This window comes from Callorhinchus milii, unplaced genomic scaffold, assembly GCF_018977255.1.
Source record: "Callorhinchus milii isolate IMCB2004 unplaced genomic scaffold, IMCB_Cmil_1.0 Scaffold26, whole genome shotgun sequence".
NCBI classification, from domain to species: Eukaryota; Metazoa; Chordata; class Chondrichthyes; order Chimaeriformes; family Callorhinchidae; genus Callorhinchus; species Callorhinchus milii.
In genome coordinates this window covers 4,196,177-4,336,431 of record NW_024704767.1, presented here as the reverse complement: position 1 = coordinate 4,336,431, position 140,255 = coordinate 4,196,177, and the positions used below count along the sequence as shown (strand labels likewise).

Genomic DNA, 140,255 nt, shown 5'->3' with positions numbered 1-140,255 from the left:
CAACCGATTGACACGAGTCCCGGCCAATCGGAAGCGCGGTTGCCCGCCCGCCCGCCTCCCTCCCGGCCAATCGCCGCGTCCGAAGGTGGGCGGGGACCACCACCCCCCCCTCTCGCGCGTGCGTGTGCGGTTGCTGAGCAACGGGCGGGCGCCGCCGCCGCCGCTGCCGCTGCTGCTGCTGCCGCCGCCGCCGCCTCTGTGCCGCTGCTGCTGCTGTGTGTGTGTTGCTGTCTGAAGCGAGGAGTTGGGTAGCAAAAGTTAACCCATTCGCTGCCTCCACCGCCCCCCCCCCCCAAAAAAAAAACTTAAAACAATTCTGCTGAACTTATTTATTTTTTTATTTATTCATTCATTCCTTCCTTCCTTAAATTCCTTCACTCGTATCTACTTTCTGTTCTTTCGCCCACAAAAAATGTGACCGCGGTCAATCGACTTTACGGCATTGTTTCACTGACGCGCTTTCGAGACGCCGCAGCGAATCGCGAGGAGTCCTGTGGCTCAGTGGTTAGAGCACTCGCTTTGCGAGCGAGAGACCTGAGTTCAATTCCAGGCAGAGGGCGAAACCTTGGGCAAGTTTCCTTACTCCACACAGAGCCTAATAATAATCCCTCCAAAACCAAAAACAATAATAAATTGGTCATTTTCAATCAACGACTGTCTGTGGGACATTGCTGTGCGCAATTGGCTGCCGCGTTCGCCCACAAATATACAGTCAATTCACTTTACAGTGTGTTCTGTGAAGCGCTTTGGGACGTCCTCCCGACGTGAAAAGCGCTATATCAAATGCAAGGATTATTATTATTATTATTATTATTACCGCGATTCTGTTAACGGAGAATGCGAACGCACGGTGCGTTGTTTACCCGGACGACGCTTGGCCTTTGTGCGTGCGTGCGTGGTGGGGGGGGGGAAAGAAAAGAAAAATAAAGTTTCCGCTCGCTGCAAACGTGTCATCATCAATCGCTCCCCTCCCTCGCGTCAAAAAAAAAAGCTTTTCCGGTGGTCGGAATTTAAGCTCTGAAGTTTCCGAGCTGTCTCAAGTAACGGGCGACGTGACGTGACGCAGTTTTCCTGGTTTGTCGTTATTTGTCGTTCGTTCGGGGTTCCCCCCCCCCCCCCCCCACCCACAAAAAAAAAAAAAATCCGTGAAATCAAGTTTGTGAGTGTTTTTTTTTTTCACTTTCATTTTCTTCCAGGGAATTTTGCTGAACAGAAAACGACAGATTACATTCGTAGAGATTCCCTTCGCATCGGGAGAAGGTCCCGAGGCGCTGGACAGTTCGGTAAAAGTCAGGGTTCAATCAACAATTTTGAAAGAAATGTTGGGATGACCAATGCTCCCCAGCAACTAAACAAATTGGGTCTCTTTGAAAAGCAGAAGTCGCTGTGGACCCGAAACGTCAACTCACTTTTCCTTTCTCCATAGATGCTGCCTGACCTGCTGAGCCTTCCCAGCGACTTCTGTTTTTTGTTTCAGATTTCCAGCATCTGCAGCATTTTGCGTTTTGGGTCTCTAAATGTCAACATTTATTTGTTCGGGTTGTCGAGTTTTTACTATTTTGGGTGTGAGGCAAGAGCCAGGTGGTGGTGACAGTGACAAAAATCCTTTTGTACCTCCAAGTATAGTAACATTGATGATGTGATGATAACACAGACTAAATATCCCTGTTTCTCATTGTTGGATGTAACAAAAATATCAACATTTTTAGTGCTATTTTATAATAGACTCCAAATTATTAATTAAATGCATGTCATGCCTTAGTGTCCAATTTTATTTATAAAATTGCATTGCTATTGTTGGCCAAACAGAGCAATTGTTCTCCGTCTATCTAGTTTCATTTGCTTCTGGATCGTGGTACTAAATTCTGTAAAAGATGAGCCTTTGAAAGAAATGATTAAGGCTAGAGAGGTGCCAATACTGTCTGTCTCCAGAGTCCATGCTTTTCTTTACTCAGTCTTTCCCTTTTGTCATTTCCGTATTCACATGTCTTCATTTCTCAGCTGCTATCTCTCCTTACTCATGCCCCATCTCCTTTTTCTATCCTCTCTCTGATCCTGCCTTTGTATTTATGTTGGGACGTCTTGGGACGTCCTCCTGATGTGAAAGGCGCTTTATAAATGGAATCTTGTTGTTGTTGTTGTTGTATGTTGAACTCCCACAATACCTTTTATAATATAATAATCCTTGCATTTGATGTAGCGCTTTTTTACGTCTTCTGGACGTCTCAAAGCGCTTCACAAAATATACTGTAAAGTGAATTGACTGTATATTTGTGGGCAAAACGCAGCAGCCAATTGGGCACAACAGTGTCCCACAAACAGTCGTGGATTGAGTGACCAAATTATTATTTATTTTTTTCTTGAGGGATTATTATCAGGCATGTGGAGTATGGGAACTTGCCCAAGGTTTTGCCCTGCCGGGAATCAAACCCAGGTCTCTCGCTTGCGAGATTTATGTTTTATTTTGGCTTGTGACTTGGGGTTTCAGAAAACCCCAAATGAAAATGGTCAACATATTCCCAAGGAACTAGTCAGAAATCACATTACATATGCCTGGCTGATTATTTAAATAGAATGTTAAAAAAACTGAACTATTTCATTATGTTTAATGATTTGGCCTGAAGGTTGCATAGTAATACAGTATCATGATGCAATTGATTGAAAATCCAGGAATTGTAAGATTTTTTCCTACAAACATCAAGTAGAAAAGGAAGTATTTATGGGGGGAAATGCATTACATGTTAATTATCACATCACATTGTTGGCAGAACCTGAATATATCTCTGTCTATCTGGTTCCCTATCTCTACAAATGAGTATTCTTAATGATAATGTACATTATAATCTAATTTCAAACCAGAATGAAGTTAATTTGCCACACTGTGTGACAGATCAGGGACGAGGAAAGTAGCAGGTCTTTTGTTTGGAAAACAATTTGTGAGCTTTCACCCACAAAATATACAGTCAATTCACTTCACAGTATATTCTGTGAAGCGCTTCGTTTAGAAGATATGATAAGCTGCTATATCAAATCAAGGATTATTAGTATTATTCTAACTCCCCTTTTCAATCATAAGTGGCACCTTGAACTATTTGGAATCAAGATTATAGCATGAACATCTCTGCTTCTCTGTTCCATAGTTTCTTCAACTCCAGACTAATGATCCTCATGAAATGACACATCGAGTAAGTTGATTTTAGATTAGCTCAATGTTTAACCCTAAACTTTCCAGGTATGCCAATAACGCTTCCAGCTTGGACAGTCTGGATCACATGGCAGATTGCTGACAAAGCTACCCCTTGTTCACTCAGCAGGTTAGAAACAGAATTAAGTCAAAAGGCCTAATAAATCATGAAAAATGAAGCTAAAGCATTCACTATCATCTTATTAAAAATTTGATAGGCTCCTCTACACACTGCAATGATATTCAAGCTTCCTGTTTATATATTGCACAGATTACCTGCGAAACAAGAGCAATGCTTCATAGCGGCGCACAGCATTTAATCAGCATTGATTTTTATTTATTTCAGACACACTTCAGTTGCCTTGCCATTTGCAGCTAATTAAGAAAAGATAAAAGAGTGATATCAAATGGCATATTGAAAATATTTTGAATTTATGGCAGTGGATGAATTCATTAATATAATTAAATATACTCCATTATAAACATATACAAGACCGTATTTATCTTTGAATAGAGAATACTACAATACTACCGTCATGCACTAAATATCAAACGATCGGTTTGTATGGAGAAAGCCATTTGGGCCATCTGATCTCATCCTTCCAGAATACCCACTATATCAACTTCCTATTTTTACTCTGTTTCAATGCAGGTTAACATTCTTTTCATTTCACATGTAAATGTCACGCCTGTTGCATCCATTGTTTATTTGAAAATCAATTCTACTTAAAAATCAGAATAATGTTTCATAGAAAGTTAGCAAAGCGCGCCAGTTCACAGTTTCATATGTGGAGTAGATATAAACTTGTTAGAAAACTGAAGCTACTCTTCATCTGAACAAAAATAAAAATGCTGGAAATTCACAGAAGATCAATCAATATCTCTGCAGTTATGAAATGTGTGTTGTTTAAGATACATTGTTTTAACTTTATCTACATGTGCATTTTACCAAGTCCACTAAAAAGAAAGAGAACTCAAACTGCAACACCAGTTCTTTCTAATAAGAGTCCTTTGATGTAAAATATTTGACTCATTCTAGGCAACGAGGAGAGACAGGGCAGGATTTTCCAGACAGAACTGAAAAAAGAAAAAAGAACCATAGTTTAAAGTCCATAGTTTTCAGAGAGCCTCTGCTCAAAGGTTTTCTGCCCAAAAGTCTGTACCTAAAATATGCTTATAACTTATCAAATACACCTTTTGAATTTTATCACAAGTTTTTCTAAAGGCAACATTTTACTTAGAAGCAGACCGGCCAGATGTTTTCTACCAGAGACAATTAACTTTGGGAAGCTGTAATTTGTTAGACCTTGTATTCTTATGCTGTGACAACTTTAACCATATGCATTATGAGTTTGAAGGTCTTAATTGAATCTCTCTTGTATTTCCTTTAAGGAAAAAAAACTTTTACAAATTGCATAGAACTATGAAAAAATGCTTAAATTCAGCTTCAATTTCGATACCACAGTTCTCAAAAAGAAATGAATTAAGAGTTTAAGCGTTTTCAAAAATTCTGCACACTCTTACAATTTTAGACAAAATAGTCTTATTTAACTAAGATTAGGTGGAATTTCAGGCCCAGTGAAATTTAGAAATTTAGTATTTAGAAACTGTACAAGTGAAAACAAGTGGCAACAAAGGGGTCTCATGTTCAGAAAATTGAAGATGAACAGGCAGTCCAGGGCTTTCTCACTACAGAGATGCAACTCAAGGATCACTATATTTCACGAACAGTGAAAAATAGATCTCACTGACTACCTTTTTGCATTCAAGAATGAAAGGAACATTTTATATTTCTGTGCGCTCATTTGCTGTACACTAGGGTTTGAATTTAAATTGAATCAGGACACTTACCACCTCAAAAAAGTTCACAAGAATACAGCTGTGATACGCATAAAAACAGAAAATAACTTGTGTTCAAAGCACACCAGTTTGCATTGTCCCATTGATCCTACATGCAGCCAAGCATAAACCCATAGTCAATCCAGATTGACCTTTCCACTCTGTATAACCCAAGTGAAATTTATTATTGTTATAAAAAGTATAAATTAACTATCTATGTTGTTTTCAGCCAACAATGTCTAACAGTTTAATTACAGTATTTATCACAGCAGCCCTGCTCTTAAAGTTGACTCAAAATATAAAATATCCCATCTGTTGTCTTATGATTAACTGTATAACCTCTATATTTATCACTGTAATCCTGTTGTGCACAATTAGCTAAAAGTGCTATTTTCAATTTGCCATTTTTATGTTACATTAGGGGTTTCAGACTAATCACCTGATCTATTTAGCAAACAAAAATAGAAACAGATTTAAATATATAGAAACCAATAAAAAAAGAGCAATGAAAGAGATTTATGACAACTATTACCATTTTAAACAAGTTGCTCTGCATTGGTTAGTCTGCGTCAGTTGGTAACCCTCTCCTCTGAGTCACGGCCAATGTTGGGACTTTGTGCTCAAAGTCTAGGGGTTGGCATGACAGTGCTGTGCTTGGGGAGTGCTGCATTGTCAGAAGGGCCTTCCTTCAGCTGTGATGTTAAGCCAAGGTTGCCTGTTAAGATCCCATTACATTATTTGAAAAGAGAAGGTTGTTAGCCAGTGTATTGGGCGACAATAGTCCTGACATTCACTTCAATGGCTGTTTGTGGGATATTGCCAAGTGCAAATTGGCTGCCACATTAACCTACAGAAGCACTTTAGAACAGGGGTGTCAAACATGTGGCTCGCGGGGTGATTTTGGCAATGGTTCCATAAGTTTAGAAAATTGCATCGATATAAAATTGCAACTTGTTGGTGGAGCCCACCCACTTCTGGTCCCCACTACAATATGCAACCACTAGAAGAAATAAAGACTTTGGAAGCTCATCCCAAATAGAGGTTAAGGGAAAGGTCACGCTCCACCTCAAACAGTTTCACCTGTCAGTCAGCTTTTATCCGTATGAAGAGAACGAGGAAGGAGTTTAATTCAGAGGATGGATCAGCAATAAAATCAGCAATCTGTATTCATTGTGCTTCCTGTCAATTCTAACAGGCAAATTAAGTATTATTAGCAGCAATTAAATAGAATTTGGGAGACAAAGATTGAGAAGAACGATTCAATCATATCTCTCTTCCATGGGTACTTAAAATATAAAATAAAAGTAGCAATCTGCATTGACTTTTTTCCTACCAATTTTAACAATGACATTAGTTCATTTTGGACAGGAGAAAAAGAAACAACTAATAAATAAGAAAGGGAGGAGTTCTCTTTAATGTTTAGGCTGCTCTTATAAGAAAGTTGGATGATGAGATACTAACCTGTCATGTTTCACAGTATATTATGTAATTACATTGTGTATTTAGAGGAGGAAGCTAGTTATAGATGTAATACACTGATTCACTGGAAAACTTCAGAGCAGAGCGGTAATAATAATAATTCTTGCATTTAATATAGCACTTTTCACGTCTTCTCGACGTCTCAAAGCGCTTCACAGAATAGATTGTAAAGTGAATTAACTGTATATTTGTAGGTGAAATTGGCTGCTGAGTTTTTTTTGGAGGGATTATTATTGGAGTGTGGCGTAAGGAAACTTGCCCAAGGTTCCGCCCTGCCTGGAATTGAACCCAGGTGTCTCGCTTGCAAGGCAAGTGCTCTAACCACTGATCTACAGGACTCCACGATACTCTGGATAATTTCTGAGCAGAGCAGTATTGCACATGGTTAGATATAGAGGAATAATAAAGGGGCAGTGATCTTGTAAAAATTAGTGTTTTTTCTTCAATTTCATTCAGAAGTGCCCAGGTCCGTACATCTCTTGAATTTTAGTCAACGGATAATGAATAGAAAATTTTAAATAATGAGCATATTTACCTGCAGCAATATCTCAAACATACCATTAAATGATCAAAAGAGAAAAGGTAGAGGTAAATACAAATATACAGTCACCCACAAAAAATATACAGTCAATTCACTTTACAGTATATTCTGTGAAGTCTTTGAGACGTCTCGAAGAGGTGATAAGGTGCTATATCAAATGCAATAATTATTTAACTCTTTACAAAATATTTTATATGCAATACATAACAGTCTGCTGGACACACAACCTCTTAAAAGCACATGTGATATATAATATATGTACTTAGCATTTAAACTTGTGAATTTATTTTGGATTTGATCAATGCTTTGGGTCAGAAAACTATGACAATGTAATTGTTTATATGTTGCCAATAAAAGACTTAAGTTTAGATTTCTACTATTTGTATTATTTTCAAAACAGTAGCACAGATCTATCTGCCTGATAGTGAAACAATGTAGTGTTTGTTCAAATAGGAACCCCCAACATTACAAAACCAGGCAATTTGCTTTATTATTGTTTGGTTCCGGCTACTATATTGCAAATTTTTAGTGCTGGTCTATTCCTGTTTTACATGTTTAAATACACACCAAATGTTATGAAATTGGATACAAGTATAATTTTATTTTGGATTATGATTTATTTTCAATTGCTTTTGTAATTGTGCCTTTCATCTTTATTGTTGTCCCACGGAGCAGAGTTTTGTACCATAGACAACTTGACATAATCTCACCCATCACTATCAAGCATCCCTTTGGTTTCTAGAGAAAGTGCATTGTTTGCAATAGTTGGCATACTATTTGACATCCATTTCTATCTATATTTCTAATGATACTGTTCCAGTGCACTTCAATGAGCCTTTGATATCTTTGGCCTGTGGAGTTTGGATTTTAGTACTATGTCAATGTGTTATAGGGTCAAAATTGTAGGTGATTTAAGGAAGAGAATGTATTTGTAAATACTGTACCACAGTATTGATCCCATAGTTTCTTACCATTCCGTCTAAGAAAACTGACTTTTTTCTTGTTCATGTGTTTCATTTGGGCCCTTTGATTGAAGTCTTTCCCTTCATTCATGCATACTTATACTCTGTACAACTTAATTCCGTAGAATTGAAGACGTTAAGGAGGGGGGTGGAAAGTGAGATATGGGATGTGATAAGCATTCTATCACATGCCTTACCTTCCCTTATCTAATGTCAGGAAAATGTATGTAATAGAGTAGGCGAGTGGAGTAGGCTAGATTGACAAAATTCTTTTCCTGTCCTAAATTCCTATTATATCATGATTTATACCTTTGTTCCATTTCCTGAAAACAAAATTGAATATTTGGAAATAGACAATTGGAAATATCAAGTTTACATCTGTTGTTTCGCACAGAAAAGTCTTTCCACAACCAATGCTACGTCACCATTTACTGTTTCTTTTTCTAGGCCTTGCTCTAATATCTTTTCAAATATTTTCCCCCCTCATTGTCTATCTCATTTTAACTGTGTCTACCTCAATGTGTATGCCTATTGTCTATCGTGTCACCTTTATCGTATCCTCTCTATCTTTGCTACAGCTGCAGTCTGGTCTTCATGATTTAGTACTGATGTTTACCATATCTGTGTTAAGCCTGCACCATGTGGTAGTCATCTTGGACTCTATTTGATTGCACTGTGGTTATTAGGCTGTCTGTAAAAGACAGTTATCCAATCTGTCAGATAAGGAAACAATCTAAGTCTGTGATTTAAAATTTGAATCTTTAACTCGCGCAAATTCAGTTTTAGGTTAGGGACCATTGTGAAATTGAACCATTTGTAATGACTAATAATTACTAATAACCCTACCATTCAAAATTAGTGAGGGCCAACATTCCTCTGTTTCAATGGGCACAAACTCAGTTAACAAACTTTCTGAATTAACTCTAAAAAAATTGTGTGAGCATCCAATATCTTCAGTGCAGTGTTATTACTCATTACTGTTCTATATATATGCTACTCGTTTTACTAAAAAAACAAATCTCCTGCACTTTGTACACATATTAATTATTTTTATTTTTAATTCTAAAGATAGCAGAGAAACTTAGCCACATCCAAACTTCCCTGATTTAAAAAATCCTCCTCATTCTTCTTTGTTCAAATAACTCACCTCATGGCCTGAAAACCTTTGAGAGACAAAACTGAGAAGAGAAAGGGATTTGGGGTGGATGCACCATTATGTGAATTGAACAATCTCCTTTTTTCATTGTAACAATCAACCTCATTCAATCTATGAGTGACAGTGAATTGCCGGTTTTGCTATAACTACGGGCTATGAGAACCATTTTAACTTTGAATCTCCAGTGGGAGGACAATGCAGCCACATTTGTTGCTATGGTTTGTTCTGAAGAGGTTGAAGGGGCAAAGGAAAGCAGAGTGAAGGGTCTATTCTGTTTCCTTATAAAGAAAAAAAATCATAATTTCAGCTGTCTCTGATATTTCTATTGGGCAAGAGAGTGATAACTATATTCTTCTTGTTTGTGAAGTTTCCTCTTTATTGATCTCAACCTGTAACAATTTCCAATTTTCTTCTTTTCCATCCCATTTAAATTAAAAACTAAATTTTCTGCACATATTAATCCGAGCAAAAATACTGGTTTGGGAATGAAAAATGACTCTGTGTATGCTGAGTAAAGCAGTAGTACTGCCTGCGGTACAATGCACAGACAGTGAACATATTGGGAAGTTGAAATCAGTAAAGTAATAGGGTTTATCATCTAGGGAATGTGTAATAAACACATCATTTCTGGCAATGCTTTTGCTTACACAGGAATATCAGAGGGGAAATGTCACCCATGCAGATAAATAACAAGCAGAACTTGGCAGCATTCCATCATATGGCCTGTGTCTCTCTGTGCTTTCCAATTGTCTGGCTATTTCAATTGGACTCTGGTATTCTCTGCAATCGTTCAAGAAGATAAATGTGGCGGAATCCATGATAATAATAACAATAATAATCCTTGCATTTGATATAGTATGGACTTGTTCTATTAACTTCCATAGCATCTCACTCATTGAAGCATTGAGTAGACTGGATTAATTCTATTTTATAATGCAATTTGCTGAATTTCTCTTATTTCAGGAAGGTCAACGCAAAGAAACATAGTTTTACAAAAGTAAGTGGAGTGGCCTGCTTTTGCCTACAATCATCAATAAGTGTATAAATCTGTTTAAGAATGTCTTCCGCAAGAATATGGTTTGTATAGCAATTACAATTGTAAACTGGGAATAAGTTTCATTTCATTCAGGGTACATAGTAAGAGGTCGTGTGTCTCGTTACTGTTATATGTGGTGCTTCCCTTTTTTTGTTTCCATTCTTTAAATTTCTGCTATTCTGTTGGTTCCTTCAATACTTTCTGTTTTCTGTTTGTGGTTCCTTATTTCGAGGTGATGCTTCATTCTGTTTTGGTATCAGTTTGATCTCAAGCCCTTTCCCCATCTGTTCCATTACACTAAACCCTCATTCTCTTTTTTATCGGTGGAACATTATCTGTATATCTACACCTCAGCGTTCCTTTTGCTTCATGTTTTTCTTTTCAAGTAATTATTTTTTCTCTTTTTTAATCTCTTTCCAGATTTTTGCCTGTACTGTTTGCTCTGCAAAATAAAATCATTTGATGTGTTTTTGTACTTCTATTTCCTTGACCCAGGATTGGTTTTGTTCTGTGGCTCAGTAATCTCAGTGCTATGATCTTATAATGGAATTTCCCAGACTGGGAAAATCTTCTGTGAGATGAGGTAATAAGAGGTGTACTGTATTCCACAGTTTTCTAGGCTACATATCACGTGCAGTAGTCCCAAGTCATGGTGAATCTATAAAGATGCTGTTTCGGCACCATCCACATTGACACCTGGGACTACTGAGCTCCTACTGATTTAGTGTTGTAACGGAACATTTCAACAACAACAACAACAACGTGGATTTATATACCGCCCTCCAAGCCGGACGGCGACTCAGAGCGCTTTACAGTTTCGGTTACTGGGACTGAGCCGGGGGGAGGGGGAGGAAGGTGACCAAAGGCGCGGTTGAAAAGAAAGGTCTTCAGCAGAGACCTGAAAATGGGAAGGGAGGGAGCGAGATGAAGGGAGTGAGGAAGGCAGTTCCAGAGCTTCGGGGCATAGTGGCTGAAGGTACGGCCGCCGAGGGTGGAACGGAGGACTCGGGGGACGAGGAGGAGGCCAGACCCGGAGGAACGAAGGTAACTGGTACTGTTTTGAGGAAAGAGGAGGTCAGAGAATTAGGGGGGTGCAGAGGAGTGCAGGGACTTGAATACAAGGGTGAGGATCTTGAAATCGATCTTCTCTGGGATTGGCAGCCAGTGCAGTCTGGCAAGGACTGGGCGGATCGGGGAGTGGAGTTTCGTGCAGGTGAGATTGCGGGCGGCAGAGTTTTGAATGATTTGAATTATATGGATGGTAGTGGAGGGGAGGCTGGTGAGGAGGGCTTTAGAGAGGTGACAAAGGCATGGACCAGGGTTTCAGCGGCTTTTGGGAGAGGTAATGGCGGAGGCAGGCGATGCGTCGGAGGTGGAAGAAAGCAGTGCTGGTGAGAGACCGGATGTGGGGGAGGAAGGATAATTGGGGGTCGAAACTGACGCCAAGGTTGCCTTTCAAGACAGTCAAGACCTGACGCCTTTCAAGACAGATGCCAAGAAGCTTTTCTTTCTGCAGAGGGTGATCAATGAGTGGAACGGGTTGCCAAGAAAGGTAGAGGCCAGGTCACTTGATTCATTTAAAAAACAGCTTAACGCAGTAATGAGAGGATGGTAGGGTGGAAGTTCTGGAGGGATGAGATTTGATGGCCAAAGAACTTTCTTCTTCCAGACCAATTCTGTGATCTTGTGATATCAGGTGGCACAGCCAGTGTGAGTGGTGGACTCCTTGTATGTTTGCACATACTGTGCTCAGGGAAATTGCTGAGGGTCTGTGTTCATTGACCTTCTGCATCAGTCATCAGGAAGTCAGCACAGTGATGAGGTTTCCAATCCAGAAACTCCTTCAGGAAGCAGATGTTGAACCCCTGCAAATCAGGAATCTCAAACAACTGAGGGTCCCAAGTATCAAGATGTCCCACATAGTGCAGGTGTTTAAGATTCTATTACTAGGCCAGCATCTACTGCTGTGGAGTCAGCATCCATTGCAATGTCCCTACCCTCTGAAGCTTCAACCAATGTTTCAACCAGTGGTGAAAACACGCAGTGAGATAACATTATTGTCGTAACTACAATAAGAAATAACTCTCGCAGTGCCAAGGGACAAGCAAAGATGACATGCAGCTACCAATACATGCAAATGAAATTATTTATTGTACATATTTATGTGCTCCATGTGTTTTCAGTATAAATTTGTACGGCAGGAAATAAATGGAGAGGCAGACATAGCAGAGCTAGAAATTATTTTATTTTTCACACACAGAGCACAGAAAAACAAAACCATTAACTTTGAAGATCTGCTTGGACTTTTCAAACAATTGCCATCTGCTGCTTTCAGGGAGTAAATGGAGCATAAAGAAACATGTGTGGCACTGGGTACAGGTAGTATAAATCATAGTGGCTGTCTATTATCTTTTGCGCACTAGAGCTTGAATTAATAGAGAAACGTACATTATGCTTTACAGATTATATTGTTGTAGGAAATAAAGAGTAGTGAAAACCATAATATCCATAAAACAATAACGGTATTTCCATTCGTAGAACATACCTTCAAAAGGAGGTTTTATGAGCTGTGAATTCCACAGGCAATGCTGCTAGTTTGCTTCAGCAAAATGAGTGTCATTGGAAACAAATGTGGATAATATGGGGTACCTCCAATCAACCAGCAGGAACTGCAGTCTTACCATTCTCTGGCTTCACTGGGCTACTCTGTCAATCATAATTATTGTTATATAATGATTATTATTATTATTTATTATAATACATAATATGTAGATAAATGGCTACCTAATAATGAAATATCAAGACCAAAGTTGCCTGGAAGACTTTCCAACTGCTATATATTTTTTGCAGACAGTGCAGTCTCTTTTACGCTTATAGTGTTGATGGCAGAAGGATTGACAAAATGTAGCTCAATCTGCATTTGAAGTGAAATCTCATCCCTATTCATCAGTGATCTGATTCTTTCTATAGACCATTGCTGCAGTTTCTGGCTCTTACTGCAGTGCTTATGTGCAGTGTTTGGACCAGATATAATACAATAAAAGCATTGATGCTATTCAGAGATATAATGACAATAGGTGGAGCTGTGTCTTTGTTTTTTATGTAAAAGTTTTGTGTGATACGATGATTAAATGTTATTTCCAGAACAGAAAGGCCACAAGAAATTTCTTCTGTGATGTTTCCATTCAGTTTACCTAACAAGCAACAAATACAGATTATTCTAGTTGAAAAATAAATAAGCACATTGGAAATATCCTGAATATCCATACTCCTTTCTCCTATTGCAGCACTAGGGCCAAAGCCACTGCTACAGTTTGTGTGTCTGCCCAATGCAACATAAATTTGCAACATTTATTTTACTCCCACTGGAAGTGGTTCCAGCATTGCTAAATGGAAAAGTCACTGTATAGTGGTTTAAATACTTGTAGTTAATTCAACTATTACTCAATTATAATTTCAGAAAAAACATTTGTTAAAGCCATCCTTCATTTCTTGTTATAAAACAGGGAAGACTTATCTCTTTGAACATGTGTATGATCACCTCCCCTTCTCTCTTGCTCGGTGTCTGATTTTACCTCTGTACAGTGCTCTGAGACGCTATCCTGTTTGGGGGACACTGTATAAACGCAAGCTGTTGTTGTTGCACCTAGAAGGAGCAGACAACAGCCTCAACAAGTGTTACATATCTTTTTATCAGTTGAAACTTTGATTAAAATATAGTCAATATCAACACTGGATTATCTCTACAAAAAGGCAACACACAGATCCTGTGCTAAATGACAGAATATATAGTCAGTTACATTAAGGCTTTGTTTGTTTTTGCAATTGCGCGTTGGTCAAATGTCTGTGAGTTACCTTAATGAAGAGATATACTATGAATTAATAGGTAGTTTAGATGTTCATCTGGCCACCTTCTTTCTGCCATTTTTCGTCATATATTTCAAAATTTATCACTGAATAATGCTCTGTGATTTGATATTATCACGCCTATCTTGGTCAAACAGCCAGTTTATATATAAGAAAAAACTCATTGTCTGGAGTCTGTCCAAATGTGTATGCCAGTCAGGACTGAAATCTGATATCAGCCCTCTTCCCACTGAAACTTCTTGGCAGCAATAAAAACCCATTGAAAATCTGTTCTGTATTATAGACTCATTCAGTCTTCATAAAACGACATAGTCAGCAAAGAAGTCTTTTGTCTTGCTGCCTTATTCGGTGCAATGTTAATAGAGTACTGTGTATTGAATCTTGTGCAACATTGAACCTATGTTACTTGTCTTGTCTTGCTATTATTTTAAAATTAACTAGTAACTTAAGCAACTTAAGCATAAAATGGACATAGGTTAATGTTTAGAGTTAAAAAATCAATTTGTAAACCCACTCATTTTCTGATTTTATCTGAATGAGTGGGTATGCTTCTCCATTGTAATGTTTCTTTGAATAATATTGTTTCCCTTCCCCTGGGTTTTTGGCTTCGGGTTGTGTGGAGATATATAACATGTGATATTTATTTCTTAACAAAAAAAAGTCTTCAAAATGAACTGTGGATCGTATAAGAATGAAAATAATTATAGCCTTCTTTAATAGATCATTGCTTGGTCCTTTGCTCATTATTCTCATTAATCTCTATTCTTCTTGAAATCAAGATTTGCTCTGTTACTGATGGTATCCAGTTACATGTTATTGTTTCTTCCAAACAGTGTGATCTCAGATACCCAGAGACTTTTTAAAAAAGCCTGTAAAGAGATCAAATGAAATGTTCCCAATGTTATGCCAAGATAGTGATGACATTTTGATGTTTAATGTAGAAATTCTCTGAACTCTTGTTCCTTAACATTCCATGTAAACATGTCCTTTACTAGTGGGAACCAACTTGAGTTCTCAGATATTGACGAAGATGGTCGACTGATGATTAATCAGCTCTTTCATTTGACAACTCAATTTCACTGATTTATAAAGAGTGAATTATTTTTGGAAACCTCATTTAAAACCGAAGCTGAAGGTTTGGTTTTGGAAGTATTTACTTACATAATGCAATTAGTTACTGACTAAATTCCTACATAATAAACTACAGTAAAAAGAAAGCATATTACTACTTAGGCTTGGAATACAAGGCACTGAATTTGTTTGAATGTTTGATTATAAATGGGTTTGCAGTAAACAGAAGACTCTATTTACATTTCATGCATTGCACCAAAATGTACTACTCTGTACTTCTAACTGAACAAGGGTATCTCAAACCCAGCCTAACCATTTTGGATTCAACATTTTGATTCCTGTTGCCAGAAACATTTGCTTACTATTCCAGAAAGCAACTGAAAATACTGTATTACCAGGAAACATCTGCAATATAAAACCCACAGCATTTTCAAAGCATCAGCCAAAAACTGTTCAGACTACCTGAGCATCTTTCTTCTACATGCTAACCATCAAATAGGAACTATATTCTACCAGCGAAGCATAGGCTGGATTGAGAATAGCTGAGACTTGAATTGCACTACATAATGCTTCAAATTGTAGTAGTGAACCCATCATATTTGACACTATATCTAGTGTTGCTATGGAAACGGGATCAGGCTACAGAAAAGATATACAGACATAGGATTCTCTTTTCCTCCCACCAATATGGGTTTCCAGATCAAAACAAGAAGATTTCTTCCCGAGCACCATTCTCACTTACATTAAAAAAGGAAAGTAATAAAAAAAAGTACACTGCTTTTTGGTCTTAGCAGTCAGATCTCTATATCACTGAGTTTTAACATTAAATGAAAAAGGATTTTACTGCATTACCACAATTTAAAAAAATATCAAATGGTATCAAATGTGACAACAGCGCTGCAATATAATAATCGAGAAAATACTGGTATTTTAATGCAGTGCTGTAAATAAAAAAAAATGAAGTCTGTTTAATTGACAAGAGGAGAGATTTTATTATATATTTATTATATTCATCAAAAGCTATAGCCTGTTGGAGTCCATTCGATTATCCTCACGAATTTCACTGAATTAAAGTATTTTTTTCAGGATTGTTTAGCACTATTTTATTTTATGTTAATTCAAACTTTACATGTGAGCAAATGTATTTTTATGCTTCATGGAACGATCAGAATAGCAACAAAAATCTAAACATATTATGCTGCCTATTTCTGATTGTAGTTCTGTGCATTCCCTCTTGATAAGCAAATAACAAAATAGAATATAGGGCATATTTAAGAGTGGTCTAGCCAGCCTTAAGATATGTTTGCTTATAGAAAACAATTTGTAATCTATAATTATTTTCTAACAAAAGCTTTGATCACAGATAATAATTGATTCTTTTTGCTAATATTTAATTGATTGACTCTGGAAACATAATAAAATGTTTCACATTTCTGATATTTCCTTTGTCTCTAATTATTATATTAGTAATTTTGAAAGTGAAATTTATTGCTTCATTAATTATTCATCATTACAAATATCACACCTTGGGAATATTCTTTCTGTTAATTCACTCAGGCTTTGGTACGTGAACAGTATGATGCATTATTGTGTGTGGATCCATAAATCATTTAATGTTAAGGTTTGCCACTGCCTCTTCATTCCTAATATTCATAAATGTTGATGCTTTCTAATCCGATTTTAGACACAGACTTCAATTCTACAATCATTAAAATATTCATGCAATCATGCAAATGATAATTTAATTTGATATTGATATGTTTTATAAATTTTTTTTGCTGACCTAACATAGAATCTTGATTTCTATTCTGTTTAATTTGCTTTTGTAATGCTGTGTTATGCAGAATTTATTGCGTCTCACTGCAGTAATCTTTTTATGATGATTGATCCTTAATTTACTAATCCACTCTGGAATCTCAATTCTTGCACTTAAACAACAATTTCTAGTAGAAATGTATTGTTTTAGATGATTTTGTTTGCTGGAAAAAAAAGTCTTAGGCTGAGAAATATGGAGTGAAGGTGAACAAAAATTACAGTTGTATAGCGCCTTTCACGTCGGGAGGATGTCACAAGGTGCTGGACCATCAGTGTTTCGGACTCGAGCTGGGGCTCAGGATCAGGGAGGATGGAGGGTGGGCGAAGGCAAGGTCAAAGAGGAGGGTCTTGAGATGGATCTTGAAGGAGGCAAGTGGGGGCAAGGTGGAGGGACTGCGGGATGGAGTTCCAGAGGGTGGGGGTAGAATGGCTGAAGGCCTGCCCGCCAATGGTGGGGCAGGTGAGGCGTGGGACGTGAAGCAAGCTGAAGCATGCTGAGCGGAGGGTGCGGGCAGGTTGGTAGGGGGTTAGCAGATCGCAGAGGAAGGGGAAGCAAGACCATGGAGGGCTTTGAAGGTGAGGACCAGGATCTTGAACTGTATCCTCCTTATGATGGGAAGCCAGTGGAGTTGGGCGAGGATGGGGGTGATAGGGTCGCAAAGCCTAGTGGGGGAGAGGACACGGGCTGCAGAGTTCCGGATGAACTGCAGCCTATGGAGGGAGAAGTTGCGGAGGCCTTCAAGCAGGCAGTTTGCATAGTCAAGCCTAGATGTTATGAATGCGTGTATGAGGGTCTCGGTGTGAGAAAGTAGTGGAGCTGGGCGATGTTGCAGAGGTGGTGGAAGGCAGAGCGGGTCATGGCATGGATGTGAGGTAGAAAGGATAGTTGAGGGTCAAACAAGCTTCCAATGTTGTGGACTGGCTCAGTGAGGTGGATTGTGCATCCTTGGATGGGCATTGATGAAATGAACAACCAAATGTTTAATACAAATAACGTAACATGTTGTATGAATAACATAGCATTGCTATTTTAATACGAATAACATAACAAAAAGAGATATAGTAAATAGATAGTGGAACTGAAATGGTTCTTTATTTCTTTTTACTATTCATTCAGCAAAAATATTTGTTGATCATTTAAAGTTTGTTGATTTCATACAATATAAAAGTATCATAATACAGACCTCTTTCAGGGAAGGAAATGACTAGTAGTATTATTTATTTGTGTGTGTGTTTGTGAGTGTGTGGCGGTGATTCTGGGTTTGTAGGTTCACTTTTATTCATAAATACCAACGGAGAAAATTCATCTTACCATTCAAGGGTGCAAGTTTTTTGATAATGAGCATTTGTTGTTGTAAATTATTGGGATTATAGTATAAGAATCATTAGTATTGATCATGTAGTGAATAGATGAATTAAGTAGAATGAATTAAAGAAATAAAAAGTGCCGTGTGTGACACACACACACAGTCCTTGTGGGACACTGCTGTGCGCAATTGGCTGCCGCGTTTGCCCACAAACATACAGTCAATTCACTTTACAGTATATTCTGTGAAGCGCTTTGGGACGTCTAGAAGACGTGAAAAGCGCTATATCAAATGCAAGGATTATCATTATTATTATTATAGTAAAGAGGCACAGAGCTAGGAGGAGTACATGGAATGCGATCCTTGGCCGGGGAAGGTAAGGATAGCTGAATCTAGAGGATGGATGGTAAGCCATCTGCGCTTACAAGGGTATGGGACCTACGCGCAGGAGAGATAGGAACCTGGGATAATTGGACCAGGAGAATGGATGGGATACAAACTAGTAATTAAAACTGAGAAAAAAATTAAAGTGAGCAGGTCACATGGACAGCGTTAGAAAGAAGGACTGAAACTTTAGGGACATGGAGTCAGGTGGTTTGGTCAGGCTAGATAAGATGGAATAGGAGGAGTATTTTTTTTGCAGAAGGTACCCTAGCTGGTACAAGGAGAAATAACTTGAAGATAGGGAAAGAATGCCTGGGAAAAGTGCAGAGAGCGGGAAAGAAGTCATGAAAAAAAAGTCAGAACACAGATGGTTGGCGAAAAGGGCATAAAAATCAGTAGCCAAAACTAGTTTTTTTGAGAGCCTCTGGGGAGTGTTTGAGGAAAGGAAGGGGACAAACCTCTACGGAGAGGAAGAAGAGTGTCTTTGAGGGAAAGAGGACAAGTCTAGCTCTCGCCAGAGTGGACTGCAAAGTTCAGCCTTGCTGGAGTGTACCACCAAGAGACGTTTGCAGCCAGAAGCACACCAAAGACAGTTTAACTTTTGAGCCAGCCTTAGAACTTTGTCACGATTTCCTGCCTGCTTGATAGTATCTCTCCTACTTACTAAAACACCCACCCAACATACATACAAAACAGTAGCGGTTATTTAGGCCCATTTCATATATCACATTTTTTAAATATATGTTTAGAATTTTAGTATTGTGTGTATCTTGTTCAGATAGTATTTTAGTAGTCATTTAAGCGTGACGAGTAATGATAATGCATCGGGTATTATGTGATGCTTATGCTTGTGTGGTTTTATAATTGCTAATAAAACGTTTTAATAACCTCCTTGGTGTGGTTTCTGACAAACGCTTGAACCCAGTTTCACATTGCAGGAAATTTCTAATCCAATATGTGTTTGAAATTGCTTGTAATATTATATTTGTTGGTGATGCCTTTGGGAAATGAATTATATTTATCACATAATTTTCTTGGGTGATGAAATAGGGGTAGAATAGTTCTAAATTTGGGTTTCGGGTGGGTGCAAGTATACTTATTCAGGAATCCTTGTCATAATTCTGGACAGATATACATGCAAATTATGAAACTGCTTATTCCTCTCCTAGATACCAGGATCAGATGAATGGAACCTTTCATGCAACCAAATAAAGTACTGTAGTTACGTATTTCCCACACCCAAACAGAACACCACCGATGAATCCTCTCTTCCAAGATCACAAGATTGGTCCAGATCCTTTGAAGGTCCTTTGGCCCATTTAATCTCATCCTTCCAAAATGAAATAAAAACACCCTTCACAATGTCTTCCCATTGCAGCATCAAGCTTTTATTTCACAAAAGAAAAACAGGTTAAAGCGAATGCTAAATTGGATGTCACACACAAGACTCATAGAACCTGTGCACAGCAAACCTAACAGAGAAGAATCAGGAAAACAACACTTCATCGTCAGTCCTGTAGCTCAGTGGTTAGAGCACTCGCTTTGCAAGTGAGAGACCTGAGTTCAATTCCAGGCAGGGGGCCAAACCTTGGGCAAGTTTCCTTCCTTACTCCACATGCCTAATAATAATCCCTCCAAAAAAACAAAAAACAATAATAAATTGGTCATTTTCAATCCACGACTGTTTGTGGGACATTGCTGTGCGCAATTGGCTGCCGCGTTTGCCCACAAATATACAGTCAATTCACTTTACAGTATATTCTGTGAAGCGCTTTGGGACGTCTAGAAGACGTGAAAAGCGCTATATCAAATGCAAGAATTATTATTATTATTAATTAGATTCTCCACTGTACACCGATAAGAATCTGACACGTTACACGATAACGTGGCAGGACTGGGACATTCACAGCCCAGTCTGACAGAAAATCAGAGCCCCTCCCTAGACTGGATTGACAGAAATGAGATTCCACCCACACTATATTGACTGGAAACAGACTCCCTACACTGGACTGGACTGGAAATCAGACGCGTCCCGTTAGACCTGGTAGGATTTTTATTTTATTAATGCATAATTGTGTCTACATTCTGCAACACACTCACGGGCTCTTTTGGCCCGAGAACTGCAAAATACTTGGCATCCGAAGCGGAATCAGATAAGTAGCAGTGCTCGTGTAGGGATGGATATGGGCTGTGTGGCTCCTCTGAGTGCACAATGTGAGAGCTGTTATCTCTTTGTTAGGAAACGGCTGCAAACCAGACAGACCCTCACATTGTACCTGGAGTTTGCAAAATATAATGCAACTGGGGGAGGAGGGGGGAAGGGAGGCAAGTGGAAATAAAATACCCAGCCTCAAACTTAACCCAATTGCAAGCATATTAAATATTCAATCCCACTGGTTTGACTGGTTTTTTTTTAATTGAAACACGACGGATTGCCATTGTATTTCAGCTGCCAACTGTTGAATAAATTTGTCTGCAACAACAGCAACACACACACACACACACAAACAAATAAATTTAAAAAAAAGCCCAGCAGAACTGGTCGTGTTTGGGTTTTGGGAAGCAATTGCAATTAAGGCGAAAATCATTGCTGGTTTAGAAGCAATGATTATAGTAAACCACTGGCTGCCTGGCGCTGTTACTCACCCCCAGGGTCTGTCTGTGTTTGAGTGAGTGTTTGCACTGGAGTGGACGTGACTCACATTGAGCGCTGAGGGGAGCTCTAACCATGTCTTTCTTAACAGTGTTTTGATTGAGAGGAGAGAGAGAAAGAAAGAAAGAAAGAGAGAGTGTGTGTGTGTGTGATGCATTCAGGGGTGTGAATCCAGGCTGTGCAGAGGGAGGGAGGGAGGGAGGGAGAGTGCGTTGTTGCTTTACCTGCCTCATCTCATGTCATTTCTTTGTTTTTATTTCTCTCTCTCCCTCTCTCTCTATCTCTCCCTCTCTCCCCTCCCTCTCTCCTGTGTGTTTGGCAAGGGATTGCAATGGCAAACCGTGGGATCAGTGAGTAACAAGTGAGATCCTCAAAGCCTTGAGTGGCATTCCAGCCTTCGCCTCTCTCCCCACCACCTCCTCCCCAAGTCATGTGAAGAGCAAAGGACAGAAGCGGATCTTTAAATCGTGTGGAGGAGGAGGAGGAGGAGGAAGGAGGAGTGGGGTTTGAAGAGAGCCACCAAAACCCTCTCGGATCGTCCTTCAAACCACAGTGATCAGCAGGTAATTCAACAGACAATTCCCAACAACTTTGCTGTATAATTTGCATTGATTCATTTGCTCGCCCATTCCCCCCCCCCCACCACCCCCACCATATAGAAAACGATTGAATGAATGAATGAATTGAATTGAATGAATGAAATCTGTAACAATAAGCAAACGTTTAGCCATTTGAAACCGACGTGTGATCTCTATATTGGGTTGAACTTTTGCAAAAGTCACTTTGCTTAACATTTAGTGCTTGTAGTTTGTGTTTTATTCGCTGGTAACTTTGTGCAGTATTCACGTGGAGTTTTGTGTGTGTGTGTGTTGTGTGTTGGGATGGGGCTGTGGTGTGGGGGTGGGGGGAATGTGGAGATACACTCTCTCTCTCTCTCTAACGATTAATTAATTGCATTTACGGAATCCCAAAATTGTGTGTGTGTGTGTGTGTGTGTGGCTGATATTTTTGTTCTGATCGCCTTCGTGGAAGGAAAATCCCAAATGATGTTGTCCACCTTTAAAACCGACTGATCTGACAATGAATGTTAATTGTTTTCTTAAACTGTCCCTTTAATGTGGTGCTGGGCATGAGACCGATATGAGACATAACCCATACACAAGTCACCCGCAGTATATGGACACCCATCATCGATTAGTGAAATAGATATTGTTCAGTAATGCATGTACTATAGTACACACTGACAGTCGATGTATTCTGTGAAGTGGAACTTGTGTCCCATTTATACTTGCTCCATTAATGTTGATTCAATGTGGTTTCTGCACTCAACCAAGGCTAAAACGCAGTAGAAATTCGATTTTAGGGGCATTGACTCGATCCCAGTCTGGTTGTAGAACAACAACTTGCATCTCTGCGGCGGCTTTTACATAAATAAACCTTTCGAGACGTTTTGCAGATGAAGATTGATCGGAAATAAAGTGGAACAATGGAATGAAATCGATGGTGTTTGCCTGCAGTATAAATCAGGTTTTATTGCGTCCGCACTCGGGGCTCTTTAAGATTAAAATAATAGGTCAGTCGGGTTTTGGGGACGGTTGGGTTGCCTGTATCCAAATCATAAAATGTAAAGCAATGCTCTCCCCGCCTCCCCAGGGACTAAGCATACATCAGCCATTCTGCCCCAAATATTCAAATGACTCCCATCAGCCCATAAGGAAATGATTGTACAATTGTACATGTATATATTTACAGAGAATGCATCCACTGCAGAATGCAAGCTAATTGCAGCATGGTATGGAGAGAGTGTACCTCATATAATGGATATAAGATGTGTCTCAGTTGCTAATGTAATTATTTGTATTTATGCATCTATGTGAGGGTAAATCTGCTCTTTTCCTACTAGCTTAGTTATTTTCTTCTTCCCTTACTCTGGGCTGAGGTGCTATAGGGTCTTTCTAGACATTCAGTAACATTCAGACACACCACCTATTTCTGCTAGAGCCACTCCGAAGCTGACTGCCAGGAGATAAAAGGCAACAGCCTGATACTTTTACCAATATATTCTGCCTTGCATCAATATCTTTGCAATCTCTCAACTATCCATAGCTTGGTCCTGAAGATACCTTGAAGATATTCTACTTGTTATTGCCTAATATTTCTGAGGGTTACCTTTCATTGGCCTGACATTAGATATCCTCATTTTGGGAAAATACAGTAGCTGCTTTACTGCTAATGTCAGCAACAGATTATGCAGGTGTATTGTGGCCAAATAAAATTCCTATCATCAAATCCTGGTACACAGCACTCTGTAGAACATTGCTTTGGATATATTCCATCCTCATTTCCACTGGATTCTGTCATGAAGACTCCGGATTACATTACTAGATTTCATTATTAAGATTTCTTATCCAAATGGATTTTAAAGTTAATGAATTTATCAGTGAAGAAGTATTCCCCATTTGTAACTTGAAGATGTTACAATATTAAGGCATCCCTTTAGAATTTGCTTCTTTGGATCCCATTGATCTGATTAATTCTAGGTACATTGCTGCATACAAATTGTCTACTGTGTTCACTGACAAATGCATAGTTCCATCACTTCATCGCAGGAGCACTTTGAGAGTTCTCAATATTAGATACATAAATGATAAATGCAAGGATTATTATTCTATTTTCATGTCAGTAATTGCAATAGAATATTCTGCAGCAGTACTGTTCAGTGTCAACATGCTATGTGATTAATAAATCCCTATATGTGCTTTCTCGAAACTGATGCTTCCACTTTTGTATTTAAAACATTTGCAGTTCAAATGGTTTACTTTCTGTCACTACAAGTGTTTTTATGTTGAAAGGTGGAAAGGTTTCTAACTGTGGCTAAAAGTGTAAATGTTACTCTTTACCTGTCTGAGACTGAACAATCTTATGAACAATTTTGCAGCTCAGTGATGTAATTAAGGTAACAAAGTAATTGTAATGACACATGTGGTATCTTGGATCGGTTTAATGTCTTGCCTTGGCTGATGGATTTAAGTCTAACAAAAGGGCTCTAGATGGGCATTAGCTAAACTTGCAATCATTATCGCCGTTTAGCTCACAGCCACAGTGTACAGTAGCTTAGTGCACATTCTGTCACCTCCCTCTGTTAAGCAAATACCTTTTGCTGGCATGACTCCAGGAAATTCTGCACTTATGTTAAGTACATCACCATCTTTATATAACATGCTCGCTCTCCGAGTCTATTGAATTACAACCTTGTGCAATGGTAAATAGTGAATCCACAATAAAGAAAAGATAAATAACCATTAGATAGATGTTTGCAGAATTAAGTGACATATATATAATGAATGAGCTATGATTTTTTTCCGTTCAATCTCTTGAAAATTTTCCCAACTAGAGTGTTAAGGCTAAAATAATCCTGGTAACATTGTTCTGACTGAGATTGGCTAATGTCGTTTTTATTACTGTGATATGCAGTCTCAATTATACTTTTATATTAATCAGCAGCACTATAGTAGAGACACTGACAGTTCAGTGATGGTTTTTCTGAGCCCATTGTGTTTACACTCACAGACTCCATTCCCTGCCTATTTATTGTCAAGTCTAGAGCCATATCTTGTGATATAGTTGGTGGGTTGACTCTGACTCTCCTTTTATCCAACGATGGGTTTGTATTCATTGTATTCATTTCCTGTTGGTCTATCCAGTGAATGGCAGTCTGCGATAAATGGGATTGCACTTGAAGATTAACCTAATTTAAAGGAAAATAATAGACTGTTTATCTGTAATATTCATCCCTAACTGATAATGACATCCGCCGAATGTTTAGTCAGAGATTCAAACTGGAGTCTGATGCTCTTATAGGAGATTTACATTCTAATTAATGAATATGTATATAGGTCTATAATATTAGGATGTCTGTATATTTCTTTAAGATTAGAAGGAAAAATGAATGGAAGTAGAAGCTTGCCTAGTTATTTTGTACCAAGTTCAGCATACATTCTGCATTCATGAGTTTCCCGACAAAAAATATACTTTACATTAAATCCTGTGAAGCACTATATCAAATGCAAGGATGATGAATCCAACATTGCCAGTATCAAAGAGATACAGAAGGTAACCTGGAGCATTTTGGCACTGAGTTCTCTTACATCTTATAAAAAATGTTGCCACGCTAATATAAAGAACATGTTTATATTATTATGTGAACTCAAAAGTTGAAGATGTTGGTTGTACTAATTAAATATGAATAGCCAACCTTTAACTCTTGTGTCTGTCACCAAAACTATGGAGACATTTACGACCATGGGTTTTTCTCAGTTCATGCACTGAGACACTGAAAAAAACTATTATTACAGTAATAATATTATCCACCAAGATCAAATTAACTTGTTGTTGCCTTCCACAGAAAGATTATATGTGGTTAACAGAACATATCTAAGCCACTCAAATGCTTGAAGGGTTAAACTGTACTGTACAGAAATATCAAGCTTTGAATACCAGTTTCAAGTGATTCTTGAAAGCAAATATTATTTTGGCTCAATTTAGTATCAAAGTCCCCTTAAGGTAAACGTGAGTGGCATACATATGTGGAACTCTGTCTGGTTCAGATACCCTTAAGCACATGGTAATGGGTTTTCGCGTGTGTCAGGCACTGGCTCACCAAAAAGAAAACAAATGCAACATGAAATGCCTTTACAGTTAAGAATTGTCCATTAGGTGATTTGAAGCAATGTGCAGTGAAGCAGGTTCCATCAACTCCATGCAAGTTTCCAGACTTCTACCTCCTTTACAATTAGCTGCGTGTTAGATATTACGATTGAAAAGATGTTGTGAAAGCAGCCTCCTTACACTGCCACTCCTCGGCTTGGAATCAGAGGGATATGATTACAACCTGAGGAAACGCACCCACTCAGTTCTCTCCCTTCCTGTGGGAAAGTGCCTCACCCCTGAATGTACAATGTAAGACTTGCAGCTTGTTCATGGGGAATTGCTGCTTCAAACCCATGGCTTAGCGTTTGAAAGGTTAGTGTGTTAGGGCCGGGCCATCTCACCCTTCACCGCAGGAAGTGATACTCGATTGCACTGAGGAATGAACTGTTTTATTTGTGCTTTGGTGTCATTCTATACTTTCAGTGCTTTGATTATCACAAAGTGACATTATTATAACCTATTCTGCCTATTCAGAAGACAAGCCGCAGTTTCAGCCTCCCCGCAGGAATACTCTGGACTGCTCAATAAAGCTTTCTCTTGATGCAAGCAGCCCCTCAGATCTCTGAAGTGCAATCTAATTTACTTCCATGGACAGCACGCACTCAGGGTGGGGTTGACAGTATTTGAACTATAAATTCTACAATATGCCAGGTGTGGATTAGTGTATATGGGAGGATTCCTAACTGTATCCACGCCTTCCTACAGCTCCATAGACATGTGCCTGCACAAGCAGAATGAACTTAAGACTATTTATCTGCTGTGGAATTCAATAAAGAGTAAAGAGATTTGACAAAAAGGAACATGATCATTAAAAAATAGATATTTTCCATTTAATTAAATTTGTTGTAGATACCAAAATACTATTTAAAATGGAGCATTACAGCAAACAGCTTGTTATAAAAATTCAGAGGCGTATTCTTTGACAAGAGAACTAAAGAACCAACTATTTTAATGTTTGTATTCTAACCTTTTTTGGGTGGTAGTAACTTATTATATTCATTATTTGTACCACTTTAAAATATTAATTGCCACCTATGCTCTTGTTCATAAATGTTCATGTTAGTCACAAGAGTCTGTAGTCAGATATAAAACTATGAGCAAATCTGAAGTCATGACAGCTTTGTCTAGACGGTGATATTCTGTTAAGCTAATAAGTCAGATAGCTTTTGAATAGTTTTGTGGTTTCATTGAGTTCAATAAATTGGAAAATGGAGCGGTGTAATGGTTAAAAATCAAAGGCAAGATGACATACGACAATTGGAAGACGCATGGTACTGAGGATACCAAAGCGCATTATAGAGAATGCAGGAATGATCTTAAAAGAGTGATAAGACAGACTAAAAGATCGCATCAGAAGAGGTTAGTAGGTAACATAAAGGGGAATCCTAAAATATTTTACAAACAGATAAAGGAAAAAATGTTAGTTAAAGGTAGGGTGGGGCCAATCAAAGACAATCTTGTTATGGAGGCGGAGGGCATGGCTGATGCACTGAACGAGTACTTTACATCTGTCTTCACAACGGAAATGGATGCCCCAAATGCCTCAATATTGGATGAGAGGGTAGAAGAAATAGATCAGATTACTATAGACCGGAAGTTCTGAAAAGATTGACTGGGTTAAAAATTGATAAGTCACCAGGACCAGATGGGTTTCACCCAAGGTTGCTGTGGGAGATATGGGTTCAAATAGCGGAGGCTTTGGCCATTATATTTCAATCTTCATTGGACACAGGAGTGGTGCCAAGAGACTGGAGAGTGGCTAATGTTACCCCACTCTACAAAAAGGGGCAGAAAGACAAACCCGGAAATTACAGGCCAGTCAGCTTAACTTCGGTAATAGGAAAACTACTGGAGACCATAATCCGGGACAGAATAAATCTCTACTTAGAGGAACATGAGGTAATTAGAGACAGCCAACATGGATTTGTTAAAGGCAAATCTTGCCTAACAAATCCAATAGAATTTTTTGAAGAGGTGACTGCGAGGGTTGATGAGGGAAACGCGATGGACGATATTCATATGGATTTCAAAAAGGCTTTTGGCACACTACTGCATAAGAGATTAATACAAAAATTAGAGGCCCACGGTATTAAGGGGACAGTGGCAGTTTGGATTAAGAACTGGCTGAGTGACAGAAAGCAGAGGGTGGTGGTTAATGGGCGTTTCTCGAAATGGAAGGAGGTGTGCAGCGATGTCCCCCAGGGATCGGTATTGGGACCACTGCTCTTTCTATTTCCATATATTAATGATCTGGACTTGGGCATAGAGAGCACCATTTCCAAGTTTGCAGATGATACAAAGTTGGGTAGGGTAGTAAATAGTGAGGAGGACTGTAACAAACTGCAAGCAGATATACACAGAATGGTGGAATGGGCTGACATGTGGCAGATGGATTTCAATGTGGATAAGTGTGAGGTGATACACTTAGGTAGGAAAAATGATACGAGGCAATATAGACTTGGAGCTCAATCTTAAGGGGGGTGAACGTGCAGAGAGATCTGGGTGTTCAAGTAAGCGAATCATTAAAGGTAGTGGGGCAGGTAGATAAGGCAGTAAAAAAGGCATTTGGTGTACTGAGCTTTATTAGTAGAGGCATACAGTATAAGAGTAGGGAGGTTATGGTTAATCTATACAAAACACTGGTTAGGTCTCAGCTGGAGTACTGCGTCCAGTTCTGGGCACCTTACTTCAGGAAGGACATTAAGGCACTGGAAAGGGTGCAGAGGAGATTCACGAGATTGATACTAGGAATGGGGAACCTTAGCTATGAGGACAGGCTGGAGAAGTTAGGACTTTTTCCATTAGAGCAGAGAAGGTTACGCGGGGACCTGATCGAGGTCTTCTAGATCATGAAAGGTTTTGACAGGCTAGGTAAGGAAAAGCTGTTTCCGCTGGTAAGTGTGTCTGTGACCCGTGGTCACAGTCTTAAGATATCTACCAAAAGAAGCAGAGGGGAGGTTAGAAGAATTTTTTTCACTCAGCGAGTTGTTCGAATTTGCAATGATCTGCCTGAAAGGGTAGTGAAGTCCGATTCAATAACAGCTTTTAAGAGAGAACTGAATAGGTATCTGGGGAAGACGAGTTTGCAGGGTTATGGGGAGAAAGCTGGTGATTGGGGTTAGTGAAAGTGACTTGCTCTGTCAAAGAGCCGGCACAAACTCAATGGGCCGAATGGCCTCCTTCTGTGCCGTAACATTCTATGAATTCTATGAATCTATGTGGAAGAGAAGGTAGGAGCCCAGCATGTGAAAAGTTGGAATTAAATTCTAGCAAAGAACGAAATGTGTAACCAGAGATTAATGTTGGTTTGTTCTGTGTGTTGAAAGTCAGTAATAATTGATGTGAAAAGAACAGGACCTGGTAAACTCATGATCGCTCAAGACCCTCTATCTTAGTGAGGTGGAAAGAACATCCTACAATGCCTCAAAAAAGGAGAAAGTTTAAAATCTATTAGGAACCGATGGTTGGACTGAAGAAAGTATATGAGCTAATGAGCACTAGAGAAATGATTGCAGGTTTTGTAGAAATGTGTAGCTAACATTTTGCTCAGCGTTCTGGATTGATTGTTGAAGAGTGGAACTGTTAAACTTCTGAGAGAGTTGAAAGAAAATTGTAAGCAGCCAATATAGGTATTAAAGCGAAGGTGTATGACATGTGAAAATCCATCACCATCCTTAAGTGTCTCCAAACCAATGAACTGAGTTCCATGCATGATTTCTATTTGTCTGGTATTGAATGTGTATTCTCTCCCTGCTTATATTCCCTGCAAAAATAGTTAATTCACTTTACAGTATATTCTGTAAAGCGCTTTGATATGTCTTGAAGACGTGATAAGGTGCTATAATCAAAAGCAAGGATTATTATTAGAGAAAGGAAAGTATTCACCTATAAAGGTCACAATCATTACACTTAAAATGCTGTGAAGTGCTTTGAGACCTCTTCCTTGCATGAAAGGCGCTACATCAAATGCAACAATTGTTATTTTTAAGGAACTAAACTGTTTGCTGTAAGGACAACTTTTTATGTGACAAAAAAGTTTACTTGACATTCCCCGTTCTTATTGGTATCGCATCTGTCAATTTTCAGGAAGCAGCTGTTCTGATGCACAGACTCATTAAATCATCTAACACTGAGATGATCTAATTATCTAACATTGCAATTATAAGAGTTTTATGAGAACACAGAAACTAGTTACAATCAAAGACGATTGTAATTTCAAGTGAGGGCTTATTTCAGACAAGTTGTGTCGCACTACAACAATAACAACTTGCACTTATATAGCGCCCTCCACCAGGGTAGCGTCTCAGTACCGCTTAACAGTGGCGGAGCCTGATTCCGAGCCGGGGGAGTGGGGAGTTAGCCATAAGCACGGTTGAACAGAAAAGTCTTCAGGCGGGACTTGAAAGAGGGGAGAGAGGGGCAAGGCGGACGGATTGAGGGGATACTACATACTTTGTTCAAAAGTCTCCAGAGCCCTATTCTACACAAGGCAAGATTTATAATGCATATACAATGCACAGACAAATCTGTCATAAAGTGCACTGATTGACCATGACTCATAGGTGGAAAAATAATAGCATGCCGGCTGGAGCTTGATGCCAGAAGAACAGAAGTAATGAACTTATGTTCATTACAAGGAAGCAGCAAGAATAGTACCAGGCAGGGCTCGTTGTGGAAGAAAAGCCTTAAATATTCATCAACTCAACTATTTAGAACTGTGAACTGAAAATATAATTGTTCCACGTGAGAGATTTGCTTGGTTACAAAAGTGAAGACAAATGATCATATTGTACACTTAAAATCCTCTAGAGTAGAGTTCAAAATGGGACGCTAAAGTTAATGACCAGGTTAATTGATGCATATTACTTTGCTGACTACTGGAATTTGCTGCAAGACCATGTGAGCAGGGCTGATGGCAAAACAGCTGACGGCCGCAAAGGAATTGCTTGAAGTGATTAGGCAGACACCTGCTCAGTCATATGTTCAAAGTGGAAGGAAATTAGTTTGTACAAGCTGTGATATTATTAAGAAGCGCAGGCATAATGATCCACGGGCCACCTGCAAGAACGACTGGAGCAAAGTGGGATTGAAAACTGGCAGGGAATGAAAACAAGGAAGGGAGACAGATTCATCTGATGTAAGATTGAGCGTCCTTTTAAGAGTGGAATGTGTCATTTTCTCATTGAGATCATAATGTGGTTGTCAGTCATCAGAGATAAGAAGTACTCTATATTGCCGTGTAGTTTTTAAAAAAAAGTTCATGTGATCTTGTTCCGCGTTTTAGATTTGACCTTTAGATTTTAGTTTAAACATGTATTTAGACATATGTTAAACCTTGTTGAAATGGTGTTGCTTGTGGTCTCTGCGTTGAGAAATTAATCTAATTGCATTTATTTTATTCCCATATAATAATTGAATAAAATACTGAAAAGTTAATAAATATTTTGCAAGAGATATTTGGGCTTGGCACAACACATCAGAATCTGGTTTTGGCATAGCTGCTTGTTTATTGTGGACTTTGTGATGGCAGTATCTGTAATTTCACAGTTTATATCGGCGGTGGGTGATGATAGATTAAAATGGAACCATAATTTCATATTATAAAATATACAGTAATTTCACTTTACGGTATATTCTGTGAAGCATTTTGAGATGCCAAAGGCAAGGATTATTATTTTATTAACATTTGTATTTTCATTCAAAAAGAGTAGAATCACACTGGAAATTGATAGTGCTGAATGTGAAGCTAGAACGCTTATCTGTGAGAGAGTTCAGACTACCTTAGTTTAAGCACGTATTTGATGTCTGGAGAGTTGTGTAAAAATGTCATGCTGTGTGCCTAACCAGGTCATTGGTTAAAGTTAAATGAGTTTGACATGAAAACAATTGCGTGTTGAAACCGTTCTAATCTTTTTGTGTGTTGTACAGACAGGTATTTTCGATTGACGATGACCGCAATAGCAGGAAATCAGAAGAGGAAACAGTGGAAAAAACAAGACAGACCTTGGCTTTTAGTCATTACCTTGAGATATGAATAGAAATGTGATCCTTTATAATCTCCTTAAAACTGCTTGCCATCGTGGTAGTACAGTAGTTGATGCAGTAAATTCAGCAATGAGTGATTTTCCCATCTGGAAAAAAAATAGAGACCTTGATGCTGAATACATGTGTCTTTGTACAGTGATTGCATTGACTCAAGTTCCTGCAACTTTTAACAGGTCACTTTTCATCTAGGTGATCTGACTGGAAAACAGCTTGTGGAATCTCAAGGATATAAAGTGGGTTAAACTGGAATTCACTGAGTAATTTATGTAGCCACAACAGTGAAGTGAAATCCATTTCATGCTGCTCATTCTGTTACTTCCAGGCCTGTGCATTGTAACTTAAGTCCTAGTTCTTTGTAGCAGAAGCTTTAATGGCTTTAGAATACACATTATGGAACAGTCTCCATTTCAAAGAACTTTTATGTTTTAGTTCTAAATGTTCCCTTTCAAAATTGTGTTACACAATCTCTGGAGTCAATAGGTTATCATCAGTAACCCAGCCTAATTGCCGTTCGTTGAAAGTTACATGTGTCCATACTCCTTCAGTGAAAGTTGGATAGTTCAACTTTTTCTTTTCTCAGTTTGCTGTTTCTTGATTTAATGAGAAGACTCCAGTTAGAATGGCAGAAAGATGAGATGAAATTTGGCCCAAAAGATTTATTCATCCCAAGCTCTTGTTACCTTGTGACTCACATTTCTTCTCCTTTTAGCAGGTTATAATAATACTAATGATATAATACCCTAAGACGCTACCCCATGTGAAGGGCGTTCTATAAATGCATGTTATCGTTGCATCACTCCTTAATTTGGTTCTGTCATTATAGTATCTATGTCTAGTAAAAGCAGTAAAGGCTGACTATTTAATAAGAATTGAATTGCCATGGGGGAGAGCACATTGGAAGTTAGGTACTTTGTATTTTGCAGTGGTAGTGTGAGTTTGTGCCACAATTCCCAATATATACTGTTAACAACTGAACCATGATTCACAGAGAAGTACTAATGGCTGCTAGTCATTTTCCATAGGGAAGTGAGGACTGAGCAGACTTGGCTTCTTCTGCTCACTTCTACCAGTTGGCTAAAGAGTGCAGTGATATCAGCTTTGGCACGAGTTGGAATTCTATTTAGCTTGAGCACTATTCTAATTGATAAAAGGGTAGAAAATAAAATGCTAGAATTCAAACAAAATTCTTTGTGTATTTCTGGACCTTTCTGTCTATCAGAAAACAAATAGATGGTTACCGCCTGCAATCAAATACAATATTATGCTTACATTTGATACATGTTGAGATGACATCTCAAAGTGCTTCACAGGATTTATTGTGAAGTGTAGTGACTGTATTATAGGTGAATGCAGCAGCCAGTTTGCGCACAGCAATCTCTCCACAAACAGCCAGGCAATCAATATACTTTATAAAAATTAATATTTTCTTTAGTTGTTGTATATCGTTGTACACCGAAGCATATACTCTGTTGCAACTAATTCTATGTATTGCCTTATTTAGTTTTGCCTTGTGTCAACTGACTTATCACCTGGTTAAAAGTCTAATTTGCCTGCGCAATATAATATGTAATTTGGCTTCATTCCAGGTACATTACCTGACCAATTCATCCTTGTCTGACACTTTCAGAGTGCAAAGAGGACCATTTGTCACAGCAGGTAGGCTCAAATATCTCAATGATGCTTTATATTTTTCTAACCTGGCTTTCTTTATTCAGTAACTGGATACAAAGCAGTGAGCACAGTGTGAGGAAATGGGCTTTCAATAGTCACAGACTTGCACATAGGCTGTTCTCTCTCTCTCTTTCCCTGTCTAGAAATCAGTCATCCTACAAGATTTCCAAATAAAAAGCCCTTTATTGCCACATAGCAGTACAAATATAAACTAGTAGCAATTATAGACAGTTGCTGTATGAAAAACAGCTATGTGTTTCATTTGTTTCCTGAGAGCAGATAACAGTCAATTGATTGAGTACAAATCTATGTACTGTTCTGGCCAAGTTGATACTTAATGCTGTACAAATCCTGTTGGAACATTTATATGGAATGGCTCAAATAGGGCATAAATGAGGAAACTCAGGCTCTCATGAGTTGGATGCAACTGTTACAGAATATGCTATAGTCATGATGTGGTGCATTGCAGAGAACAAAGTATTAAAAGTTATTGTGCCAGTTAAATTCAGTTAGATTCTTCTCCATAGTGTTAGTATATTAAGAGTCAAGATTGTTAAGGCTGTTTACTGCTTCATATTGTGAATGACCTTCAACAGCTAACCATTTGCACTGTAAGTAACATCTATTGATCATTTGAATGGAAGTATTGTGCATTACACTTATCTCCATTATGGCTCATTATTGTGCCATTCTTTCCTTTTGTGTGTTCAGAACCAATGAAAAGCATGTAAAATTACCAAGAAACATTATGCTTGGATCAATAATACGCTTGTGTCAGAACTTGCATAGAAAGGGAGCGGCTGAGAACAGTAGTTCAGGAGATTTTAATCTTGAAACGTGAAAGATTTACAGGGGGAGATGGAATTGTCAAAGTTTGACATGAAATCTACAGAACTACTACAGAAACCAGAAATGTGATCAATATTTTAATTTATTAATAGCTTAATATTTGTACTTTATGTATGTACAGATAGTAACTATTTTCCATAGGGGGCTTCCATAATTGTCTATTATAAGTTCACAAAGAATATTTCACAGTAATAATCCTTGCATTTGATACAGACCCTTTTTCATGTTAGGAGGATGTATAAAAGTGCTTCATAGGATTTACTGTAAAGTGTAGTGACTGTCTATTTTGTAGGTGAACAACCAATAACATAGTCCACAATGTGTCTTCTTCTCCCCTTGTATCATACAGTTTTATGTCATACTGCATTACTGAACATGGTTGTAGGGGCTGTCCTTTCAACTATGTCGTCTACCAAATTCTTTTTACAACTGTTACAGGTATTTACTTTCCTGATGATTTTTATTCTTTCCCCATTCATCCTGCCCTCTTAATCTGACATAATTAGCTAAATTCTATCATGTCATGCTACCTTCTTTCTCATCTAATGCAGTAAACACAGCATTGTACCAGTGGAATCTGCACAGCAGTTGTCCCCATGAACTACCCGATTTGTTCTCCAATTTGGATGCCTCCATTAATTTCATCTGGTGGGAAATTTACTTCTGAACTTTAGCTGTGAGCATTTTAGAGTGCATTTTTAAGAAAGGGCAAATTAAAGAAGCACGTATTTTATGACCATACAATCTTCCGTTTCCTCTACAACCACTACAACCTACAGCTAAAAGACAGGGAGGGAATGACCTGCACACAGTCTCGCCGTGCTGCTCTAAGCGCGTTGCTAGGAGATGCTTGAGAGAAACACAGCTATCTCTCCATTTGATTTTTTTTTCCCTTCCTCTGAAAGGACGGACACCTGTTCTCTCCTCACCACTTAGTACAGTAGTTTGAGATAGTTGGAGCCCAGCTACCGGTTAAAAATAATGTTCTTTTCTTGAATTTAGGAATATGTGTAATCCCCCATATAAAACTGATCATTCACTTCATGGCTGTTCGTAGGACTGTTAAATTGTTCTGGAGGTCAAATCATCATCGACTCCTAAGAAACATTGATTATTCAGCCAATTCTATATGTTAGCAAATTAGTACAGAGTTTCTTTGTGTCAGATAGAGGGACGTCTATAAGAACTTGCATTATTGGAATGTAAGTAAATTAACTATTTGTGAGACAGAATACGTGCATTTAAAGTGTTCAGTCATGGATTGGGCCCTTAATTAAATACAGTATTGCAAATTGTCACAATAAAATGACAAACCTATTAAATACTCGAGTACTTCCATTAAAGTCTGTTGGAGACCAATTAATTTTCACAAGAGGTGAATATCAGCTCAATGGTGTTACTGTTCTTTTCAGCTGTGGTTGTTGTGTGTACGTGCTCAGCAAGGTGAGGAGCAGAGAGCTGTCAAACAGAAAGGTTTCCACTGTTCTTTGTAACTAGTGCCAGCGGAGCACACTGCGGGGACTGAGTATCATTACAACTAGATTTAAAGTAGCGTATGAGTGGGGGAGGATAGAAGAGAGAAAGAGAGAGAGAGGGGGAAGGGGCAAATAAGGTTGTCATGGGTGTGAGGTTTTTGATGTTGACGCGCAATCCTTTACACTGTTATTTGTCTCAGTGCATTTAACTTCCATCCACTTTGGAATGTATCACTGTAGGAAATTCGCCTCTTGATCCCTAAAAGACATCAAATGGGCAGCAATCCATGAGATTCAAATAAGTAATTGATGAGAACTGTAACACAATGGCATAGAAAATGGTTTTATTGGGAAAGGAGAGGAACACCAATACACACATTCCTCAATCCAGATGCCAGAAAACATATCTGTGATATATGATATTGTTTCAGTGTTTATCACATTGACCAAAATATGGTCAAAAGTAATCATTAGTTATCACTGGCATCAGGGCTGAACTGTTCTCTTTCCCCTCCCCTTGAACACTTGTTTTACGTCCCATGTGATATTTATCACTTGTGGTATCATATGCCATTTTCTCATCCCAGCAAGTGATTGAATCGTATCACCAACCAGAGAGAAACTTGGCAGGAAGAAAGTGAAATAGTTAATGGCGTTAACAAGATTATAGTGTATTCAGGTAATAGGAAATTATACAGATGGTAAAATGGATAATCTATTATTTGACATGAGATGTGTATCATTCTAGAATATTTAGATAATCTGTAATCTTGTATGTGGATGAATGGTGTTATGTTGAGAGGGTCAATATGTGTGTCCTGGTTTCAGACAGGGTTATGAAGCTCATCATTTGTCAGGAGATTCTGTTTGCTGAACTGGATGATTACCAGGATTGTCTTCAGTCTTCGATTTATCCAGTTCTTCCTTCAAACTAGCAATGATAGCCACAATAGGATCAAATGTCATATCATCCTCTTGATGGATTTGCTGTTTTATATATCTATTTAGTCGTGCTCTAAGGGTGACTTTAACCTTTCTTTGTGCACAATGTAGGATTGACCAGAAACGCAATGTGACAAAAGTAATTGAATTTGCTAACTCAATAATGGCCTTAATTGTCTTTTTTGAACCAGCAGCAGGCATTTGTCATTATCATTTCAAACCAGTGTTGGAAAATGTGAGCTAGCATCAATATTGGCTAGCTGAGACATTGCCTTGCGAGGCATCTTATACATTTGCAGTATGTCAGTGTCTGGATAGCAGACGGGCAGAAAATCACTCCTCATTTTTGTCTGGATTAGATTTGAATAAGGGTCCCAAAGGACAGAAAGCCATAACATCATGCAATATTCAGGAAGTCAAAATGAATTTCTGCAGAGAGAGGAAATTGGAACAGTCGACCATGTCAGTTCTGTCCACAAATCTGATCTCTCTGTGACTTGCTTTTCTGCCCCTACCGCCTGCTCTCATTCTGCTGAATTTTCTACCTTCAGCATTCAACAACATTCAAGCGGGATCACATCTCAGAGCCCTTTATTTGTGATCTTATGCATCCCAATTATTGCAGTTCTCAAGAAGTGACAAACCAAATGGTTAACATTTCTCCTGCAAGTACCGACTGATAGACCTATGTGTGTTTCCAGTATCTCCTAGCTTTGTTTAGCTGTGTGGAGTCCTGTAGCTCAGTGGTTAGAGCACTCGCTTTGCAAGTGAGAGACCTGAGTTCAATTCCAGGCAGGGCGAAACCTTGGGCAAGTTTCCTTACTCCACACGCCTAATAATAATCCCTCCAAAAAAACAAAACAATAATAAATTGGTCATTTTCAATCCATGAGTTTGTGGGACATTGCTGTGTGCAATTGGCTGCCTCGTTCGCCCACAAATATACAGTCAATTCACTTTACAGTATATTCTGTGAAGCGCTTTGGAACGTCCAGAAGACGTGAAAAGATTATATCAAATGCAAGGATTATTATTATTATAGTTTGATTTTGGCAACAATGACCGGATGAAGGCATTGACTCCCATCTATAACCTATGCAGTAGTAGGATGTTGGCAGAATTTATTTAATTTCTCTTATTTATCCATCACAGATTGATAACAAAGGTATTTATCTAACAGCCCAACCTTGTTCAATGAGCTGCTTTGACCTACTGAATTTATGAGCATGAAGGTATGCACTATTCAATGCCTCATTGCCTTAAATAACGCAACAATAATCTTTGGCTAATGCAAAGGGCAAAGATTCTTACCCAGAGACAAAATCACCTTCTTAGTATGATTTGTGTTGAAGATATGCACCTATAGGAAATATAAGTTTTATATACTGTATTTAACACTGCTGATCTCTCCTCTTTACCCTTCAGCCATGGCTGTTAATCATCAAATCGGGAGAGGGAACGGAGGGCAGTGCTGTATAATTCTGCTTGTCAAACTATGCTACTAAGCAATAAATAATTTTCAAGCCAATTAAGAAAAAGTGTCATGTTTTTGTTGAAGGTTATTGCATTTACTACTGAACCAGGCACAGACTTGTCATTTTAAAGGGAGGTAGGAGATTTAACAAATGAATCAAGAGGAAAAACATTAATTTCATTTCTACTTTTTGTTCTAAATCAATATGAAACCAGTCTGGATTTCCTGTTATTCCTAGAAATATAATGTAACAGAAATATAATGTAATGTATCAGACTTTGGGAATATTATAGCCTGGAAGCAAAGAAACAAGGGAAGAAATGTATCGGGAAAGTCCGGGGAATTGCAAAGGCTACATAGGATTTAAAGCTCAACTTCTCAAATCTGCAAAGTATATGGGATAAAATGCCACAAAACATAATGAAAGCAGATGCTGAGATTAATGGCACTTCACTGCTGCAAATAGGACAAATTTGACACAACTCAAAATTGCATTGGGCCTGAATTGCTACTCAATTAAATTGCATGATACTAGTTACTCATGCATCTTCCTGTCTACACTGTTATCTTTTGCAAAGTACCAATCACAAGTAAGTAGGAATCACTGGGTAGCTAGTTTTTAATGGATCAAATGTATGCAAACTATAGCAATGTGGCAGCTCAATCCAACTCCTGTTCCTGCTGTAAACTGCCCCCACACCCCAACTTCATACTTGCTTGTTATTGATGCAGTTTACTTCTGGAGAGGCATTCCCGTGGGGCAGTGTGTAGCACTTTTGGTTCTTGGAAGGAGCCCCCATTTGTTATTCAAAATCCTTGTTAAGAAATCCTGTTCGAAATTGCCATGTTGCAGACCCAATTAATGAAGTATTCTTTGAATTTGGCTTATATAATAATAAGTGACCCAGTATCAAATCATTTGGAGTTTCCCTTTTGCTGCTTTCTGCAAAAGGAGTGAAGACTGACATGGATAGACAGGCAGACAATCAAGCAGTCAGATAGATGGTGGACGTGCTTGTACAATGAATATAGATTAATTTGTGACTCAGCATGTGCTGCCACACAATTTTTTGTGCTGTATCTCATTTTTGTACTTTGCAGACTATGCCAACATCATGAAAGAGAAAATCAAGCCCATTGTGTTCATAGACAACAGCTTAGAACAAAATGGGTTTTGGCTCAGATAGCAGCAGCTTGATGATAAATCTTTGGGAAGCAAATGTAAAAATGATTTGGAATAGATTAACACGGAGCATGATTTTAGTTTAGTATTCCTGTTGAGTGCAATGTGCTTTTTACTCTTTGTATTGAAAAGTGATTGCTTTCCTTTTTCACAGTTCATAAAGAAGACAGATGGAAAATTGCAGTCTCCCCAGGTGTAGAAATGGCAGATCGGATACTGATGTACCCACGTACACATGGAATAAATTGAATGTGATCCCAATTGATTTTAAATCTATGTAGATGAAATTTAGCATACAACTGGACTGAATTAAAAACATCTAATCTAACTTGCAGCTGGTTGGAATTAGTGAGGCCATAAAAAAATCACAGGTTGATACACATCTTAGTGCAACGTAAATATGTTCAAAGCTCAGCTCTGTGTGAGGTCCATCAGTGAGTTTGGTTGTGTACACACTTGTTTCCCAAGGAAACAAAACATAAATCACAAGCTAAAACCTTTTTTTCCAATTGTTACAGCTGGTTTATTGCACGACGGCACTACGGAAAGCAACTCTTGCATAGAGCGATGGTAATTCACTGAATTGCATTGAAATTAGTAAGTTCTGGGGTGAATTTGCATCCCGTATCTGTCATTTTGTGAAATGTCTTGATAATTTCTATTTCATTGTGAGTTTTTAGTTGGAAAAACGTGTAGCACTGTGCTAGCTAGTGACTGGAAGCAGTTGTTAAAGCAGAGAAACATGGCTACATTAGATGCATCTAATTTAAACCAGGTCATTTTTCTGGAGTTGGTTATAATGGTAGATTTGTCCATGTCTGAGATTGTGTAACAGAAATCTGATCATGAGAGATAAGGGAAGAAAAATAGGGTAAGTTTCTTTTGTTTTAATTAGAATGCATTTTAACATATTTGCTTCAATAAATAAGAGCTTAAGACAAGTTCAAGATGAGAAAAGGCCATTCTTTCCCACTGATGGTTCTCACCCCTGTTGTACATAAACTTATCCATAACATCTAATTGTATTTATTCTCCTGGTTCTCAAAATTGACCTCTCAGAACATGTTTAATAGAAAATGCCCTTTCAATTAATAATTCATGTATCTGGTTGACTTCATAGCTTTGCATTGAATGGGTAATGGGAGGGCAGGGGTGAGGAAAATGCTGATCAACCTCAAAAGAGTCTACAGGAATCTGTTGAGGTCTGAAGAGTGCATTTATCAACTACACAACATTGCTCAACTCTATGGGCCTGTTTGAATAGTTTTGTTTAATTAATGCCTTACATAAAAGGATGTATCTACCATACATGCATTGCTCTTCATAGGAAGACTGATAGGCACACGAGTTGAAGTACTCGAAAAAACCTAAGTCATTATAGAATTATTTATGAACCTCTGCTACATATAAGGTAGATCTGAACATCTGTGCATGTCTGGAATACAGTGCATGTTAAAAAAAGCGCCTGCCAGCTAACTGTGGGATGAATTGATACAGACAGCCACATTTGCCTTCGGGCATCTTGAAATTGTCTGGAGGTAGACAAATTTATATATTTTTTTTAAAAAGTTACGTTACGATCGCAAATCTATTCCCAGTTCATTTTATATATTAAAAAAAACTCTCAGCAGAAAATTGTTACATATCAAATTAGATAGGATCTGTCACATTGATTAGTTTTTTTTCTCTGTCCTGCAGATTAAGAGATTCAGTATTTGAATTAGTTTAGCGCATTTCGTTGGCTAGTTTCATCAAGAAATAAAAAAAAGTTGCTTGTCAAATTTCAGAGGGAATTTGTATCTGGTTAACAGCTGATGTTATGCTCTGATGCACTAATATTGTGTATCTTGAGCTGTATTCTCAAATATTTCCTGTCTTAATTCACCGCTTATGTTACAATTTTGCTTCAAGTTTCAAGGCCACAAATTGCCACAAATCTTAGCATCGTCAATCGGAATAGAGCCAGCCTGAATTGTGCTGAAGCCTGACTCCTTGTAAGATCTGAAACAGATGATTTCAGGAGCAGTTATTGCAAATCAAATAGGCTCTGCTTCTTGCTGGCTCATGGACAGCTCTTGTGTGCTCCAATGGATCTAAGGAGTGTCAAGGGAATATGTATTATTAAAGGGTTGGTAAAAATAAAAATAGCACTTTTTTTGTTTTAACTAGCTCTTGATGCAGGGCGGAAGCATAACGAATATTTCCTACTCCACAATGTTTTACTGTTGGAAGTATGAACATAGTGTAAAATTTATATTTTATGTATGCAGTACTTCATCGGGTATGCATGGTGCTGTTATCAAAGTGTGCGTTAACTGGTTTGACATTCTTCAATTTCAGAATTTCCTTTTTAATTAAAAATTAATGATATATGTTAGTCTTCAAGTTTGCCAAAGGGCATCATAGTGCATCTGCAGACGTTTCTGTTGTGCTTTGTGAAGTGTTTAATCAGCTGGCAAATACCATCTGATTTGAGTTGTACTTTAACTGTAGATCTTTAACAGTAGTCTAACTAATGTTTGTGTTTCTTTCGCTGACTAATTTTGTCTTCCTGACAATCGGTGGATTTTACACTGTGAGCAGCCTATTGGGAAAGATAGAAAATTGAGGGTGTAATTTTTACAAAGTAGTATGAAATGAGTTCTCAGTGTCAAGCCCAATAAGCTGGTGTATATTTGTGGTATTTAAACTTAATTTACTGGTGATTAGAGCGTACAGAGGAAGGAGGGTATTTGCATGCAGTTAGCTTTGCTTGTCAGTACTATCCCTAATAATTATTTATTCGTTGAATTTATGCTGATCCATTGCAGCTGTATTTTGTAAACTGGAGAACACTATAAGCCTGTGAGTAATTACCGTATGCTAAGAGCAGCATTGCCTGTCAAAGGACTGGAAGGGATGTCCAGGTTGCAGCAGCATTGAGCCCTGGTAGCTCCAACCAGCAACATTGCCAGAATGGCTGCGTGGTCCATGATTTCAGGGTCCTTGGTTCAGTGCATTGTGGTAACCCTTCGACCCTTTTTATAATGTAAAATTCCAGTGTTGCCGAAGAGACGTGAGCATTCAGCTTATCCCACAATCCAATTCAAACTGACCCACGTTGAAAGAGAATTTCAATCTGTTCACTGTTAGTTTTCTGTCCAAAAGCGAAAAAAGCCTAAAATCTATGTTTTTTTGTGTGTGTGTGTGAGGGGTGGCGGGGGTGGGGGGCGGGGTGGGGGGCTGGGGTTGTAATAGGTTGAAGGGAGAGGATCAGACGGGGAGAGTTTGACATTGATTAATTATGGAGCTTTTGTCAGCAAATTGAGCGCTCTGCAATATTGAAGTGAAAATTGGACCTCCAGAAGAGGTCAGCTACAATGTGAGAGTTTTTGACACTTTCATTATACAAGAAATTGATGTGTAGCCAAGTTGTTTGCTTGAAACTGGCACTAAGTGATGTCCATCATTACAATCTGAATTCCTGTTTATAAGTGTGGCTGTGTAAAATGTAAATTTGCTAACTTTTTAGGTATTATGATTGAAGTTTCCAACTTTAAATTGTAGCGCTGAGTTAACCAGTGTCCTCAGTGTCTCCAACTAGAATTGTGTATGGAATTTGCTTACGTGGGTTGGTTTCACAAATTTTTCCGCTGGGTCATGAGGTGCAGTACATGCAGACCCAAGGCATTCTGTGTTTGGCTTTTTTTTTGGTGTGTGGTGGGCATGGGGTAGAAGGTAATGCTCTAGGGAGTTACATTCCATATTTTTATGGAGTGTAAAAATATCCAATCCAGATCTTTCTTTCATGCTTGGGTCACTGGGTTGTATGAATATGTACAACCATGGTTTTGCACAAACGTCAGAAATTGTAAAGTTGTCCGGTTGCCTTTACATCATCTGTGTGAACAGACCTTAATCTCCACTTCCACACATTAGGCCGGAAACAGTGTATGCTGGATTAGAGTACAGCAAATTCGCATTATCAAGGAAGAAGGAAGTTGTTTTAGTTGTTGGCTAGCCTCATTTACTGTCTGGCAAATTTTCGTACTTCACAAAGTTGAGAAAGCATAAATTTATCAAACATTAAAGCGCTAGTGTATTAATGTTTTGATTTTTTTAAAAATGCCGCTTTGTGAAATATGAACAAACAAGAAGATGAAAATTAAAATAAATGTAATCTGTTCTTATGCGATCTGCTGATAAGATGATATTGAAGTAGACGATCTAAAGACGCCTAACTGGAGCTTTTGCTTTATTTCATTTAAAGTGTGCACAATCACATAATTAGTAGAATGGTTACAGTGCTATTTTTACTGCAAGATACCAGCTTGTTCACTGGAACCATTGCTTATAATTTACACAACTATATTTAAGCAACTTATTATAATTCTCCAATGTTGTTTTGCAGAATGTGAGTTATTATAATTTTATTTCAGCAAAAATCTGGAATCAATTCAATTCCAGATTGAAATGTTCTCTTCTCTCAATCCAATTCAAGGCTAAATGCAGGCTTGGAATTCACATTGAAGTGCTGTACAATTGTCACAGTGGCAAGACTTTGCTATGAGGTGAAGCTGCAGTAAAGTAAACAAAACAAAAAAGCACCAGTCACGCTGGAGAATTCACTTTACGCATATGTGTAAGTGAATGTGTTGTGTCTTAGTGCGCTCCCAAGAAGTACAGTTGGTTGGAAGACTTCCTTGCATTATGGCAAGCCTTGTTTATTGTCTGAATGGCTCAATTCAATTTTGAGCTTCTGTCTAAGTATAGCACTCTGACACACATCCTATGGGGGGTACAGTATATACTGTTGGGTGATTCAATTAATCTTACGTTAAAGAGAACAATCCCGAATTCATTCCCCCATGTAAACAAGGCAGATGTGTGTAATGCCTCTGGTCGACATGAACATTAGTGAACAGGGAAGACTCTTGAAGTAAAATTATCAATAAAGACTGCTGGAATGTTTCGAGCATCTTGTAGATGAATTGCAATGCCATGATGCAATAAATCGCACATAATAACATACAGTGTAATGAATGGTGGTGCTACTGTGTACGGCACTGTGTTACCCTGACCTTGTAACCTCGAAATGCAGATACTAATTTGAGCAATCAGTATTCCAGCTTCATATTCTCTCTGTTGTGATCGTGTAACAGGGTACAGAGGAAAGACAAACGTGGAACCAAGAGGATGTTCCTTTGAGAAAGGGTGGAACGCATTGATACTGTGTCTACTACAAATGCAGGAGTTACAGAGCTCGCACTGTAAGTTGTAACGTTCATTGATTGAGACTGCAATCTTGCATAGACAGCTAGAACCAAAGCCTTTACCACATCAAGCTAATTCTGATAAAGGATTTTATTGACTATGAAATTTGAACTTGATGCTTTGAAATCTTCATTGGTGAGAGTAGGAATGTACAAAGCAGCCCCTCTGTCTAATCTTTCATTTAAGGATTCTCGTGTTACGTTATTTTTTCTGTAACACTGAAGTCTTTTTACCATGCTGTGAGTGAATTGTATGATTAGTTAAAACAATGGAATCACTAAAATATAATTCCGTCTGTAGGGAGCTGGGTGATGCAACCTCTGGGACCTCATTTTGAACTTGACTTGGACAAAGAGTGGATGTCTTCTTTCATGCTTAATAATGATCCTGTAATGAATCCGGTTAGTGTCAGTTTGGTTCCCATTAGACATGAACTTTCAGCATTGAAAGAAAATTTTAAAAATGGGCTCAATTAGGCATTTTAATTCATAATAAATCTTATCATGGGAACTGTTACTAGTTTACCAGGGTTAAGGTATGTTTATAATTGCTGCCCTGCTGGTGAAGGATAACTTGTTAACGAAAAGGTAGGTTGGAAATTACGGCATTGTATCTGTGACATCAACGACTGCTTGCAGTGTCCTCCACGTTTAGTAACATCACAGTGCTCCACAGTGTGTCTGGGTTGGATGTCGAGGAAGGAGGGAGGGGAGGTGACCATGTGCTCATGTGCAGGAAGCAGTTGCTCATCATAGCTGACAGAAACACGTGGCCCAACCTGACAACCCAGAAGTTGGCTATTTTTTAGTGATGTTGTGGTAGCTGTTTTGGATTCCTTTCCCATTATGTGATGATTCAGTTTACGGACCTGAAACAGCATGTATAACAATGGAGTTTCTTCTGTATTTGGCCCATAAAGCCTTTCACTGGGGTGATCGGGGAGCGGAGTTTCATGCGGGTGAGAATGCGGGTGACAGAGTTCTGAATGAGTTGGATTTTATGGATGGTGATAGATGGGAGACCAGCGAGGAGGATGTTAGAGTAGTCCAGCCGAGAAGTGACAATCTACAAATGTCTAATTCCCTTTTTAGCAGACTCATTCGATCTACTTCAACATCCCTACACCACAATCTATCACTCTTTAAGTGAAAATCCTTTCTGTTTGACTTCCTTTTTTACTCCCTGCTACATGAATGCATTACCTGAAATTGATGTTCCCTTGTGGATACAACGGAGAAGAGAATGATGATGATTTAAAACAATTTGTGTTGTTTGAATGAGTACTAAGTGTGCTCACTGTGTGTTTGGTATTCGCCTACAATACCCAACCTATGTCTGTGTGGCTGTGTACTTGTGGCATTGCCTTCTATGCTTTCCTCTGTCAGTAGGTGGTGGATCTGAGTCACTTTGTGTACCTTGGTGCCCTGCTTGGAGATGGCCAATGGGGAATGAGCAGAAATGAAGCTTGGGCAAGTTCATTCCACACTACTCTGGCTCATTATCACCTTTACTCAGCATCAATCTGGCTTTGAACTTAAGCGAGTCCTTCTTCTTTTCCTTTCGGTGAATTGAATACAGTTTTTAACATAGATTGATCCATTGTCCCTATATTTTTTAAAAACTAAAGCACATGTTCCACAGTTAGAATATAATGAAGCAAATTAATCAAATAACCATACAAAAGGAATTTGAGACATTAACTGCTTCTCAAAGAGTTATCAGAAGAGTAAAACAGTGAGCACAAAGAGACAGATTGTTCAGAGTGCTGTGGGGCATGCACATCATTAGAGGATGGAGTCACTTGGAGTGGGGGGGGGGGGGGGGGTGCTCCTCCCTGTTCTATTCTTACAGCTTTGTCTGATGGGCTGGAGGCAACTGGTAACTAAAGAAGTGTTTGGAGAAAAACTGTGTTTGGACAATTTTATTTAATTTCTATGTTGCGCTGATTGCTGCGATTGGTGATCATCATGCCATATTATAATTTTCTGCATGCAGATATCCTCCTTGGGAAGGGAGAGGTAAGTACAACAACAACAACAACAAGATTCCATTTATTGAGCGCCTTTCACGTCGGGAGGACGTCCCAAGGCGCTGTACAGTTAGGTCAGGAGGGTCTTCTTGGAGCTGAACAGCCTCTAAGGTGTTGTGTTTGGCAATGTCAGAATCAAGTTCATTCCCTGCTGTGGTCTTGATGATCTGGTTCCTGAGCCAGGTGAGTTTGAATTGACACTGCTGATGATAGACCAGTCAATCTAGCTCATCAACAGATTTTTTGGAGGGGTAGATATTGAGCTGGTGGTAGGTTGGGAGTGCCTGAAGGATGAGATCAGATTGGCTGAAGGGCCTTCTTCATCCAGACCAATCTTGTGAATTTGTGACCAGTCAGTGGGAGCAAGGATTATTCCTCATCTCCTGTTAACCCTGCAAGCCAAAGCCCTATCACACACGGTGGTCCTACACAGTGGGAAATTTGCAGTGGTCTCAATGGGGTTTTAGCTGGTTAAATTCTAGCGATAATCCCTAATATATATATTGGCCTCTTGCCAACTTGCATTTACTATTCTATAGAATTAGGTACGCAGCGTGTGTCCCTGAAGGGTAGCGTGCATATTCCATTCCAGACATGGGGAATTTTTCATGTGTAAGTGACATACATGTTAGGAACTCTTGTCTATCAGGATATTCTTGAACATGATGGGTTACTACATGTGTCAGGCACCAAAAATAAAGACGTAGAGAAAAATCAAATGTTCTAATGAGTAAATATTTCTCTAATCCACCCTTTATCTTGCTGTTCCTTCTTTCCAGTTATTTCTCTGATGTCCACAAAAATCTCTTTGTTTGTTTTCCCTACTGTCAGTACATTCTGGGTATACGTTGGGGACTAGTTTTAGTAATAGTGGGTTGGCATAATGGGGAAAATGCTATTTCCTGCAAATGATTATTTTGAAACAATTTGCCTGCTTCATTTACAGAAATCAGTACAAACCCAGACCCACTCCGTACAGCCTACCTGTTTGAAACAAGGGCAGCTGCATTTATGTAATGGTGATTTATATTCAGCATTGGTATCCACAGCATTTGGATCCAGCTGTTCAAATCTATACACTATTTTGTTTGATTCCCCTTTCTGGTTAATTGCAGCGTAAAACTTTTCAGAAAATTAGCTGCTGACCTTCAGAGATTTCATCAGACCTTTGTTACTGTGACATTCTGCATATTTTTTCTTCGAGACGTGAAAGGGCTTGAGATACAACAGCTGGGATTGTTCTGACATAATTTACTTACCAGTGCCCAGAATATCCTGTCAGAGGAAACTGGCCATAAGAGACTGGCAAGTATTTTAAAACAGCAGAACTATTGTAAAAATAATATATAGTCTTATACTACTGTTTTCACTATGCTGATATTAGTCATACTGGCGTGAGGAGGATGAATATATCCAGCAGATCTGTGATTTGAAACGTTTTTTGTGGCTTGGGATGTAGTTCTCTTTGTGAAACTACATGTCTGTGGGGATCACAATCTGGTTGTGTAGCACGTAAAGTATTGACATTTGAACCAGTTTACAGAGAGCATGTTTTGCAGCCAGAAACCACCAACCCTGGCACTCGATGTGATTTCTAGGTCAGATGAGCTGGCAGTTTGCGATGAAAGAAAAGTAAAACAATGCTCTGGCATTCCATTTCACCATTTAACTCATGAACGCTGAACTTAAACCCTTCCTAAAATAACATTCCAGCGTGTTTCACTTTGGTATCGTGGACCAGGAGCTGATTAAAGTACAACTCTGTATCTGTGCTTTATCTCTCTGGTCTTGTTACCGCATAAAACTTGCTGATCCATCCATTCCTGCCATGCTAAGCCTCAGTTGTTTGACTGTGTCATGTCAATTATGTGTTATCCCTCCGACTGGAACAATTGCAGGAGAGCAAGGCAGATGATTGTTCATTCCTACATTACTGATGTTCCACTTTGCATCGTATTTTAGGAATTCTTGCAAAAACTTACTACTTTGCAACAATCATTCCAAACACAGATTTTTTTTCATGATCTAGGTTAAAGTTGCTTATTAACCCATTTACTTTCCAGTGTTGAGGATTATTTCTGCTTCCAATGTGCATGTAAAATTATTGGGTTGCAGTTAATGATCCTTATTATGCGGTAACTTGTACCCCTTGAAACGTATGTTGTTACTGTCCAGATCGTCAGTCAATGGGTTCATCTGTATCAGTTAGATGCACCTCTGATTGCCTCAATTTGAAAATCCATAAATGTTACTGGATGTGAAAATCATTGAAGATTGTGAACAGGACTGAGAAGCTCTTACTCTGATGGAGCAGGAGGGGATCTGTTTATTTCCAACAAAATGTAATCAGAGTATTGTGCTCTTGTATTTAGTGGACACATTAGCTCAGTTTAGCATTTTAAATCATACAATAATTGCAGTACTCCTAAACGCATTCCATTCACAACAATAACAAATTACATTTGTATAGCGCCTTTCATGTCGGGAGGACATCCCAAGGTGCTGGAGAATCATCTGGGGGTTGAGATCAGGAGGGGTGGAAGGCTGGGAAGGGAGTGGTAGGATGAAGGTGAGGTCAAAGAGGAGGGTCTTGAGATGGGCCTTGAAGGTGGTAAGGAAAAGGCGAAGCGAATGGACTGTCCGATGATGGGCTGAGCAGGGGACAAGGAGCAGGCTGGAGCCCGCTGAACAGAGGGAGCAAACAGGCCAAATGGAGTTAGCAGGTCACAGAGGTAGGGAGCAGCAAGCCTGTGGAGGGCTTTGAAGTCTAATTCATTAATTAATTAACTGTAGAACACATCATTAAAATATGTCCTGCTACTAATAGTCCTTGCATTTGATATAGGGCCTTTCAAATCAGAAGGACATCTTAAAGTGATTCACAGGTTTTACTGGAAAGTGTGTTGCGGGATTTACTGAAATCAGCTGGCCCATTAATGGAAATCCCAGATGAGCATTTGCAACATTTTCAATTGGCTTGGGGAAGACCATATTTAAAAACTGGTAAAAATTGGTCATTCAATCCTATAAACCGAGTATCCCATCCTGAAGAAACAAGATATAACCTTGTAACTTGATGTGTAATCTTGTAACAATTTTGCTCAGTTCAGGGTTTTGCCTGTCCTGTTTGAAAAATAGTGATTCACATTCGCAGAGGAAACTGTTCATAAATAGATTATTACTTTTTAAAACTAATGGTAAAACAATATAGACTTCAATCATCATCCATGGATTCTCCTCTATGGCCTGCGCTCTCCGCTATTCAGTCGGAGGTTGTAAGGTAGGACAGAAATACTCAGTCCCGGGTTTATTTGAACTTGCACTTTTTGCTGTGCAATTCCTGTGGGGCTGGTCTGACTGTTAACAACACTCCAGTTAAAATCTCTGGATTAATGATTAGAAAATAGCGGTAATAAGTCAATTCCACATGCTGGTTCAGGCTCAATTTACAGCAAAGCATAAAAAAGGGAGAACAGGAATTGTGAGAATTAATGAGGAGAAAAATAATCACAGTATGTATAATGATGGAAATAGCAAGCAGGAAATGGAATATAAAGTGAGGAAATACAGTAAGTGATTGCCAGAAGGTTTGGGCAAAGCAATGGAAGTATGAGCAAGAAGGGGGAAGGCAGATTATATTTTCTAAAATAAATGGTAACAGGACCCTACTTTCAAACCAATTCATTATCTCCAACCTCAGCAATGCATCTGGCTGAGCCAGTGATCACGGTCTCTGTTGCTGATCGCAAGACCAAAATCACAGTTGGTATCGACTGAACTGGGAGAAAATTACAGCTCAGTGGACAATTAACTAGTATTTTTTTTCTGATTGCTGGGAAGTGGCATAAGAAAAAAGCTGAACAAAACTAGAGGTTCACTTACATCTTCAAGCAGTTTTTCTGATGTACTGAAATTCACACAAAATGAATACTGATGAGATTGATTTTGTAAAGTTTGATAAAAGTAAATGGTCACTTCAGTCAATATCAAAGTGAATGTTTCACTGATTCTCAGGATTGAAGGTAGGGTTTTGGCATTGGAAACTAAAAATAGACCTGTTATTGGCACTTTACGTAGTCTCATTTAACCATATGAAAATTTTGAATATGAAAGATAGAGGCTTAAAGTGGGAAAGAGATAAGATGGGCGAGTTGATTGTATGAACACCTTGCTCTGAGAGCGTCTGTAGATTTAATGGTCTGAATGATCTTCTGTGATGCAGATTTCTAGGAATGTAAATCTCTTGATAGTTTCCTCCTCGGATTTTGTCAACTTCCTTGACTTTATATTTTACCTTTCATTTGACTATGTTTTTTTACTTTCACCAAGTTGCCATATGTGAATCTTATTAACAGACTATTTGATAATCCAAATAATAGTTTTAACATCTCATTCGAAGATGGTACCTCCAATAATGCAGCAAACCTCAGCATTGCATTGAAATCTCATTTTAGATTAGATGAGTTCCAAGCCTCAACATGGGGCTTGAACCCACAACTTTCTGACTCAGAATGCTACCAGCTGAGCCAGGCTGACATAGCTAAGGCTAGTCATTTCGTCATCTGAAGCCCTCCCTTCATATGTATTTCCACCAGGGTCACTGGAGAACGATCAGGAGCGGAATTCCTATCATTTATTAATCTGGGGCCACTGAGGCCAATTATTCTGTCCTTAGTACGGCAACAGCTGAGATCAGCTAACTTGGCAGCGAGGGTAATCAAACCTGGAATCCTCCCAGACTGGGTGGCTGATCTATCTACTTCATAAACTGTCTGAGCCACTAATAAATATTTAATGATTATTGTACAGCTGAGGAGTTGGATTACTTTATGTCGGGCGGGCTATCACGTCCACTCAATTAAACACTTTTGATTTGAAGGAAACTTCTAAAGCCTCCATTCCATTTCTAAACAGCAACCAACATTTTCTGTCGCCAGTCAGTTCTTACAGTGCTCCCCCACCCACACACACACACACACACACAACACACTCCCCCCCCCACCACCCTCCCCATGAGATTGCTTATCCCAGCTAGCCGAGCAATTGTTTGCAAGAGAGGAGGGAAATCAGTCAGGCTTCATGTTCTTTGTGTTGTTCAGTGACTTATTGAAAGGTGTGGCTATCGAATGAAGACAAGACTGGGTTTTGCTGTGATGTCTCCCCATTTCCTCTGTCCACAAAATAGCCTGATAACACTCATCTTCAAGACTCGCATATGTCCAGACACTTGGGTAAGGCACTATGCCTAATTAAAGGGAAAAAATGGGGGAAAATAAAATCCTAATTGAAGTCTCTTTGGATTTACATTTAATTTTAGTTTATCTTCAGATACATGCGAACAGCCACTTCAAGTTCAACTGTTTAAGAGGTTTGTGCAGTGCTGACTGAGAGATTCAGCATTGCATCTTTCAAAGCTGAAATATCTTTATAATTGTGCTTTGAACGTCTATCATTTGGGCTAATTCCAATTTCTACTTCCAACCCAATTGCATTGTTTATTGGATTTTAGAGGCTTAGAATTGCTTTGATGGACAGCTCAAGCTTTTTCTGTTGTTGGACATGGTTACTTTCCCTTCCCCCACACATCAATGCTCTCCTGTGATTATAAACGCATTATTTTTCCTTCAGCATACATAACTACAACAGTGCAGGTCTTTCTGTCAATCTGCATGTGCTTTGCAATGCATTTTAATTTAATAGTTAGGATTACTATTTCCTTCGCATTTTATACAGCTTATTGGCATTAGGTCAAGCATTGTTGCATGAAATATCAGTACAGGAATTGTTCACTCCCCCTTTGGTATTAATATTCAAAATTTGTTATTGATTCCATGTATTAGACATGAAAGGCATTGTCTACTCTCCGAAGTGGCTCTTGGTAAATCCATTTTATCTGCACAGTGGCAGAAGGATCAGTAATTGGATGCTTTGCTGAATCACAAAGCTTTGTGTTTCTCACACATATCCTCTAACCCCCTCACATACACACCATCTCCTCATATACACCATTCCCCCTACACACACACCCCATCTCCACACATACCCTCCCCACACCATTCACTGATGCACCCCCCCCTCCCCCACCACACACATACACACACGTTCGCATGCCCCTCTCTCGATCAACTCCCTGCCTCCACACACCCTTCCCATAACTGTACCGTGTTTAACCTATAATAACTTCTCCAATACACATTCCCTTCTTGAAAGCACCTTCTCGTAAACAGGTGTGTTCACCTGGTAGCTGCAGTATAATGCACAAGCATGAATGGTGGGTAAGGTGCATTTCACAGTGTAGGCTAATCAAATTCTTTTGAATCCCAATTACCGAAAGAATAGTTACTCAACATTACTGAGCCTGTAGAAAAGCCAATGCCTCCCTCCCTCTTCCCCCGCTTGCCTTACATTTTTCGTTCCTAACTGTCAAGTCCTAAATTTGCTGTAATGTGATTCTCATTTGTTTGATGCAGTCCAGCAAGGGCTGATCAATATGTATTAGTAGAACTAAATAAAATTTGTCTCCATGGATTATGGCAACGTATGTACGTTCTAAACGTACAACTAGACTAATGATTTGCAGTTTAGAATAATTTTGTTGTAGCCCTAGGCTGCATGCAGCTCACTTACTCTCAACCCTTTTATCAGTCTTAATAGCAGTTCTTCATACCCATGTTTAGGTAAAATGATTGCAAAATATGCTGTAATGCAGAGGTATTAGCATTTTAATAACATTTTAATTCCCATTGTAAATTGATGCGATGACCGGCTACTTTTGATTTAAATCTGGATTGTTATGAAGCTCTGCAGCTTGTCCAAATCATGAGAATTCTCAGTATAATACTGTATAAATATTAAATCTTTCCATCAAAGTAGCTTAAAAAGTAATGGCAAAAGGTATTGCCTTTATTGTTTCCTTTTGTCCCCAGAGTTTTTGATGTAAAGGAGATTCTCTACTGCAGTTAATAAGACGTATGGATATGGTGTTGGTTTAATAGGACATTCTATGCTGAAACACGAAAAGCCTAGCAGTTCATTAGACACAAAACTGAACTGGGAAATCTATCAACTGAGTTAAGAAAGACAGGTTTCTGATTTATTGCGGGGAGTAGGTAGGAATGCTGTTTTTCTGTCTGCAAAGCTTCTCTTTACTTTGTCCTGCACATTTTGCTTTTAGTTTGTCCAATTCAGGTACACAACTAGAGTTCTCCAAACAGGTTAGCGGAGTGGAGTGGTGGGAAACACTGTGACGGGTCCTTTAGAGGTCAACATTTAGCAATAAAGGTTTTAAAATGTTGCCTGGTGCAGGAGCACAATAGTTTTAAGAGTTTCAGTTCCACAACTCTTCATAAAGTGTAACTTATGTTAGCCGACCAAGGCAACAAAGTTTGAAGATACTTGTCACCTTTCATGCTCTACGAGCTACAGTCGCGAGGATTACACTCCTTCCGAGTTGCAGGAGGCTTTACTGGTGGTGAGAACTATGGAGGTATCCTAACTAATCACTGTACGCTGATGTACAGCAGAAGTATTTTCTGTGGGAGACCGACAGCAGCCTGGTTAGTGCTTGCTATTTCATTTTAGTTTGTTTCCGAAATGAAGAGTGTAGAGATGCAGATTGAAGAGTGATCTAACTTTATCTTTTTTTTTTGTACAGTGCGGTTTTCTCCAGTCAGAAATGACTTGGCTGCAGATCTGCACTGACTGATGGCTGCTGATGAGTTTTAGTTTGACTCTAGATGCGGGAGTATTCCACAATCTCTTTCCATTAGTGGGTTTAGTCACAGGTATGTTTGAATCAGCCATAGCTGCAGATTTTGTCCTGCTTATAGTACATAGAGTCTGAGCTGTTTCCTGTTTGTGGTTTTGTCAAAGATTAATAGTAGCCTCTTCTTTGCCAGATAAAATTTAAGACATACAGGAGTTCACTGTAGACCACTCTAGAGAAATCATTTGTGAAGTTCAGACAGCAGTGTTCAAAACCTAATATTCCTGTGACTTCCTAAAAATACATAAAAAATGCAATTTTTTGAGTAAAATGAAATGCTTCGAATTACATTTTTTAACGAGAAGATTAATACTTCTTGGTTTAACTCCTTTTCATACCAGGAGGGGTGTGGTTAAGGTAGGCGAAAGTGGCCAGCTGATTTTTTTTTGCATGTAAATCATTGTGTGGTGCCAAGCTAATGAAATGCTTCAATGAATTACACTAAATCACCAACGTCTGACCCTTTCCTGAAGCAGCTTCGTGTTTGGAACTATTTCTCTGAAATGATTGGATAAATAATTCTTAGTCCATGATCCTTGTGATTAATTTGAAGGTGAATGGCCATGAAAACCCACAATGATTTGTCGTCTTGTGTTGCTATGGCATTCACAGCAGGCATTTCAGGTGGAGTAATAGCACTGCAGGCTCATACTGGACAAACTAAAATACAAACCTATTTTTCTTTAAGGGAAAATAACATCTAAAGGATTATTTGTTGGGGAAAACTATATATACCGCATCAGCACGTCTTGGTTTGACTCCTCTTGCATCCCGGGTGCCATGCCATTGTTTTTTTTTATGTGGATGGGTCTGGGAGATAATCCAAAGCTCCAGGATGTATCATTGTATAATGTCTGGGGTTCTCTGACATTGCTGCAATGTACAGTTCAGGTCTCCACATGCACAAACCAAATCAGCACACATCATATTGGATCATCTTGGGGTTACAGTGGCACCCACCCTTAAACCTGTCCCACACTAATTTGTTCAAATCAAAGGGCAGGGCTGGTGTATTGCCACATCATAATAAGACTTAACTGGCTAAATGGATTTATCAGAGTGATTCACATTTTCAATTAAATGCTGGACCTGAGGGCCAGAAAGAAGGAGATGGAGTTGCAAGACAATGGAGAGGCCTGAGAGGTATACGAGGAATGTGTGTTAAAATCTGCTTCAAGCAAGCAACGATTGATGTTTCAGTTCCATTAACATTGTGTCAACGCAGGCACTAAATGGGGGGTGGATATTCATGGCACCAGTTAAGCTGTCTCGAAAGAGCAATTTCTTTAAAATCACACAGATCCCAAGTCATGACTGTGCAGTAACCTTTGCCTCTCGAGAGCCCATTCCTGGTGAGACGATCTGTAAGGCATAACTCAAGATGATTGCAGCCCTGACCACACCTCTAGTTAAGGTGATAGCACTGGAGTCAGTTGGCTTCTATCTATAAGAAGTCAATGTGCATCAGACATTTATGAGGTTTTGCATATTGTCGATTTGTGATGTCTAGTATTACAATAAAATGACTCAGAGCAATATATCATAAGGGAGTGCCTAGAGTGCAAAACAAAATCTTTACCTCTCTCTTCAGCCTTTCATCAATTTTAAGAGTGCAAGATTTTTTAGATCTACCACAGTTGTTGCTTAGATTTAAAAATGTAATAGAAAAATCTTTAAAATTTATGTTGGATTACCAGTTGGAGATAAAATACATTGAACTATTTCCACTGGTATTCGAATGGGAGATGAAAAACCAGTGGGTAAGATTCCATCAGAGGCTGTAACAAAGTTGTAAGAAATATTGATCAGGTTTTCTGTAAAGTCTGCTTCTGATGTCAACAGATTTGAGTCAGTTCTGATCTTTGAATTCACTGCACTTACTGCCTGCAAATTCTCACTAAGAGTCCGGGGTTGACTTTTATGATTCCGCACTGGAGTTCCTAACACACCCACATCCTCCATCATTCACCGATCTTTTTAGAAGCATTTTCCATTGCAAATATCTTTGTCACTGTATCCTTACCAACTTGGGACATGGTATCTCAATTTGCCCCCTAGACGATATTATGGCGGGAACATAGCCAATTGAAGTTTTATGCTAAAATCCAATGGTTAGAACAATATAAGTAGTGACTGGCATGTTAAGAGTTAAAGACATTGTTCTGTGTTGAAATGGATCTCGTGTAGATCAGCAGAAAGATACTGCTTAACGCATGCAACATGTTCAGAGACAATCCAACAGATTGGAACGATAGATCAAGCTGTTTCCTTTAGCCAGTTAATTTTAAAATCTGTGGGGGGGGGGAAATGTAAGTTGGAGAGTTTGGGGAAAAGAGTGCTTTTTTTTTGGTACTTAATGATCCTTTTATCAACCACGAAATGACCCAAAGGCAGTGGCATGTCACAAACTGAACATTTCCAGTATCTGGTTTGCAAATACTGATAAATATTGCTGATCAAGGCTGCATTTAACAGCACCTTTCTCGTTGCCAGAGGATGTCAATAATTTGAGTTAGTTCAGACCTTTGAATTTCAGTGAAGTTTGTGAAGCACTCTGTACTTACATTATGAATGTCAATTACATTGGCAGCCGAATACAACTGCTCCTCTTTTCAGAAGAAATTAGGCAAAACGTTAATGGCTGTGGGCAGTATGCAGTTGGGAGAGAAAATGGAGTAATGATTGGGTAGATAATAAAAGAATAGTATAGATCCTTTGCCATCCCTTGGACTCCAGAACAAATTGTTCCTTCATTCATGACATAAAATGGTACCTTTGATGACAGCAATCAAATATAATTCAAACCAATTATGTTGAGCACATATTTTAAGAAGTGTATTTTTGCTGTCTATTAAAAGGCAGTTTAAAATGACAAATTAAACAGTGATTTTGTGTCAGTGTAAATACGACAGTGTTAAACAGGACCCATGGGTTTTGAACAGAATTAAGTCGATGCGTAAGGAGGAGAGATGAATTTGGAAGAACACCTTCGCAGAAAATGATTTTTGCTGTTCATGTTGCTTTGTTCACTGATGAGTGTTTGTGTAAATTAGACCTGAAAATGCATTAGATAAGGATCCACAGAGAGTCTTGAAATTCCAATGCTCTTTGCTATGTATGCTCGGTGTGTCTTTAAATGATATATGTGACTGCAAGGCTGCAGCTATACATTCCACAGTGGTGTTGCATCTTCCTTACGTTAAGATCTGCTTTAGTGTACTATAGATGCTCTTCTAATGATAAAAGCACTGGCGCCTACTGAGCTGGAGTTTGTGCCAGAAAGTGCAGACAATCTGATCTCTTCAAGCTTAATCATATGCTGAACAATGCATGATATCTTGTGTAAGACCAAAAACAAATCTGTTATGTTTAAGAAAATCTTCATGTTATGTAGGATGAACGTTTTTAGGGGCACCGGTTTGAATTGAAAAACATCTTATTGAAGAAATTATGTTGTATCTTTCATTCGTTAAGTTACACGAGTGGATTTGTTAATATCCCTGACACAGGACTGGTCATTGAACTATTCCTGTGCATTGAAGGCAGGCTGTTTCACTGAGGTGAACGGAACAGAAATCTCGCAATTTATGTGGAGGCAAAGCCTTGGATTAACTAGACAGTAAAAGTTTGTGTAACTTCTGCAATCACTTTGATATTAAAAATATAATCAAGTGACACTAAAATATGTCTTCAGCATTATCATTTTGTTTTTCTAAAATCAAATCATCTTTAGAATTAAAAGCAAGATCTGGGATTTCTCCATTCTGAAAAGTTACTAGAAATATTATTTTTTTAAATCCTCACACTCTGATGATTTTTTAAATCGTTTTCACAACCTTGTCTTTCAGTAACTATTTTATTTGCTGGAGGGATTATTACAAATGTCACTCACATTTCCGGTCCTGTCATTTTTAAATATGATGTTACTAGTTGCCTGATAGTCATGAATACCTTTGAAATGATTGCCAGCCTTTGCTTATATAACATCATCAGAGCCTGGATATTTCCTGATAGCAGCTTGATGGCAAATCATAATAGTTCATTTAAAATAAGAATTTGAAAAGCTCGCAAAGCCTCACTTTAACCAGATGATTCTGAGAAGGCTTCCAGTGCACTTACTGATAATCCTTGCATTTAGTATGCAGGGGAAGGACAAGTTTACAGAGCTATGGGGAGAGAGCGGGGGAGTGGGATTGATTTGGATAGTTCTTTTCAAAGAGCGGGCACAGACACGATGTGTGGAATGGCCTCCTCCTATGAATTTATTCCATTCACGTCAGGAGGACGGTTTGCAGGATATACTCTAAAATGTAGTGATTGTATTTTGTGGGTGAACAAGGCAGCCAATTTAAGCACAGCAGGTCCAACAAACAGCCACAAAGTGACTTCGCTGGAAACCACAAAGCCCCCCAGTTTGTGTTGTGCCTCTTTAGTGGTTAGACTCGGAGATTTTATCAGCCAGAAATTATTTGTTTTTCAACAACTTCACTAGACTTATGCGGTCCGTAACAGTTATTGTTGTTTTCACTTATCTTCACATGAAAGTCTCTGATAACAAATAATGACATTCTTGTAAATTGGATATTGAGTGTTGGAAGAAAATGGATGAATAACATTCTCTTAGTGTTATAGATAATTTCAGGATTAAAGGAGGCTTCTTGTAAACAATGCTCTTTCCCATCAGAGAACAGGATATGAATTCAGTGCAATAACCTTTACTTTAGCGGCAGTCTAATCTGATAAACACAATCTACCTGTATAATATGCTGTGCTTCTGTTGTGCGTGATAATTCAGCAAAGATTTTTATCATGATCTCATTGCGTGGCCAGTAGTACTGAAAGAGCTGATAAACTGTGTCTATCTCCCCAGTAATGATATATTAGGACAATTCTTTCTTCCTTTGAAAACCTTATGATTAAGCCACCTTGTGAATGACAAAATGCCTCACACTCATGTTTGCCAATAAGAACTCCCAATATTCTGCGGCTCTAAATTTCTACTGGGGGGAAATTTCACCCGGCTCCAGATTTGCTCTATTTATGTAGCATTTTGCAGCTCCCAAATTTGGCAAATTGCTGAGTTGAGTATTAACTTTGAAACAGTTTTTCTCCAGTTTTAAAAAGAAACTAGCAAGAAACCAATTTCAGAACTATGACTGTATTTAAGAATTTGTCAAATTCTGAGTAGATTTATGTAAACCCTGTTGGAATTTCACCCCTGAACATTTCTCTTGATAGAATTTGAAGCTCCATATTGGTGCTGATAATTCATCCAGTCATTTCAATTTATGTATCTTTGAAATAAAAGCTGCATTTCACACACACATACACACACACATACACACACAAAAAGCAAAAATATTGAAATAGTAATGGAGAAAGTGCTTGGTATTTTGGCTGCATTAGATTAGAATCTCTTATAAGAGCAATACAATACAAAATTACATTTGTATACCACCTTTCATGTTAGGAGGATGTCTCAAGGCACCGGACAGTCAGGGATTTGGACCCGAGCATAACGTGTGGAGGAACAGATACAACGAGTTGAACAGCTTATTCCTGTGCATGTCCAATTATACATTCAGATGTCACCTGTAGATCCCAGGTTAGAAACTCCATTGATCAAAGTCTAAGAGCAGAATATTTCAGCAAGGTAACCTGTAACGCTATTTAACTGGTGAAAACTGAGTGGAGAATAAGCCTGTTTACTGTATTTGGCTCCGTTGAACCATAGATATTTACAGCACAGAAGACTGTTTGACCCATCGTGTCTGTACTGACTCTTTTAAGAGCAATCAATTTGTACAGGGGGCCCAAAACATTGTGACACAATTACATTATCAAATAAGGGTTGAAGAAATGATGATATTTTTGTTTTATTTAGATAATAGGGAATATATCATGACTTTTTGGTCACCCTGTTATTATGCCTGGATTTAATGGGAGAGGAAATCTAATTACATGGGGTATCTGGAATGAAATGGATTTGAATCTATGAAATGAGAAAAGAAAAATAAAGCTTTCTAATTATTAATAATGTTTGTTTCCCCTAACAAAAGATGGGAAACTTATACTATATCTTTAAAAGTTGCTAATTTTTATAATTATATTCCTTAAATGTATTAAGTTTAATTTTATAAAGGAGAGTTGAGAGCAAAAGGCATATTGACTTTTTCCTTCCAGCCCCCCCCCCCCCCCCCCCCATTCTCCATCCCTTTAGTATGTTTGTATTTAGGCTTAAGGTTTTATTTTTCTGTCATTTCACAGTCATCTTGTTTTAGTTCTGGTTGTGTGAACAATTTTTTTCACAGGAGTGACTCGCGGGACAATAGAGTTGTGAAAATATGTAGAACAAATAGTAGTAATATAAAGCAGGAGAGTTAGCGAGTTACAATCGTTCGTGGGAAAGTGGAGGCACAAAATAATATCCAGCTGCTTTCCCTGCAGAGAGAATGAGAGAAATAGAGGACACATTCCTGAATCTATTTACAGAGCAGCACTGATCAAGGCCTGAGAGCCTATGGACCGGTCTGTGTGAGAGAACCTAATCCAAAGAGCGGAATAAAATAGTCACCAATGGCATAGAGCAAACACTGTATGGGAATCTAGGAAGATGTATTCCTGACGACAAGTTTCAAAGATTTGCTTACTCTGGATTTAGATTTTTGAAATTTGCTGCAAAATGACAGGCTTAACTTTTTTTAAAAAACTGTGGGTAGGCAAATGCGAAGCATCTTGGATATTCTTGGTGTGCTCCACCATGGTCTAATAAACTGGCAGAGAAAGCTCGACAGGCTGAATAGTTTACTCCAGTTCCAATGTGCTTTATGATGTGTGGAAATGGCCTGGAGAACTTCTACAGTCTTGGTATCTTTGCTAACCCATGGTGCTGAATTTAACCATGGATAATTATTACGTCACACCATGTCACATTTTTCACTCCAATGTCGTCATGCCAGGAGTGTGCAGACTTCACAGAAGCTAAGGTCAGCCAGCTCAGGAGTCACTGAAAACATCTGATATGAAGCTGAAGTGATCAAGAAGGTTTGGGTTTAAATAGATAGGTTATCTTATTGGAAGTTCAAGCATTAAAACATTGATTTCCTTCTGAAAGGATACCTGAGGATAGTGGACATAAAGAATGTTTCAATATCTGAACTTTGCTGTTAACTGACTCTATTGTACAAGAAATCTATTCACCCAGAGGGAAATTAACGACTGGAACAGATTATCAAGAAGGGTGGTTGAAGCCATGATGTTGGCTCATTTTAAAAACACAGTTTGATGGGAAGAGAGTAGTCTGGGTATTCTGGATGGTGAGATCAAATGGGCCACAGAGCCTTCTTCATTCCAAACAACCTTGTGATAATTGCCGGATTAAAACCTTAGGCTTGAAATTCCTTCTAGCCTTAACCTGTGCGACTAGTTTGTCTTAAGGGTCATACGGCAGGGTGGAAAATGTTTCAATTTAGCCCTAATTTAGAAGTCTTGTTTTAAGAACTGCAGTAAACTGGCTTCCAGATTAAGACTGGATTGGAAAATTTCCGATAGCTCTTCGGGATCTTAAATTGCAAGACAAAATGTTTTTGCAGGCCAAGACTCAGTGGAATTTCAGGCTTCAGATTCTAGTGTCTTATTTAAAATATGTGGCTGATTTGAGCATTCACGAGCACATAATTCAAAGGGAAAATTTTGCTGTGAAGCAATATTCTTCTTTGTCATTCGTAATAATGCTTCCCAGTGAAATCAGCACTTATATTTTGCGAACTTTGCAGCTTCATTCAGCCAATAACACTGTGCAAGATTAGTCATGCAAAGTAGTGTGCAGGTGTCGAAATTAAACGTGGATTTGAAAAAATATGTTTATAGATAGTTCTTTTGTAAATGATACCACTGCGTGCAAGTGGATTGCATTGATAGTATCTCAATAACAACTTGACTGAACTCAATAGTACTTACGCAGTGCCAAACCCGCAATTACTCTCATCCATAACATTTAAAGGGGCATTGTCAGCAGGAACTTTTGGCTTCCAAACCAGAAATTACTGTATCTGAAGTGAGGCCAATCCAGGGTTCTTTAAAATGGAGGTAATCATGGCAGACTGGATGTTTGAAAATATTCAAAAACACAGTTATTATGAAGAGTATGGCCAGCCCATATGTCTGCAAAGCATTGTTGATGCTCTTGAATTGGTTTGTTTATACAGGAGCTTTTGAGTTAAAAGCAGGAATTCCTAATCGCTCTGATTCTTAACCAGTGATTTCTTTCAACGGCTCTCTTTCCACAAGTTAACCTATAACTTTTCTGGGGCATGGTGCCAACACTGTGACTGAACTTTCTTTGAACCTTGAGAATCTGTCTTTGGTTTTCACGTTTCTTGCTCAGTCGCTTATCTAAATGTCACCCGCAGTTTCATGAAGATTGCTTTTCAACTTTAATGTTCTTGCCTTTAAAGGTCCAGCAAAGTTTGGGCTGAAACAAGTGTTTTGGGGGACTCTTGTGATCATCCATATCTGAGATTTGCATTTGATGGAATGAAAGAGAGCACTGTGCCCATGTTCATAGGGATGTTTAGATGATGTCGCGTTAGCTGTTCTTGTACCTATTGGAAGGAGGCAGATGTGATCAAATCAGGAGCTGTGGGGATAGAAATGCCTCCAGCTTTCTACTGGTTCCAAACTCCCTCTGCTCAGAAACTGAACCTTCAGTTCTGTCCTACACCATCATCTTTCCTCTCCCTGCTTCCCAACATGTCTTAAGGGGCTATCACTTTTACGAAGCCTTCACGCAACTTCAAAATTCTTCACACTTCTTACTCAGTGTCTGCCATTCTCATTGAGAAACCACATTGAGATGTCCTTGATGTAGAAGTAGCTCTATAAATGCTCATCTCTGATCTCTGATCAGGTGCAGTTTGAGTTTGGGTCATTTCAGATTTGAAAACTAGTTTCAAGATTATACTTGACTCCTAAGGTCACTGCCGGAATGAAGTGATCTTTGTACTTAATAATTTATTGGACTCTGTACAGATATTTTAATGATCCAAAATGAATAATTGAAGAATGCACCATAGAAGGAAATTGCATCTGATTTGTTTTCCTCCCAAGTCTTGCAATGCCAGCATCCACTGTTATCATTTGGAAGTAAAATCTGCTTTCAGTACGCATCCGAACATATTCTATTTGTAAATCCTGTGGCTTTACTTTTCTTAATTTGGTTTAAAGTTGTGAAGCTACAATCTGAGAAGTACCTTTATACTCTCCAAGTAGCACGGATAATTAAGAGTCCCAAAGCATCATTTGGCATGTAGATTGACATTTGAAAAATTTCACTAGTGTGGATTAAATCGCACCATGGCATTGCAGGGATCTGAATCTACATTGGCAATGCTGCACATGTTGAGAGTGCTAATCTCAATAGACAGATAACAATAATCCTTGCATTTGATAGCATCTTCCAGTTGACTCAAAGCGCTTAACAGAATATACTGTAAAGTGAATTGACTGTATATTTGTGGGTGAAACACAACAGCCAATAGCGCACAACAGTGTCCCACACCCCATCATGGATTGAAGTGACCAATTTATTATTGGGTTTTTTCCTTGAGGGATTATTATCAGGCATGTGGAGTAAGGAAACTTGCCCTAGGTTTCGCCCTGCCGGGAATCAAACCCAGGTCTCTCGCTTACAAGGCGAGTGCTCCAACCAGTGAGCTACAGGACCCCACAAGAGATGGATGACAAGAGAAGCTGAGACAAGAGAGACCAATGACAAGAGAAGCTTGACCGTCAATACACCAGCGACAGAGAGAGAGATAGTCTAAGGGTGCTCTCACACCTCCTCGTATTTGGTTTACGAGGATATTGACTGGGAGCAGGTTGGGTTCCTGCCATCCCAAACCAGGGGTGATGGGTGGCCTGAAGAGATCCTGTAAAGCAAAAGTAAACAACTAAGAAGAGGGACTCTAACGCTAAGAACAATTTATTGTGGTCTAAGAACTGGTCCTGGTGACTTTCCTGAAGTTGACATTTTGAACATTCCATTAGTGTGAATTAAATCACATCTTGTCTTCAAATGATGCCCTGGGGGTTATGAAGCCTCTATTACGTTTTTACCTTTGTGATTTGTTACAAGCACAACAGACCCATGCAGGCTAGCAGGTCACAAGTTGACTCTCTGGTCTGTGCACAACAGTCGGCCTCAGGGGAGAAGAAAATTCAACAGCATTGCCATCTCCTGATTGTTCTGCTGTAGCCCTGTACATGTTGACATTGGGTTAGAACAGGGTCGGACTCCGCTCCAATACCCGCAATGCTTGAGTCATCTGCTGACACTCAGTGTCTAAGCTCAAACGTGAAGAATGCACACTTGGCAGAGGTAGATACTGCAGGGTATCAGTGTAGAACTTGTACTCCACTTTGATTGATTCAAGTTAAACAGAAAAACAAATCTATGGGAAAGGATTACATTGTACACTCAGTGCTCCTAGATGTTTTATAGCACTGATAACGCATGTTCTGCCTTGTTTGTATATTTTCACTTTTATAGTCTTTAATTCTGAACAAAAAAAGGTTTGAAGATTTTGAAGATCAGCTGGATTGTGATACAATGGCCAACACTTTGTTTACACTCTTATTATGTCGTGGTTTGACCTTTTGTTTTTACACTGAAGAAATGGTCATTCATTTCCAAATGACATCTGTAATCACAAAAAGAGATTAAAATAAAAGAAGAAAATGTACAAAGCCCTTTTTGTTTGGTGATTGGCTGTGGCAAATAGTTAAGATTACCCTCATGTTGACACAGTGCACATAAACACTAGGCTGAATGGACCAAACCTATTTTTCTTCCAGCACGTAGCAAGAGTTCTGCTGAATTGCTTCAGTGCATGGCGTTCCACAACCAGGGGAATTTGTCTTTACATAAGAGCTCGTCTTCTATTTAGTTACTTTGAAGTGGACATTAACTGAGCAGTTGTGGAATATTATATCATTGGGAAACAGTCCAGCAAATGATTTGGGGTCTCCAGTCTACAAAGTCTACTGTATTTTCTATGGTCTCATGAGGCTTGTTGAGTCTGTCAGCTATAGTGAAAGTTTGTCTGTGCAGTGTAAAAGATTGGTGCCGAGGAATCCCCCAAGTCCTGTCTATTGATTTTTTTTTTTATATGGTAAGTACTTTAATAGCTTCCATCTGACTTCTCGAACATAAACATAACTTAGCCTGTCTCAACTTGCGAAATCAGAGTATGTTTAAGGAAGTGCTTATGTTTGTCTTTCTTGTAGCATGTTATTTGAGAAGAACCTTTTTCTGCATGGGTGCAAATAGCAAAACATACATTTAAGGGAGATACGTGTTGTATGCGCTACTATTAATTAGGCTATTAGTAACCCTAATGCTTTGCGAGAATTTAGTGTTAAACGTATTTAAAATTAGTTGTAATTTGAACAACAACAGCTTGTATTTATATAGCACCCTTCATGTGGGTTAGTGGCTGGGAGCACTTAACAGTGGCAGAGAAGAGGAGAGGGGGCAGTTGAGCGTAGACACAGTCTAAGAGAAGGTGTGATCTGAAGATGGGCAAGGAGGGGGCTAGGTAGAGGGGTTGAGGCAGGTACCAGTCACTCTCTAGTGCATTGCCCAAGTAATGTTTATGCATGAGCTTTGGCAGTAAATGTTGGTTTCCAAATCAAGCACAGAAGAGCCCAATTTTGTTCTCTTCCAAAGTCCCCACAGAGAGCTTAATGGATAGGAATCATGAGCGAGAACTTTTGCTCAGTTTCTCCTTTTTAACCGAAGGTAGTGGGACCAATTTTTGCATGCCTATCACTGTCCTGGTTGAAATCAGCTAACTCAGTGCAGACCAGACCAATCAGTGACAATCCTTCTTTGGAGGGAGGTAAGTGATGTCGCTTCAAAGATTGAAATTGTAAACTTCGGTCAATAAATGCCGAGTTGGGGAGGCTGTAGAAGACGTTTCTGTATGCAGCACAGATCGTAACAAGTGCTGAGAATGGCTGAGTAAGTGCAGCATTTGGCAACTCTGGATTAACAGCAGTTGATTCAAATGTGTAACTCCTTTGCCAACAATTGTTGTGCTTGGATCAGGATTATATTTTGTTCAGGACCACTGTACATCGCAGTTGTGCTGACTTTATCCAGTCTTGACTGTGATGAAGGATAAACTGCTGCTTTAAGTAGCCCATGTGAAAAGTGCCAGTAGTGGTTAGATTTTGTTGAAAGTTAAAAGTTCAGTCCTGTTGGGAGTTAATACTAAAATCCTCAATACCACCCATTCAATTAAAGGAAAGATGTTACGCAATTTACAAAGTGTACAGACACTGAAAGTGAATGATTAATTAATATTTGAACAATTTTGTTGAACAATTCTGTTTCTGACACAATTTTACACCGCATTGTTTCTTGTACAGATCCTATTGACATTAAATCTGCTGTTCTCATTTGTGTACTTTTGCCATTTAGCTGAGCTGCCTGATGGAGTACTGTGAAATATTGGAGAGCTCTTGCGCAAGAAGGGCAGGCAAAATTGTAAACAAGTGTGTGTCACGGACTGACTGTCCCAATCTCTTGGATGAATAAGGAAAACAAGACATTAGAAGTCGCCAGTGGAGAAACGATGCAGGAAAGAGAAATATAAACACAAATCGGTTAGAGTGGATCAGATAATGAGTTGACAGACTTAACAGGACTAATGATTGACAATAATGTAATTACCTGTCTGTAACATCTCCAGCAAGATGGGAAATGGTATTGTTGATGCATGTTCAGTGGTTGCAGTGCTTCGGGAATAATGTGATCCTGAGAATCCTAGCGTATTTTTAGTAAGTAAGAAAGTATGAATAGTCTTGCTACTCAGCTAGCGCTCGACTGCAATTGAGCACAGGATTGATGCCAGAGAAGAGACAAGTAAGAGTTGCTTGTATTATCTGTGAACCAGCACAGTAAAGCCCTTCACCCTCCCCGATCCCAACACCCAGCTCAAGTCCGACACACTGATTGTCCAGTGCCTTGGGACATCCTCCTGACATGAAAGGCGCTACTCAAATGTAATTTTGTTGTTATAACTGGAGCAAATGGCAACCACTAGTAGTTAGTAAAGGTTTTTCTTACACATAGATATATTTTCTCTGCTATTATTTCTGCCATGTTTATGCCAGGGGGAAAGCAGAAGGGATTTGAAAATATTCATGTCGGGTCATTGGTGATGCCCAGGAACAATAATGGACTAACTATAATTAACAATGGTAACCAGAGGGTTACCATCAGTGGTGTTTCATCATTTTCTCCTCTGATGGTGATGCCTGCAGACAGAGACGCTGCATTAACAAGTAAACACAGCCTGAAACTGTCTCAGATAAGTAGCTGGCTGCTTTTCTTAAAAGGAAAATAGACTGAAAAAGCTTATTTTTTCGTTGACCTGCCCTTTAACATGAAAGTTTTCTTGTCAATAATGTCAGGAATTCACAATCTTGTAAACTGACTGTTCAGTATCAGTCATTTGCTTTGAATGCTCCTTGAGAGCATACAAGGTACACTTGAATACTGTTGTCATCAAGGGATCATGATCTTCATGAATTCGGAACAATATATACAGTCACTGCACTTTACAGTAAAATTCTGTGTAACACTTTGAGACATTCGGATGACATGGTAAGGCGCTACATCAAATGCAAGGATTGGTCGTTATTACTACTAGAATGTAATATTTGAACAAGTCTATTTTTAAAACCCTTTCATTTTAAAAGAAAGTTGCAAGAAGTGAAACGGGAAGAAGTAGACTTGAATTTTGGGAATGATGATTTGCCGAGTTTAGCATATATAAATGTAAATTGTTGCTGTAGAAGTCCAACTACACGGATGAAGCAGGTTGTTTAATTCATGAACTATGATGAGTTTCAAACAAATATATTTCAAGAGGTTGAAAATCTCATCTATGCCAAATACCATTGTACTCTAGAGTGAATACCACAGCGTTCTGTACTATTCAATTTAAAATCCTGATTAACAGCATGGCTTTTAGACCATGTTTATTTAATGCTGGGTTTCCTAACTTGCTTGTTTAGTTAGTGCAAGAGAATAGCTCATTCTTTTCTGCAAATCAGGCGTTTAACTTGCCTAATGTTTAACATTGTTAAAGCAAATAAATTGTTGGTTATTGCTTTGCTTACCTTTAGATAATGCAGCTGTTAAAAGACTCGTTGCCAAATTAAATTTGACCAAATATTGTGTAGTAATACTTTCTCTGCAGCAGCACAAGGGAACAATGTGCTCCATGCAGTTAATGTGGGCCCAGACTCATGATTTGAAAACAAATTTTTGGAAGAGTCTGTTCCTGGGCTTTATCAATACTGCTCTTAAACCAACCACTAAGAGGCATTCAGTACTTACTTGCACTCTTGATCTTTCTTCCTGTTGAATGGCACTTGGCCCATAGTTTGTTGGTACGTTACCCTTTAGATCTGGAATTCAGCAGCATTGATGATGATTCACTATCGTCGTATAGCCTTTTCTGTTATTCTGGATTATGCAGGATTTCAATCCAACACACTTCCCCTTTAAATGTAATATTAACGTCAAACCCATTGTTGGGGTTGTTTGAGCTCAGAGGGCATCCTAGGATGTCTATAATTGATAGATGTATATAATTACTTAGCTGAATCACATTTTTATATTCTAGATTTTTCAGTTTTCCACTGTCGTACCACAGATGTTATTTCATATCCTTAAATATTTGCTGGTTGTGATGTTTGCATAATGAAAAGAGAAACTGTTTTAAAAATATGGTGTTATCAGTTTTACACAGAGAGGTGAAATCCTCTATTTTCACAAATGCCTTTTGGCTGTGGTAATGAGCTGTTAGTTACCCCATGTGTAAAAACAATAGCTTTCAAAGAACACTTGGTACAATATTAGCAGATGCTCACAGAAGCACAAATGTTTTATTTTGTAGTATGTAGAGAAACAGAAGAATGTTCGAAAGTATCTTCAGACATCGCCCAATGAAATACACAAAAGTACATGCCCTACTTAAATAACCAGAAATAGATGCTGTGTTAACTTGATGAATGGAGTCCTACTGCGCCCACAGTCTTGGGTTGGTGTTTCAGGTCGGTTGTCACAGGCCTTTAACAGCAAATTCCACAAAAACTCTATTCAAAGTGTTGAAAAAGTTGTTTTTCCCCAAACTCTCACTTTATTTTCCTTGACGAGCAGGTAACAGTCTGACATGTAAATACAGGTTCAAAATTTGTTTGAGACTCATTAATATCGCCTGTAATCATGACAATCCGTGTGCTTGGCATCCACATTGACACTTCATGTACCTTGAGGCACAGTTACTGACAGCAGCCCCTACAAGTAAGTCCTATACATGTAAATGCAGCATTAAGGCGGTCCCCTCCGACTTTGCACAATCCTCAAGAAATCTTTCTTAGGTGGCTGAGGTGGCATAACCAATGTGTTATTTCTTTCCGTTTATTTGGAAAGCCAGAAGTTACAAAACTGAGTTTTTCTATTGTTCTGCCTGCCATAGGATTCACTCTGCAATACTGTAGTGGGTGGATTTAATAAGCTCATGTAGTAATACATAACCGCGCCTTGAAACGATTCTGCAATATGAATGAAGGATAAACCTCTGCCTTTTCTGCTTACGCCTGACAACGGACAAGTAGTTGTGATTCACAACTTGATGTATACAGAACCACTTCTGCAAAATAGCAGCTACAATTAAATCAAAAAGAGCTTGCATTTTACAGAGCTTTATCATGTTGAAACATCTCGTCACTTTACAGGTACTTTCTGTTAAATGAGAGGGAGCCAGACTGGCATTCTCGCCTCTGAGCCAGAAAGTTGTGGGTTCAAGCCCCACATCGAGCATTTGAACACTCGCGATCTGGGGCTGATACTTCAATGCAGTGCTAGGGGTGTGTTGCATTATTGGAGTCCTGTCTATCAGATACGTTAACCTGAGGCTCCGATTGCCTGTTCGGGTATATGTCAACTGACACAAAACCAGCTGCTTGAATCAAATTGGAGTTTGCTTAACACTGTTAGCTTTGTAACTAATATACATTTTGAAAAACAACAACAAATGTTATTTATTTAGCTCCTTACAACTCGAGAGGACATCCCAAGGGGCTGGCAGTTAAGGGTTTGCATCAGAGCCTGGGGGTTGGAAACAAGAAGGCAAAGGGTGGGTGTGGCACAATCAAAGAGGGGAGTGCTCTAACTAACACACTACAGGACTCTATTAAAGTGCTCTGAGAAGTTCCAATGATGTGATGAGGTACGATATTAAATGAAGGAACTTGAAGTTGGATTTATTACCACGTACTTAGTTTTGGATCATTAGCTAACAATGTGAGGGGAATAGAAAGATCTTATTTTAACTGCAAATATAGGATGATATCCTGCATATTTTCTGCTCTGTTCCTGTCTATGCTGAATTTCTGCTTCAAAAATAATGGATTGAGTGAGAACTTTATGAATTTGACAATCCAAAAAGTCTTGCTATCAATTTCTATCATTGTATTAAACTTCAATCAACATGTAGCATTTCCCAAGGTGGGATTTTGTTCTATCCTGAATGCGAAGGATATCACTTAGAAACAAATAATTTTAAGTGCCTATTTCAGGAGTGAAGGTGTGAAATTGTGGTTGGTCCAGGATAATAAAGGTTACTACTTCACCGAATGTTCTTGCTTTCCTCCTGGAGCCCAGTCAGCAGAAGAGTTTAGTGAGGTAAATGTTCTTTGCAGATAAGGATAGCCGGCATGGAACATTAATCATGTGTGATTTCAATCACCAAGGTATTGACCGGGAAAATAGTGGGGGAAAAAACTAATGAGGCGTGCAGATTTCTAGAAGTATTATAGGATTGCTTCCTTAAACAATATGTCAAACATTAATGCACTATGTGACCATTACAGATGTAATCTTTAGTGACGACCCAGGTTTTATACATATGGTGGAAAAACGGGGAGCTGTAGGAATCAATGATTACAGTATTAACAACAACAAATTACATTTGTACAGCGCCTTTCACGTCAGGAGTACACCCCAAGGTATCAGCGCTAGTATCACAGTTTCACAGTACCAGACCTCCAATCCAACTGCCCTGTTCTTTCCTACGGCCATTCTTCTAATATTTGTTCGATTGCCTTTGAAATGCTGCTGTTGTCTTGGTTTCACCAGGCATTTGTTGCAAAGTCACAGTAAGATGTTCTTCAAATGTATATGTATGTAAACCAAAGCAAAATAAAAGGTTAGCCCTGTGGAAACAATGCAGCAAAACTGCAATGTGGGCATGCGGAATTATTGAATGATTATTTCACATTGGGCTTTGCGAGGAACGGGAGGGACAGAGAGTTGCTGAGACACAAATTGTGGGGTGGTGTCTCACATGCCAGTAAATTGAATGAGAAAGCATTCTATTAGATTGCGAAGGGTTTGGATGTTTTGGGTAGCTGGGCCAATATGTGGCAGTTGTAATTTAATTAATAGGCACTGATCCACATTAAAGTGGGAGGAATATGTTAAATGGAACAATTGTAAAAAAATGCTGATTAGTAAAAGGTTGTCGTCGGGTTATAGAGGAAAAACTGATGAAACTTCATCTCAGACACTTGCATCAGTAAAAGAAGCAATAATACAATTTGTATTTATATAGCACTCTCCACCTGGGTAGGTCTCAAAGCCTTAACAGTGCGGAGCCTGACTCCGAGCTGTGGGGGAGGGACAGGCGACCGTAAGCACTGTCAAAGGAAGATTTTCAAGCGGAACTCGAAAAAGGGGAGGGGGTAAGGTGGAAGTTTGAGGGAGAGTGTTCCAGAGTTATGGCTGAATGTGTGACTGAATACATTACAAATTAATGTATTGGGTAGTATTAGCAGAGATCAACTCATATAGTACTTTATTTGGTCGATTATTCTTCCTTTGAAAGTGGTGGGAGTGGAAGTCTGCCTGTAAATACAATTTTACGCAGGGCAAGTTACATTTTTCCTAACCTTTTACAGAATTAGTATAAGTGCATGTGGGTGTATCTGAAAACTGCAGCTCTAATTGATGTTGCTTCAAAACACTTTTAGCAACACCCATTTGTAAATAAAAGGCATGGATGCCGCCTGTAGGTTATGGAAGATCCAGTAAAGCTTTTAGTATTTGTCAGAAGACTTTCTTGTTCTGTGTACTTTCATCCTGTTTATTCGTTTTTGTACGCCGCACACTTGCTGTGTTCTAGCTCTTTGTTGTCTAATTCATTCGAACATCAATATTAGGAAGTCGCTTTGCAATGTCATATGTAAGTTCTGAGTTGAAGGAGGTTTGCATGATTCAGCCAGGCAGCAATGAATTTGATCGCTGAAGCATTGTTGCAAACTTCAAATTCTTGAGTTACACTGTGTTTGCACCGCAATTTACACACTGTTAACACAATATTGACACAAAATGGGCAAATTTGAACAGGTAGGTTAATTACAACCCCCCCATGAAGGGCGCTATATAAATGCAAGTTGATGTTGTACATGTTGGCTACTGTACAAAATACAGAGTTGCTATACTTTACAGTAATTCCTTTACAGTAAAGCTTTGCTAGTCTTCCTGAGGTGAAAGGCTCTATATTAAATATAGTGATTTTTTTAAATGCAGGTAATCCTAAAAAAGTTGAGTTATTCTAAAATACCATCCTAGCTATCCCCAATGAGCAATGTCATGTAAAAAGTCTAACGAGAGCTGGTTTATGATGTTGAACAAGAGTAACATAACGCAAACATCAGCATAATTTATAACGGGATTGATTGCAGAATTGTAGAGAAATGCATTGAGATTGATTGCCTTAGTAAAGGGAGCGCTGGAAGAAATTGGAGTTTTGTCTCCGTCTAAATAAAAATTCTATTTGAAATATTTGTAAAAATAATGGAAAGGTTGTGCAGAATAATTTCTTTCCCCATGTTATAAATTAATGAATACAAGTTTAATAAAGGACTTTCAGCGATTGAGCCTGTAACATGAAATTAATAGGTTTGTAAATTGCATTTTCATTTTGCAGATCTATCAAATAAGGATCAGAATATTAGAACCAGTTTTCTTTAGACTGAGTGCTATTTCCACCCCTTGGGATTTACCAATGAAAACAGACTGTGTGTAGAGAGCCCCTCATCAGCAAATCTAGTGGAGGTTCTCTTTTTTAATGTAATGTGCCTAAGAGCAGACCTCTTCAGTCTTGCTTCCGTGGCAGCTTGCATTCATCAAGCACCCAGTGGGAATTCCATTACAAGCTCAGGTCCAGCTCACAGCATTGGTAAGAATGCGCTTTCCGAATGATTGCTGCTAAGATTTTGGACCTTATTAATGATTATGTGCTAAATATTAGTCCCAGTGTTGTGCTCGCAAGATAAAGGTTTGCTGTAGCCCTCAGTGCAGTGGTAATAGATTGGATTGCCTGCTACTGCTGCTGCTGCTACTGCAGTAAGGTGCTGTAACCATGGGGAAAGCAGGATTCCAGCTTTTGCTAAAGATTGATGAGGAGTCTCCTCATGCACTGTCAGGATGTGAAATTATCAGCCTGCTTTTCATTATCGCTGCTGCTTTGTGTGTGTATGTGTGCGTGCAGGCAATTTCTTGAGCTGAAGTTGGATTGATTCTGATGCAGAGCCAGTTTGTGTAGCGGTGATGAAAATCAGTCTGCGCTTAGTAAGTATATATAGGTGGTCAAAGGGTGCTCTCTAGATTTGAAAATATTGGTAGGTTTTTTTTGCTGTCAATAAAAGTTAATTTAAATGCAGTTACCCACCTCAATATCAGAATGTTTTAAAGCCTATTTTTATTTCCAGGAAGACAATGACAATAATGTAGCCGTTGATTTCCTTCCCCATAGTTTCTTAGTGTAATTGCACTCATGCTTTGTCCTGTAGTTGCAATTAAAATATTGGCATACTGGCCAAGCGATGCCTTGTTTTTTTTCTCTCAGTTTAATTTGTAACACAAATAAACTGCATGGAAACTATCTAGAGTTCCTCAAAAATGCCAGGCATTGCTGTGGTTGGATTAGCTTGTTCAATGATAAGTTTTCCTCACTTTTTTTCTTCCCTCCGTTCTGTCTTTCTTCCGTTTGTATTTTCCCAATGAAGCTTGAAATGTCAAATCAATGTGGAGACTTTAAGGAACCATAGGAAAGTGAGGGTGTAAAATCCAGGCAGGTGTTGCCCTGTCCTGCATGTGAAATGTGTTTGAAATGTGTGATTTCATTTAAACTGGGAGGCAAAAAGGATTTAGGGGGAGCAAAAGAGGAGTTGAGCCACGCCTCACTAGTGTGGTAGCTGATGTTGAACCTATTATTTGAATAGTGCAATGCTAGCTGTGATGGGAATCTTCACAATCAAGTATGATGATACCAATGGCAATTCCAGGGCGCTTTGTGCCCTGTGCACAGAGCTAAAGTCAGTGTTGTGTTGTATTGTGTAATAAAGTGGATTCAGATTGGGCAAGGTGCATTACCATTGCTGAATGGGCCGTCAGTTCACTTATGAGTTTCCCCGCTCAGCCCTTTTGCGAGGGCAGTAGCAAGTTAAATAACTCCAGGGAAGAACGGTATCTAACTGTAAAAAAATGAGTAGGGGAGAGTCCGAGGTAATGGGCCTCAGAAAGGGACAAAGGGTGTAGGAAGAGTCTGAGTGGGCACAAGGAAAATGATGACTTAGAATCACTTGATGGGGGAGATAGCAGACAATAGGGATGAAGGTTCATGTCAGTGGGAACCTGCTACATCAGAAGAGGAGAGGGGCTAAGAAAGCATGACTGGGGAAAGAGGGTAGAAATGGGAGCAGAGGATGTGGGATTGATCTCAGTGATCTCACCCAGTGAGCAAAGGAACAGATGGGGACAATATGATGCTAAAACAATACAGTTGCAATGCATAATCATTCGGGGGCTCCCAAATCAAAGAGGAGTTTTTCTAGTGGGAAATTAACAAAAAGATTGCCAGTCACGGTGGTTGAAGCCAGGACACTGGACTCATTTACCAAAAAAGCTTGATGCTGTGATGGAAAGACAGAAGGGTGGGTATTCTGGAAGGAGGAGATCAAATGGGCTGAAGGTTTTTTTTATCCAAACTAATCCTGTGATCAAATAAAAGATCAAAGGCCAGATTGGAACCACAATACTATTTATCCAATCTAACGTTGTATCCATATTCCAACAGCAAGTGACATTCCATCCCGACTTGGATTAGAATTGAGAATCCTTGGCATATGGGCTAAATCCTGAATTATCTTTGGGTGGGGAAATTAAATTGTGAACGATCGCCAAGTAAATATTACAGCAACTACAAAAACAAAGAGTCTGGATAACTAATACCATTTTGAAATTGAATTTTGCTCCACCAAAATAGCACTCAACAAAGATAGTCTATTTAAATTACATGGCTATTGAGATGCTGAGCTTTTGCTGTGCCGAGATTTTGTAGAAAAATGTTTAGCTGGAATTCCCTTAAGCTTTGTTTAAAGTAAATTTATTAAGTGCACTTTGCAATGGGCCATTTTCACAAATTCTTCAAAGAGAAAATGATGCTCCAGTGCTCCAAGCAACCCTCCAAATCAAATAAAAGCTGTGTCTGGAACTGTTACCGGCTCAATAACTATCGCATGCTATCTGGAGCCTGAAACAATACTGATTCTTCGAACACTCCTGTGGCCACCTACCCCTCCCCCTTCTCCCTCACTTGACGCCTGACCCCTTCCTTTAAAACGCTCTGAGATGTTACCCTTTGTGAAGAGCGCTGTGTGCAAGCAAGCTGCTCCGTCGTTATGACAAGATGTGGCATTTCTTTTTACGTGGGAGGTGACAGATTTTCAAACTGTTTTAAATCGAAGAAATGTGTACTCCACCTTAACATGCTGTTTCCTCTTTGGCGGCTGAATATATGTGTTTAAGCACTGGATGTACCCGTCTGTTTGCATAGAATTCATCAAGTATGTTACAATGCCACATATTCATATCCTTTAGCCTAGTACAACAGTTAGGTTTTTTATTACTTCACTGCGGCTAGTCCTTAAACTGCATGGCAGTTTATACCACATTAATGTTTCCATCTCTTAAGGTCACACTTGACACTATTCCTGTAATATCATACATCTGAAGAACCAGCTTACTAAGAAGTGGAGTAAAAGGCCTTCCATTGGGCAGATTAAACAGAGTTTGATTAGAGATGATGACAGGAGCTGCACACTTCAGTGCAATTGATGTGAGTCAGCAAGCAGATGGTTTCCATCTACATTACTCCAGCAGAATCCAAATCTCTTTTCATTGTAAACTAAATTGATTAAAAGGCATACTGTCAGCATGTTATATTTTTAACCATTCGATTTTGCTTTCATCTTGGGATTCTATTCCGTTCTATTTTAAAAATAATAATCCTTGCATTTGATATGGCGCTTTATCGTGTCGTTGAAACATCTCAAAGCGCTTCACCGAATATACTGTAAAGTGAATTGACTGTATATTTTGTGGGTAAAACGTGGTAGCCAATTATGCACAGCTGTGTCCCATGAACAGCCATGGATTGACTTCCCCAATAAATGTAGATGAAAGATATTTAACATTTCCATTCAATTTAGGATGGTCTGGCACTGCATTTGGCTGCAGAGGGCAAACATGCCAAAATCAATGAGAGGATGAATAATGGTGGTGTGTGATTCATGCCAAATGTAGTGTTTTAACCTGAATTATTTTCTCCAAACATGTAATGCACAATGTAATCATAATAATAATCCTTACATTTGGAAATAGTGCCTTTCGTGTCGGGAGGACGTCTCAAAGAGCTTCACAGAATGTATAGTAAAGTGTAGTGGCTGTGTAATTTGTAGAGAAACACGGCAGCCAATTTGCACACAGCATTATCCTACGTATAGTTGAGAACAAGCAGTATTGCAGTACATCTGCAAAGAAAACCTGTCACTGGCACAAAGAACCATTCTCCTTGAATTGAAATGAATTGGACATTTTCTTAGATTGGACACCTTTTATTTATCGTACCTTCTCTTTGCTGCTACACTTTGTTTCAGTGAAAGATTATTATTATTATGTCACAAACGGATATTTAACTATATGTTGGAAAATCCAATTATAATGAGAGTTTTTTTTGCTTAAAAATAAATCCAAATCATGTTAAATTGTAGGTTATTATGCTTGAAGGCACTGAATATTATAGTCAAGACTTTATATTTAATCTTTGTTCTTGTTAATTTGCTAGGTGTCTGCTCGCCTGCCTCAGTTGGTCGTATTCTGATCTCTGAATGTTGTGGGTTCAAGCCTCATGTTGGGACTTTGAGCTCATAGTCTAGTCTGACACTCTGGTACAGCACTGCATTGTCAGAGGTGTTGTCCTTTGGAGGAGACTTTAAACCGAGGTCCTGTCTGCCTGTTCAGGTGGATGTTAAAGATCCCTTATCACTGTTCGAAAAGAGAAGGCAGTTTTTCACAATGTACCGGCCAACAAGCTCCCAAATAAAATGAGTCGATCTCTGCACAGTTGATGTGCGGTGGTTGTCTTGTTCGGCTGCAAATACACAATCACAAGGCTGTGAAGCACTCAGAAATGTTTTGAAGGTGTGATAAGCTGCTTTACCAAACGCAAGGGTGATTATTAATTTTTTCTTCACCATTCATTTGAAAGCATTTGACTGCTTTTCCCTCCCACTGGGATAAGGTTCCTTGGGCACTCGATGCCCTCTGGTACTCCATCCAAGAGGCCATTATTTAGTGGGAGCCTTGACAGCAAGTGTCGTCAGACCCCTTGACTGCAGAGGGCGTCTCAGCTCAAATGAAAATCTGCTAACTAGAAATATGTTATTTAAAGTATACGTTCAGCCGCCTTCGGGTCACAGCGTTGAGGTTGATTGATTGGCTCATTAAAAACATAGATTAAGACAAGTAGCTACTGACTCATGCTGCAATATATTCAATGAATTTGTATTCTGTCCAAGGCAAATGTTCTGGCTTTGCAAAATACAAATGTCATCCCTTATGCGTGTGCGTACGTGTATTTGAACCCAAAAGCCTCGGGAACATATGAGTCAACTACCTACACAGTTTTATTGTTCAAATATCTGGGTTTTCGATGAGAGCCCTGCTTCAGCTCCAATTCAAGGAGAGTCAGCAGGTGTGTCACTTCTGAGCGTTTAAACAAATGTATTCCAGAACTTTCAAATGATGGCCGTGAAGCTCCGGAGTAAAACATTGTTTTTCCTCCAACCTTCCTCTTCCCTGTTGGAGATTTTTGTTTCCTTTTATTTCCTTCCACTGCAGTGTGGTTCCACAGATTCCAGTCGCCTTTCAATGACTTGCGCAAGTGCCCACTATTTATGTGTGAGCACTCGATCATGAGTGTTCATGAGCTGTTCACTGTGCTGTCACATCCAAACTGATCTTGCTAGATATCTCCAGCTGGGTCAGTTGATAGCCATAGGAGTAGAAACCTTGCAAAACCTGGGGTACCAAGGTGGCACTATCACAGTCCATATGACTTAGGTTCTCTCTCTCATAAAACTCTTGATAACTCTTGCGTGGAAAAGCCCAGGACATTATTCTGGAGTTATTTGAGCATATATGACAGCTCTGCTTATTTTCTGAATTGATCTCAAGGTGCCAAATTCAAACTACTTTGTGTTCAAGTTGAACACTACATACTCTTGAGTATTGAAGTCATATGATCACCCTGCTTCAATTGAATGTAGTGGCTTAGAAGTAACAAGAATAAACAATAATCAGGACTGAATAATTTCAGAAATTAAAGCAGGAACAAAGCATGTTTCCTCTGTATTCAAAGTAAGCCTTTAAGAGGCTCAGGGAACCTTAAAAAATAGAAGATATTTGTTACAAGGTGTCAATAAGGCTATAGAATTATAGTCCACGTGAAAGGAGTTGGATTTCATCTGTTTTGTTTAAAGAGATCATCAACAGCTGCCCAGAAAAATATGGTTATGACTCAAGAACGTTTTCTCTGAATGACATGATGTTTTTTTCATCTTCCGAAGTATGATTGATAGTGATTGAACCTTACTCCACCTTTTTGTGTTATTCTAGTGAATGTCGTGTTGCAATAAACAAAACAGCTGTTTTTGCTGTGCTAACACAATAGTGTTGCTACATCACGAAAAGCCTTCTACCTCTGATGTGTGCCAATATATTTTCTTAGGGTTTTGGGCGGATTTTGACAGTAAATAACTTTTATTACACTGACACCAAAATACTTTCTGACATGTGCGCTACTTTATTGAGCAGAATTTAAAAATTCTTCACGTCACAATTTGCATGTCTCAAAAAGAACCAGCTTTTAAATTAAGGCTGTGGTTTAGGAATTTTAAGATAGGATAATACTAAGATAGAAAATAAATTAAATAATACACTTTAACCTGCTTACTCTTTACGTCAGCCCAACTAATGATTCCTTAAGACAAGTTTCACTTTAACTCAAAATCTGATTCCAATTCCCAGTCTTCAGCTCTACTTTCTTTATAATCATGTTTCTTTTAAATTGCTTTTTCTGAATTATTATTCATGATGATCTGACGGCTCCTAGAATTATGGGACTGATTTATATAATGGTGGACTTTTTGGAGCAAATGTTCCCAGGCTTTACAGTTTACTGGCAAATATAGAGAGTTTATCATGCGCATTCAAACCTTTTAAGTATATTCCAACCATCAGTGAATTACTGGCTGCATTCGCAGAGATAACAGAACAACACCCAAGCCTCAGGGTTGCAAATGGTCTGGATAGATGTGTTTCTGTGGAAGAATTAACTTAAAATTGTGCTGCTTCTCCAAAAAAGTGAGATATACTGCTTCGGAAAATATTGCAAAGGAGGCGAAACACACTTCAAAATGTGTTTACCCATATCAGTTGATTTAAGAAACAATTTCTATTCTTTGCTATATTTGTTCTTTTAAAAAATCATTCACCTTAAACCCTGCTGATTTGTTTGGCAGCTTTAAAAAGAACTGAATTTTAATACATCACCTGTGTCATTTACATGGTGTTAGTGACAAGACTGGCAATGCAGATGCTGTTCAGATTTATTTTCCTACAATAACAGCAAGACATTTGGCGCTTATGATGTTAAAATGTCTCATCCCGCAGTCCCTCCGCTTCACCCCCTCCTTTGCCTCCTTCAAGATCCTCCTCTTCGACCATGCCTTGGGTCACCCTCTTCCCCCCTTCCGCCCTCCACCCTCCCCGATCCCGACCCCCAGCTTGGATCCGAAGCATTGATTGTCCAGCGTCTTGGGATGTCCTTCTGATGTGAAAGGAGCTATACAAATGGAATGTTTTTGCTGCTGTTGTTGTTATTTAGGAAACTGTTGGCGAGGACACCAGGAGATACTCCCTTCTCTTTTCAAATAGTGCCATGGGATCTTTAACATCTATCTGCACAGGCAGATAGGACCTCGGTTTGACGTCTCATCCAAAGGAAGGCACCTCCAACAAGGCAGCACACCTCTTGTAATTTTACTATGTTTACTAAGCATTCCAACCTCCATAGCAGCAAAAACATAACCTTGAAAGTAATCTGGAAATGGCAATGGCACAATGGGGTGTTATTTAACCATAGTCAAACCCAGTTTTATCAGCTGATGTTCAACGCATGTGGAACTGACACTGAAGGCAAACCATGAGTTTATAACTAGATGTGACGGTGAAGTGGATCAAATATAAAATACCATCTTACTTTGTAAAGAATCTCCATTTCATAAAGGAAGAGCTAACAGTCTCTTTCACATTAAGTTAAAATTAATGAAAACCAGATGTTAGTTTCATAAAGAAGTAATAAAGTAATGAATTCTGAAGTAAACACAATGCACTATTGGAAGAAACGTCAGTATGAAGTTGGCCTGCTTAGACTCAAAAGTTGATAAGATCAGATTCTGAGTTTTTGTTTTGTAGAATTGCACCATACGCTGTTTTGCTCTTTATGGGAATAACAAAGGTACAATGTGCCTCAGGATATGTTATCTCCTGAAGTATTTGTTATTAGTTTAGAGTACTCGAGATGTTCAATTCCTTTGAATTTGACTAGAGGAGAAAGTGTCCTGCTTAACAGCTGTCTTCATCGGTTACTTATAACAAATCAAAAACTCTCAGTGTAGCACGAAGCCGGATCTGATGGCTGTTTGGTGGGTTTTTTTTTTGCGTTCTCTTTTAATTACTATCAATTAATTTATGATTGTGTTATAATTACTACTGAATTACATCTGTTCTTTATGTAGTGCGATCACAGGATGCCACACAGATGAGAAATTGTATTGACTGGACAAAATGCAATACTGGGAAGATGAATGATGGCTTTGTGCTGCTGTGAATTTTGTTTGAGCCTGATTATAGTTTGTGTTGGTGAAGGTATGAACGTGGACATGAAATACATGCAGGGGATATGGGTACTATTGGAATTGATGGATCGGTTACGCAGATTTGTGTTGTGTCTCGAAACTACAGACTTTAATGATTTTGGACTTACAGGCTTCGAATCGTGTTCTTAATTTTGCGAACTACAAGTTGCAATTAACAAATCCAATCTGGTTTATATTGATGGTAAATTAGATCCCTTTCCGTGTTGTTCAACAAATTTATTGACTTGAGGGAAGTCTGGTTTACATAAGATGTAACAAGATGCCTCATCTTGTCTACTTTTGGGTATTGGGTGGTGCTTCAGATCCGTTTCATCAAATGCTGCACTGTGCCAACGTTGCAGTGAGGTTTAAATAGCAGTAACACGTAATTCATGCCCTTCACTCATCCCATTTTAATGATGTACTTTTTCGTTGTCCTTATTTGTCTTTCTTCCAGTCTCGGTGGTCATCTTGAAAAGCTAAAGTTTGGGGAAAAGGAGATTATAGCAATGCTTGCATTTGAAATGGCGCTTATGATGTTGAAATGTCTCAAAGCGTTTCATTGCAAGGAAATACTGTTGTTTAAAGGAATTGCTGTCATATTCACTGAGGGGAAGCTAAAGGAAGTTCTAGGGTACCACCAACATGGGCTTTGCTTTCTTTTATGCTCTAATTTGAAGGTTTCTCAACAAACACCGGAGGTCTAAAATTCTGCCTAGTCTTAGCTTATAAGACCATTTAGTTGTAACTCTTAATTTGGAAGCTGTTTTTCAAAAATCGATTCTACAGTCATAAATGTTGAGACAAAATGGTTTTGATAGGCCAAGCCTCAATTCACTAAGATTAAGGCACCCTGCCCTGCTCAAACTGCTGATATGAAGCATTTATCCACTGCTAAGGGTTCAGATTTCAACGGTAGAAGAAATTTCCCTCTTGGATCACGTGTCACGCAACTCCTTTTTTAGCCTGAGTTGATCCGACTGTAATATAGAGATGCTGGCAGTACAAACGGTTGGCTGGCTGGATGAGCTGGAATGTTGTGTTGAGATAGTACTTGAGAAACCAGCCAACATGTGTTCCAAAATGTTCTTGTTCAATATCTACTCTGCACTAGGGTAAATACAGAACCATTTAAGGATATTTATTACAAGAGAAGGGAAGATAGCTGGTATTTTGGAAAAAGTGTGAATATTCTTATCTTGTTTATAATAGTTTTAGAGTACATATTTACTTGGTACAAAAGGTACTTGCCCTGTAGTTTGATAGCATTTGCAAAAAAGAAAATAAATCTATTTTCAGTCTTCACAGTATTGCCTTTCTCGGGGGTCTACTTTCTATATGGAATTCAACCCAGCTCATTTTGCTGGTTTCAGAAACTTTGGGGGCAAATTCTCTTGTTATTTTCAATTGAATTTTATTGAAGTTGTGTGTTTCTGCATGAGAATGTTTGTTTGTTTTCCTGGGTCCTTAGTCAAGTGACTGCAGTATTGTAGTAATTGATGCTACTATTAAGCGATGTGGCACACATGCAACAGAGGTAAAAGCACTCAGTCTGCTGACTCTCTGATCTGAACCATGTTTTGCAGACAGCTCATCAAGGAGAGAGAATGGAAACTTGAGTTGAGATTGCACTGTGCTCGCCTGTCTCTAACCAAACGAGTGCCATCGGAAGAGATCCCCGAGCATATTTTCCACTGCAGCAGAGTGCTGCATCGTGAGAGCTTTTAGGAAAGGGGAAATTGGACCATAACCTCTGAACTAAATGTTTTTTTTAAAAAATTGCAGCACCCCAGAATCTTTTAATCAATGTTTACGTTTCTCATGGGAACAATTTGTGGTCATGTGTCACTTGTGGAATAGACTGTTAGCCAACTTAAAGTTATCATTCAGTTTTGTTTTTATGGTTTTGGTCTGATTCAGCTTTTTTTCACAAAAACATGAACAATTGATTCACTTCATAAATTGTAAAATACTTCCTTTATGTTGCATAATTTGGCTGTTGTGTTCATCTACAAAGTACATTCATTTATACTTTACAGTAAAAATCCTGTGAAGCGCTTTGAGATGTCCTCCTGAAATGAAAGGCACTGTATCAAATGCAAGGATTATAATTTTTTACAACCATTTCCATTTCATATCTTTATTCAAACATAAAGAGGGTAAAAATTGTCAAATGTATTTTGTTTAAACCATTATTTCTTCCTGCTGAAGCATCCACAAATCCATGGGAATGGATTGATCTTTGAAGTCATCCAATTTCTTTCCTCTTGTAAATTGTTTGTCTGTGCTGGTCCCTGAAATCAGCACGGTTAACATTTTCTCATTTTATTATTTCTGAAAGGCTGTAAAAATTCCATTTTTGTCCATTTGGGCTCATTTTTTCCCTTGTGAAAATTAAAGGTCACTGACATTAAAAATGCCTTAAACTTGGCAAAAACAAGGAAATATCATGATCTCCTCCCTCGTGTCATTAGCAGTTTTTTGGGAAGTGGTTGCATAATATAAAAAACAGTATAAGGTTTATTAGCAAATACCATTATAGGAACCCTCATACAGTATTAGAATTTCCCTGTTCACTATATTGGCAAGACTCCGATGTTAGAATATTGCTGTAGGCATTAGTCTAATGAAGTTCATTAAATAGACATGGCCACCCAAGGAGCCTAGCCTCCCAGGGTTCAAAAGCTGTTATCTTAGCCAATTGAGGTCATTACATTTCCAAGTAATGGTATTGTGTTGGTGTTCATATGAGCTGCCATCTTCCATTTCCTGAGCAGTTTGTGAACAGAATTGCTACTGTATGGGGATCAAATATACAGTGGGTCGAAAAAGCCTAGCCCAGTATATTGCTAGTATTTCAGAAGCTTTATGAGATTTCCACTGTTCCAGTTCCAGGGGTTTAAACCAAAATCAAAACTGTTTTATTGTGTATTTCAATCATATGACTGTTGCCTAGCTATATATAAGCAATGAAATACAGAAGGCGCATTCCAATGAGAGTGTGTTTTATGAGTTGTAATGATCTTGCACTTTGGTAGATATTGTGACCTAACCTTGAGTAGGGACTATAACACGCATGCCGTTTACATATTTTTACTCCAGCGCCAATACTCGGAAACAGAATGCTAGTTTGATATTTGTTTCTGAAGTTTCTGTGATGCTAATATTCGTTTCCCTCAGCACCAAAATCAGGAGTGTTTGGATGTGCAGAAGAACCAGGGCAAGAGGGACAAGTTCAGGCTTGTGAAGAGTAGTTTTAGGCAAAACACAAGAAATAACTAATTTATGCATAGGGTAGAGGGCATGGACGTGGACTTATTGACAAACCCAATTGATGCAGTAATAAGAGATGGGAGGCTGGAAGGATGAGATCAAGTGGGCTGAAGGCTTATCACAACCATTTTTATGAAAATAGTTGCTTGCTTTTCCTTTTATTTCATTATATATATGATAATGTTGTTTGAAAAGCTTCCGAGATTAATTTTATAAACATCTCAACCTATGGCTTTTGCAATTAGCCAATTTGGTGACTTTCACTGCTTGCACAATACTCATAATGGACTTTCAACACTTAACTTAGTTATGGAATATTTGCCTTAATGTAATTAGATTGAAAAAGGGAAGCATTAAAACCTAACAATCAGTGTCGTCTGAAAGCAAGGTAAGCACACACCGATCACTTGCTTCTTGCTCCCTTCGTCGTTAAAAGCATTTAAACACATTTTCTCACTGTAATGACTGTACACGTTAAATTTTCCTTTTTTTTGAAGGGTAAGTGAGTCATGTACCTTATGGTTAAAGAACATAGTTAGAAAAAAACCTGCAGTGCATGGCACATTCATGCCTCCACTTTATCCTGGACTTGCTTTGTGTTTTTTTTGCTCCCTCCCCAGTTTCTCCAGCCCCTCTCTTATGCATGCTGTTTTATTCTGAGGTACATGTCTATAGTAGCAGGTCACCCTGGCTGAGATTGGCTAACTCACCCTTTTCATCATCTGACTTGGTTACACACTGGCCTCCCCAATGTGAGAATTTTACGAACTTAGGGAATCTTTTGCAGGAAGGCATTGAGCGAAAATGTTTTCCCTGTCATAGTTAATAACTAAAATACTAGAATATTAGTCTGAACTTGAAACTTACTTTAGTTTTTGAATGTCTGACTTCCATACAAAAAATATTTTCATACTCTCACAAACTCGCTCTTTCATTCTACCGAATATTTGTCCTTCCCTCTCCATAATAATAATAATCCTTGCATTTGATATAGCGCTTTTCATGTCTTCTAGACGTCTCAAAGCGCTTCACAGAATAGACTGTAAAGTGAATTGACTGTATATTTGTGGGCGAAACGCAGCAGCCAATTGTGGACAGCAGTGTCCCACAAACAGTCGTGGATTGAAAATACTCCATACTTGCAACCTTCAGTCCATCTGTTTTCTGAAGCAAGTAATTACAGAATTTGTTACTTTTCTCAAGGATTTATTCCCTATTGAATATTTTGGGGGGAAGGGGTGGGGGGGAGAGTTTATTTTTATCTTGTTTTGCACATGTGGTAATTTTGTACTGGATCATAGCCCGACTCAGTGTTTTCTTCAGTCAAACCATTTGCAGTATTTTAAGGTGTATTACAACTATATGACAAATGTTGCGTTGTTTTATACTTTTCGCATTGAACCAGTGCAATATGCAACTCAACAACTGCAGTTTACAACAACTGCAACTGATCTCAGCCTGATTGAATTCATTAGAAGTGATTAGAAACTGCCTCAAGGAAGCATTTCCAGCCAATGGGTTGCTGAATAAATGTTGAATTTCCTGGCAAGAAACGGATGTGGAAAACCCCCTTATTAAAATATATCTTGTTGGGATTCCTGATGTTGTGTATTGTTGGGAATCCAGAGGCTTGAAACTATCATAGTCTTAGCCTTAAGACCATAGTCATCAAATTTTAAGATTGTGCAGAATCTTTTGAAATGATTTTGAAGCCTTTTTTTTGTACAAGTTGTTCTTTCACAAGAAAAAGGACCAGCTTCCAAACATTTTTATTCACATTGCTCTTTAGCTTGTTATTTCACTATCGTTCTCCGTTGCTTCCATGTGACCCTGCATAGACAAATGTATGATGTTGACAGTATTTTGGGAGGATTTTTTTAACATTCATTTTTATAGGCCTTATCATAAGGCTCCAGAGAAAGCAAACATTTTTACATTTGAATGTGACCTGAGTAAGGAGCTAAGCAAAATAAATTATTAAAAAGTTCCAGTTTTCAGTTCCTGGCGACTGAACAGATGCTTGGAGCTGTGGTACTGAGTAGTAGCGACAGCCGGTATTGAGTATTGCTGATAGGGTTTATTAAACAGTGCGTAGCTGTGATGCAAATAGCAACCTAGTAGCCAGTTATTATCTTTGTGGGTGCAAACGAAAGGTTAATGACAGCAGCAACTAGCATGTTTTATCCCCTAGGCCAATGTACTAGTGTCTCTCTCTCCCTCTCTCTCTCACTTGCTCACCAAATCATGAAATATTTGCAATGTGCATTTTCTCTCATTGAGGCATGAAATAAATTCTCACCTTACATTGCAGTATCAGCAATGAATTATCTACTATATTGAAAGTGCATGTACTCTTGCTGTTTGTCTCCTGCAAGAATAAATAATAATTGTAATAATAATCCTTGCATTTGATATAGCGCCTTATCAAATCTTTGAGATGAATCAAAGTGCTTGTGGGTGAAACTCAGTAACAAATTGTACACAGCAGTGTCCCACAAACAATCGTGGATTGAGTGACCAAATTTTTTTTTTNGAAAGGATTATTACTCCCGGAAAAGTAATCTGCCAATCGACGAACAACCGGGTTCCTACTTACTGCAAGTTAAACATAAGCGTGTGGAGTAAGAAACTTGCCCAACATTTCACCTTGCCCAGGAATCAAACCCAGGTCCTCTCACTTATGAAGCAAGTGCTTTAACCACTAAGCTGCAGGACTCCACATTAAGACTTGCAGTTAAGTTCATAAGTTTGTCTCGTACACAACATGAACTAAAACCATTAAAAGCATTACTTTTGTCCAAAACATAAACATTGTCATTTATCACCTTTATTTATATTAAATTGCTTTATCGCCTGGTAATCGGATATCTTAGGCTTATAATAAGAAATAAATAACCTGAAATCCATTATGTATTGGTATTTAGTCACTTTTCTCTTCCTCCCCTGAGTCATGCATTTCCATCATATAACCATAGAAATGTACAGCACAGAAGGCCCTTTGGCCCACCTTATGTCTGCTGTCACTTTTAAGAATAATCCTTTCAGTCCCATCTGAGACGTTGAGAGTCAATCTCCGCAAACACCCAATTGCAAACTGCAGCTTCTAAACAGCACTATAGAAATCCTTGCTTTTGATAACATAATAATTCTTGTATTTGACACAGTGCCTTGTCACATCATCAATGCCTCAAAGCGCTTCACAGGAATTAAATATAGGCACCTTTAAGGTCAAACTGTCATAAAGAGCTTCACAAGTAATTGCAGTCAAGTTCAGGGGTTGTATGTGTGGGCAAAATTTTGGCAACCATTTGCCTACATTACTTACTGAGCAACTGAGTTCCAAATGCAGCGATGCTTATAACAGCCAAGCCTAGCACTACTGAATCCGAAATACACTTACACAGTGAGTGATGCTCACAGTCACCATTTAATTTCATTTGACTCATGGTTCATCAGATACAGAGTTCTCTTGTGGCCAGATTAATATTAATGTACTGAATGGTCGATGGAAGGATACTCATGAATAAGCAAATCTTAGATACTAAAGACTTTTGCTCTTGTACTGTGGGTTTTGTTGGCCTAATTACAAACACTATGTAACATTTGACAGATTATGATGCTGCGTGAATTGCGTGAAGATTGTATCTTTGAATGATTTGTCTGTTGTTGAAAGGGTTTTGTTGCATTGATTACTTGGGTTTTAAGCAGGAGGCAAACGTCCAAAAAGTTACCAAGGAGATAATTGGCTTGTGGTGGTCAAGTAGTTGTGACATTGTCACAGTCCGATTCCTCAATGTCAACTCTTCCTATCTTTATGAAGGAGAAGTCACCAATATTTGGATTGTTTGTCCATTAATGGAGAACGTGAGATGGAAATAGACCATCATGGGACTAGTTAGCTCCACTCAACTGATGATGTGTTGTTGCAATTGTAGAGTAGCCTTGACCATAATCTAGCCTTTTCGATTTTTGCTGTGGATAATGCATTTTAATGCAGCGATAGGTACTTTCAAGGATTCAGGAAGAAGCGTATTGATTCAGGTTATTATTCCACAAGGAAAAGATTAACACACATTCTGTAAGAAAGAGACTTCCCGATTTACTCTTGTGTCTGATCTCAAGAAGCAGTCATTCAGAATCATGGATGTATAGAATTTACAGTACAGAAACAATCCATTCGAGACATTGGGTCTGCAGTAGTGACATTCTCCATCTAATTAAATCCTGCTCACTTACTCCCTCCTCAGACTCTTCAGTATTCCTCTATTGTTTGCTCTAGTAATTTAGCTGGAATTTCCCCTTCCTTCAATGATTTAGGAATTAAACAAAATAAATAAAATGTTATAAGGTGGATCTAATTGAGGCCAAAATTGTAGCTGCCAAGTGGAACCTGTTCAGAATATTATTTGCAGCTGTTTATTGACGTAGATTGATCAACTCCATTTTAAAAGGATGCAGTTGCATCATAGAACACTGACAATCATAACAATTCCATTGCGCTTTATACGGGTTGCTTTGCATTTCCCTTTGTGTAATTGAGCTGGTGTGATATAATTAGAACCAAAAGAGATTGATAGATCCGCATAAGGAAACATCAGTGTGCCATTACATTATATTACTCACATAGATTAGTTTCAGGATTACAAGACCAGAAATTAGTTGCCTAGTTCTTATAAATGGAATTGAATCTTACCTTGTACTGGAGAGCAACAGAACCAATGTTGTGGGGCATTGGATTGAGGACCGTCTGGGCTGAACAAGGAGCTAATTGTACAAAAGTAGAAATCTGACAGACTGATTTTCTTTGAAGAAGCAAGGACCACGACAGATGGATTTTGAAGAACTGAAGAAAGCCCTTTTGATCACTACCACAATAACAAAGAACCCCATTCACCTTGAATTATGAAGTGTTAGTTAGGCAGGTTTTTTGAAGGTAATATTTTGTGACAGTCTTGCAGCTCGCTTATTTTAGTTTGCAGCAAATAATACCAATTGCTGCATTGCATTGTGGAATTATCCATTGTTCCCCCACACTATTTTATTTCCCAAGTCAAAGAAATCATACCTGACATCAAACATACACAGTATTAAGTTAAAGGAATCTCTATTCATGTGGCTACATTACAGTGACTAATGCCTTTCAATGGCCATTTAGAAGCTCCAAATTGGTAGTCTTATTAATTTGTTTTATGAGAACGATATATAACCATTCATAAATGAAATGCTTCTCAGGATTTGTGGGATATCACATGTCACAGATTAATTTTCAGTACGAAAATATAAGTGAAGGATTTTACTGAGAAACCTTGCACACACGTGTAAGGTTTGCCGTTTGTTCAGCCAAATGAAAATGTGTCAAATTGGAAGTAAAGGCAGTCTCCTCCAACACACTGCATCTTCAGAAATGTACACATGTACTTGGACTAATTACTGACAGTCAATTTTAATAATATTTACTGGAATTCTGCTAACTAGAGACACATTTCTCAAATACAATTTAGGTTGATACACAAGTGCTGTGTCTTAAATTTCACCATCAATATTTATTTTATGACCAAGTAACATTGAATAAAATGACGAGATTGAACTGCTCCAGGTTTACACCTTGCTTAGAATTATAATATCCTCTAACTTTTCTTCCACAATTTGTCTTCTCTTCTGGTATCCCCTGCCAAGTACAATACCCTGTTGGGTAACTTACTTCAAGGCATTAACCTACGTGGTCTTGACTGGAAGTCAACTGCTGCATATTACAACATTCATATCAGGATTGTAAAGATTAACAGTTAATGATCCGCAATTTACAAATCATAACAGGCTAAAGTTCAAATTGCATCATGCGAAAACGGTTGAAATACCAATTCAGACAAATGTCAGCCTCGGAGTTGGAAAGTTGCTGTTCAAGCCCTGTATTGTCACCCTGTGTCTTTCAGTTAAGGAAAGGTGATTATTGCAGCAGTGTTTTAGAGAGAGGCTTTGTGGTAGCCACATGCTTAGACAATCACTGGACCTTATGAAAAACCATGTGATATGTGAACACAATGTTGGCCTATTATTGCCAAATCAGTTAAGATCCTCAGAAGTCAAACTCTACATTGCTCTGGTTGGACTGCACCTGGAGTATTGGTTACAAATCTGGCCACCACACTTAAGTAGCTGCCCAGGGCCTAAAGCCAGTGCAGAAGAAAACAATGAGGAATGTTAAATGAAAGAGATATGAGCAGCAATTAGACAACCCTGGGCTTTTCAGTTCTGAAAGGAGATGTCTCAGAGGAGACTTTATAGAGGTATATAAGATTTTAAATGGAATAGAGAAAATGAATCCAGTGCAATACTTTTGATGTGGTGAGACAGTAGAACAAGAGAGCACAGGTTTAAGGTAGCAAAGGGCAATTTCAGGATAGACACTAGGAAGTAAAATGTTTTACCCAGGGACAATTAATAGTTGGAATCGGTTACCACAAAGAGTGATAGGTTTAGGACAGGATGCTGGATTCATTTATGAAACAGCTTGTTGCTGTAATGGGAAGACAGTTGGGTAGATATTCTGCACAAATGAAATTAAATGAGCTGAAGGGACTTGTTCATCCAGCCTTGTCTTGTGACTTGGTGACATAATCTTGGTGTTTTCAGTTAATGAGAGATGATTATTGCAGCAATGTTTTAGAGAGAGGCTATGTGGTAGCCATACGCATTGAGAGAACATTTTCAGGAGTCCTGTAAACTGAACACCATTTTCTGAGGCTGAGCAAACATTAAAAGCACTAATTTTCTAGTCTGTGTTCATTGGCCACTATTACAAGGTTAAGCAAATTCTTCACTGTTGAGAAATGGGAAATAACCACAGGCTTTTCCAGTGATTTGAATCAAACGTATGGTTACAAGTTCAGTTTTCAGAGAAACTGTGACAAATCCTCTTTCAGATAATGAACACACTCTTCCCAAACCATTCATTCCACAGTGGCTTCTAAATTTTAATAATAAACATGTGGAAATAATTTTGTTAAAGTTGATCACACAAAAAGTTACTTAAGATCAGATGATTATTTTGCTCGAATGAAACAGAAAATCCCTTAAAATTATGCAAAACTTTGCCTGGGAAGCTTCTCACACTGTGATCATGTCATTTATAAGTTGCCAGTTAGTAGTGAAACTTGAGACAAGACTTTGACTCTGTGCCCATCCAATTCTATTATCAGGTTGAATACACATTTATTTCAGACTTTAGACCTTTCATTTAAATAGTACAGTTGGAACTGTATGCTTCTTGATGGACTGTTCGTCAGGTACACATGCTCTTGTTTGTGCTTTCATTACTGAACTAGTACGTAGAGACTCCAAGTTTCAATTCTTGGCTTTGTGTCTTGTAATCCTAAATGTTTCTTCTGTACATTCAAAACTGCCAATGTCAGAGTTAAAAGAAGACGTTTCAGTTTGGAAATACCATGCTGGGTTCTCAGTGAAGAACACAATTTGACTTCAAATGTGACTTTATTATAACTACTGTGTATGCTTAGCTTACTATGATATTTGATGTGAAATCCTTGCTGTGCCCAGATGAAGCATAACAATTTGATTACCAAAAGAGTGGTGTCCAGTGTTTCACACTGAATTCTGGAACTAGAAAACAAAGCTAAAAGGATTTAAAGTAAGTAAGCTGGCACTGTACAAAGACCAGGAGTGGGGGCAGTTATGCAGTTGGTTGTTACTTGGTTATCGGAAGCAGCTTTGTAAACAGTAAGTGATGAAGTAAAAATGTTTGTTTCCATGTCTTTTCAGTTGTGTAAACAGTCTGGTGTGATTGTAACAGCTATGATGCATTTGCCAGTTCAGTTAGAACATGCCTTTCAGTGAACTCGTTCAAGAACAGGGACATATTCACAACACTTTTATCTGCAAGGTTTATCTTTAACAGTAAGATGTGTTTATTTTTTGGATACTGAAAATTGGGCCACCCATACAGTAACTTTCTGTTTTTAAACCCTACTTAATGTTGAAGAATGGTGTGGGGGGTTATAAAGAAAAAGGTACTTTTGACATTAATTCAGGAACCAATTGAATATGCCAGTATCTGCTGTGTGTAGGAATTTTCTTTCCATATACAAGGGGCAATGTATAATGAACTGAATACAATGCACTGTTTCTCTCTCTCTCTCTCTGCTGATATTATTGCTTGCAGTGTCTGTCAGAAAGGCTTTTGTGACCACTACAAACTATCAGCTCGGGTTACATTCAGAAATGTTCACATGAAGAGGTGATTTAACACTATGATTGAAGAAGCATTCTCTTCCCTTTGTGCTTATGGACATGGATGTGTGTGATGAACACTGGATAGACTAATATATTCAAACTGAATGCAGTGTTATGCTATAAATTTTAGTGGAGAGGATCTGCATCGGAGAGTACAAAGTAACATAAAGCCAAATTAAATGCAGGCTTGGAAGGATATAAAGTAAATGCGTTTATACACGCTGTCACTTTCAATATGTGGAAACATATTTTTAGCAATTATATTTGATTCCAGGGATAAAATGATTGATTAATGTACTTGTAAATTCTTTCTGATTTTGTTGCATTCATCTTTAGGAGGTTATGGGCTGCATTCTTATAGAAATTTCCATTTTGCTTACTCGTTTTGCATCTCAAGTCGATGGCTTAGTAGAAAGGACATTGGAATAATCTTGAATTTCCAGCTTCTCATTTTTTTTGGCAGTCTGACTATCAACTCTGCATTGTATAACAAATACTGTCAGTCTCTGAGATACACAAAATGATCACGATTTTTAGTGGATTAAACTTGCTCTATTGCTAAAGCCATAATTAAAGAAACCCAGGCATTGACTAAGGTTTTCAAAGTTGCGATTAAAAAATGATGATTACTCAATCATTCAGGCCTTTATAGTACTTTGTTCTTGATCCAGTTTAAATCCAGCTGGGGATTGTGTAACTGTGTTCGACTGATAAGAATTCAAAATGTCATGGTTGTTCTCTTTCCACGGAGAAGTGAGACATCGAAGGCATGTAATTTTTGGAAAGTATTTTACTGAACTGTGGCACAGTCTGTCAAGCTTTGCTTATTAAAGTTCAACCAACAGTTTCAAGAGAGAGTGGATGAAGTGGTGCTGACTGACAATTTAATGAAACAGACAAGCAAACTTGTTACCTCCAGAAAATACATCTGATCTGAGTTGTTCTAGGCTTTCCAAAACATATAGCACGTAGCTCGGTTGTAATTGTAGGACGTGATACAATGTTGTTTCTGCCAGTGAATCTGCGTATGGTTCTTTTTCCAGTGGTATTTCTGAAAACAAAGTTTTAGAATGGATGACAGTAATTCCAGAATATTAAAGGCCAGGGTTCCCTGGCCCCTGGCACTTTTCTCTCTGGAACAGAGAAGTCCGAGTAGATTTCAGTTTTGTTTTTAACTGGGTTCCCGTTTGGTTTCTAAGGTTCAAGTTTGTTTGCTTTTTTAAAAAATGGCATGTGGACTTTGAATGGGAATAGCAATCGAAATATCTTTTTTTTTAAAAAGATGATAAAAAATAGCCTATAAATAGCAAGTTAAGCCTTTAGGATTTAGATTCCAAATAGAGGAATGAATACTGAGTTTTTTTTGTTAAATTTCGCAAAATGGTACTTCTTTAGGTTCATTCTATATCCAAGGAAAGACAGACAGATCATTTAGTGGTTATTGAATGAGATTCTGTCTGTTAAAGGGCACATTTGGAAATTTGAGCTTTTAAAAGAATTGAATACTCAAGAGTTGATCTGGAACTAATTTGATTTCCATTAACTTTGAAGTATTGTAGTGTTAATTCAGCCAGCATAATGTGCATGTTACAGTAACTATTTTGGGGTCTCTGTAAAATTTAAGAGGAAACTAACCGAAAATAAAATTGAAACCCAATAGGCTGAGCATTTGTGGGAAGTGGCTGATAAATAATACACTGCATGAATTTTATGTTACTTGGAGGAAGCCAATAAATGGGCCACTAAACCACAACTTTTCTTTGGCGCTGGCACTGAATCAATGGAATGATTAAGACAGATCACTAAAGCACCCAGTTAGATCTTTCAACTAGATTTTAATTGTAATAGAAACCATTTGTCCTTCATATGCAACATCTTTTAATTGATCTTTTTGTCAAATTGAATTGGATTGATAGTGGTTTGAAGGTCTTTTGGTTCCAATCTGATTTGAGGTTAGCACAAGCACTTGGCACCCACAAGTGTTTAGAGCTCCCATCTGCACAATGATATGTAGAATATTGTTTTCTTAAGATTTTGGACTTTTTTTTAAAAAAATCTATTTTTCTCTTAATTTTCTCATGTTTCCCTCCCTGTGGGCTTCTTACCACAGCCCTTGAGGTGTGAGTGTGACACCCTCACCTATAAACTCACTTGCAATACATTTGATTCAAATTTATGTTTGGCCAGGAGAAATGTCCATATAAGCTAAGATAGATTATACCAATCTTCCCTCTTCCTCCTTCTCCATTCCATTAAAATGGTGCATTTCACTTCCTTGGGAGACTCCAATTTTTAACCAAGTAAGTATATGATGAAGACACTCAGTGACAGTCCAGAGACTGTCCATCCGGAACTTCAATTCAACATTTTTTCTCTCAATTTCTCCCTTCCATTTCTGAAGGATCCTTATGATAGTGCACCATTGGTGCTTGGCTATGGTGCCCTTTTTCAACATGTGTCCGGATAGTCAATACCACAAGTTATTTCAATCTAGAAGCTTCATGATCATAACCTGAGCCTGCTTAGTCATGCACTTTCCAATGGAGATTTACCTTATAATCTAGAGCAGTTTCAGAACAGACACCACAAAAGGATATCTTTACACAGTGGATAAATAAACAGATGATACATGCAGAAACCATCATCATGCTTAAGAGTATTCAAACACGTCTGATAGTCCACATACATATATATATATATATATACCACTTACACATGGCAATTTTCCTGTGTCTGGGATGGAATGTGCCTTCCCTGCTTGGAGGGATAAACCCTACTTACCTAATTCCAGATATTGTAAGGTGTTGGTCGGCAAGGGCCAAAGGCACTGGTTGGCAAAAAATATATTTAAATAATTTACAGTGTGCCATCGACAGTTTAGATAATAAATATATAATAATGTCTAATCTTTGCATTTGATATTGCACTATTCATGTCAGGAGGACATCTCACAACACTTCACAGGATATTCTGTAAAGTGTGGAGACTGTTTATTTTGTAGGTGAATAATATGTCTTTGGCCCTAGAACAGCTAACCAGAAAGTATGGTTGAGGCCAGGACACTGAATTCATCTAAGAAATAAATAGCTTGATGCTGTAATTGGAGGACAGTCAAGTGATATTCTTGACGGAAGTGATCTTGTGGTTCTTTGTATAAAATCAGGTGATTTAGCAAGCGTCACAGGACTAAAGTTGTGAATGTCTTACTCTAAACTTTACACTACATTTACCAAGTGACGCAGTTTCACGTGTTCATAGTTGTGAAGTGAAACCAATATTAAACGTATGAAATATTACTCTAGAACCATTGGAAATCTCAGTCTACTGTTCTAAACTTGGCAATATGATCAGCAAATGAAAGAGAGAACTTTCATTGTTAAAACACCTCATCACTTTGGAACATTTGAGTCATCACGGTTAATTACTGTTAAGAATTGTCATTGGTTTTGTGTGGCACATACCAGCAGCACTGTTTGTACGAGCAAAGTCCCATAAACAGTCATGAGGATTGTCTACCAGGGCAAAGGGTCAACACTTGCTGCACACGTCAAAAATGGCCACGTGGCAAAATACTGCAGAATGGAATTATACTCCAGTATTAGATAGTTTCTTCAGGAGAAGGGAAATATGGGAGGGGGGAGAACCCTTTTAATATAAGGATTTGATTCATATAAAGCCACTTATTCACCCACAAAATACACAGTCACTAAACTTTATAATATATTTTGTGAAGTGCTTTGAGATGTCCTCCCGATGTGAAAAGCATTATATCATATGCAATGATTATTAGGATTGTTAGATAATTATCATTTACACTGTCGATGACACACTAAATGATAAGGACTATATTATGGCTCTGTACTTTCCAGCAACGCACAATGCTTGGAGCTTTATATAGCGAATGATCTCAGCCAGGCCAACAGGGAAGTGCAAAGCAAAAGTGAGGCAGTTTTCCACAGGGAAGAACAATCAGAAGCCAAGTCAATCCGATCTACTCATGCGTATCACCAGCATTGACAGAGGTGTGGGAATAGGCTGTCTGAATACAAGCAGTATGTGATGTGGAGGGCGAGGTCTGAACAAAGGGAGGAAAAATAAGGAAGAGACCAGAGGAGGAAATCGTAAATTAAAGACTGTGACTAGAAATAATCCCATTGATGCTGAACAACATCCTAGATTCCTTTAATAGATTTTTTTTATTAAATGGCATGCCGTAGAGATGCTAATCAGAACAAATTATAAAATACATGGAACTTGGTGGCTGTGTAGTTGCCAGCTGCAGATGAATTGAAGCAATGATTCTGTAACACTACAATCCTTATAGAATTAATGTAGCTACGCCAGCAGTCATGGGCTGCACGCACTTTATTCATGGAGAATTCGGACTAAAATGTTAAACTTTTTAATAGATTTGCAGCGACCTCGCCACTGAACAAACGTTAGTATCTATTGTCTGCAGCCAGCACTGTAAACTCACTTCACTTCAACAGTGTCAAGGGAGTGAAGCAGCATAATAACTGGATAGAATAAAGTGAATATTGGTTTATGGTAAACTAATGTATTCAACGCTTTGTTAAACATGTAAGGTTTGTGCCAGTGCTGCCTACTGCATTGGTTGGAACTGATAAGGTCAGCTCATACAAATTTACAGTATTTCCTAGTTTTTTCCATTACATTCTTCCCCTTATCTTATCAACTAATTTTAAATCCTTACATTCGTCAACTAACGAGAACAGATCCGCAATCTATTTCTGAAAAGGGGCATCATTAACTGTTACCATGAGATGAAGCCAGAAATGCATTTGCATTATGGAGGCCAAAAAAAAATACAAGACCACAACAGAGGTTCTGGGGAAGAAGGCTCTTCCAAGTGAAACATTTTTACGTTCAAACCCTGAGGCAGCAAATAACCTTACCAGATGCCTCTGTGGCTACCCAGGCTTTACATGCATCTCCTTTTACAGATCCTTGTTCTTTATAGAATTCCATAGCACCTGTGAAAGGCAGACCAATTACTTCATGGGCGGTTCTTCATGGACCCTTAAGAACTTCAAAGCACACAAGGGGCATAAGAAAGAAGTGTCTCTGAAGTTAAATACGTGGCTATCATGTTCAACCCCCGAATGCACACAGAGCCAGGACTCGATGACGATGAGACCTGTCGCATGGTTTATTATTCAGATTGTATGTATTATTTTCCAGCTTCACAGACTGCCCCCAAAATAATAGTCTGATCCAACCTCTGGTATCAGGTAACAGAATTACAACCATTAGGCAGGATACTGGTGTCTATTTAATGAGTTCCCCTCTCTGTCTGCTTTATGACCAGTGTGTTTATTGGGGGTATTTTCCATTCAGCACTCTCCCGCCCCCCTCCACTCATCATTTGTGAGGTCTGCTCACCTTCCAGGAAGGCAGGTAACAACACAAATAGACTTGGAGCTCCAGCACTCACTCTCTCTCTCTCTCTCTCTCTTTGCGTTTCCTCTGCTTTTTGAATGCAAGCTGTCCAGATCGACCTTTCATTTGTCTGTACGCTAAGTACAGGCAGTAGGTAAATAGTGATTACAGGCTTCTGGGGTGTGTTTTAAGTTGCCCGGAGAGCTTGTGGATTTATTTTTTACCTCTCTTGCCACCGGCAGTGGGTAATATGCCTACTTTGCCCCCCGCCTGGTGTATTGGAACTGAATTCAGATCCAGCAGCAGAAGTGAAATCTTGGCTGAGATCCCTCGTTTGCTGTCAGTTTGGATTGGATTTATTTTGGCCCAAGGCAATCTGTGTATTAGTAAAATCTCAACTCCTTAAATCCCCTCCCCCCCAGCCATGATCATAACAAACCAAGGTTTGGGTAAATTGATTTTGTTTTACTGTGTACCACACCCAGTTCTTCCTAGTGGTTCCTTACAGAACCTATTCCGAAATGCTTTTTATTTTTTTGAAACCACTCCTAATGACTGTTAGGTGTTTTTTCCCCTCATTGTTCCAGGAAACCATCAAGGTTTGCCACTAAGTGTAGCTTGCTGAAGAGGTACAGGCTCATTTAATAGAAATGGACTTATGAATGCTGTTTACGGATTGAGAATGAGTCACAGTATAGATAATGAAGCCTGTGCTTTCAATTTCCTTTCATACATTGTATTCAGAAGACTGCATTCAGGTAATATACTTTTCCCTTGTGTCCGTCTTGAATTTTAATCGGGTGACGTGACTGTGGGTTTTCCTCAGATCCAAATGCATTGCAAACTTAATTAAAACTGTTGCTGGAGACAGTAAGTTGCTGAAAGATTTACGTGAATTCATTATTGTACGTTTTTGGTATTGAGGGAATGTTGGTTTAAGTTAATACAGGGACAATTGTATGTTTATCTATAGTTCTATTTCATGTTGTGGTGTTTGCTTCTTTAAGATGTTGGAAATATTGAAACAGACAATTGTGGGGGGGGTGGAATTATGACTTGAAAGGCGCAATATCAAATGTAAAGATGATTATTATTATTTGTTCATTAATAAATATGCTTTGGTCCTACTGGACACAAAATGAATATAATTCCCAAATACTACTGCTATTAATAAGCAATCCTTGAATTTGATATAGCACTGTTCACGTCATGATGACATCTCAACGTGATTCACACTAGAAAGTAAGTGTGACTGCATAATTTGAAAGCGAATGTGGCAGTGAATTTGTGCACAGTAATGTCCCACAAACAGCCATGAAGTGAACTTACCAAATTTATCTGAGGTCTGGTGGATATATCCAGGTACTGTCCTCCAAGCTGGGATGATGTAAACCAGTTCACAGTAAGCAACCTATGGAATTGTCACAGGACTTTGCTGAAGACGGGTGGATTCTTGTCCCATGGCACGAGGATGTAAATGGATTGTTGTGAGTGGGACGTTCCAAACAATAGAAGCTCACAGGAATTTCTCCTGATGCAGCCAGTGTGGAGCTGTGGTCTCGCTTTGGGGTGCCCCCAAAGCTTATAAAAGGGCACCATTGACAGTGGAATGCAAGCACATAATTTACTTTCCCTGTTCACTAGTGGAGACTATCTAGAATAAGGAAAGAGTAGAAAAATGATATAGTTCAAAGCTATTTAATTGTACATGTTTTATAGTGTCCTTGTACTCTCTATATATGTATATATAGAGTTGAGATCAAGGCACGCATATGCCAGATGAATTGAACATGTAACCTACATTACTGAAACAAGGCTCTGATCTGCTTTCTTACCTATATTAAAACTAGTAAAAGTTATGTGCCATAAGCTGGCTTTGAATTGCACTCAAGTTGCAATGTGAGTCAGTAAATCGCAAATAAGTATTTAAGTGTGCTGACTTCTTCAAAGGATGCTACTATAGAACCGATCAAGCGTCATTGGAAGCAATTGACTTTATCAGAAATTATGTTTTTCCTGCTACAATTGATCATTTTCTAACTTGCTCAACTTTTCTATTTCAGGTTCAACCAAGAAGCCTGCTCTGATCTGGTTGGACGTGTGGAAACTGGTTTGGGGTAACTACTGATGAGTAATAGAAGCAGCGTTCATTCCACCTCAGTGAAAACCTACGAGTGTTGTTCCAGACTGCATTGTTTACCTGTGGATTACAAATTGACTCAAGCTCTTTGAAGACGAGAAGACAGGGGAGACAAGTATAGACTTTACTACCAGTCTGCAGTCACCATGCACTCAAATCTTGCAAAATTTCTATTGCTGACAGTTAGTACTTTATATACAGCTGCATTTACTCAGGCTGCTTCCACAGAGGATGATATCATTCCGAGGATTGTTTTTCATTACAGTAAGTGAGCACATTTGTATTACCTCGTTAAATGGTAAAGAACATTGCTGAAAGTAATGCACAGACATCTGAGCTAAGCTTTCAGAACCTAACTCAATGATTATTTGCAGGTTGTCAGGAGCTTCATTACAATTCTAGTATCTGTTGTCTGTTAAGTTGCTCTATTTGAATCTGGTGCTGCTGTTGACAATGACATGCAATCAAACAATAATGAACAAAAGGCAATGTGTAGGAAATTGTATTTTCCTATGACAGCAAACTTCAATTTAAAAAGTGCAAATTACTGTATGTCCAGAAAATAATTAAATGGTTTGCTCCTTCCCTCTTATTAAATTGCAACGGATTATAAATGCTTCATGTAAATTTCAAATGAACACTGATTAGCATTGCTCATAATTTGTTTGATAGTGTTTTCTACAACCTAAAGCTGAGCAAAACTCATTACAAACCAGCTTGGAATAACAGAGTAGGTCTTATCTCAAGATTAGAGCTCTTCTGCTAGAAGTAGGGTTTTTCTTGTTAGACCAGCCTGTGTTGTAATGTGCTCAGATGCAAATTAGCAATAGAAAACAATGATGAATATCTGTGATTGTGACGAATGCTTTAGGAATCTAGTAAAATTGGTTGATGTGTTTTTGCAACTATTTTGTTGAGGACTTCTGCATTGTAAATATGCAGCTGCTGACAGTCATGTTATAGACAAGCGTAATTACTAGCTAATGTATAATATTTTCAGAATTGAGATGAGTTTTTTTTAGAAATAAAACATCTGATCAAGTAATTTCCTTTGCACCTCCACATTGGAATCAATGAACTGACCAAACAGAATGTTGTTGCTGTTGATTAGTGCTGAGGTGTGATACAATACAATACAAAATTACATTTGTATAGAGTCTTTCATATTGGGAGGACATCCCAAAGCACTGGACATTCAGGGATTTAGAATCATAGAATTATACAGCACAGAAGGAGGCCATTCGGCCCATTGTGTCTGTACCGGCTTTTTGAAAAGAGCGATCCAATTCAATCCCACTGTCCCCATAGCCCTGTAAACTTGTCCTCCCCAAATAATTATCTACATTTCTCATAAAAGTTGTTATCAAATCAGCTTCCACCACCCTTTCAGGTAATGCATTCCAGATCTGAACAACTCGCTGTGTGAAAAAAAATTCTTACCTCCCCTGTTTCTTTTAACAACTATTTTAAATTGGTGTCCTTGGGTTATTGACCCACCTGCCAGTGAAAACAGTTTCTCCTTGTTCACCCTATCAAATCCCCTCATAATTTTGAAAACTTTTATTAAGTCTCCTCGTAACCTTCTCTGCTCCAAGAAGCAGTAACTTCATAAAAAAATGTCTATAGGAAATGTTCAGAAGATCCAGAACATAATAATGTTGTCTGCAAGTGAATGCTGAAGCCATTGACATTGTGGTGCGCACTTCTATAGGAAAAAAAAGTTTGTTGAGGATTTTTTCATGAAAATGGTGCTGCTAATGGTGACAAAAGACAGTAATGAGCAACTATTCTATTTGGGCTGTATTTACGCAACCTTTGATGAAATTTAGGGTTGAAACAGCAATAAGATACTGCTGTAGTTACTGTGACAGTGCTAGGTAATCTCCCCCAGGCTGAGCTGTGTGTAAGATGATGACGAAGGCCTTGGAGTGTTTTTGCCACCACCTGTGCGGGTGATGAATAAGTAATCTGATCAGTTTTGGGGTGTTGAGCAGCATGCAAAGTAGATGGTGTTCAAAGCATTGCCTTGTGTTTTTCCCCTTACATTGGCATAGAAAGCACACAACACAATGTTACGACGAGGACCTGAAATGATGATCTCCTTGATAATGCCTTCTACTATGGCACAGTTCTGCATTGGGTACTTGGAAATCTACAGAAATTCAAGATGTGCAATTCTGTTGATACTTGATACTTTTCCACTAGCACTTTACTCACAATGCACAGTTGGCCCTCGCACGAGATAGAAGCTAAAAGTGCATTGCTTTAAAACTTGAGAATGGAAAATAACATACGGAAACATTTCTAAAGCTGGTATAATTAGGATTTATCGTAAAAGCATCTCATGACTGTACTTGTCTGCATCTAATAGTTTCATTAACTGTTGTTATTTCTTTCTAGAAATTGCGCAGAAGAGCATTTAGATTTGGCAGCTTTGTCATTTTGGTCTACGACAAAATGAAGTAGAAAGTTTATAATTTTCTGCACTGCAATACTGTGGGAATGGCTGGTAGCAATGGTGGTCACGGTGATTGTGGTGGAGATGGTTAGAAGTTGGAAATTTGCCACAGTGCTGGCACATCATGGGATCAAAGCAACAGGCATTGTGGTACACAAGGATATGAGGAGGAAATGTCCATTTAATACAACAGACTTATATTAACAAGTGAGCAATGAACATGCAATAGCTTTGGGGGAGGCCGTAGATCTCGAAGACATCTAGATGTAGAATTTGTCAGGGTTAATCGATATGAACTCCTGTCGTCTGCCAGGGAATCCAGCCTGTCCTCCCAGGAAAAAAACACTCAGACCAGAGCCTCGGGTTCTTAATCGTTCCCCTTTATAAACAACAGATCATCAAACATTTAATTTTAAATCCTTTCTGCTCGCAGAAGCCACCCACTTCCCCACCCCCCTCTCCCCCACCTTCCAAAGGGTCAGGAATAAATACCATTCAGATGCCAGTGAACATGTTCAGGCCACGTTTTCGTGAAGGGAATTGGAATAAGCTTAAAAACAAGTCAGGTTTATGAATTTCCAACTAAGTGGCCCATTGGAGCAACATTTGATTTTAAAGAAGTTACCAGTCATTCTCCTGGGTTGCAGTTAAGGGTCATTGCTCTAAGGTAGAACTTCCTTGTGTAAAACAAGGCATCCAGTTGGCAGTCTGTACAATGGTAAGCAGCTCAGAGTGCGTTCTGATTTTTTCAGCATCACAATAATGGTGGTATTGCAGCGTTTAAAACAGTTGGGTCTTTATAGAAATGCTTCCACATGCAGATTACACTATTTCAACTCTTCAGTGATAATAGATGAAGAAGATCATAATGGATTATGACAGATTGTCATACTGGATAATCCTATGACAGTTGATAACCATTCAGCCTATTCTGAAAATATTATCTTACTCAATTATCTCTCTACCCTCCACTGCAAATAGCAATAACGCTCCAATGCACAAGTCAATCAATGAATTTATTTCTCCCTGCTTGCCTAGTTTGATCTCTGGACTCTTGCTTCACAGGAGTTTCATATTTGCTCTGATTTATGACTGTTCTCTTCCAAGTCGCTGTCGTTGATTAAGAAGATATAAGTGACGGCAATATATGTGATAGGTCCTACTTGAGATGACGCAGAATAGTGGAAAATTCTGAAATGCACTCCCAAAATTTGGAAACTGGTTTTCCACAGTTCTTAATAATGAAACAACTTCGAAATTAAGACTGAATTTTCCATAATTCTGCTCTATCTTACAATTGAAGACTGAGAGCTCTCCATCCAGAGACATATCGATGCCAACTAATGATGGAAATGGCTGATTCTTTCTAAGTTGAGGTGAACTGACATACCTATGTCTCAGGATTGCAAGTTACAGTGTTACTGAGATACAGTTTGATCTTTGCGATAGGAAAGATTTGTTTTGCTTCAAGAATTTTCAAGTGATTGCAGCTGAATGTAATTTTCTGAGTGCACTGATGTGCAAAATGACTTTCATAAAAAAAACTTTCGATGAATCTGTAACTGGATGACACTCTTAACAGGTCACACCTTGTAAGGTTGAAACAGAAATGATGAAGAGCTCTGCGGATGCCACCCGGATTTTAAAAGTTTATCTCACCGTGAAATAGAATTGTTGGTTGAGATATTATTATTTGTGGAGCTATTCTTCTTGTTCTGTTTGGTAGGTTTTTAACTTTAGAATTTAGACTTTATTCAAGTGGACTGCTTTCATTTTACATACCTTTGATTATTCAAGGCAGGCTGTTTCCTAGGCAACACTAAGCACATAGTAACATGTGGTATTTCAAAGAGACCTTTGGTAAAGAAACAGCTTATCTTCCATGAATAATTAATCAGGCTAAAGGTTAGGGAACACCCAATCCCTTCTCACGTGATAATAATAAAAATAATCCTTGCATTTGATTTGAACGTGAAATTCTATAGGACTCAGATACAGGCCATTTGGCCCAACTAGCCAATGATTATACTCCACATAAGCCTCCACTGCGTCCAGCCCCTCTACCATGGTCCTCTCTTTCCTCTTCCCTTCACCTTTATTCCATTCTGAATTTTGCTGTCAGCAAATGTGTCAGTAATAATAATAATAATAATCCTTGCATTTGATATAGCGCTTTTCACGTCGGGAGGATGTCGCAAAGCGCTTCACAGAATATACTGTAAAGTGAATTGACTGTATATTTGTGGGCAAACGCGGCAGCCAATTGCGCACAGCAATTCATCACACCCCAGGTCAATTTTGTTGTTGTTGTTGCTGCTGCTATGCTCCCAGTAAGGAGCATAGCAGCAGCAACAACAACAACAAAATTACATTTGTAAAGCGTCTTTCCCTTTGGGAGAACGTCCCAAGACACTGAACAGTCAGGGATCAGGTTATGAGCAAGGACATGAACTGGGAGCATTGTCCTGGGGTGTGATGAAGAGCGGCCATAATCTAATGCCAGGACGATGTCTCAAAGAGCTTCACAGGGTTTACTGTAAAGTTCTGTGACTGTGTGTTTTGCAGGTGAATGCAGCAACCAATTTGTGCACAGCAATATTCCACAGACAGCGATGAAGTGAATAACCAATTTTTTCTGGGTATTTGTCATTGGGAGAAACTTCTTTCATGCAGAATACATTGTTAACAGCCCCTAATCAGTGCAATTTGGATGAGGGGAATAAATCGGGCTTTCCCTTACACGTCGCTTCTCTGCTTCAAGCAAAGAGTGCAGAGATAGGTATAGACAAGGTATTAGAGAATACTAAACAAACCTTTATTGTGGAATGGGCTTTTATACTATTGTAGCATTACAGTATTTACAGTACATGAACAAGCTATCCAACCCTTTTGTTATATAGAATGCCCACACCAACAACCCCCACAAAATAAAACTGGGACATTGCTGTCCACATTGACTGCCATGTTCACCTACAATGTACACAGTCATTATAATTTACCCCATATGCTGTGAAGAGCTCTGAAATGTAATGACATGAAATGCACTGTATTCAATGTAAGGATTATTATTAGTATTATGTAATACAGAAACTGGACAAAATACTTGTAGTTCAGAATGATGTGAAGTAGAATGTTATCCTATACAGCCTTTCAGCTCAGAACCTTTCCGAGGCTCTGACTGGGTAGTTCATGGGTCGTGAGATTTTGTTTGCTGTGGTTCACTTCATGTGCATATAATGTTGACCAGAATGACAATTTGATTCCAAAGACAAACACAATACACCGCAGACCATAAACTTCTGCCAATTTCTCATCTCAAATATTTATAACCACCGAGACATGCTCATTGGAAATATAATCATCTGTTTTATTCAGATGATCCCCTTTGACTGTTGACCTTTTTATATTTACATGATTAAGGGGTACATGGACAGTTTTATTTTCTCTTCCAGAAATCATTGCACAACAGTTTGCTGAGAACTATCTGTGACTGTGACTACGTGGGTGTGTAGAAACTTACAACTCACACGTATACATTCTTAGCTTTATGGGAACCAGTATTGGGTCACTGAACAGTGTGCTATACTGTTTGAGGGTCAAAATTGTGGGCGTGTGATCATGGGAGTTTCTCCTGGTGTCCAACACGGCTCCAAATTAAACTGGTCATTTCACTTCATGGCTGTTTGTGGGATGTTGCTATGCACAAATTGGCTGCCATGTTTGCCTACAATTATATTGAATCGATTTAAGAACTTGATAAAATGTAGAAAGTGGTGGGAGGGTGGGAGTTTATTGTAGTCTGGTCAGAATTAGCAGCGCCAAATATCTAGGTATTGAATCAAAATTGCAACGATTCATTTACACTTTCCTTTTGTAGTACATTATAATATATTACACTTTACATTTTATGTAGCACATTGCACGTGGGGAGGATGACTCAAAGCCCATAACAACGTTGTTTGGAATGTTGAGTTCAACGTGGAACTTCTGGTACAATAATATATGTGACTCAATGGAAAACTGTACAGCTTTCTGTCACTCGAGTGTTTGAGTGCTTATATGAAAGTAAAATAGCGGCCTTTTAACAGGAAAAAAATGAACCTTCAAAACTACAATGTAGAACTACATTTCCCACAGATAATTGATGGAAGAGAGCTCGGAAACTGACAACAATTGACTTATTTTTGTTTAGTTTCCGCTCTTATTTATTAGCATGAACGCTTAATACAGACAAGTCTTTAATGTATTCATAAGTTGTGTTGATACCTACACCGTTGCCTCAGATTCTCTTTATTTTACATAAGCAAACGCTCTCTATTTCATTCCTGAAATGGCTGTTTAATCTGGTGAACTCCAACAGTCCCGGTAATGGATTCCGATCATTCTTCTGCGGTGTTGTTACCTGATTGGATACAGGGCACAGCATTGCAACACTTATTACAGCTTTCTGTTTCCCCTGGAGGGGGATGATGTACCTTTATAAGGCAATGTGCTCAGCAATTTGACAAAGAACATGATTTCTGTGTAAGTTTGAATGACATATATCCTGGAATAGCCATCTCTAATTTTTTTGTGTCATTAAGTTTACTTCGATGATGTTTTTTTTCCTACTGTTCACCATGTTGTTGATGACAGATTAACCCTTAAATAACTCATCACTTTCTAATATTTTGTTCTCAAAATTGTCAGGATAAGCACAAATGTTACACATTGACAGCCAATTAGTGCAACAATGAGGGAAAATGGTCTCCTGGAGACCAATTTGGACAGGTATTTAATTAAATATCACACTCGCAAGATCATAAGATTGATTGGGTGAAGAAAGCCCTTTGGCCCATCTGAACTCAACTCTCCAGATCACCCACCCTTCTCATCCTTTAATCATGGCACGGCACAAATGCAAGGATTATTATTATTATACAGCTGTTTTTTTAAATGAATCCAGTGTCCTGGCTTCCACCGCTGTTCCTGGCAACCTGTTCCAGTCATCAATTATTCTCCAGGTAAAGGAAAACATCCTGGTGTCTGACCTTTGTTCTTTGCAATTATAAACCTGCAATGTGCAAACTATTATTATCTTCTATCTTCAAAATTGGCCTTTTGTACAGCAGAATAGATTTCTTCAGAGCCCAGTGCATTGGTTCCTTAGGATTGACATGCAGCAGTGTACCATGACTTTTCCTGTATACAATGTAATCAGTTTCATAGAGAATTGTTATGAAGCTGAAATCAGTACATTAAACATCTCTAATTGCGGAATGGGTGTTATTGCATGTTTAAATACAGCTAGAATAAAAGGGCTATCTCTGAGGATGGTCCTAAAGACTATTGTCTGAAAAAAGATGGAATTGTATTATTCTAATCTTACAGGGAATGACATTTAATTAAGTGCCAGGTTTTGAGCACCCACTTAACATTTAATTCTTGTGGGTCTTTAAGTAAAAACATTTTCTTTCCATTAAACTTTCCAGTGATTATCCAAAATACATGAATGGTAAGCTTTAATTCATTCAGAAAGATATATGTTCTCTGGTGGAAAAAAGAATATCACTTAATATCTTGTGGTCTATAAACTTCAAATGGTTCTTTGGGTTGTTAAGTAACGTTTCAGAAGTGTCCTCCTAGGTAGCATTTACACTGGAACGAATCTTCTCATACTGGCAGTTCAGGTTGATTTCATCTGCATTGATCCAAGCCATTGAATCTGAACTGAACAAGTTCCCCTCATCTCATTGGGAACAAGGTGTTGAAAAGACCAACCTCTTTATGTATTCCGACTATATTGTTGGAGAATAAAACAAAATTGCAATTTGCATTTATATAGTGCCTTTCATGTAAAAACTAAAGACCTTGAAGTGCATTGCAAAATATAATTCTTTAGAAATGAAGTGATGCTTGCTATTATAGGCAAATACAGCAGCTAATCTGCACCAACATCAACCCAAATAGATGTGGAAGAAGCTCTGATTACATTGAGGATGGCTTGGAAATAGGTGCAGTTCTCTGCTCATCACTAATTTCCACACATTAATTTATTGTATAAAGGTCTACAATGCAAATTGTTGCAAACAGCTGCTCAACTTCCTGCCATAGGTGTGTAAAAACAAACGAAAACCTTTTCTCATTGTGTAGATTAAACTTCAAAATGATTAATGATTCCCAGAGAGGAAGGAAAACTAACTAGGCACACTCAGAGTTGTCCAAATATACTCCCATTGATCACGATAAATCCACATGAGATTATTGTATTTATAATAGAAAGTGCTATCGGTTTAGCAACTGCTAGACAATCCAATGCTTTATTTCTTTTAACCAATTTTCTCCACACCCCTACTGAAGGGATGTGACTTCTTTTTCCTTCTACTGAGGGTCTGTTCCTTTAAAACTGTCTGGTACGTGTTACCCCATCTCCACCCTGCACCCTCGGTATCTATACTTCATGTGTGAAGTTGACAGAGTGTTGACAGTGTAATATGCGTGTGGAGAAGGCATCACGTCTCAGCTCAATCCTCTCCTCTCCCAGACATCCATTCACATGCACTTTCCAGCCAGCCTCGTCAGGTAACTCAGGTCGTCAAGGCTATTTGTTGTGTCCTTAGCTGCTCCCTGGGATTTCAAACTTCAAAAGCCGCAGCTGTATTAAAAATGTTGCTTAAGCGTCATGACATTGACTTGAGCGTCACTCACACAAAAAAACTTTCTGTATATTAGGGACTTGAGAACCAGGTAAATGGATCAAGAATCATGTGCAATAGAATAAAAATGAGTAGGAAATGGTTTGGTTCATTCAATTCTAATCATTGGGAATGAATAGGAACTGGTTTGCTTTATTAGGATTTTATACTTATGTCTGGCATTTTATTCATTTATTTCTAGCCCATTTGGTTGTACAGCTATATTTTACCCAAAACAAGTATTAATAATACTAAATCGACCATAATATGTGGTGGGGTTGCAAAAGCTCCTTCATTAAGGCTGGCATTTGAAAGCATCTGCTGTGCACCATTTCATTTCCAACATTTTCGTTTGAAGAGTGACTCATCTAATATACTGTAGAGGACAGCTGCCAGTGAATTGAACCCATTTTCATAACTATTACAAAGTAATAGCACAGGCTGCCTGCCAGGAAGCTCACCTGTCACATATTCTATTTAGCTGCCATGAAAAGCTATACCAAAAGAGACCTTAAAAACTCACTAATAAAAATGTAGCATTCATCGAGTGATGAAATGACAGCTGTGAAGCTTTTTTATGAAGGAGACATTGGGTTTCGCCCTCAAACTTGATTGATGTCTTCTATTTGTGTTATTTCGGCATTCTTAGTGACGGTCTATGCACTGGTAGAACATCCATACGAATGTCAAAAAAACTCACTGTTAGCTGCTGTTCCTAGTTAAATTGAGTGAAAGCTGGTAATGGACTCTCACTAAAAGATATAGAAGAGTTGCAGGATTGGAGGCAGAGCTTTGTCCCCGTGTCTAAAGGTATTTGAGTCTTCAACAGAAGTGAAATTGTAGGTTATAGATAGGGCAATTCAAATTTAACCCTGATTTGTTTCTGATGTACTTTAAGCATCCAAAGTCATGAATGACTGATTCTCAGCCTCTGCTGATGCCTCTAGAGAATGTGAACATTCTCGGGAAGCATGTTACAATTACCTAAGATACCCGAGTTTCCAAACTGAATGGCTCATGTGGGTGAGTTGGCCAAACCTGGAAACTCACTGTGTGTGGTTTGCTTCACCGTAGACCTTGCACATTATATTCCTGTGCCTCTCTGCTATAGATGTGTATGATCTCAGATTTACTGAACTGCTACATTGACTATGTATGTTTAAGAAATACTGGGTGTCAGTTATAGAAATATCTATAACAAACATTTCACCAGCCTTTGAACGACCTGAAAGATAATTTTTAAAAATATTTGGAGCAGTGTTGGAGGTCAGAGTTATCCCTCTTTCTTCAAGGCTCCACAATCACTCAGCAAGCCTTTCAACAACTAAACTGTTCCAAATGTGTTTAAAGCTGATTTTAAATGGAAAAAGTGTAGTTAAAAATAGTCCCATATTCACACCCTGTTAATGCACATTTAGTGACATAAGGAGGTTTTCCACTCCTAGAGGTGCTCTAACTCAATGCTATTTTTAACGATTGAAATTTTTCGTTTGGTGCCTCTTAATGCTTTTTCATCACGATGAAGGACAGCCTTAGCTGTTGTTTTCATATTTCATGATTGTCAGGTTCACAATGAAGTGAGTGCAAGGTTGCTGATTTAAGTGTCTGGGTATCCTTGGTTTCGTTTCCATTCAGATTACACTTTTATTTTAAAAAAACTCCTGTTAAACAGCCTAAATTTCTGACTGACTTTCATCCAATTGCAGTTGCTGTTCATAAGCCTAATAGTATCCCCAAAGTGCCTTGACTGCAGTTCCCGGCTCTGTCTCAAAGACGTGATAAGGCGCTATATCAAATGCAAGGATTATTATTATTATTATTACAACCACACTGGTGCTGTGAAGAGGGTCATTTGTAGTTCTCATGTCCTCGAGCCCTAGTTTCCTCCCTACCTCAACTTCTCTTCTCTTTGACTCCTCCGCTGCTCCAGGTATTGACTTATACTGGAGTATTATTATTAAGGATCCGTAGATGCCAGCAGCTCTCCTGCATCTTGCCCAAGTGGCCATCCCTCACGTGTGAAGCCAGGCAGTGAGTGATCATGGACTTTTCAACTATAGCAGGAAGAAGGCTAGAGCACAATGCTGCTTTTCTCCAGTGTCCATACCAGTCCATTTTTCCAGCCAGGATCGCTGGTTAGTGTTCGACCACTGAGTCTCTGAATTCTGCCTCATGTTTCCAGTTCACGATCATAGAAGATCACTGTAAAACATGTTCAGTGCCACCCACACTGAGCTCAGCTCACTCACCACACAATGAAAGCCTATTTTTGATATTTATAAGCAAACCTGCCCATCATTTGCTTGCTGAAAACAGACAATTACAGAAATGCAGGATACAGTTTGAACCTTTCATGTTGGATATTAACCTGAGGTTTTGACTGTACAGCTGAAAAATTATGAATATGAAATTAGTTTGCCAAGAAATTTCAACTGGGATTAAAATTTCTATATATCTTGTATGTGTGTGTGTGCATGTGTGTATGTTCACAGTCAAATAGAGTAAAATTTTGCTGGTGAGACACACACATGTACAGTCCTCACTTGGTCAAGTTACTGAGAGGCAACCTGGACCTTGGAGCTTGAATTTAAAAAGTCTTTGATTGAGACAAAACTCGCTCAAACACTATTTTATTTAATAAAAAAACGAGTCAAATATTTGTTCTTAGAGCCCTCTAGAAGTGAAAGGTGCTATAACAATTGTATGTATTATTATTATTAATATTAAGACTAGAATACAATCCATTGACCCTCATGCAGAACGAGGCTGAGTAAAATTTATTCTCAGTATATTAAAAAAAAGATTGCTCCTTCATTTGCATTCCTGTATCCTGTCTGGCAGTGGCCTGAAGGCAGATTATGGGGCTGATAGTACACGTTAAAGATCCAGCAGAGCAGTTAATTTACAATTTCTGTAATGTTCACTCATGAACTACACACCGTTGTTTTGCATAAGCGATGCTCCTTCAAATAAAATGAATGACATAATTTTAAACGTACCTGGACACGTTTCAGAATAAGAGTAGAATGGTCAAAGGTGAAAGCAGCACAGCTCTTTGATCACCTCCTGAGCAGGAAATCTCCCTCAGCCTGAGATTTGGCTGATTAATCTGGTTGGTAAAATTCAATCAAAAGAACAAAATCAGAGAAATCTTCCATTGATTTCATCGGCTCGTTTTCTCGTTTGGATTTTTCCCTTCGAATTGACGGTTGAAGGGCTTATTTTGCAACAGAAATAAAAAAAAAGTTTGTATGAGGAATAATTTGCAGCTTTTTAAGTTCACTTGATTGCAAAGTAAGTTGCTCCTAAATGAAAACCTGCAATGATGTGAATAATAGGTTTGAGTTCCTCCAACAGTCCAGTTGGTAAAGCCACTGCGGTAAGTGAAATAGACTTACAGTCAGAATGAGCCAGGTTTGAACCTCTAATTGTGCTACAATTGGTCTCAGATGCTTCTCTTCAGGGAGACCTCACTCAGTATCGCTATCCAGTGACCTCTGTTGGAAAGTGCTTTTGTGTGTTATCTATCCCACCCTCGCTCGCCTCCACTGGCTCCCCATCCCCCAGAGGATCCAATTCAAGATCCTCACCTACAAGGCCATTCACGGCCTTGCCTCCTACCTCTCCGACCTACTATCCCCCTACCTACCCGCCCGTACCCTCCGTTCCTCTGGCTCCGGTCTGCTCCACATCCCCCGCCCCAACCGCCCTACTATCGGTGGCCGGGCCTTCAGCCTCTCAGCCCCTAGGCTCTGGAACTCTATCCCCCAGTGCCTTCGCCTTGCCTCCTCCCTTTCCTCCTTCAAGGCCGGTCTCAAGACCTTTCTCTTTGACCGAGCCTTCAGCTCCCCTCTCGACTCTCTACCCCCTCCTCGCTCCCTCCCTTCCCTCACCCTGACCATTTCCCCTTTGCTCGGGTCCTGACCCAACTGTACAGCACCTTGGGACGTCCTCCCGACGTGAAAGGCGCTCAATCAATGGAATCTTGTTGTTGTTGTTGTTCCTCCCATGATCAAGCAACTCGTTACTCGCTGTCTAGGTTCACACATGAAGAATGGTAATTTGAGTGAAGATAGTGGAGTGTGACTGGCACCCTTGGAGCAGTACCCTAGCAAGTCTGATCCATCGGAAGGTGGGGGTGGGTGAGAGAGAAGCAATGTGGAGAAAAAGAAAAACATATGTATTTTAATGAGTATGAAAAGATTCCAGTCAGCTACTTGCAACTTACAATTAGCATCCTGGTGAAGAGTTAGGAATGGAAAGAGTTAAATAAATTATAGAGCCTGGTTTTGCTTGAGGGCAACCACAGTAATTGAAGGCTTTCCCAGATAGAGAGGAAGTGGAGTGCAGCTGTAGTCTGTGCACCACATCATGTACCCGAACAGTTGTGGCCTTAAGGCCACATGGAGATGAGGAGAACATTTTCTTATTGGTTACAACATGAAATATCCCAGAGTATTTCCCTGCGGACCCCTATCAAAATGCCTTTCCATTTAGCGTGAAAAGCGCTAGATCAAATGCAAGGATGATTATTATAACGTTTTTGTTTTATAAACAAGTGCAGTTTCAAAATTATTTAATAATTTTTTTAATATATATATGTGCACTTTGTTCGAGTGAAGTCCTAGAATATAATTTTATAGCTATCAGGTTATATTTATCAACTATTATCTTTCTTTGTATTTTTTGGTGACTATCTTAAACTGGTTGCTGTATGTACAGACAATCAGAAAATCATCCCTGATGTGAATATAACAATCAGGCAGTCACAATGTAATAATCTCTGGCTCTAAAAAAAGGTCCAGCTTTTAGTTTAGGAAATTAAATGTTTCATAAATATGCAAGCTCTTGGATGTCATTTGTGACTTGGCTGTTTCTAAAAAGGGAATTTTATCTCCTGATGGTTCATTTCTTGGAATTAACCATGTTGGTACATAAAATTGTTCACATCACAATAATGTGCTTAGAATGAAGTACAGTTTAAACCACCTTAAAATCTACCTCTTCGACCGTGCCTTTGGTCATCTTTTCCCCCCATACACTTCCTTCCAGCTTGGTGTCTAACTTCGCTACTGCTAAGCACTCCTAGATATTGCCATATAAATTGCAAGTTATTATTGTTTCATGAATAATTACAGAATTGATAAATTAGTATTTATTTAATAACTTCACCCTAGTGTGCATCTGTTGCTCTAATGTTTTGGGATGTAAAAGGCAAGCCTGCTTGTTTGCTTCTTGTTACTTCTCAACAGGATATTCACAGAATATCATATTGCTAAGTTGATTGTTAATGAATGGTGGTTTTCAATCCTGCACGCAGGCTAATGTTTGAGGAAAAATGAGTCATTGTGTACCTTGTGATATTATGCATTAAAGGAGCATTGTTAACTGTCAAGTTTGTAGTCAACAAGGTCACCACCGAGGAGACCCATGATATGTGGACATCATCACGTTGTCATTCCCAGCCACTGCAAATGAACAAAAGAAAACAGAATTGTGATTGCAAGCTTTTACCCACAGCAGGTTCATCTGGCTCCTACTCTAACCTTTCAGCAGGCTGTATTTGGCTTATCTAGGGTTGAGTTGGCTTAGAAGCGACAAATAATACCCTGCCAAATAATACCCAGCAAATGTGTATTGCAATGGTACATCACTGAAATATCATATTCATATTTCTGATAGGTTCTGAAAGCTGCATGATTGAATCTGTCAGGCTCATGTGTGGAAAAGTGAACACATTCAAAATTTTATCTGTGCAGTGAAAAGGAATTGAAAACTAATCAGTTTGCTCTTTATTGTTCTTTGTTTTGCCCCGAAGTGTTGGGGATTCAAGTTTCGTACTTTCTAATTCAATTTGCCCGTTAAGTATCTAAAAAAAGAACAAATTTATGGAAAATAGGTATTTGCTAAGGGAGTATTTTTCTCCCAAACGTAATGGGATTTTTTTAAAAAAAGAAACTTGAACATAAAAGTATTGCTTGCATTTGAATATGTAGCATATGAATCGGAAATCATTTCACCAAATAAAACTGAAAGGTTCTGTCATGCCGAAGAACAAAAAAAGAGTCAATGTGTACGTCTCTTTCTAAGGACAGCTTGTCATTTCTCCTATCCTGACCTGTCGGTTTCTTCTTTCAGACAGTGCAGACAGACCTGTCAAGTATTTCTACAGGGACGGGGTCGTGAATTACACCACACTGCTGAGAGGCTCTGATGGAGAAACGTTGTACGTCGGTGCAAGAGATGCCATTTTCGCCTTGAATGTTTCAGATATTGCTCCCAACAGATTCAAAAATGAGGTATATGCCGATCTTAATTTGACAGTGCAGTGGCACAAAGCTAGGGCAATTCCCATAATATTTTATCACTTTCCTCTTCTTGTAACTCTTCTCTTTTCAATTTACTTTTTGAAGTGCCAATTAATGCTATCAAATCCTTTGGGGACTGGAATGAGCCTGTTAAAACTCATGTCACTTAAGAGACACTGATCAGCTGTCAGGATCTGTGGTGGACTCGAGACAAAGGCTGCAGTATAGCAGGGACAGTATTCTGTCACACTCCTTCACCCAATTTCCTCCGAGGCTCAATTTCCTCTGACACCCTCTGATACATGTTGACTGCTACTCACCGTCCCTCCATCTAGGAAGGTGACTGATATAACAGCCACTTCTGGTTCCAGTGATGCTTAATTGCTTAGCCAACAGGAGACCAGAGGATGTCAAGGTTAATTTTATGTTTTTTTTCCCAATCACTGGCCCAGCAGAGATCTCAGAAAACTTATCATCAGATAGATTTGTTGTTCATACATTTTGAAATGTATGAAATTCACAGGACACCTTTCCTCGACTCATACTCCCCAAATGGTATTTTGTTACCCGAGTTGTAAGATGATGTTCCATTGGAGAGGCTGAGCTATGTGTATTTTCCAGCTCTAAAGCTGCTCCAGGTTTGTTTTGGGGGAAGGTATAAGCAATAAGATTGGGCATATGTGTTTATCGAATACTTACTGAATCTTTCCCATAACGCATGACAATCAAAACTGTCAAATTCTTATTTCAAAGATTAATGTCAGCAACTTCAATGATCCACAGACTTCATACTGTAATATTTCTGTCTATATTTAACAGGTGATTTGGGAATCTCCAGAGCAGAAGAGGAGGGAATGCAATTTTAAGGGAAAGAATTTGCAGGTAAAGGCCCTCACTTTGAAAACAAACTTGAAGGTTACTTAAATCCAACTCTGGTAACTTCTAATAATTGGTTTGATATTTGCCTGCCTGCAGAGTGACTGCTTCAATTACATCAAGATCCTCCTTCAACTAAACAGCACTCACATTTTTGTTTGTGGAACAAATGCTTTCAGCCCTAATTGTTCCTATATCGTAAGTGCTCATATCAATGTCTTTATAGATTTTACAGAAACAATATTATCATTAAACCTAGTCATGTGACTTTAAATGTAATCTGTTCCTCTCTTTCACGCAGCATGTTGCAAACTTCTCTCTAGTCAAAGACGCTAATGGTAATATTTTAACTGAAGATGGAAAAGGTCGATGCCCCTTTGACCCGACCTATAAGTCAACTGCAGTTATTGTTGGTGCGTAATTTAAGTCCTTGCTATTGAATATTGTTTTCAGACATTGCACGAGTTACAGATGATCAGATTAAAGAAGCACATATTCCCCAGTAATAAAGAGAGGCCATTCTTAACTGTCAGGATTGTCCTGTCCCAGAATGTTCGGCCATTTGTCCTCTGGTTTTCATTCAATGTTCTCTTCACATTATTTTGCAGTCATTTTGTACTATATTTGTTTTGCTTCCTGCTTTTTACCCTTTATCAATTTGCATTACTGAAGGCAGTACTGAAGGGGTACTATTGCAGGAGCAGCCTGATCCTTGTATCTCATCTGAATGACCATTCTTTGTGTGTGAGCTGTAACAGGCTCTTCAATTGGGGAAGGGTAGAGGAGCGAAAGTGGTCACATGAACCTCCAGGAGTAGTCATACTTACTGGCCAATTTGAGGGTGGGAGGAAAAGGAGTGTTTGCGCTCTAAACCCTGAGGACAGTGAGGGCCAATGTTGTGGCACCACACCCTAACCATCTAAGATTGTCTACCTCAGCATTAAGTAAGGATTGAATTTTTGACCTTCCCAGTTTTGCGGTTCAGTCAGAGGTTTTTCCACAGAATCGATGGGAGCCAAAACATTTCCCTTTTTCTCTGACATTTACATAGACAGGTGCCACATTATTTAAAATATGTTTACGACAATGTGAAGTATTTGTTTGTTGGATAAAAGTATAAGTACCATGACAAAAATACTTTGGTTGATGCTTTACCCCCTTTACAAGTACCAATACCACCTTGATATACCAATGAGGGATGAAGGGAATAGAAAGGTATGGGAGCAAGTGGAGAGAAAGGATTGAAGTATAAACACCAGCATGGACTAGTTAGGATGAATGACCTGTTTCTGTGCTGTATATTCTACATACATTTATGAGAGATTGCCTTTATCCTCCACTTCAGAGGATATTTGTGAATCTATATATGAATTCATTTTGGATTGGATTCACATTAAACACGTTACTGTTTCTCAATGCTAGCACAGTTTTGGTTTACTTTGTATATGGAGGATTAGAAATGGAATTGATTTGCATATTTTGCAACTATGTAAAGTTTATTTATCCTGTGCTGATAACATACAAATAGACAGAACTAAGATTTGCTTGTCTTCATTGCCATCAGATGGAGAGCTGTATGCAGGAACTGTCAGCAATTTTCAAGGCAACGAGCCAATTATTTCAAGAAGTGGTAATAAACCACCATTGAAAACCGAGAATTCTCTGAACTGGCTCCAAGGTGAGTAACTGGCAACAAAATATAAAAGATTTGTAGTGATAAAGTTTTTTTTGAAATTACTGATGGAGCGATCAGTCAAGCAAGACTGATGGGATATTATTTCATTGGAAACGCTTTCATGAGATTACATCCTTGTGTTTGACTGCTAGCGTCCTCTGCGTGGTACAGCTTGAATAAGTCCAATCAGGTGTGGATTAGATTGGACATAAACACAGAGAAAGAGGAAGTGAGATTCATGTGTGGGTGTGCAGAGCAGTGTACTGGTTTAGTAAATTGATACATCGGGTGGGAATAAGTTTAGGTGCAATTATGCCAACGTGCTTCCACATGTGACATTCATATAGGGCCCCTCTGGTAGTTCATAAATATCCATGGCCATGAAGTTCATACAGTGATATGGAAAGCCTTTGTGCATTTGTTTGTGCACGACATTGGGTGACAACAGGATCAGGCTCATATGTTGAACAACACTTGCGTCAAACCTCATACGTGAATGTGAATAAATGTATTTAGAAATAACTTTGAAAGCCCCCTGACATAAAAATAAAAAGAAGATTCTCAGCCATTTATATAAGTATAGCAGTATCACTTTGTTCAGCAGCCTTGATATCAGACTCCTCAAGCTAATGTAAAAACGTGTTTGTAGAGAATGGACTGGCTATTCTTCCTCCATGCAGTGTACAGTTTGGCATGTTTTTCTTAAGCGATTGTTACACTGTAAACATGTCTAACCGCTCCACAAATCACTCTTAGTCACGAATGGTATTACAAAATATTGCATTTACCATCAAGGTAAATATAAAATATTTACAATGTTGTGGGCGATGCCGTCAAGCATTTTTTGCTGTCCTAACAAAGGTACTGGATTTAGTCTGGACACACATACTTATAGGATCTTAATAGCACTAGTTCAATGACCCAAATTCACCATTATTTACAGCTGGTCTTTTATCAGTGGGTTTTACTGCACAGACATGACCACGGACACCAGTATTAATCATTTTTAGTGCCATGGCTTTATTTCCTGTTTTATTGCTACAGTTGCCATTGTTTATAGTTTGTATGTTTTTGTGTGTTTACACATACAATAAATAAGATACTTAATGTTTGATGGCATCACAAACTTCATTGTAGATGTTTTACAGTATCCATTTCAGCAAAGATCACTAATGTATCACCATTGACCAGCAGAACCTACATCAATTATTCTCTTAGTGTAAACTTTTAGCCAATATCAGTTTTTCTTTTACTAATTTTCTAACTTCAGATCAATATCCAATCCAGGTTTAAATGCACAATTCAACATTTGATTACAGAAATGGTCCCTCGCATGTTTACAATCCACACTAGCAGACTGTAAATGGGGTGAGAAGGTTTTCCATGGGGTAGTGGAAACAGCAATCACAAATGGGGATATACTCTACAAAGGAAAAGATTGTTGCAGAATGTTTACGAATCATACGGTTGGAGGAGTACTTTATATTGAAAGTTATTCCCAAGGGTGAATAAAGACCCTCATTAGCTACAGCCACAAATCATTGTCATTGTCCTAGTGCTCGATATGAAGGTGCAATTGCTATGCCACACTTGTTGGAAGAACACAGTCAATCGTGGGGACATTAAAAATATTAATTCCACTCAAATGAAGCTAGTTAATTTTTAACAGTATGTAATTCTTAATCTACATATTGCATGCAAGAATTTGTCTAGAATTTTAATTTCAGGGGAGCTGAACTTTACCAAACTGTTCATACCTTCTTAATTTTTTTGGCAGATCCATCTTTCGTTGGTTCAGCATATATACCAGAAAATTTACCAGAGAACAATCCTATTGGAGATGATGGCAAAATATATTTCTTCTTCAGTGAAACTGGCAAAGAATTTGACTTTTTTGAGAATACAATTGTATCGCGGATAGCACGAATCTGCAAGGTAAATTCACGTTTTAACACAGAATTTATGTCCTAGCCATTGGTCAAGGCAGCTGGACAAGTTTGCATCAAGAAATAGGCAACAGGAAAGCATTAGACTTAAGTTATCTAATTATCACCAGGTACAATTTGTCTGTTTATAGTGGACTTGAATTATAGCTGGATTGTCAGTCTGCTAAAGTGTACGGCGTTAGCATAATAGATACTGTACAATAGTTCCAACACTCCTCTTCCATTTAAGAACTGAGGTTGATGGAAGAAGCTAGTGTAGGTAGGTTATCTTATTGAATGACTCATATTAGGAGACCCACACAAAAAATCTAGCCAAGTGAGAATAAAATCAAGACTTCTGCTTTCCTGATAGTTATTGATAACCATGTGATTTGTGCTGTGACAGAAGTGAATTCTAATCTTTGGAAAGTAGCACCGCCATATATAGAATTATGGTTGTGGGAAACTACTGATAAAGAGTGAAGACATGTTACCTGAGGCAGTGAATGCGTTTTTCAGATAATGATGTTGAGTATGTCTGCTGGAACAAAGTGGGGTAATTAAGCAAAGTCTTCAAACGCCCTGCACCAGGTCTTAGAAACGCCTGTGGCTCTATAAGTGGTGGTGATGTTTAGTTGTCATCACCCTTTAATGTGTGATCTATTAGATAGCACTCACTGGAAATGTTTGCAGCATAGCACCGGGTTGTACCCGGATAGGTTGCATCTATATTTATTTATTCGCTTTCTTTATCTAAATCCCTTTTTGTGCTTGTGGTCTTGTGAACTCTTGTTGATTTACTGCACCCTACTTTCATCCTACTTTGGTAAACTGGATTTGACACCAGAACTTTATAACTTCTACCACTTTGGTAGCTTCAGCTGAAGTAATGGATAGTGTGAATCATGAAGGGAATTGGGAGAGGCTGCTGATTCATTCTTTTAAGATCTATTGGCTGGCTTGATCCTTTATTGACTCACCTTCACTGGTTATTGAAAATGTATTTTGATCTCACTGTGATTCATTTCAGTTTAAAACAATTGGAAATTATGTAAGGGTTGTTGTCTGGAGGGAGTTACCTGTGTAGACTTCAGGTGCTTTACAAGTCCAATGTTATGTTCAAAGGGCTTGGGTGTTTGTATCAGTAGTGCTCTTAGCTGTGTTTGTTTTTTTTTCAGTTTTATTTTGCGAACATCAAAAGCTTTCTGATATAAAAGAAACTCAATTACTTCAACTTTCAAAGCTGGCAATTTAGAAAGCCAGGTTGTTCATGTAGCTGACGCAGGAAAACAGTAGGAATTTTCTCATGTAAAAGGTTCAGAAAATGATTTATTCTAAACCAGAAAAGAAGAATCATTACTGTACATTGTATAATCTAGGGGCAGGTTTCAGTCTGTAACAAGAATCATGTTGAATGCTTTCCCATAATTGATCGCATGATCACGAGAGAGAATCAGATGAAGAATGCTCTTCTGCTCATTTGATCTCATCCTTCCAGAATACCACCCATCAATTATATCAGTTTTTTAGATGAGTCCAATGGCCTGATGTTAACCACTCTTCAAGTAACCAGTCATTATTACTCTCTGTGTAAAGACATACTTACTTGTGTCTGTCCAGGAATTCCCCTTTACAAATCTGAACCTGTGCCGTTTCGTTCTGCTGCTTTGGTGTTATCTGAGAGTACTGTTCTGGGTTGACTTTTCCAATCTTATTTAGAATCTTGTATGCCTCTACAGACCTTCTCAGACATTGCTTTTCAACACTGAACAGCCTTCCTAACCCAAAGCAGATCACAGACCATGTTGTTATAAACTAAGGCACCACCCTCCACTCTATTTCACTGTTCTCAGGTGTCTTAATGGCTCCAAGTTTTAAATTCACTAAATGCATTTTTGAAGTTTTCTGCTTTAACATCCCGTGACAAGCTGAATGGAATTAATGTATGTATTACCAATAATTCAATTGTTCCAAAAGGCTTACAATAATATTTATTCAAATATGTTTCAGGCTAACACTATTAACAAGTAAAACTTATATAATTTTCCAAATAATCCAGACTTCGAAGAGTTTATTCGACAGCCTTTTCTAGTATTATATTCTTGGGGATTATGCCTTTCATTAAAGTAGTTTTAAAGGAGAACATTGCTCAGGGGTCACCTCCAGAATGAGACTGAGCTGCTATTTAACACTGTGAATGCCATTTGACCTGAGCAGGTCTTCAAATTAGAGAAGTGGTAATTCTCGACCCCCTAAAAGCGCTCGTATTTACGGTGCCATTACTTTAGACATCCATCATTGCAATGCCATCTTCATCAATAGAAATAAATAAACCAAAAGAGAAAAAAATCATGTTGGAATGGAGAATGGAGTTTCATCAGAGATCAAAACTCCTGGTTGTTTTGGTTCAAAGGTGCGATAATTATGGGGCTGTTCCAACACGTTCTAAACTTTGCAATCCATGGACAACTTGGGAAGAGTTAGAAGAAATAATAATAATCCTTGCATTTGATATAGCACCTTATCATGTCGTTGAGACATCTCAAAGCGCTCATACAATATATTGTAAAGTGTAATGACTGTATTTCGTATTTGGTACAACCAAATGGCCACATTACTACATTTCTGGTCATTCTTTGCCACGAATGACCAATTACTTCCAACAACCAACACTAAGATTGTGCCCTCGCTACTCATTAGTTGATCACAAACATTCGGTTCATTCCTAAAGTTTATTGGATTTAAGATTTTAAAAGACTATGACGTGCAAAATCTCCATGGTACCCTTGTGTTAAATATGGTTTGTCCGTTTACTTTCATCTAACTCAAATTGTGATTTCTGATTGACAGTAGATTTTTACTGCCCCTTCAATTATGGCCCCCCATGAAGTAGCCAAAAGAAGTTACAAAGGCAACTACACATTGCCTGTCATTGCAATGGAAGGTCTGCCATTTGTCATGATGGGCACTGTCAGTTTAAGTGACAGTGCTGAATGAGGTAATAGGCCCGTTATCAAGCTCACCTTTTATTGTGGTTTGATGTGATAATCATGGGGAATTCGACATGTTCAAATTACTGAGTGGCCTTGAATTGGTTTCTTCACCGTTATTCAGGCAAAGTCGTGGACAAGCTGAAATAGAACTTTCATCTTTCCCAACGTTTTCCTTTTACCAAAATAAAATGGGAATCCCAAGTGGGGTGAAAGATGAAAGCAAAAAAAGAATAATTTTGTCACTCAATCCACGACTGTTTGTGGGACACTGCTGTGAGTAATTGACTGCCGCAGTTCACCCACAAAATATACAGTCAATTTACTTAACAGTATATTCTGTGAAGCACTTTGAGGATAGCAACAACAAGATTATATTTGTATAGCACCTTTCAAGTCAGGAGGACGTCCCAAGACGCTGGGCAGTGTACAGCATTTCAGACCTGAGCTGGGGTCAGGGGGGAGAAGGGAGGGGAGGGGACGGGGGGTGACCAATGGCATGGTTGAAGAGGAGGGTTTTGAAGCAGGACTTGAAGGAGGCTAAGGAGGGGCGAGGCGGAGTGATTGGGGGATGGAGTTCCAGAGGTTGGGAGCAGAGTGGTCGAAGGCTCTCCCGCCAATGATGGGGCGGGTGGATCGGTGGATGTGGAGCAGGCCGGAGCCGGCTGAGCGGAGGGAGCGGGCGGGTTGGTAGGGGGTTACAGAGATAGTTCTGGATTATCTGCAGCCTGTGGAGGGAGGAGTTGGGAAGGCCAACAAGCAGGGAGGTGCTTGGAGGTGATGAAGGCATGAACAAGAGTTTCAGCGGCCTGAGGGGTGAGGTAGTGGCGGAGTCGGGCGATGTTACGGAGGTGAGGGAAGGCAGAGCGGGCCATGGCTTGGATGTGGAGAAGAAAAGACAGTTGAAGGTCGTACAAGACACCAAGGATCCTGACTGGCTTGTTGAGTTGTAGTGTACAACCATGGAGGTTGATACTACTAGAGCCTGAGGTGCAGAGGCGCTGGCGTGAGCCAATCAGGAGGACTTCAGTCTTGTTCACATTCAACTGTAGGAAGTTTGCCCTCATCCAGGACTTGATGTCTGACAGGCAGTCTGTCAGGACAGCAGTGGTCCTGGAGTTGAGGGTGGAGGCAGAGTTGGGTGTCATCCGCATACATATGGAAGTTGACCCCATGTGTGAGGATGATGTCACCAAAAGGGAGCGTGTAGATATTAAAGAAGAGGGCCAAGGACAGAGTCCTGGGGGACACCAGACGTGTCAGTACGGGGGCTGGAGGAGAAACCGTTAGAGACAATAAAGTGGAGATGATGAGAAATAGGAATTGAACCAGGCAAGGGCAGGTCCGCGAAGATTGAGTAAGGAGGAGAGGCGGTGTATGAGGATGGGCTGGTCGACAGTCAAATGCAAGGATTATTATTAAAATAGATCGGAATAGAATCCCAAGATGAAAGCAAAACAGAACTGTTAAAAATACAAAATGCTGGCTGTTTGTCTTTTAATCAATTTCTTTCCTCTGAACATAAATTACCAGAGCATGCTAGTTGAGCCAGGTTACCGGTATGTTATTGTACTATTTCAGCCCTATATATATAATTGGTACAAACTGATCCTGTATACATTAGTCAGGTAAGCCAGTCCTGATTTAAGGAATTTAATTAGTGGATTAGAAAGCAATATTGATCCTGTATTGAGAACTGAAGCCTGCAGTGATTGCGTGTATTGTAGTCAATCCCAGTGGGTCGTTATAAATGGGCTTTTCTTTTTGTTGTAGCAAAAAGAATTGGTATTCATCAAAGAAGTGATCCATGTTGTGTTTGGCAATCCTTATGTAGCTGTTTATTAAGATACAATCTAACATAACCATTTAAAATCCCTGAAATTAATAAATATGAGGCCAAATGTGTAGCATTTCTGTGAAATTCCACATCGAGAGGTTAAGGTTTGGTTAAATCAATCTTCTGTCAGCTTTTACTTGTGATCAGTGTAGCCTTTGATAATTTATATTTCTGTCATCAACAAAATGACTTGTAGTGCATACTTTCCCTTGATTATATCACTCAATGTGAAACCCATAGAATAAGAGAAAGATGCATTTACAAGGCCCTCATTGGAGAGATCAGCTGTTCAGCTCCTGTCATTCCAATGCCATATGTGTTGATAGCCACTGTCAGGTTAAGTGACACCGTTGAACAAGATAATAGGCCTGCTATAAGTTCACTTTTAAAAATGAGACATTATTATTTTGGTTTGATGTGATAATCATAGGGAATTAGTCATCTTCAAATTACTAACGCCCTTGCCAGTGCTGCCTTGATTTCTTTGCCAATTGTCAGGAAGCATGCAGCAAGAACCTTTATTCTCATTGTTTTGCCTTTAAACCTAAATAGACAAGAAACTATAGGGGGGAAGAGTTTCAAAGAACACAAAATATAGTGGTAGGAAGGTAGCACATTGGGTTGTTTGTCATCCAGCTATGTTGCTGCTCCACTGTTCATATTCCCAGCATTCCCAGGCAGTTCTGAACATGCATTACAGCAAGGTGAAGAAAAACAAGCTTTGTGTATGTGGCTGGGGAAAACTTGTTGTACATTGCTTAAGCTTTGTTAGGAACAAAAAAAAAAGCCATGAGACTCAACAAGACAGTCCCTTTTTGATTGATCTTCCCGCCTTCTCAATATAATCCCTTGATCACTAAAATCTCTAGAAATGTGGCTGGTTTATGTCTGTAGCCCACTTATATATTCACTTTAATAGCCTCTCTTGCATCCTATTATACTTATCTATTATTGTTTGTGTAGAAAGAGCATTCTGGTTGACCAGATTGATCAAGTCTGTTGTCCATTCTATGTTCCTATTTATAGTTGCCACAAAAAGGAAGGAGGGTTGAAGCCAAGGTTTCATATTGTAGATGACCTTTTGATTGTGGTAACCCACAAGGATTTTGGCTTGATATTTTCTTATGGTTATTTTATATTAATCTGCATTTCATTCTTGTGGCTTAAGTGTACCACTTTTACCCACAGGGTGATTTAGGTGGGGAGCGTGTGCTACAGAAAAGGTGGACCACTTTCCTGAAATCCCAGCTCTCCTGTTCACTTCCCGACGATGGGTTCCCATTTAACATCATACAGGACATGTTCGTCCTTACTCCTGGGAAAGAACATTGGAAAAATACAACCTTTTATGGAGTATTTAGTTCACAATGGTATGTAAATATAATTTTTTTCTTTTATCTGAAACCTAGGGACTTTTTTAAAAACGTTTTGTTTGTGATTAAGTGATATAGTAAAACTCACAGAAGTCTGATCTATATAAATCGTATAATCGCCTAAGTCGTACATCTGCCCAAGTCCCATTCAAGGGTGTTTGTCACCCATTCTATGCAAGTTTGACACAACTCATACTTTGCATAAGTCATATTAAATATATGGTCCCAACCGATATGACTTGTGTGAGATTTACTGTCTTTTTTTTCTAACAATAAAGAAGCCAGAATAACAAGTACAACCATAGGAGGAGTCAGAGATATTAGAGATAGTTGTAGTGAGGGGCTACATAACAGTTTATTTGACTCTACATGAAGCAGTTAACTTTGGAGATTTTGTTATTTTGGATGTTCTTTTTTTAGTATTGCATTAAACAGCTGTTAATAATTAATACTTAGCCTGAGGTTATTATTTAGGCCAGAGATTTCTGAAATATTTAAAATGATTTGAAGAGTAAACACTTCCTGAGATGTTTCCAGAATGACTCGTGTATTAATGTGACATGCAACAAATTGTCTCTCTTTTCCAGCTGTAGCACTATTACCGCTAACTGCTGCACTAATCTAATTTAATGTTTAATCATAATCATTTGGGGCCATATTGGTTCCTTTGTGCATCAGGAACATGTAAAACACTGATAGAAGCTTTGGGGATTATGTTAGCATAGAATCATTGAATGTTTATGCACAGAAGGCAGACATTTAACTTATTATGTCCGTGCTAGCTCCTAGTTCTTGCTGGGATATTGGAGAGGTTCTGTAAAGGAACACCACATGAGTGTGCTGCACTCTGCAACAAATTGAAAAAGATGAGGTGGATAAACAAGAACCGATGGGGCAGGATTATGCATTGCTTTTCAAGAACCAGATCTTTAGCTTTGGATCTCTTGTTGCTTAGGGTTATATCAGTGCAGCCTTCTGTAAAACCGAGTGCTCATTCAGCAGCATCAACCTACACTCAGTAGCAGCAGATAACATATACATAATATTCGCCCACAAAATATTCAGTTAATTCACTTTACGGAATATTCTGTGAAGCACTTTGAGACTTCACAACAATGTGATAAGGCACTACATCGAATGCAAAGATTACTATTCAATAGGAATGTTACGTGTAAAGTGCACATTGCATCAGCACTGAAATTGCAACAGCATGAATAAAATGCCTGTAAATTATCTTCTGATCCAATAAAGCTCTGCTTGCCTGTTTTTCATTAAAAAGCAGTTACCGTTGGCTCCTTGTGATCACATCCACAGAGTTTATACACAGTTCTTTTTATTTAAATATTTAGTAACAAAATGTGGTATGTTATAAATAAATTATAATTGTTTTTAATACAGTAAACCAGGCTATTTTTCCATTCTTCCATTGAAACCTAGTGACTTGAAAATGATTGAACTCTGCAAGACCATTGTTGTTTTCAGAGAGAACTGTGGATAATCCTTAAATTTGTTTTCCCGACTTTGTAGAAAGGACAGGCTTCCAAAAAGTATGGCTGATTAAAATGACTTGGAGAATTGGCTCCATTGGAGATTCATCAAACTCACAACATTAGCAATGGAGGCTCAGATGAACAGTGGGAGTTTACTGTTTTCTATTTCACAAGGTCACAGCTGGATGCTTGTCACCCATTTATAACAATATCATATGCTGAAATATTTAGCTGTTAGACAGATAGGCTCTTGTTAGGAAACATCAGATTTAAATATGTCCTATTTATTAAGGGGGAGGGGGAAAGAGTTTGCCAAACTAGCATTTGTTTCCATATGGGGTGAAGATTGTAATGTGTAACGTGTTCATTGTGTCTGGCGACAATGGATTGCAGGCATCACAATTTTCACTGCCTATGTTTTTAATGCTGATCTCCCTGGGGTAGGACTAGACACAATGTTAAATAAAAACAGTATCAGTGTATCAATTCTACCTTGGACTGCAAAGGTTGATGACCCACATTGTCTTGAATGTGAGACGAGGGTACAATAAAATTGACATATACATAGATTCTTTCTCGATGGGAAGATGACCCAAAGGTTATTTAGAATGCTGTAGAGGCAGCTAAGCTTTGGGGGGGAATCGAGGGGGAAAGAGGAAAGGTGACCGAAAGAGCTGTCAAAGAGGTATGTTTACCTTGAAAGAGGGAAGGTCAGGGAGCGAGTCGGAGGGACTATGGGAGGGAGTTCATTGCATTGTAGGCTATTTTGAAATTCTACAGTTGAACAAAAGGGTATTGTGTCTTGATTGTGTCCATTGCGTTGATTTTGTTTACAGGTACAAAGGTGGTGCAGCCACATCTGCTGTCTGTTCATTCTCTATGGCAGATGTCACAAGAGCCTTCAGTGGAAGGTACATGGAAGTGAATCGCGAGACACAGCAGTGGTATCCCTACAATCACATTGTCCCAGAGCCAAGACCAGGCACTGTAAGTATCACTGACATTAAAGATTAACCTTGATCATATTGACCATTGAGCAACACATTTTAATGCGAATATCCTAAAATGAATGGCTTTTACATATTAAAACTGTAATGTTTCAGATATTTGCAAACGTTCCCATTGTACTGTGCTGTATTCTGCCTTGTAAAATGGAGGTGATGATGAAAACATGGTAGAACAGATTTGTCACACTTTCATGAAATAAGGTTGGCATGTTTTGGTGGTGGGCGATGAAGCTATCAGCCTTTGAAGGTTGAGCATTTTTAAAGTTATGAAAAATGACTCAGACTTGGATCAAACATTTTAATAATGCAGAAAACTTTTCTTCCATCATGTCCAACAGTGCATTACAAATGCTGCAAGAGCCATGAACATAACCTCTTCATTCCAAATGCCGGATAAAGTGCTGAATTTCGCCAAAGACCACTTTCTGATGGATGAAATAAGGAGTCAGCCCTTGTTGATCAAAAAACATATTAAATACACACAGATTGTTGTGGACAAAGTTGAAGCCATTCACAGTCACTACAACGTCATGTTTCTGGCCACAGGTACGTTCCACAGCTATCTAATTAAAACACTTCAGGCTCCATCAGTCACTTTATGGGTCCTGCCAGGAAATAAGTATTTCATGCTAATTCATACAAAACTCCTACAATTTTAATGAAGAATAAGCCACGTGCATAGAAATTGAATGCATTGAAATATGAGTATATCTGTGGAGCAATTTACCATTTTCTCTCCCGTGTTAATAACAGAGATTATAATTGCCAACCAGCAGACCAAAGCTACAATAATTGTTTTGGGTTTTATTCAAATGACAATCATATTTTCTTCAGTGCTTTTAATACAATACATATGCAAGATCAGATTTCGGATGTATTGCACACATCTTTTGCATTTAGCAGAACATCATTGTCTGTAGATCTACAATACCTGTGATCATTAATTGACTGGGATCATCCTACAGATTTCAGACAAGGAGATAATTAGCTATTTTCTTAGTTCTCCCTTTGGCCTCATTCTGAAAGGTTTAATACTTGCTTGAGCATAGGTCATGTTTGCTGAAATTTAGCCCAAAAAGCAGAGCCTTACTCCCCAATGATATTCTGTGTTCCCATCCACAATACTTGCACTAATATTTCAATTTGACACTAATGCTGTTCTTGTCTGATAATGATCTACTGCCAGGGATTATGGACCTTTCTGCTATTTTGTAAACATATTAGAAATAAAAATGTCACCAGAATCAAAATAAAAACAAAACTGAATGGGCTAATGGGCTTAAAAATGTCACTAGAATCAAAATAAAAACAAAACTGAATGGGCTAATGTTTTGTAGAAAGACACTCCAATTGCACTATGTAACTTTATGTGAAATTCAGTAAAGAATTTGGCGAAATGTACATTCCTAAAATAAATATATTAATAATAACTATTTGGGGTAGAATTTCAAATAACCAAAAGGAAACTAAATTCTCCCTGTCGAGGATAATGTGTTTGTTCAGAAAAATATAGAGGCTATTCTTAATACCTTTTACAATCCTTATTGATGATAAAAGGTTTAAGGAGATAATTTGATAAAATGTCAATGTTGGTTTGCCACATAAAGCAATAAATGTATATTAAATTTCACTCTGAATATGAAAATACCATCTATAATAGTGTTACAGAGTGGATGGCAGTAGGTCCATAAAGGAATAAAACAACTTATCTGAATAAGACTATATTTTACTTGTATTTAAGATGAAATGCTTGATGTTTCTTGCCTTTTGCAATTCAAAGTATTATTTCTTACATATTGTATTTTTTTTCTGACAGAAACCGGGGTATTGCACAAAGCAGTAAATGTGAACAATAAAATGCACATCATTGAGGAAATTGCTTTGTTTGCTGCACCACAACCCGTACAGAACCTGATACTGGATTCAAAACAGGTACAAAGTTCATGAAGAGTTATTCCCGCCAGGAGACTCTGTTTGTTGCCATTAGAATCTAATCCCACATAGCAATAATTACTGGATTTTCGTCAAAGAATTGGTAGCAAATAATACCAAATAAGTCATTATTTTTCTCATTTTTGATCCATCTCAGTGACATTAACAAAGGTCAATATTTTTGTCCGTCCAGAATGTGTGTCTATGTAGTTAATGAGGAGAAAAGAATGGTTGAAAGATACTCTAGTGTTCACAAGATCGGTTTGGTTGAAGAAGTGCTTTGGCCCATCTGATCTCATCCCTTCAGAATATCCACCTACTGACCTCCCATCACAGAATGAAGCTGCTTTTTAAATGAGTGTCCGTCCTGACAACTTGTTCCACTCATTAACTACCCTCTGGGTAAAGAAAGCTTCCTGGTATGTGCCCTGAAATTGCCCTTTGCAACTCTAAACCGATTTTGTTTTACTGGCTTGGTGCATCCTAAAGTGTCACTGTACCAGCCTTACCCTTTTATACAGAAACTGCACATTATATGATTGGAAATCCCATTTGTAATCCTTAGTTAAATGCCAATCACAGAGATTACAGTGGATAATTCTCAATTAATTCTACAATATTTTTCAAATGATAATTTTTAAAGTAGGTTTCGCTTAACCCAGTGTTTTGAGTTGTGTTCAAGTTCTGTTTTATGTCTCCAATGTACACAGGGCATGTTGTATGCATCTTCTTACTTGGGCGTCGTTCAGCTGCCTACTTCCAATTGCAGCATTTACCAGATTTGTGGCGAGTGTGTCTTGGCCAGGGATCCTTACTGTGCCTGGGATGGGATGATGTGCAGAAGTATCCGAGGATTACAGTTCAATTCGTAAGTGGCTTTAGAAGGAAACTATTTGGAAACTTGCAACAAATAAGTCATGTTGGAATTCAAGATGTTACTATTTTCAGACTCTGAGAAATGTTCGATGACTATTGGATGCATTAGAAAGTCATCACATTTCTCAAAATGGTTATTATATGGCTGTAGATCAGGAGTGTTTCACATAATTTTGAAGCCAATTTTCCACAGTTCTGTAAAAGAACTGACTTCCAACTGTGACTTGAAGAGTTTTCTGCACTTCTGTGTGATCTTAAATTTTAAGGCAAAATGGTCTTGCAGCCTGATACTAGACAGAATTTCAGGCCTTTAATGTTAAAGACGAGACAAGAAGTCTACCTTGTACTTTCCTTCTTTTGCTTACCACAAAGTCTGTTTCTTCAACTTTTTTTTTCCATGTTCTGATTGCAGTCAATGGAAACAAGACATTGAGACGGGCAAAGCTCAACAGCAGTGTTGGAACCCTAATGATTCAGCAGTGAGACCGAGGGCTTTCAGGCCACAGCGTGAGTACTTATGGAACTTTCAAATGAAACTGATTTTAGAAATTAGCTGCACATTTTAGTTCCCTTGGTTAGCTGGTTAGAGAAAGTCATCCTCCAGAACTAAAGTATAATTCAATTATTTTAAATGAAAAGAAAAACTCCTTCCCCTCACTTCAGGTATTGTGTTGGAACATGCATTCTGATACACAGCATACTCTCGATTTCAGTACAGAACCTGCATGTGTGCATAGGGTACTTGTTGATACTGATGCTTCCTCGAAGTTGCCATACCTGCCAGTGGACGCGTTACCATTGTGATAGTTTGTGAATGCCTTAAGTTGCAATATTGTAAGCCAATTACCACGTTTTCTGAAAGCTGGTAAAGTGCAAGAAAACACTCTCTGCCAATCCAAGTGCACATAGCTACTTAAATCAGATGAGAAACTATTATTCTATACATAGAAAAAGTGTATTTAATATAGAGGTGCTTGGTAAACTCTTAACTTACTTAACTCTGCTTACTGGAAATTCAATCATTTCTACTTCTCTTAACATTTAATTCTATGTTCTTCATTTGTTCTCAGTATATGTTTGACTCCTTTATGTACGTCTAAACTTTCTGTCTTCAAACTGGACCTACGGCAGAGGGTTAAGATAATTTTCTAATTCAAAAATGTTGTATTGAAGTATGCAATTCTTCTATTCATGAATCTCTTTTCCATAAACAGGTTCTGTCCCATGTGAGACTGTCACTGTGCCACTTAATAGTTTCAAATTGCTACCCTGTCACGTAAGATCAAACTTTGCAACAAGAAAGTGGATGCATAATGGAGCAGTAGCAGATTCTATGTACACGATTCTTACTGACGGCGAGATTATCACTACAGCAGAGACACTTGGAGTATATGAATGCTGGGCCTTAGAGGAAGGCTTTCAGCTGCTGGTTGCAAACTATTGTGTGAGAGCGGACTGGTCTTTGGAAGCCACAACAGCATCAAGAAAATCCATCCCTGTAGAAAGCTACGGAAATCCAGAGAAAGGGATAGTTATAAACCCACTCAGTAGTGAAAGCCGATATGCTCAGCACACCAATGGGAAGAATTACTGGACTGAGTTTGTAACGGTGAGTGTAGTGTTTGCGCTGACTCTTGCTGTTTTATGTCTCATTTTCCTGTATTGGAACAGAGACAGAATGAAGTCACTGATAAAAGATGGAGAATGCTCGAACATCCAACAAAAGAAACAAAGAAAGATTGAGATACAAGAAAGTCTTCCTTTGAACGGAAATCCGATTCAGGTACCAACTCCTGACCACCACAAAGGTTACCAGAGTTTAAATGACAACCACATCTGCAGTACACCAGTGCTGGAAAATGCCACCAGTGGCAAGGACTCTGAGTATCCAGAATCACCAAATAGTCAGCTGAATCAAAAAAACTTGTATGTGGAGATTTCCCCACGTTGCCCACAACCTAGAGTGAGAATTGGTTCTGAAATCAAGGATGCTGTCGTGTGAAACACAAAGTGAGCTACAACTATACCACTGTGGCCTTTGTAAGGGACCAACCATATGAAATTGGAAAGACTAAGGCTGGTAGCTTAAAAACTACAATTGTTGTACTGTGCCACTTGGATATCTTTTCAGTATGTAAATCACATGCATGGATGGTTATCGGTGTGACATTCAGTTTTAGTAAATGTGTGTATCTGTAACCATCAGCTGAACAGCATGGAAATGCATGATATATTGGATGACATACTATTCCCAATTTGTTTGCAATTTTGGGCTTACAGTACAAGACTCTCCTTTTATTCAGGGAGGGAGTGATAGGAAATCTTAGTGGATGGAAATAAAATAATTTTGTGTGCCAAATGCACAGGAGCACACATTTTATATAATGTTATAAGGGTTCATTTTCATAGGTGGACACGATAACTCTGAAATGTACCAAACCTTGCATACAGCAGTGACTGCTCAAACCTTGTATCCCACTAGTGTATACTTACCGCACATTTACTGAAAATTTTCAGCTTTCAAAATGTGGACATCCTTCATATTAGATTTATGCAATGATTGTGTATAAATCTCCGAGTTGTGTATTATAAATTAGAATTGTAGATGTGTTCAGAACTTCAAATGATTATTCTGCAAACAAACTAAAAAGGAAAATTGATGGTATCACATTGTTAATTTGGCAGCAGAAATTTGACTCCAGTTTTCAATGGGTTAAATGTCCACATGTAAATCGACACGTTTCTCATACAAAATGTGAATGTTTTATTATTGGAAACAAAAAAAACTGCTAATACGATGAGCCTTTGCTTCAGTGGGTATCAAGTAGAAGATGTGTACATAGATTTGTAACAGGCTAAAGGGAAGGAACTCGAGGTGAGTTAGATGAAAATAGAGGTAGTGGTGTAGTGCCTCAGTGTACTTTGGTTGAACCAACTATTCCTATAGTGGAAATCGCATGACATGGTACACCTAGATGTCTAAAAGCCCTTTGATTAAGCACCACATGAACGGTTTCTTTGCGTTACTGCCAGTGGGTATCAAAAGTAAAGTAGACATGGATGCGGATTAGTAGGTGGCTTAAGGGATAGAGGCAGACATTTGATGTAATTGAAATGGATGAAGTATTAAGTAGGGTACCACAAGGTCCATGTTGGAATCCATTTTGGTCCTAGTATACATGTATGCTATAGAGGAATATAAGATGCTTAACAGGATAGTGAAAGTAAACCTGGAATAATGCTTTCAGATACTCAAAAGGCAATAGAAAAGAACACAGGTTCAGGGTTGTGAATTGGACATTTAGGACAGACACGGAATATGTTTCTTTAATTAAAGGCTAGACCAGGTTCTCAGAATGGGTGGTCAAAGCCAAGACACTGGCTTTAAGACACTCATTTAAAAATAGCTTGGTCCTGGAATTGGATGAACAGATATTCTGGAAGGAGATCAATTAGGCATAAAAGGCATTTTCCATCTAAACCTCTCTTGTGAATTTGTAGTTATATAAAAAAACTGGTACAGTGGGGAAGACAGATAAGATGATGTGTCTGCATCTTGCTGTTGCTTTTTTTTATTATATGCTAAAAAGGATTATTAAAGATGGATATGGAGACAGACCTGAGATCCTCGCTCCTATTTTGAGTTGGTGAAAAGTGGATAATAATGAGAAAATTAGCCTTGCTTTAACATTTCCAGGTTGACCCAGTAGTTGTTGCAATTAGTGCTTATGTTAGTGAAAGTAATTTGTTCAAATTGGAGCTTATGTAGGAAAGGTTCCAAAGATTTAACCTGGCATTAAGGAAAATCCAGTAAAGAGTTTTCAAGACTTAATAAACGTTTCAGTTATCAGAAATATGCACCACCAGCATGAGGTTAGTCATCTTTTGGGAGCAGTAGCCTTTTGGTTAAACCTACTGATGTGTGACAAGATACATGACCAATATCTGAATTGAAGTACTGACTGAGATAGATGGGACTTTTTGGAGCACATTATTTCCAGATTGAGATAGCAGAATGAGGGCATCACGTCCCAGAGAGATGATAAAGTGTTGAATACCTCCCTAGTCTGGATGACAATGAGACATCATGTATAGTGTTGGTGAGAAGCAGAGGTTGACAGCATCTTAACAATGTCCCTAACTAGGATGGGCACCCAACCTTCTTTGGAGAAGACTGGCAATTTAATGCCTTTTAGTACATTACAAAACATCACCCTGATTTCATCCCATTTCCTTTTAAGAACAGAGTAAAGCAACAATTGTTGCAAGTGTTTGCTATTCTTCATTGTTAGTATAAAATGTTTGTAAGTACAGATAAATCATGTGATTTAAAACAGCATTGGCAAAAGGTAGGAAAATATCACTCAAGAAAACGAATTCAACCTGTCAGTCATATTGTAGCAATATCTTGTTGTAACATGTATACACACCATGGTAAGTAAACTACTGAGCACTGACTATATCTACAGCAGTTTTAGTGTCCAACTTGTATTTTAGGTAACAACATGTAGCAGAAATATATTGGGATACTGTGAATTAGTTGTACGAAAGGGAATTAATACCCTGAGAACCAGTGAGCTATAGTATAGATGTGAATCTCTAGGCTTCTGTACTTAATTTTTTGATAATTTACCAAGTTGAGTTCATAGTTCTTTTCTGTTTTCTACTATTAAACACTATTAAGGCATTTTTTTTTAAAGCCACCATATCAGTGAGCAAACATGCGCTCTCAATCATGTAGGACACCAGAAGGTGGTACTTCTTCATGTCTCAGTCCATTTAGGTCACTTTGATGACATGCTCTTGTAATGAGAGGTCCCATTGTCCATGCATTGTGTCAAAGAGGCTCTGAGCTTCCAGCTGAGTGGAGCATCATTTAGTAATATTTGTGGGAAATGTGTGGTTTATTTCTTTTTAAAATCCTACATTCCAATGCAGCAAATAAATGCCCTTTGCTGAATTACATTTAAAATGCATTTGGTCGTCTCGTACATAATCAGTGTGAGCTAGGAAGATGATTTGAATAACTCATCAACTCCAAGTGAAGTTTATTGGCGTGGAGACTGAGTAAGGCAGTGCATTCAACATCTCTCCTCCCTCTCTTGACTAGTCAGCACCTCCTGTTTCTTTCTGCTAAATTGGGTGGGTTCATGCAAAGGGACTCTGCAGGTTATCAGTACCAAGTGTGCTACTCTTGTATCTGGAGGCTAAGTATTCAATTTCAAAATTGAAACAGTCATATAGATTCAAAGCAATGATATCACCTTTGTACTAGCACTAAGCCTACTTGACATTATTCTTTGATTTTATTAAAAGGCTTTATCTTGGATCAAACCATCTGCATGTAATGTCTTACAGTACTGCCTCTTACAATAAATATGATAATAACTTGACTAAATACCTTTTTAGATAAATGCAAAACCTCACTAGGATTTTATTAGTCATTAGAATAAAGTTTTGCTTAAGAACATACACTAATATTTATGTTATAATTCTCCTATAATATAATACTAATCTTAACCCAGTGGTATAACTGTAGAAATCACAAATTTCTGACTGCTAAAAGTTATTTTCTAAATTCCTATGCACTATGTAAAAAATATTTTGGTGTGCTCTCATCACTGTGCATTACCATTTAATTTCATAGGTTTGTTTTTGCACGTCTTGTACATGTTTGCAATGGCTATATCCCTTTTGCTGTAACCCATGATAAAGAAGAGATTTTCCTTTATATGAGTAGAAATCTTAGACTGTTAAGCATCTTATTACAAAATGGAACTCTGCCCATAGTTGTACTGAATTGTTCTGGAATCAATATCTGTTAGTCACTTCAGAAATGGTTCAACTGTCTTCAATGTTTGGTAATACTGTGCATTTTTCACTATGTTATACCCAGGTTTGGCAGTCTTAAGTATTTCTAGAGGGTGAACAAAGACCTGTAGAAAAATGCTGATAGCTCATTGGGAAAACTCTTTGTATCCATTTATACTGTTGTAATCTAATTATTTTAAACCAGTGACCTAAACATAGTACATATTTTGTCAGGTTTTCCAATTTGCATTCAGAAACCCAACTGTACTTTTTATATTTGTAGAGTCTCTTAAGTGGTGTGTATTTCAAAATGTCAGTATTGATGCTCAGTGTGGCTAATAGTGGTGGAATGTGTTTGTTATGTTTCTAAAAAGAAAAATGTGAGCTGTTGGGGGGAGGAGAGAGTGGTGTCAAAAGCAAAATCAGTTCTGTAAAGTTGATGCTAAAATCTAATGGAACACCAAATGCTGATACATAGCATTCTTATAATGTGTATACTCGTTTGACATTTTCCAAAGTATACACTTGAAGAATTTATGTAAGGTACATTTACTTCAGCTGTGACAAATTTGCTTAGAAAGCTACTGGTTTGAACTGATTGTACAGGATAAAAAGTTTAGAAAGCAAAGAGTTGGGAGTCTCGTAGTTGGTATTGAAGCGTGAAATTGATGTGTAACTTTAAGTATCCATTTAATGTATGAGCTTTGAGGCCATCTAAAATGACCTTCATATTGTGCATTTAGCAAATGTTGGGGGTAATTTTGTCTTTTAAAAATGGGGATTAGGATGCTCTGTACCCACATTGGGGGGGGGGGGTGGATTTAATATTGCAGGTGATGATTTCTAACTGAATTTCGTAGGAAACAAAGGACTCAGCTCCAACTCTCTGCTTCTTTGAAATCTATTTCCAAAGCAGAATTGTGAGTTGCCGTAACATGGGGGACAGACTTGGGAATGCCAGAAAGGTGTCCCCACTCATGGATTTCCTTATTGAGGAATCCGATTAGAAATCAGTCTACGTTTGAACAGACTGTACCGATTTGAAACCCAAATCACCAAAGACTGCCAAATCTTACAGATAACATGAAATCAGCAAATGTGCCTGTTATTGTTTTGTATGTTATTAATGTATATGTATTGTGTTATTCAGAAGGCACTTTATTTCTTTTCTTTTGTAATAAAACATAATAAAAATGTTGTATTTTGGTACTGAAATCTAGGCATACATTTTTCAGATTTGTATTTGGGGCTGACACTAATTGCACCCAGACAGACAATTTGCCATCAGTTTGTCCTTTGGCAATACATCATCTGGAGTCTGAGGGTGGAGTATTGCTCCACTTTGTCTGCAGTGGCAGAACAGACTGCTGTGTGTCAGGTATGATACTGAAACACACCAGAGGATTAACCTTAACGGGTTTAGTTGGTTTTGCACCAGTGTTTTAAAGCTCTTGTGAAAACCATTCCCTACCCACAGTAGATTAATGGTACTAATGTACATTGTCTCTCTCATAACTAAATGTTTGTGGATGGCTTGAAATTATTTGTTTAACTTATCTTGGAACTGCACCTTAAAGTAAACAGAACACTGTCATTTGCCCAACCTTTCCAGCTAGGATCAGGGAAGCTGCCAGTTCAAAGCTAATACTGTACTAAAGCATCTGAGTTGCTAACTATTTCTGCAGTAAATTAAGAAACCTCAGTCTTAATTTACACGCTGGTTCTTTTCAAGGACTGGCTTCCAAATTAAGAGTGAATTTGAGAATTTTCCACCATATTGCAAAAAAAAACTGTTTAAGATTGGTGGAATATCACCCTGTAGAGAGAATATATTTATTATAAATTAGTAATCAAATCTTTATGTGCAA

General features: G+C 38.5%; 1 protein-coding gene and 1 long non-coding RNA gene across 3 annotated transcripts; both read left to right on the top strand.

The window, feature by feature from the left end:
* Positions 1 to 30,713: 30,713 nt before the first annotated feature.
* Positions 30,714 to 38,456, top strand: LOC103187443. 2 transcript variants are annotated; one of them, XR_006085793.1, is made up of 5 exons: positions 30,714 to 31,141; positions 31,933 to 31,936; positions 33,636 to 33,705; positions 38,139 to 38,218; positions 38,412 to 38,445. It is a non-coding gene; the product is annotated as an uncharacterized LOC103187443 (long non-coding RNA). The 2 variants fall into 2 exon arrangements; XR_006085792.1 differs by lacking the exon at positions 38,139 to 38,218 and having other exon boundaries at positions 38,412 to 38,456.
* A 6,397-nt stretch (positions 38,457 to 44,853) lies between these two features.
* sema4ba (sema domain, immunoglobulin domain (Ig), transmembrane domain (TM) and short cytoplasmic domain, (semaphorin) 4Ba) lies at positions 44,854 to 139,010 on the top strand. Its single transcript, XM_007906942.2, has 15 exons — positions 44,854 to 44,892; positions 101,079 to 101,419; positions 116,426 to 116,586; positions 117,415 to 117,477; positions 117,571 to 117,669; positions 117,773 to 117,884; positions 119,036 to 119,149; positions 120,924 to 121,081; positions 127,087 to 127,268; positions 129,598 to 129,748; positions 130,107 to 130,314; positions 131,585 to 131,700; positions 132,411 to 132,568; positions 132,989 to 133,083; positions 133,791 to 139,010. The coding sequence occupies exons 2-15, from the start codon at positions 101,302 to 101,304 to the stop codon at positions 134,576 to 134,578; spliced, it is 2,523 nt and encodes an 840-aa protein (XP_007905133.2). The 5' UTR covers positions 44,854 to 44,892; positions 101,079 to 101,301; the 3' UTR covers positions 134,579 to 139,010.
* Positions 139,011 to 140,255: the final 1,245 nt, after the last annotated feature.

Bases quoted from the DNA above. Each gene is read 5' to 3' on its own strand.
- sema4ba (XM_007906942.2), top strand. From the start codon at position 101,302: ATGCACTCAAATCTTGCAAAATTTCTATTGCTGACAGTTAGTACTTTA. The intron at 117,885-119,035 runs GTGCGTAATTTA...CATTGCCATCAG, and splicing joins GTCAACTGCAGTTATTGTTG to ATGGAGAGCTGTATGCAGGA. The intron at 132,569-132,988 runs GTAAGTGGCTTT...TTCTGATTGCAG, and splicing joins CGAGGATTACAGTTCAATTC to TCAATGGAAACAAGACATTG.